Source organism: Rhamphochromis sp. 'chilingali' (assembly GCF_963969265.1).
Source record: "Rhamphochromis sp. 'chilingali' genome assembly, chromosome: 2".
Taxonomy (NCBI): Eukaryota; Metazoa; Chordata; class Actinopteri; order Cichliformes; family Cichlidae; genus Rhamphochromis; species Rhamphochromis sp. 'chilingali'.
The window spans coordinates 13,754,149-13,898,327 of record NC_137930.1 but is presented as its reverse complement, the minus strand read 5'-3'; the positions used below and the strand labels follow the sequence as shown (position 1 = coordinate 13,898,327).

The 144,179-nt window shown below is 42.5% G+C and overlaps 4 protein-coding genes and 1 long non-coding RNA gene across 6 annotated transcripts; 3 read left to right on the top strand and 2 right to left on the bottom strand.

Moving 5' to 3' along the window:
• Positions 1–23,460: 23,460 nt before the first annotated feature.
• LOC308391868 (proteinase-activated receptor 1-like) lies at positions 23,461–26,450 on the bottom strand. The gene is made up of 2 exons (XM_080874625.1): positions 26,241–26,450; positions 23,461–25,773 (listed from the first exon to the last, which is right to left on the bottom strand). Exons 1-2 carry the CDS (start codon positions 26,314–26,316, stop codon positions 24,560–24,562), a joined length of 1,290 nt encoding a protein of 429 aa, XP_080730751.1. The 5' UTR covers positions 26,317–26,450; the 3' UTR covers positions 23,461–24,559.
• A 9,055-nt stretch (positions 26,451–35,505) lies between these two features.
• LOC308392754 (proteinase-activated receptor 3-like) lies at positions 35,506–37,037 on the top strand (the record flags this gene model as incomplete). The annotated part of the gene is given in 3 exon segments (XM_080875956.1): positions 35,506–35,569; positions 35,966–36,445; positions 36,448–37,037. Coding segments are annotated over 3 exon segments (1,134 nt in total).
• An 8,775-nt stretch (positions 37,038–45,812) lies between these two features.
• Positions 45,813–48,538, top strand: LOC308391836 (proteinase-activated receptor 3-like). Its single transcript, XM_080874593.1, has 2 exons — positions 45,813–46,099; positions 46,595–48,538. Exons 1-2 carry the CDS (start codon positions 46,033–46,035, stop codon positions 47,659–47,661), a joined length of 1,134 nt encoding a protein of 377 aa, XP_080730719.1. The 5' UTR covers positions 45,813–46,032; the 3' UTR covers positions 47,662–48,538.
• Positions 48,539–48,951: 413 nt separating this feature from the next.
• On the bottom strand, positions 48,952–120,398 carry LOC308385302 (synaptic vesicle glycoprotein 2C-like). 2 transcript variants are annotated; one of them, XM_080864144.1, is made up of 13 exons: positions 120,100–120,398; positions 110,893–111,785; positions 86,486–86,666; positions 83,647–83,798; positions 65,027–65,160; positions 63,523–63,612; positions 63,327–63,437; positions 63,118–63,206; positions 61,719–61,883; positions 60,023–60,156; positions 55,833–56,036; positions 55,518–55,677; positions 48,952–54,250 (listed from the first exon to the last, which is right to left on the bottom strand). In XM_080864144.1, the coding sequence occupies exons 2-13, from the start codon at positions 111,497–111,499 to the stop codon at positions 54,067–54,069; spliced, it is 2,211 nt and encodes a 736-aa protein (XP_080720270.1). In that variant the 5' UTR covers positions 111,500–111,785; positions 120,100–120,398; the 3' UTR covers positions 48,952–54,066. The 2 variants fall into 2 exon arrangements, with proteins under 2 accessions (XP_080720270.1, XP_080720271.1); XM_080864145.1 differs by having other exon boundaries at positions 120,194–120,398.
• On the top strand, positions 65,992–67,134 carry LOC308385312. Its single transcript, XR_013969500.1, has 2 exons — positions 65,992–66,303; positions 66,886–67,134. It is a non-coding gene; the product is annotated as an uncharacterized lncRNA (long non-coding RNA).
• Positions 120,399–144,179: the final 23,781 nt, after the last annotated feature.

Below are 144,179 nucleotides of genomic sequence, written 5' to 3'. Positions count from 1 at the left end.
CTGGTGTGACCACCATTTGCCTCATGCAGTGCAACACATCGTCGCATGGAGTCTATCAGATTGTCAATTGTGGCCTGTGGAATGTTGGTCCACTCCACTTCAATGGCTGTGCGAGGTTGTTGGATATTCGTGGGAACTGGTACACGCTGTCGTATACGCCGGTCAAGCACATCCCGAACATGCTCAATGGGTGACATGTCCGGTGAGTATGCTGGCCATGCAAGAACTGGGACATTCTCAGCTGCCATCTGCCCTGAACAATGTGAACCATGATTCATTTGTGAAGCGCACACCTCTCCAACGTGCCAGACGCCATCAAATGTGAGCATTTGCCCACACAAGTCTGTTACGGCGACGAGCTGGAGTCAGGTCAAGACCCCGATGAGGACGACGGGCATGCAGTTGAGCGTCCCTGAGACGGTTTCTGACAGTTTGTGCAGAAATTGTTTGGTTGTGCAAGCCAATTGTTCCAGCAGCTGTCTGGGTGGCTGGTCTCAGACGATCTTGGAGGTGAACCTGCTGGATGTGGAGGTCCTGGGCTGGTGTGGTTACACGAGGTCTGCGGTTGTGAGGCCGGTTGGATGTGCTGCCATATTCTCTGAAACGCCTGTGGAGACGGCTTATGGTTGAGAAATGAACATTCAATGCACGGGCGACAGATCTGGTTGACATTCCTGCTGTCAGCATGCCAATTGCACGCTCCCTCATTGCTTGTGGCATCTGTGGCATTTTGCTGTGAGACAAAACTGCACATTCCAGGGTGGCCTTTTGTTGTGGGCAGTCTGAGGTACATCTGTGCACTACTCGTGATGTCAGATCAGCATCCTGATGTGGCACACCTGTGAGGTGGGATGGATTATCTCAATATAGCAGATGTGCCCACTACCACACATTTGGACTGATTTGTGACCACTGTTTGGGAGGGATGGTTATATTGTGTATCTGGAATGAATTTTAGGTCTCTACGTCCATCCCATGGGGAATGGGAGCAGTAACAAAGGTGTTGCGTTTATATTTTTGTTGAGTGTATATCTCACTTCCTCTTTCCCCTAAAGTAAAAGAGGTTAACTTTAAAATTATAAATGAGGTTTATCCAACCAATGAATTCTTAAGACGGAAATTTAACTTAGATGTGAACGCCTGCACATTTTGTGAAAATGATATTGAAAGTCTGGATCACTTGTTTTTCTACTGTGAATCAGTGCACTCCTTCTGGATTGACATGTGGAGCTGGCTACAGTCCAGGAGAATTCAGTTATTTGACGGTGACAGTAATACAATTTGGAATACTTGCTGAGAATGCAGATTTTGACTTGATGATTAGGACGGTTTTGTTACTGGGAAAAAAATTTATTCACAAATGCAGATACTTTAAAGCTAAACCATGTATAAACAGATGGCTGAATGACTTTAAACTCTGGGCTAAATCGCTGAAACTTGTGAATAACAAGAAAGCTCAGAAACTTGTTAAATTATTTAACAAGTTTGATCTATGTTAAAAAGAAACCTCCCTATTTAATGATCATGATTGCCCCTTTCTTTGTTCATATTCCTTTTTTTGCCTTTGGTTTCAAACCCTTCAATGACTGTTCTTTCTTTTTTTTTGTTGACTCTTTTTGGCTTTGTGTTTATTGTTTTGTTTTTGCATTTTTCTTTTCTCGTTGTAACGCTCAACCGAGGATATAACATATTCAGATTAATGATGGTGCCTTGTATGTTATACTGTTGTTTATAAATAAAATTCACAAAAAAAAGAAGAAGAAAAAAGAGAGAGCTGTCGCTACCCAATCCGTACCGGAAACGGTACTACAGGAAATGCATTTTATATACCAGTTTCAGTTACTTTTGTTAACATGTTAACAGACTAAGTTCAAATTGTATTAAAAATAATACCATCAATATGTTATGTTACTGGACTACACTTACTGGACTTATGGCAGTAATTTGAGAACCATAAGAGACTCTTACAAATGTTTGAAAGAAAAGATTTTGTAATATAGATGGAGACTCATGTAGAAATATGAAGCAATATGAGTTTATAAAATTTGATTTCTGTCATGGTGTGCTGTGATAGGCAGGTTGTAGGACCCAAACTCAGGACTCTTACGTAGAATGAAACTTAAATCGGCAGCTTTTATTGCTGGAAAAACATTTTCATTAGAGATAAACGTCACAAAAAACAAACCAAAAACTCAAAACTCATATAACTGGACTCAAGAAACTAAAAACTAAGAAAAAAGAACTAGGAAAACAAGTCAGGAACTATGAATAAGAATTAACTAAAGAACACGAAGGGAAAAACAAAACACCCAGCCCACTGAAAACTACTGAAACCCCCAAAACATGAACAACAATCATCAAGGAACACATTTACATATTTACAGTTACTGGAACACCAATACTAGATCGCAGACCCAGTACGGTGACAATTTCAGTTTCAGTGTCAGTCAGTGTCTTTTGGTCTGCAACAACAGCAGAACAGACTTTTAAGTCTTTTGAAGAAGCCCTTTTTCTTCTTCCTCTTATTGATCTGAAGGTCTTTGGACTTCATACTGGATTCAGGTTCAGGAAAGTTCCTCACAGGGAACATCAGGCTCTGGCACACTTTCTGAAAGAGGTCCTTCGATCTTAAGGTCTTGAGAACTCAGACTTGATGCCCTTTCAGCAAGAAGTTCCTTACAGAGAACGTCAGGCGCTGGAACACTTTCTGGAAAAGACCCTTCGGCTGGTGGAACATTTGCCATTGAAAGACAGTCAGAGGAGGGTTCTTCATTTGTGTTCTTCACAACAGGAAGAGTTGAAGGAGGCTCAAACATTTCAGATATCTGGATCATTGCTACATCAGCAATGGTCTTCAGCAACACTGGCGCAAAGTTTGCAATTGTGATAGACAGAATTTCTTGAGGAAATTTCTGTCTGATCTCCATCAGGATGCTGTCGACCATATTGTCTCGGATGGAGTGGGTGAAGATGACCTGTGTTTCCATCGCTGTGAGACACGATCCAAAGTGGCCTTGGTGACACTCGTGGAGAGGATGCTTAGATTCTGGGAGGCCATGTTTAGGAGTGGACAAGGAGGAAGCTCCCAGAAGCCATGGAGAACGCGGGGAACTTCCTCGATCACTACCTCCTGCGCAGTGAGCAGTTTGGTGTTATGCTGTTCCAGCTGCTTCTTTTTCAGTGTAGTCCTTCACCATGCTGAGGAGTTTAGTTGTTCTGTAGAAAAACATTATAAGAATTATCTTTTAAACATATTCAAAGCATCACTTAAATATTGAAACACTGTAGCTGGACTGTTAACCCTATAATGCCCTTTGTATCATACTTGATACATGAGTTTCTGAGACCTCTGTCTCATCAACATGATCAATACTTGCCATAATTTCAAAATGTTATGGACAAAACTCTTTTTTTTGTCTAAAGTTAACATTGTTGTTAACAAAAAGTTGCTAAAAACATCCGATGCATCAAATGCGATACAAAAAATATAATAAATACATAATAAAAGTATATCATACACAACATGACATAGCAAGAAACAAATTTGTGTATCTTGTTTAAAGGGTTAATAAACATCTCAGTTCCCCTCTCTGGAGGGGAGAGGGAGGGGAAACAGGAGGACAAAGGAGGGGGGGGACAAGCTGTAGTGTCATGGTCCCTGTGCCTCGCTGGCCGACCGTCTATTAGGCAATATGTTTGTGGTTTTTTCCTCTCTCGCTCTCTCTCTCTCGCCGCGGCGACGCTCATTGTGGGCTCCCGCTGCTGGCCCACGCACCTGCTCTCATCACCACACCGGCCGCTGATCCCAGCTGATTACTGCACTACTTAAGATGGCGAGTCTGCGCTAGTCTTCGGTGGATCGTTGAGCTATCAGCGTCAGTCAAACGTGTGTATCTGCCGACCTGAATCTTGAAAGCCCTTTGTTATTATCCTAACTAACCTGACCTTTTGTGTTTAGATCGTTTTTGGAACCGGATTCTGAGAGGAGTGACTGAGGAGGAGGAGGAGGAGCTTTTTGTACAGAAAGTGTGGAGCACCTTTTCCCCTAACCCTGTTTCCCACGGACCCTGGCGACCCGGACCCCTTTCCCCCCTGCACGTTGTATATAGCCACTTGGTGATTGTGTTCACCGTAAAGAAACGCACTGTTCTTCGCTGAAAGGAATACCCTGGCCTGCGCCTGAGTCTCTTTCGGAAACCTTATCATGTAGTGCCTTTTCACTGTGCAATACTTTTTGCTAATATTCAATGGTCTAATAGACTTCAATAATTGAAATGTGCAATTCCCTTGTATTCTTATTCCTATTTATTTTATTTATCCCTTTGGTATAATCTTTATTTATATATGTCTCTGTATTTATATATGTGTACATATAGTATTCTGCTCACATTCTGTAACTTCTGTCGGTGCTGTGCTATTTGGAAACCGAATTTCCCAGAGGAACCCACCCGAGGGATTAATAAAGTTTTATCTAATCTAATCGCAATCTAAAAATAAAAGGAGACATTTATTCACCACCACTCTTAGGTCCTCAGAAATTACCTGATATTTTCTGTCAGCTTTGGTTTGCATGAATCTGGGTCTTACCTGAGTCCTGTAGCCCAGAAGATGCCAGCAGATCTTTACAACTGTTTCATAAATCGAATCGGTGTGTTGAACAGCACCTGTCAAAGAAATAGCAATCTAGTCATTGTTACTTAAAATGATTTTTAAGTTTGTCAACTTTTAAAACTACATCAAATTCTTCAAATTATTGAAATGCAGTAAAAACAAAAACTGTTACATACCCTGATAGGTATGTAACAGGGTGGGCCATTTATATGGATACACCGTAAGGTTGGTGATATTAAAGTCCTGTTTGTGGCACATTATGGTAAATGGCCTGCATTTGTATAGCGCTTTTCTAGTCCCTAAGGACCCCAAAGCGCTTTACACTACATTCAGTCATTCACCCATTCACACACACATTCACACACTGGCGATGGCAAGCTACATTGTAGCCACAGCTGCCCTGGGGCGCACTGACAGAGGCGAGGCTGCCGGACACTGGCGCTACCGGGCCCTCTGACCACCACCAGTAGGCAAACACGGGGTTAGTATCTTGCCCAAGGATATTTGGCATGCAGCCAGGAGGCAGCCTGGGATCGAACCACCAACCTTCTGATTAGTGGCTGGCCTGCTCTGCCACCTGAGCTACAGTCAGTGCTCAGAGCTACATTAGTATATGTGAGGGGGCAAACTCCTCAATATGGGTGGTGACCATGGTGGCCATTTAGAAGTCGGCCATTTTGGATACAACTTTTTTTTTCTTCAATAGGAAGAGGGCCATGTGACACATCAAACTTATTGGTAATGTCACAAGAAAAACAATGGTGTGCTTGGTTTCAACGTAACTTTATTCTTTCATGACTTATTTACAAGTTTCTCTTTGTTCACAGCCATTGACATGTCGAAGAGGTTAACACGTGAGGAGCGGATCGAAATTGTGTTGATATCTTGGATCTCTCCAAGACTGTTGGAACAACAAAAGTGATGGTTTGGTGTGGTATATGGGATACAACGATAGTGGGTCCATTCTTCATATCTGAAATTGCTACATGATTATGTGTTTCCCTCTTTATGCACTGAAGCTGGCACGTTCCCTGAGTTTTTCCAGCAAGATGGTGCACCACCACATTATGGGTGCCAGGTCCGAGCATTCCTAGATGAACAGTTTCCTGGAAAGTGGATTGGTCATCGTGGGCCAGTTGAATGGCCCCCAAGGTCTCCCGATCTGACCCCCTTAGACTTTTATCTTTGGTGTCATCTGAAGGCAATTGTCTATGGTGTGAAGATACGAGATGTGCAGCACCTGAAACTACGGATACTGGATCCCTGTGCTGGCATTTCTCCTGTGGTGTTGCTTTCAGTATGTGAAGAGTGGGAGAAGAGGGTTGCATTGACAATCCAACACAATGGGCAGCATTGAACACATTTTATAAGTGGTCAGAAACTTGTAAATAACTCATGAAAGAATAAAGTTACGTTGAAACCAAGCACACCATTGTTTTTCTTGTGACATGATAATAATACAATAATACCCAAAATAATTAAGTCATTAATTACTAGGGTGCCTACTGACATGTTTTCTTAGTTAGTCATATTTAGAGAGGCCACATTCGTCATGCTTCACAGGAGTTCAGGATCAAAGTGATGCTACATTAGAGTCTGTCTCTGGACTGGTTGTTTGCTGCTCTACGAGTTCAGCAGGAGGAGGTGAACCCACAGCTGGGAGCGGTTCCCTAGTGGGCGGGAGGATCATACTTCAGGTTCAATATTATACTTATGTTCATCCTGGTCTAAACCTGGTCAGAAGAACTGACTTCACTTTTGAAAATTTAATACTAGTCTGATGTTATAAAAGGTAACCCCAAACTGTCTACAATGGTTGTTTTCTGTCCACCAAAGCAAATTTGATTGAAGAGGTCTGTGCAATATGTGAATAATAATAAATATTAATTCTCCTTCCTTTTCCATAAAAAGGGATGTCTCACATGCTCACTGCAGTTAAAGTAGTGTTACTAGAAATATTAAGACACAAATGGCAGTAATACTTTTTAAAAGGCCTAATGACTAAAATCAGGTAACTTAGGTACACCTGCTCAAATATCTAATCAGCCAGTCACATGACTGGAAATTGGTGCAGTAGTCATGCAGACCTAATCATGATGACCCTCTGAAGGTCAAACCTACTACCTTTAGGTGACTGAATGACATAAGACAGCAACGTTCTGGTATTTGTAATTTTTCTGTGACCTTTGTCTCTGTGTTTGATCATCAGTCTGCAAAGGCAATGTGTCTTTTGGTACTGTGAAAATTTTACACATGTACTCTGCATACTGCAACAGAGCACTGATCTTTCCTGCTATTTTACATTTATTGTTCTTAGAGTGCAATATAAGATTTCCCATTTATAATATTTTCCATACTTAACCTTTTTGGATACTTTTATGTTGTTTGGCAGGATAATGCCATCACATTGAATTGTAGGTTTTAAAAATACACAGTGACTGATTTTCATGTCAACAAATAAATAAATATTCTGATGAAGAGCCACTAAAGGAAGTTTTTGGAGTAACTCTCAGCAGTAATTTGCACATGAAATAATTGGTAGACATGTTATTAACCCTATGAGAAAAATCTTTAGTTCTATTCAGGTAGAACAGGCCACACTCTTAATGAACATGGGCTATTAAGAGTGTGGCCTGTGTGTATCTATGACAAACAGCCTGGAACTGCTCAATTTCAGTCCACCAATCAGAGAGGCTAGTTCTGTCTGTTCCTCAGGCTGTGCACTTTTTCCTGTCAATACAGCTGCACCCCTTGCACACACAGACACAGACAGAGGCTTTCTGCAATGTATTTCCGACATGGAGCGTTAACATAACGTCTTAACAAAAATATTGTGACTTAACAGAAACATAATAACTTGTCACAAATACTAAATTTGGTGAGGAAACAGGAAACACGTGGGGAACATGGCTGGGGCTAGCAACACAACTAGACAGAACATGCAAAACTGAACATAACACATCAAACAAGAAACCTTCAACCTCTGTTGGTGTAGCGTTCACGTAGCTGCTCTGCTCTGTGTTGGTACAGGGCATTGAAGATTATAACAATGGGTGGATTATATTCTTAAACTTATTTACAGCATTTTCAGAAAGACATCTACTGTGATTAAGTCTATAATCAATTGTTGTAAATTTTAATGTTATCAGGAAATGATCAGAGAAGAAAGGGTTTTCAGGAAAAACTGTTAAATGTTCAGTTTCTATGCCATATAGTGTGACTGAAGTGGTGGGTGGGTTCTTTCACATTTTGAGAGAAGACAATTGAGCCTAACAACAGATAAAATGCTTTGTTGAGGCTGTCATTTTTACTATCTACATGCATGTTAAAATCACCCACAATAATTATTTTATCTGAGCTGAGCACTAAATCAGATAAAAAGTCTGAGAAATTAGAAACTCTGCGAAAGGCCCAGTTGGACGATAGGTGATCACAAATAAGACTGTTTTTTAAGTTTTGCAGCTAGGATGGACAAGGCTAAGCATCAAGCTTTCAAATGAATGAAAAGTCTGTCTTGGTCTTTGGTTGATTAATATGCAGGTGTAGAAAATTGCTGCCACACTGCCGCCTCCACCTGTGCTTCGAGCAAGGGTGTAGATTTGACATGTCCCCACCAATATCCAGCGATTATTGAATTATCCCCACCAATAATTTGATCTGTTCGAGTAAAGAAAAACAAAACCGATAGGCAGAAAAAAACGTAGCGGTGCAGAAAGAGTTAAATTACGTTCTCTAGTGGAGTCCTACCTCATGTGACAAATATGGCCAATGTGATTGGCTGTGCCTTTCAGGGAGCTCTGTTTAATTTTAGCAGTGGCAAGCCTGCGCTACGAAGACCCGCAAGGAGGAGAGGAGGATGGCAGCAAAAAAGAACCTGGATATAAGCAGTGTTGGGTAAGTTACTTTAAATTAGTAACGTAGTTACATTACTAGTTACTTTGAAAGTAACGAGTTACTAGGGAAAGTAACTTTGGTTTTACTCAGAATTTTCTTGTTAATGTGTTGCTTCCATAACTTTGCCAGTCTTCTAGCTTGCTTACTTGCCACAAGTGCACTGTGCCACCTAACAATAGAAAGGAAAAGATAATGTGCATATTTCCACGAGAGAAATCCCACGCCTGGACCGTCATTGACCACCGCCATGATTCTAGCCTACGTCACAGTGTCATGTGCGCCTTTTACATCCAACACAAAAACCACAGTCATGGTGCTTTCGATTGTACTCAGAACTCTGAAATTCTGCCTTCTGAATAGGAAGATGTAGGCAACACCAGGCTGCAGATGAGCTGCATACAGGGCTGGACTGGGACAAAAAATTGGCCCGGGCATTTTGACTAGAGACTGGCCCGTCATTATAGGAAAAACCATAAAGCCTCCCAACAAACGCTGTTGTGACAGTGATGTTCACTGTTTTGATGGTATATATGTATCAATCTATCAATCGTTTGTTGTAAGATTCAGATAATTATTTTTTAAAAGCTAGACATTTTAAATGAGAATAAGAAAGAAAAGTATTTCTTTGTGCCCCCCTTTCCCTGTTAATGCCCTACCTGGCCCCCTGGCAACACTTTGCTAGACCCGCCCCTGCACAGTTACCAGCTGTCAGCTACCTAAAAAAGGATCCTGGTGTTATTTGTCTCTCAGAAACAGTTCATAACTTCCTTTCAACTAATTTATGTCACCTAAAAGGTAAACCTGTTTCTCCATCACCTGTTCAGCTCTGATGATCCAGTAAGGACATCTCCTGGTTTCATCTTCATGTTTCCCTCTCACCAGATAACCAAACGATATCATGACCAGCAGCTTTTTTGCAGCTGTGGCTCCAGCAAACATCAGCTGATAGTAGAAATTAATATTAAATACATTCTAACAACAGCTGATCAAGCTTAAACGTGCTGCTGTTGTTTAACGCGACATCAGCTGGTTTCCTCGTTCTGGCGCAAAGTGGGCGATAAACAAACAAGAGAGCCGATCAGCTGATCATTGATCAGTTTCAGGATTGAAGTAGAAACGGGAGAGGGAGAGGGGAGAATGAAAGAAGAAGAGGCAGCTGTGCAGCAAAGACACAGAATAGCTCCAGCTTTGTGCCTTTTTCATTGTAGCTGAATTACGGGACAAACTGTTCCTTTTCACCTTAATAAGAAACGCGTAATATTTTCTCTGAATACCAGACAGGACGGTTGGCAACTCTAATAACTTATGAACAAAATGTCATATGTCATATCATATACATCATTATATACCAGCTAGCCCAACTTCAGTAACCCAACAAACGTCACTGCTGTTTAGTTTCCTGTCTTCATTTATGCTGGAAGTGATAACAGAGCTGTACGTTTTAATTTGTTTCCAAAACCCCGCAGTCAGGACATGCTATATTGTATTTAGATAGAAGCTAGCGAGCTAACTTCCTGCTAACTTCTAACTCCCTTAAATGTCATAAATTCCATTTTTATGGATGCCTGGATGTTAAACTCAATTGTTACACCTGGTAGAGCAGAACGCTGATCATTTTATTAAAGATGAAAGACTTTAGACAGTTTTTCAACTCTCAGTAATGCCATAGTGATTGTTTGATATATGGGCCTGCTAGTGACGTCAGACTGAACAACCTGATAAGGCGTTAGTCCCAACACTGGATATAAGAAAGTAATTTTCAAAGAAACCTGTAAGTCACTTAAAGTCAAGTTCATTCATAAAATGTGTCCCTCATTATAATGTTACACGCTATGCTACACTACGCTATACATGCCAACCCTCCAAATTTTTTCCAGGAGAATCCCGAATTTCGGTGCCCCTCCCGATAATCTCCCAGAGCCACCATTCTCCCGAATTTCTTCCGTTTCTTCTGGACAACAAAATTGAAAAACCATGTCTCAGATTGGCTCAGCTAATTCCAGTTTCCAACAATTGCTAACACTACTGCAGCTCCTTAGTTTTAGTATTACTCTTATTACTCTTTCTGTGTCGCAAAATAAACATTTAACATATTTTCAGGCGAGAATGTAGCTGTGTAAACTTTAAATATCTGAGCCGGGGAGAACAGCAAGCTCCCGGCACATCGTTTTAGGCTTTGGCCCACATCAGTCTAAAATTGTATGTAACCATGAATAACGTGTTGCCATGTCCACCAGGAGAGGACAGTATAGATGTCAAAAAAATATGCCAGCAGTTTATCTCAGTTAACGAGAGGAGAAAGCATGTGTTTGGCTCCTTCACATAGTGGCCATTGGTTGTTGTGTCCATGACTGTTGCTGTAACAGTAGTTCATGTTTAGAATAAGAAAATACCAGCTCACTGATTTGATCGGGGCAATAGTGTGCCTAAAATGTTGCATAATTTTGCTGAGAGATCTTTTACTTTGTGGTAATCTTAGATGAGTAGTTTTATGGACAAAAATCACCAGGTCATTCAGTTTTCCCTTAGTGCTAATGTATAAGAGATGTTGGTGTACTATAACTGAAGTAATGTTGTTAAGTCCTTAAAGTCATATTCTTTTACTGTCATGACTGTATTTGAAGCTATTTTTATTTTTGTTTGATACCTGATTTATATGGAATATGGCTGAAGTAAACTAAAGTCTAAAATACTTAGTCATTTGTTTAGTAGTATTTAACATGATATAATTCACATATAAGACTATGAATTGTAATTTTAAATGGTTTAAAAGCATGTAGAATAGCATATGTAGGCAAGTATATTTCTCCTTTTTTTTTTATCAAGAAGCAAAGACAAAAAGGAAAAAAAAGAAACAGGGCAGGGTTTGGTGGTTGAATCATCCATCCTGATAGTTTGAATGACTCGGGGGAGTTGATTCATTTAAACTAACATAATCATCCTGCTGTAATCAGGTTTCTGTAAGGCAGAGTAAATTGATTTTTTGAGCAATTATTAAGTCATGGAGACCAAAACAGCCAATCAGATTTTTTTGCATCCAAGTCTGTGATTGGCTGGTTTTGTGGCACAACTATAACGGTGTATAGAAAGAGTTGAGCGGAATGTTGAATGTTGAGAGCGCAAGCAACACATTGCGAGCAAGCGCAAATGCAAACACTGAGCGACAGCGGCTGCTATTGTGTGTGTATGGATAATAGCAAACACTGAAATACAGTTTTTGCACGCAGCAAAAAGTTCACTCAAATTTAGCTTTTCTTCGCTCAAAATAAATTTCTCCTCAAAATGCAACACTTGCACCTGCAAATTTTTTTTACGTGCGCGCAAATTTATTTTACGTGCGCTCAGAACAGTGGCACAAAAATAACGCCATATAATTGGGCTTTCATCAGGTTAGCAAAGATGCACAGAAAAGAAGATCAGACACCAACTAGGAAGAATCAGAAATACAAACGCAACAATATAGTCATCCCCTGTGGGGCTGGATTATCAGAAAAAACCCAGGAGAGTCTCCAAGGACAACATGCCACTGTACTTCAGACCCAACCACACACTCAGACAAAAACTGTTTTATCCCAAAGACAAAACTCCTGAACACAAACTTAAGAACATATCCTGTATCCTGTTGCAAGGAATGCTCAGACATCTACATTCGAGAGACAAAACAGCCACTTGATAAATGCATGGTACAACGTGGAAGAGCCACCTCCACGGGACAAGACTCGACTGTCCATCTGCATCTAAAGGACAAAGGTCAATGTTCACATTTTGGACAGAGAAGACAGATGGTTTGAAAGCGGAGTGAAAGAAGCCATCTATGTTCACTGTGAACAACCGTCTTTGAACAGAGGTGGTGGCTTACGAGACCAACTGTCTGGCAAAAAATAATCCAGTTTTGAGATCCCTTCCCAGACATCCTGGCTCAACCTCAATAAATCACATGATATATTTGGGCAAGGTTTCACAATGGGTCCACCCAAAGCCTTGGCTGATTGTGACCCACACCCGTTTTCACACCTTGGCTCGTGCGGACACTCCCATAGGGCTTCAAATCTGGGACTCTCCACTGATTGCATTTAGAATTGAATAAGCTTCTCGGATGAGAGGTGAAACGTCTTCAAGAAAACTTAAAGAAGTCGAGATACTTTTCTTTCCAAGTGGTTTTGAATTCTTCCCTTGCAACAATATTTATAGTAATAATAATAAACACCTTTTATTAGTAACTTGATTTTGTGCTCACTTATGTTATCTTTTTTAATATTTACATTTATTTGATGATATGAAATATTTAAAAGTGATAAACATAGAAAAAAATAAACAAGAACAAGAAGGGGGCAAATACTTTTTCACACCATTGTATGTGACTCTTCCCTTACTGTTGTGTACTGTAACTTTTGAGCCTGGAAACCTTCCTCAATCCAATTCTTCTTCATCCTGATCCTGAGACAATCAAGCGAATTTATACGAGAGCAAAAGAAGAGACAGAAATGATTTCTTTCTGTTCAAATCTTAAACTTGCTCCCAAGCTATAGTAGAATGGCAAGCGTTATTTCAAAACACCTCTCTCTTCTCATTTCATGCCAATTTCATTTCCTGGTAAATGAAATTGTAGCCACTTTATTATTTTGGGTCCCACAGATCCCACTGCTGTGAAAACATGTAAAGATTATTAATCGTTTTGTATGCTTTGTGGACTGTGCGTGTACAATGCTTTCACTGACTTTCCACAAAATTAGTAAGTCATGTGCAAGTATATCATGGTGACAATACAAACTGGCATCTCTCTGTTTTCTTTTGTTTGTTTTTATAAGCAGTACTTCTAACTTGATTATTTTGATTCTCTTATTGCAAAAAGTGTTTTGTTGAAAATTTTAATTAGGTGCAGCCCAGCACAGAAGCATATACAAGCTCCTTAAAAGCAGCTTAAAAATAAAAGCATTTTGGGCCACATTCTCAGTTATTTTACAGTTTTGTAACACTACCTGCAAGAAACACAGAGGCAGGGATGCTGGTGCAAACTTAGCTTGAAAATATCACAAGGCTTCTCATGCATGTTAATATATTCCATAAATAAAACAAAAATTAGGTTTAAACAATGTATTATGAATGTTGTACATTCCATTTTTCTAACGAGAGTAAATACAACATTTAATTACTACATTTTGTAATACCGACATATCTTCTTTTTATATATGACACATTTAAATAAGCTTAAAATAAGCTCAATATGGCAAGAACATATTCAGGTTTTTCACATGGCATAATGTGCACAAGAGCTGTCCACCTAATTAGAAAGATACAACCACCAGTTGCTGGAAAAATGTGTATTCTCTACCACGGGTTGTGTCATGGTCCCTGTGATCAAGAGCTGATCCTGTATTAGGCAGCATGTGTTTTTGTTGTTTTGCTCTTTCTCTCTCTCCTGCTGGGGCAGTGCTCATTACGGGCTCCCACCCCTGGCCCATGCACCTGCCATCTCCACACCTGCCGCTCAGTAGTTTGAAAATCTGAATCTGAATCTGTGAGTTGCTTCCATCAGTTCGTCTCTAACTGAAGTTTTTGTGTGCAGATCTTTCCCGGACTTTTCCCTGCCTGCCTGTAATCCTGTGAACGAGTGTGTGGATGTGTGTGACCCAGTTACGGAGTGAGGAGAGTGATTTGGAGACCCTTTGGAGCGCGTTTGATCCCCTTCCTTTCCCTCACGGACCCTGGAGCCATGTACCCCACCCCCCCACCCCCCAGCATGTTGTATATATTATCACCTGGTGTTGTCTGTATAAATAAATTAACTGTCTTCTCTACAAGGATTCCTGATCTGCGCCTGAGTCCGTTAACAGGTTGACATTGAATACATAATGGGCTTGGATTTACAACATTATGAATGAAATGTGCTCTATTTGGAAGCAGCCACCCCCCTCCCCTTTCGACGGGTTGCGTGTGAAACTTTAAATCATCAAACTGTAAATTATAAATTTTAAATTGTTACTGATCCTTTTACCCCGAGTCCTAAAGTATATATTTATTTTCTTACTCTTCTTATATTTATTGTCTGTTTACTTGCACTGCTGTAACTGGAGCCACGTTGTCTCGTCTCTCTATATACTGTACTGTACTGTATGTAGCGGAGATGACAATAAAGTTTACTTTGACTTCAGCAGCGAGCAGGCGCACCGAGGGCTCTCGCGCTCACGTTTTGCATTTTTTTTTTGCATCCAAGAATTTCGAAAAAACATCAGTGCAAATTATAAGTCTGTATCATGATGTCTGGTCTTTTCGTGTTTGTTGGTTTGTTTTTTATTTTGTTTTATTTTGTGAGCTGGTAGATGCTGCTCCAGCCAGAGAATCCCCCGCAGTCCCGCCCTCTCCCAGCAAATGGGCGATAGAAAACCGATCGGTGCCTATGCCATTCCCACTATGCGCTGGCATGACGTCGGGGCAGCATGAGTATGAGCAATTTTTTTTTTTGGCCGATACCGTGATGCCGCCCCCCACCACTATGCCGCCCCGGGCAACCACCCGTGTCGCCCGTATCAAAAACTGCTACTGCCCGCCCAGGCAATGCAGTGATTAAGTTCGCAGATGGTGGGGCTCATCTCTGGTGGCGACGAGACAACATACTGAGCTGAGGTTCAGAGGCTGTCGGATTAGTGTGCAGACAACAACCTGGACCTCAATACAACCAAGACAAAAGAACTGGTAGTCGACTTCAGAAGGAGGAAATCTGAGGTGCAGCCTGTCAGGATCAATAGGGGAGAGTGTGGAAAGGGTGTCCAGTTTCAAGTTCCTGGGTGGGCACATAGACACACACCTCCAATGGAGCTCAAATACCTCAGCGGTTTTAAAGAAGGCCAACAGCTCCTCCACTTTCTGAGAATCCTCAGAAAAATGGAGCTGAAGAAGGAGCTGCTGATTGTCTTCTCCTCCATTGAAAGTGTGCTGACATACTGCATCTGTGTATGGTTCTCCAGCTGCACCATGGCACACAAAAAGGAACTTCAGTCATCAATATGGCCCAAAAAAATCATTGGACATCCTCTTCCCTCCCTGAAGGACCTGTACAGCACTCGCTGTCTCAAGAGGACACGCAGCATTCTACGGGACTGGACACACCTGGGACACCGGGGGTTTAAGCTGCTGATGTCTGGCAGGAGATTCAGCTACTGATGTTGGGGACAAACAGACTTAAGCACAGCTTTTACAACAGGGCAATAGCCATAATCAGTGCGAACAACCGAAGTAGTAGAGCAGGGGATCCAGGAGGCAGTTCAGACTTCCCAAACACAGAAACACCAGATAGAGTGCGTAAGAGCCATCAGGTGCCTCCTGGCTCTTCTTGGGTCCTTCATTTAATTGCAGGTAGTGTGCAAGCAGCAGACCGTTTGTAGGCATAAAGCACAGCAAAAATATCACCAGCACAGTGAAAGTCATTGTCACTGCTCTTCTTCTCCTATGTGATGTTTCTGGAACATCATGTTGGTCTCTGCTCAATCACCTGATTACTTTGGTGTAAGATACCACTGTGATGAGCAGAGGCAGGAAGAAGAGGAGGCAGCAGAGAGTGATGAAGTTGGTATTTTGTCAGATAATATTTTCTGTGGCGTGGACATCATGGCAGGTGGTGATGTTCAACTCACTAATGTTATAAGTCTGGACAGAGGTAACGAGAGGCAATGAACCAGTGAAAAATAACACCCACATGGTTATACAGGTTAGAACTGCAGTCCGTGAGTTCCTCCAAGCCATAGAGGAGAAAAAGAAAAATGGGGATTGTTTTGTTCCGAGAATTCAGGATAAAAACAGCAGCAGCTGACAATCACAGTGTATGACCTGAAATTTTTGTTCTACATCGCCACTGGTGAGGGAACCAGCCTGTCCTCAGCAATGGCAGGCCTGCTGCATCTCACAACTGCAGAACTGAGTACCCAGGGAATATTTCCAAATATTTCCAGATCATAGTTAGTTTAGGTGGCATTAAAAAAATACCTTTTTCAGTTGACTTTAATCCAAACATCAAACATTTTCTTTGGCTGATCATAGATAAATCAACAAATTGCCCATTTCATCACCAATGTACTCATCATCATTTTTTAACAGTGTAGTGGACAGTTTTCATATGATTGTTTGGCTTTTCTCTGTATCTATGAAGCGCCTTGAGGCGACTTTTGTTGTGATTTGGCGCTATATAAATAAAATTGAATTGAAAATTGAATTGAATTGAATTTTCTTACCGTTATTGCCTGTGTGGGAGACAGCACACGTACATAACAGAACCAATAAAAAAGTTGAAACTGAAAACTTTCTGCAGGTGAGAAAAAAAGTAGCTAAATTAAATAGCGGAACAAAGCCAACACTTTGCTGTTATTCTCTTCACGTTCCTTTATGTATATGATTCCATGCCTCTCCTGCTCCCATTCATCATCAAGAAATATATAAGTGGATATAAATATGTAATCTGTTTGAAACGCACCCCTCCACACCAATCAGAGTGGTTTGCACATAGAGATGTTACACTCTTTTCTCATTTCACAGTTGCACATCATTTCCTCTCCTCACGTTTTAGTTCCTCCCACCAGGGAGTAGCAGAGGCGCCAATAAACAGATAGATGAAAAACAAGTAGAGACAACAGCAATTTACTGAAGTGAATCCTTGGAGTCTTATTTTATAGAGATATCAATTAGATATGAAGAGCCCTAACCCAGTCCTTCAACTGCTTCTTTTTGTAGAGCTTTGACAGCATTTCAAGGGCAGTATAATGTGATATATGCCATGGTATGAAGAGTCTAGGATCACTAATTGCAGATTTTATTATTATCATGATTATTTATTTATTTATTTAAGAAGATGACAAACATGACATGTTACGGGTTTTCACTGTTTATAAATAAGTGCTTAAAACTTATTGGCAATAATGTATAAACAATAATATATATTAAATAGAAAATGGTTTCCTGCAATTAAGTGTAATGGCTATATAATTACATATAGCTGTGCATGTTCTAGATTACTATCTGTGAAAAATGTCTTTAAATTATTATTATTTTTTTATTCATTCACTCTAAAGACCTCTGCCATCACACATCTGTGGTATCTGCTGCTTTTGTTGGGCAGTATAAATAGCAATTCATCAAAACAGACATGAGTGAAATACAGCGAATAAAGCAAAAACAGTTTTTACAATTCTAACTAACTTGAAAGTCAATATTTGGTATGACCACTTTTATTCTTCACCATGACTTGAACTTGTGAAAGCTTTCATGTAATTTGTTTAACTAGTCTTCAGGAATAGTTCTCAAGGCTTCTTGAGGGGCATTCAAAGCTCTTCTTTGGATGTTGTTTCCCTTTGTTCCATTCTCTGACAAGATGATGTCACACTGCTTGAGTAATGGTAAACGGACTGGTTCTGATCTACGCAGGCACTCAAACCACCTGGTATTTCCATCCAAGTTCTAACCAGGCCCAAACAAGCTTAATGAGCCCCTGTAGTCCCTGAACTATTGTGATACCTTGGGTTTATATTGGCAGTCATGTTCATAATTTTTTGAAGTACAAACAGCTTGGAGTGTTTTTTCAGACAAGCTGTACTACACTACATGTTTTCCATTGGCCATGTAGCCACCGACAACAAAGATTTAGCTAACAGGCTAACATGACTGGGACTTCTGTATTCAATGATAACCAGAGATGGGTCGAGTATCCAAAAATTGTACTCAAATAAGAGTAAAAAAGTACTTGGTGAAAAGACTACTCAAGTAGTGAGTAACTGTTTGAAATGTCCGATTTATTTTTTAAATAAATGCTATCAGACAAACAAAAATAAATAAATATACAAATTGTAGTATTTTCCAACAGGAATATATGTAAAAAGATCAACAAAATAAGGCACAACAATTCTAATTTCCAGATTTCAGTTTTTCCACAACATAAAGCTTTTTTCACCAATACCTACAGTAAATAATATAAATATATAAACAGTGCAAACAATTTCTAGTGACAAGATATGCTGTAAACTTTATATTCATTTTGCTCCAAATGGCACAGCAGCCTCAGAGAAAACATTAGAACACGGCAACTTCAACATACAAGGCAGCTCAGTTTACCATAAGTTGTATGGGTGTGCATTTATTTCTGCATATTTAGCAAAAATGTGCCATTTCTTCACTCAGTGAAGTGATGGTTAAGCTTCAGCAGCAGTTTGCTCTCAAGGTTCTTTCTGTGAAGCTGTAACTGTTTAGCAGTGAACAGGAGTCCTGCCTGACTAAGAAGTCCTTCACAAGCTCCAGATGCATGAAGAGCTGTATTGATTTTGATCGACAGCTTCTTGATGTGAGGAACATCCCCCAAGAACCCGAAGAGGAGAGTCCTGGCCCCTAGCCCTGCCAGTGTAGCAGAAATGATGATGGATGATGACGGCAGCAGCAGCCGTTCTTCTCTGGGCGAGTAGCTTAATGTTGTTCGTGTGTAATTTACGTTGAGTAGGCTAACCACGTTATTACATTAATGCATGTAAGGTGAACTAGCAAACACCATCGTAATTACATGCGGCTGTCTTCTTGTTTGATGGCAGATGCTCCCTTCACCCTGGCCAAAAAGGCTAAAATGACCGAAGAAAAAGTGGAAAACAGCTAAACATGAGAGGTTTTTGGACAAAGTTTTTTTTTTCCCATTGATTAAGCACTACTTCCAGCCAAGAGTGATGTCATAAATCCCCTATAGCTGCAGAAAAGGCTAACATTGTTATCTTTTTACAAAAAAACAGCTGAACATGAGAGGTTTTTGGACCAATTTTGTGTTCTTCATTCTTTAAGCACCGGTTCGAGCACCGTTTAAGCACTGGCACCGTTTCAAAAGAACCGGTTTGGTACTGGTATCAGATAAAACCTAAACAATACCCATCCCTAGAAAACAGGCAACCCACCCGCAGTAGATGTGCTCGGTGTGAGGTCTCGTAGCAAGCTATCAAATACGGCGCATTTCTTGGCTTTTAACAAAACGCTATACGTCGCCAGGTGTTTCATCAGATTCGAGGAGTTACCTCCTTTGCACAGTATCACCTTAAAGCACTTGTTGCAGGCTGCTGAGTTTGCATCTTTTGCTGTTAAGTACAGCCAGAATTTGACCGCTTCGACTTGGGCATTTTTAATCTGTAGCTCTGCTCTAAAAGAACGTACGTACCTGGGCCCGCCTACTTACGCTCGCAAAGGTAAAATGATTGGCTAGAATCCAAAGTGCATGACATCTCAGGAAACAAAAACCGAAATAAAGCACCGAAATGTGCGCTGCTTTTCGGTCTGGTTACTACCGTTTATGCCACAATGGCACCGGATACCGGTACCCATCCCTACTCGTTACTACCCACCTCTGATGACAACATACTGTAGATTGTAATAAACTGCTCTGCCACCTAGCTGTAGCTCAGGTGGCAGAGCAGGTCAGCCACTAATCAGAAGGTCGGTGGTTCGATCCCAGGCTGCATCCTGGCTGCATGCCAAATATCCTTGGGCAAGATACTAACCCCATGTTTGCCTACTGGTGGTGGTCAGAGGGCCCGGTGGCGCCAGTGTCCGGCAGCCTCGCCTCTGTCAGTGCGCCCCAGGGCAGCTGTGGTTACAATGTAGCTTGCTATCGCCAGTGTGTGAATGTGTGTGTGAATGGGTGAATGACTGAATGTAGTGTAAAGCGCTTTGGGGTCCTTAGGGACTAGAAAAGCGCTATACAAATGCAGGCCATTTACCATGTACTCAAAATGTTGATATAAATGAGTGCTGCACAAATGGTTAGGCACTAATGGAATCTAGGAAATTTGTGTCTTGATGTGAAGTCTCCTGAGAATCTTATCCATTAGCTGGGAAATGTAGATCATCTGCTTAGAATCAATCAGAATCAGAATCAGAATACTTTATTGATCCCTGGGGGAAATTATTTTTTGTTACAGTGCTCCATTTTAAACCAACATTAAGACAAGACAGACAATACACTAACTAAGAATAGTACAATATATACATATATATACATACATACATACATAAGTCACTCATAAATAAATAGTTGGAAAAGAAACATGTGTAGTTGTAGCAGCAAACAGTGTGTTAAGTGGATGCGTTGTACAGGGAGATGGCCACAGGCAGGAATGATTTCCTGTGTCGTTCAGTGGTGCTTTTCGGTAATCTCAGTCTCTCACTGAACGTGCTCCTGTGACTGACCAGCATGTCATGGAGTGGGTGGGAGGTGTTATCCAACATTGTCTTTATCTTGGACAGCATCCGCCTCTCCGACACCACCTTGAGGGAGTCCAGCTCCATCCCCACAACATTGCTGGCCTTACGGATTAGTTTATTAAGTCTGTTGGCATCTGCGACCCTCAGCCTGCTCCCCCAGCATGCAACAGCATAGAGGATCGCACTGGCCACAACAGACTCATAGAAAATCCTCAGCATTTTCTGGCAGATGTTGAAGGACCTCAGTCGCCTCAAAAAATAGAGACGACTCTGGCCCTTCCTGTAAAGTGTTGTGGTGTTTTTAGCCCAGTCCAGTTTATTGTCAATGTGTACTCCAAGGTATTTATAGTCCTCCACAATGTCAACACTGACCCCCTGAATTGAAACAGGGGTCAAGTGTTTCCTGGTCTTCCTGAAGTCCACGATCAGTTCCTTGGTCTTTGCCACGTTGAGCTGCAGATGATTCTGCTCACACCACGTGACAAAGGAGTCGACCACAGCCCGGTACTCTGTCTCATCATCCCTGCTGATGCATCCAACCACCGCAGAGTCATCAGAAAACTTCTGAAGATGGCAGGTCTCTGTGCAGTGGCTGAAGTCTGTGGTGTAGAGGGTGAAGAGGAAGGGGGAGAGGACAGTCCCCTGTGGTGCCCCTGTGTTGCTGATCACCTTGTCAGACACACACTGTGGGAGACGTACATATTGTGGTCTTCCTGTCAGGTAATCAACAATCCAGGACACCAGAGAAGCATCCACCTGCATCGCTGCTAACTTATCACCCAGGAGGGTCGGCCTGATGGTGTTGAAAGCACTGGAAAAGTCAAAAAACATGACCCTCACAGTGCTCGCCGGCTGGTCCAGATGGGTGTAGACACGATTGAGCAGGTAGATGATGGCGTCCTCAGTTCCGAGACGAGGCTGATAAGCGAACTGAAGGGGATCCAGGTGTGGTCTTACTATGGGTCGCAGCTGGTCCAGGATGAGCCTTTCCAGGGTCTTCATGATGTGGGAGGTCAATGCCACGGGCCTGTAATCCTGGGGGCCACTGGGACGTGGCGTCTTTGGTACAGGGACGAGACATGATGTCTTCCACATCACCGGGACCCTCTGCAGACTCAGACTCAGCATAAACAGTTTATGAAAGACTCCACACAGCTGGGGGGCACAGGTCTTGAGGACAAGGGGACTCACTCCGTCTGGTCCAGCAGACTTGCCTGAGTGAAGTCTCCTCATTTGCATCTCAACCTGGTATTGAGTGAAGGTGATGGGTGGGGGAGGGGTGTCAGGAATCTCACAGGAGGCAACAGCGCCATGTGAAGAGAGAGGCTGGCACAGTGGTGTGGTTCTGGATTCCAGGCTGACTACAGGTGAGGTTGTGGGGGTAGGAGCAGACACTGTGGTGTCGAATCTATTGAAAAACAGATTCAACTCATTGGCTCTATTCTCACCTCCCTCAGTTCCCCTGCTGTTGGTTGGCCTGAATCCAGTGATGGTCTTCATGCCCCTCCACACCTCTCTCATGCTGTTCTGCTGGAGTTTCCACTCCAGCTTCCTCCTGTAATTGTCCTTAGCCTCTCTGATCTTGTCCTTTAGTAACAAGATCACTTTGGGCAAGTAAGCTGAGTGTTATATTACTGACCAAAGTTTCCTGAAGACTATACATTTACAAACATTTATCTCCTCGGGGGTAAATGACTGGCAACATGGCTTTAATAGTCACATTCAACAGCCAGCTTGGTAATAAACTTAAAATGTCTAATTTCTCTGCAAGTAAAAAATATCCATTAAAATGTTTTATCTTTATTATTTGTGTTTTGTAATGCAAAAGAATACATTATCACCACAATGTGATCTGGTATCTTGTGATTTTGTGTTTATTATCATAAACTGTGCTCCTTGTACCTTCAACTGTAGCAGGCCTGGAGTACTTGGTATAGGTTTAATGCTGTGCAAACTGCAAAATACAAGATACAAAATGCATATAAAGGTGGTTAACATGAAAATAAAAGACAGAATTTCAAGCTAAGCGTGTCCAGAGGTCCGCTGGATCTCACTGTAAATGCTCTATTGTTTCAGCTTAATTTGTTAATGTCAGTGTTTAAATATACCTTTTTGCCACAGTGCTTTTCAAGGATAAATTACCTTTTTAGATTTTGTGGCTGAAACAGGCTGTACTAACATCTGTAATGACAACCTGATGACCGATTTTCACCTACAGCCAATTTAGAGTAACCAATCAAGTTATCTTACAAGTCTTCTTCTTCTCATAGATCTGATTGTTGTGAAATTACAGTACTTTTCAAAAGGTCCTAAGTAAGCCCTCATTTCTATAAATTTTGGTTTCAAGGAGCCCGATTTTTTTAGTCATTGTATAGGCCTTGTACAGAACTATGGACATTGGCTGCTTCTTTTTTTTCTTTCCATTTTCAGTGCAGCCATTGCACCTGTTTCCCTGAAACTACTCAGGGTGGCTGTCAAGAAGCCATTCTTAAGAAAGGGAAACAGGGAGAAAAGGTTGAGGTATGCCAGATTACACACAAACTAAACTAAAAGTCAGAAGGTTTTGTCAATACAGTTTGTGGCTGCATTTTAGCCAGTCGTATTGGGCAGCACGGTGGGATGCACAGCAAGAAAGTCCTGAGTTCAATTCCACCATAAGGCGGGGGGTCTTTCTGTGTGTAGTTTGCATGTGTTGGAGATCTTGTCAAACATTGATTGAATTATGAATGCAGTCCCATTCATACAAGACCATCTGGGAAGTGTCTGATTGGCAATTGATTTATTTTTCAGCATGGTAATTACCCAAATATATTGCCAATACATTTAAAGCATACCCAGATAGAAAAAAAAAACACAAAATAGACACTCACTTATGGGCCTCCCTGGAGCCCACACCTCAACATTATGGAAGCATCTTGACAGAGAAAAAAAACAAACAAAAGGCAGCTAAAGAAGAGCTGTGGACTGTCCTTCAAATCTGTTTTGCCTTATGTAATATATTTTCATGCTCCTTTACACATATTTCCAATTTTACTAGGAAAATATAAAGAATATAAAGGGGTTACTCAAAACTGTATTTTATAGGAACAGTAGGTGAGTTATAGTTCCTGTGGGTTGTGTATAATTGTGCTCATCACTTCAAAGTTACACATGTCATGCTGATAATGGAAACTGGCATCTCTGTTTAAATGTCCACTTTGACCAGTAAATCTATCAGCAGTAACAGCTATTTCTTGTTTTGTTTTAAATATTTGGCTACATCCACCCACACCTCTGAATGAAAGATGAGGCAAAAGGAATATACAACTGCCTACTGGAGAGAAAAGGATATTGGTGCAGTAGGATGAACTGACACTCATCAATGCACACTCTCACCAACAGAGGGAGGCATGAAACAAACTATGAAGGGCTTTAAAATTATAGATGGCATTGAGACATGCTTGTAGTGTGAGTCAAAAATATTTATTCAGTGAAAAAATGCTGCAAAAAAATAAATAAAACTGGTATATGTAATAAAAACAAAAAGTCATAAGTAACTGCTTTTCACTGGTTATATATAAACACTTTAAAACAAGCAAACAGTTAAAAAAATGGATTGAATAATACTTACAGAACAGTGAGCCTTTATATATATAGGGTGCATAAAAATAATAGTATTTCATTTCAGTGTTGCTCTAAAAAGCAGTCTTATCTGAACTCCCTTCATCGTTTAAAAGGCATAATTAGGAATCCAAACAAAGCTAAACCCTATATATAGGCTTTAATTGTTGTTGTTGTTGTTTCATAACTAAAAAAAAAAATCACATTTAAGGATTCAATTAAAATGTCAGCTCAGTGAGAGTTAGAGGAGTAGTTTCTTATATTGGCTGTCGGTGTTTTCTTGGAAAGAATCCACTTTAATTGAAGAGTTTATTTTTGAACTTTCTGTACAGCTGGATTTCAGCATTGGTCTGGTGCTGGATCTGCATGAAGCAGGTAATGAATTACTAATATCATTTCTCTTTGTAACCTTATGACACTTGAGCACGTTGGAGAGTTGTCTCTGGCATTGGGAGGATCCAAAGTAGTAGAGTAGGGGATCTAGGAGGCAGTTCAGACTTCCCAAACACAGAAACACCAGATAGAGTGCGTAAGAGCCATCAGGTGCCTCCTGGCTCTTCTCGGTGTTAAACTGCAGGTAGTGTGCAAGCAGCAGACAGTTTGTAGGCATGAAACACAGGACAAATATCAACAGAACTGTCAAAACCATCACTATTGCTCTTTTCCTTTTGTGTGAGCTTCCAGGGAGCCTTTTTTGGAGTTTGCTCAGCGACCAGATGACTCGAGTGTAGGACACCACTGTGATGAGCAGAGGCAGGAAGAAGAGGAGGCAGCAGAGAGTGACGAAGTATGTCTTTAACCAGACGATCTTATCTGTGGAGTGGACATCATGGCAGGTGGTGATATTCAACTCACTGATGTGAAAAGTCTGGTCCGATGTAACAAGAGGCACAGAGCCAGTCAAGGATAACACCCACATGGTTATGCAGGCTATGACTGTGTTCCTTGGCCTCCTCCAAGCCAGAGAGTCAATGGGATAAACAACAGCAAGCAGACGGTCCACACTGATGCAAGCTATGAGAAGAACAGAACAATACATGTTCCAGTAAAAGGCAGCAGTGACTACACGGCACATGGACGGGCCAAATTTCCAGTTGTTGCCTTCAAAGTGGTAGGAGATCTTGAAGGGGAGCATCAGTGCAAAGAGCAGATCAGCTAAGGCCAGGTTCAGCATATAGATTGCAGCTGGCTTCTTAGGACGGATCCCCCGAGCAAAGGCCAGCAGAGCACAGATGTTAATTGGCACACTGATGGAGCAGACCAGCGTGTAGAAGGAAGGTAAAAGGATGGTGGAAACAGGGCCAGTTAGAAACATCAGGGCCTGTTCCGAAAAAACTTTTCTGTCCTTGGGACCATTTGAAGAACGATTTAATGTTCCGTTATCATCATAATCTATTGGTTCATCCGTCACTGACTGGCGTAAGCCATACAAAAAGCCCCTTCCGTGTGGAGCAGCTGGAGAAAGAGAGAGGGGGGGGGACAGTCTGATCAAAGGTAAAGGAAATGGAAAAGTTTTGGCTAATCCAACAGGAAGACAATCTTCATTTGGTATCAAACTGTTTAACAAACATATACCACATTTTACTAGGTCCATATTATGCATTTCTAATTTATCTAATTACCTTAATACCAGTTTTGTCCATTAAAGAAAAATCAATTTCAATTTTAACAATACTTACCAAATTTAAAATCGCTAATTAAATCATTTCTTAAAAACTTAAAAAGTGCTCTTAATTGCTACTGTTTTATTACTTCAGCTTGGAAGGGAAAACACTTCTTCAATGACTTTAAAATAAAAAAAAAGAAAACCATCAATTTTATGCCGACTAAATGTAGCTAAATCAACACATTTCCAGTGAAAGTTTTTTTAAACAGTGTGCAGGGAATGCCAGAGTTTTAAACACAGTAGAAACTTTTCTTACTTGCGTTTTCTCTTGCGTAGGCAGCACCGAAACACGACACAAGGCACAGAGAAACTAACAGAGACATCGGAAGCATTCTGCTCACCGGTGAAAAATAAAACCACTAAACGAGAATAAATTGATTAAATGCGCGACGTTAATACTCTCCGTTCCCAGTCGACCCAGAGTTCTTCTGCTGCCGCTCTTCTACAGAAGCACGTCAAATGTGGCTTGTTTACGCCCAAATTTCGGCTGGTCAGATCCTATCGCGCCCCTCCACCAATCAGAGAGGTCTGTTCCCAGACACATTCCTGTGGTGTGATGTCACCTTTCCAGTCACACAGCAAGGTCAACATCTAACCAAAGACATGCGAGCAGCATCGACCCCCCCTGCCTCCCCCCGCACACCCAAACCTCGTCAACAAATTAGGACCGTTTTAATTAATGATGTAAACGGTTAGAAGACAGTTCATAGATTTTTGTCTATTTTAAATTAGAAAAAACAAACAAACTATTTTTTAAAGTTCTCTAATGAAACCTTTTACCTGTCGTTTTAACACACGATGAAAAACAAAATTAGAGTGAGACGGGGCTTATAACGTAGCATATTTCAAAGAAAAAGGCACAATGTGTTTCAAATGGCACATTTAAAACAGTGTGGGTTTTTTTGTTTGTTTGTTTTCTTTAGACAGTGAAGTTAGATGAGCCTCATGCTTTTTTTTTCTTCTTTTTTTAAAAGCAAAAACTCTCCTCTCAACCCAGGAAGCGTGACTAACACTGCAGAAAGTTGTGTCCTTTTTCCGGACAGCACATTGAACTCTGCCTAAGAGCTGCATTCTATTTGATGAGTGATAAGAAACAATGATAATGAACCACACTAACCTAGTAGTGAAGGGACAACAACAGCAATTTATTTATCACCACTTTAAATTGATCTTTCGTTCAGCTAAATATGAAACAGATTTTCTGTTCTTGGGATGTAAACATCCAGCAACACATTTCAAAGTATTAACTTCTGGGAAAATGCCTTGGAATAAACAATTTTGTTTGAAGTGATTTAACTTATCCCTGCAGACTCTTAACTGCTTCCTTTGTTTGTGACAGAGGGCAAATGGAAAGCTCTATAGGGTCATTAATTTTGGAACAAATATATTTTCAGACAACAAAAGCCAAACTTTTTTCCCTTTTCTTCTTTTTATTTTTTTTAACCCTTTGTGATGAGATAAGATGTTGCCATTACTTATTTTAGACATATTCAAAAGGTGGCTGGTAAAATGATAAATGTGCCTTTACATCCTCCGTTCCTGGTAGCAAATTGCTCTCCAGATTTTTTCCCTTTTTTGTCTATGTGTCCTTACATTTTTGTTTACTTACTTATGTAAACTGTTTATCCAGATTGCAATTGCTTGTCTTTCCAGGAAGTTACATGACCATGGTACTTCCCACTGGTGAAAATAACCAAGAGACAACCAACACAATAACCAATCATACAAGTTAAAGTAAAGGGAGTTTTTATATTCATGTATCTGCTTTATAAAAGTCTATATTTATAAAGTGCTGGGATGAGAACAGAGGACAGTAAAACCACCAAAATGAAAGGCACCTTTGCCTTGAAATGTGCTGATTACATTTTCTCTGTGTAAGATGAAAAGAGACTTCCTGAGGGAGGGATGGGAGTAGGGATTGTCAGCAGCTGGACTTTTTCGCCTTGCTTTTTGCTTTCATGCTTTTATATTCACTCAAACTCAGAGAGGCAGACTAAACCCATTTCCTCCCAAAAATATTGGTCACAGTGAATTGTTTCTTATTTAAACATTCTTACATATTTAAACATAAAAAAAAATCATAACACAAATATAAAATCATATTTAAACATAAAATCTCTTTCTGCATTGGTGTTACTTAAAGCAATAGTTTAACATTTTGGGATAAATAAATTTGCTTTCTTGCTGAAGGTGCATATCTTGCACAACTATAAAGACCCAACCAGCATACTTGAGCATAAAGACTGGAAAGCAGGAAGTATATCTATTTATTTATTTTTATTTTTGGGGGGCCTTATTATGGTTTTATTTTTGATAGGGACAGCAAAGACTGACAGGAAAGTGGAGGAAAGAGAGAGGGGAAGACATGCAGCAAATAGCCGTGGGTCGGACTTGAACCCAGGCCGCCTGGCCGCTTTCATAAAGTCCACATATATCGCCTATCTATACAGAAAACTTCATTAATTATAGCCTACATTATTTTCTTCATTAGGACTTGAGTTTTAAATAAAATTGCTGACAATAGGGAGATTACATGGAAAGAAGTGGGTCTGCATATAGATAGTTAAAGCTTTTTTATGTTTATTGTGTTCCTCTTGTATGCCTTAGTGCATGACGATTAATCGATGCAAAACCTAAGGTATTTCAGTCATGATTGACAAGGTGTTGATCTTGTTACAGTTTTCATAGTCAAGCCTTCAGTTCTTGGGGTGGGGCAAAAAACCTGAGCAGTACTGGCAGCAAGTGTGTATTCTGGTGAATTCCGCATGTTGTAATCATAATGCTGTAAACTGAACTTTCTCATGACTTCCTCAGAATGACTGGTGACTTGGCCATTCTTTAACATATATAAATAACAAATAATAACTCGTAACAGAAAATTGGTTGGCTAAATGAAAGTCACAGTATTTACACAAATGTATTGAAGACATATAACATTTGATTTTCACCAAGAAGAAGCAGAATTTGAAGTTGATTATTTTGTTGATGTTATCTAGAAACTTCTACATACACGATACCACAAAACCACTTAACTCAGGGTCCATAATGAAACATGATGAAGTCCCAAGCAAGCTATGTTAGTTAGCCCCTGTTATGACACTTGAAATTCAACACCGCATTGCAGAATATGATTATATCCCCTGAAGGATGATCAATATACTTTAGGTAGCGCATTAGTGTTACTGCATTAGTATAGTGTTTTTGTACGAGGGTATCGTCTGAAATGAATTTCTACTTTGCTCTCTAGATACTCCCCAAGTTAGCTGCTGCTCTAGTGTTGGGCAGGAAGGAAGCATTATGCTTTCAAATACTTTTTTATTTCTTGAAACAATGAGTGCTGTGACAGTGTGGGAGAACAATAAAAATGATACTATAAGGCTCTGGGACTGGCAGTATAATTCTCTGGGTTAATGGCTGCCAGAAACTGTTTTCCTGAACATTTTTGTTGAGAGAAAAAATACAGTTTGGTATGCACAGTAGAGGACATGTTGTTCCTGCAGCCTGCAAGGCTTGGGGAGTTTCTAAACTAACAAAAGTTCATTCGTGCAAATAGGAGGAGGAAGGATACAGACTGTGGGAGATTAGATCCAGAGCAATGTCACTGCCACGCTTCCTGCTTTCTGTTTTTTTAGCGCCTGTAACAGCTGAAACAAATGTCTTAATGTTGAAGACTTGAGCATGTTTTTCTTTCTGTTGGCAAGTGAATAGTGTATTACTGTTTTTTTTTTAAATTAATACAGCCATAACAATTTTATGTGCAAATACTCAGATATCTACTTTAGTCTAGTTCCAAGAAATACAGACCATATAAATATATATATGTATATTTGAAGAAATGTAACTGTTGGTGCTTACTTCTTTGAACTGAATTAGAGCAAATTCATGTAAGTCATTACATCAGCGCCTTTGAACAAATAGCATGTTCATGCCAGCCTATGCAACGCATGAGGGTTCTTGCACTTGATGCGTTTAAAGTGTATGTGTAAAGGAGTCATAGCACTTCATTTGTTCCAGATTTTGTCATGTTACAGCCTTATTCCAAAATGCATTAAAAAAATTTTCAACTTAAATTCTATGCACAGTACCCAATAATGAATAATGAATGGTGCAAATGAACATGAACATGAACAACAAAATGTGTAAAACTCAGATAATCAAATAAGATTCAACAGCATGTGATTCAGCATATTTGAAGGACTTGAACTTCTCTAAATTCATGTTTTCTCCAAACAAATCAACAGCAAACAGTGCAAATTTCTGAGCTCATAAATCCACCATCTTTTTATAATGTTCATGAGTTGCACAGTTTCTGTCAGTGAGAAGATTGGCATTGCATAGATTCAACCAGAGAGCTTTATGTAAGAGTGTATCCATGTAAGATTTTTATAGTTGTCTGGCTCCACCAAACTCCAGAAATGCTGAGAATGCTGCTGAAGTTTAAGGTGGACATCATTTTGGAGATTTATGATGTCCATCTCCAAAGGACCAACACTGAAAAGCTCAGTCATCTGCCCTGACAACTCACTAGTGTCAACATCTAGGAAGAGGTTAGCAATAAAAGTCTCAGCAGGCTCCAGTTTCTCAAAGCCATAGAATCTGTCTGAAAACTCCTGTCCCAGTTTGGACACCAGATCACAGAATCTGTGTCCATTAAATACCTTTTCTGCTCCTAAATGGGACTCCAGTATCTTTGCAACTGAGATGAAGTGCTTAAGTCTTTTATTTAGTATCTGCTGGATATAAAATGAGAATTTAGCTGTGAACACCTTCACAGCACTGATCATTTCACACACTGTTTACTCTCTGCCATGCAACTGCTAGATCAGCTGGTTAATTCTTTCAGTCACGTCCACTAGGAAAGCCAGATCTAACAGCCACTCAATATTTCTTTGTAATGTGGTATCCTGTCCTCTTACTCACATAGACATTCACTGTGTATGCTATTGCTTCCTTGCAAGTAAATAAACGCGTTGGGACACACTACTGTGTGTCTCACTTCATAAGATAATTTTTCTAACAGGTTTTCTGTTTTCTTTGTATTATTGTAGGGTCTTTACCTTACAATATAAAGCAGGTTGAGGCAACTGTTGTTGTGATTTGGTGCTATATAAATAAAATTCAACTGAATTGAATTGAAGTGAAAAATGTCCATCCATATTCAATTTCCAAGGCAGGCTTACTTGTTTGATAGGATTTAAGGGTTTCTTTTATTCCTCTCCGTGAGAGCAAGTGGCTACATGGGTAAGTAGTTCACATATCTAAACAAATTATCTCTGGTTTGAGTGTGAGAGGAGCCATTAATGCATTGACAGCTGTGTCAGGAAGACTATCTGTTGCAATACTCTGTCAAATCAACTATATGGTGACCCCTTGTAAATAAGGGAGTTGTAGCTAAAAGATGCTAAAGATCTTTAGGGGGTATTATATGAGAACTCATCTGTGTCTGAGCTGGTTCACAGGGATCCACACACTTTCTGCTGAACACAATCTGACTACTCATCCACTCTCCTTATTTTTATAAGGAGAATGTGTGTCTGAAAACTTATGTCAACTGCAGAGAGAGACACATATATCAGATTTTAGCATCTGTTGATCTACAGCTGTGAAATCCAAAAACAGTATAGATATAGATATAGAATATTCCAGCTTGAAAAGATTACAGAATGAGGAACTTATTTTTTTTAGACTTGCAGTCTGCTAAACTAAACTACACTACTAAATAAAATACAACATCTGCGACCAGAAAACAGGAAGATACACACAGCAAACATAAGAAAAGAGCTGAAAACCATGCAGACATTTATATTATTTGACAGTACAGTTTTGGCACATGACTGTGAACAGCACATTTTCCCTCACCTTGCCCTCTAGTGACAGTACACAGAATTCCATGGCAGCGGAGTATTGGGCTTACAAGATTTAAATGACACCTGCTGTATGATAGTGTAGTAGTTTGCACCTTTTTAACATCTGGTGTAAAAATTTGATAAATAAAATATGCAAAACTACCCACTGTGGTAACCCCTTGTAAACAAGGGATACTACTACTAGTACTAGTAGTAGCTTCTCTTCTACTGTTATGTAGAAGAGTGCAGATAGACTTTTATATATTCTGTATTACTGGAAATTTTAACCTTTGCAGAAATAGGTGAAAGGTGTTATATTGCTAAAAATCCCTGGACGTCAGAGCCATGGGAAGGTACTTGAAGTTGAGGGTGCTGAAGTAAGAGCGTGCATGTGTTGGGTTGGGGGTACTAATTTCTGAGGTATAAAATATATATAATATATTCCATCTGACCCCACTGGACACAGCAGACAAGGTATTTTATGATACAGCAGCGCAGACACAGAATAATTTTGTTTGCGTACAGCTGACTAGAACCCATCTAAATATGGATATTATTTTAGCCAGCCCAAAAACCAGATTTAGACAGCATACAACATACCCAAGAACTCTTTTGCACTACAGATAGGAATGTGAAATTACAGCTTAATGATGTAGGTGGGTGGTTAAAACACAAACTTAATTTAATAATGGAGTTTGACTAAAGTTTTCTCTTGGGATGTTAGGGTGCCATTAAACATGTTCTTCGTTACTGTCTTTTGAATGTTCTTAATTTATGGTTGTAAGGTACATTTACCTAACGTTTCAAACATCCACCACAGGATGGCAACATCGGGAAGAACAATAGTTACTTCTTCCAGATGTTGCCAAGTGCATCTCTGTCTGTTTTTTTTTTTTTCTTTGTGCTGTTTGTTTTATTACACCAGACACAGAGTCTGCAGTCCATTCTCTAGAAAATCTTTAAAAACTAATACACCTACTGGTAGAAAAAAATAATGAAAGGTCACTGATGAGGGCAGACGGAGCAAGAGACTGAGAGATGGATTGGGGGCATGGCTGCACTGATGCAGATGCAGTGATGCAGATGCTGTGCTGGTCCACCGTGGTGAAGAGAGAGCCAAGTATAAAAGATAAGCTCTCAATTTAGCAAGCTGGCTTGATTGCCGCTAATTCTACGATTAATTAACTTTCAGCGTCCATAGGGTCAGAGTTGAGAAGTAATAATGTACAAATGTGTTATACTTAGAATTTGGGGGTATCTGTACTTTACTTGAGTACTTCTTTTTCTCAAATTTTTTTTATGTTTACCCCCTACATGTTAACACAAATATCTGTACTTTCTACTCCTTACATTTTAAAAATGGGCTTGGTACTTCAGCTTCAACCCTTAAAGGGATGTAAGCCATCCTCATACAAGAATGCTACAGTACACAATGTGAAAACATTCCTACATGGATTACAGTCAGTTACTGCCTTTTCCCATTCTGACAACTCTGTCTGCCAAATATACAGCATAGCCCTACATATAACATACACATGTATGTTTATACTTAATTAACCAGCATCACTACATCCTTAAAAAATGCAAGGTTTTCTTATAACACTAGTTAAAGAAAACTAAATAAATTACAGTACGACCATTCTGGGAGTTTCAACATCCTGGCCATTCATCCATCCATTTTCTTCTTCTTATCCATGGGCCAAATTGTGGGAAGAGCAGCCTAAGCTTAACAGCCCAGACTTCCATCTCCTTCACTCCTTTCCCCTTCTTTACCTCATATGCGGGAACACTAACACGTTCCCAGCATGATGTAAGCTTATAACCAGCTGTTATTGTTATAGCTGTCAGCTGTGTAGAGGATGAGATAATCCATTATATAAAATTTCAAGCACCTAAGCAATATTCTGTCCCTAGTGTCAAGTACAGAGGACTCCATTTCCTTTTATAAGTTGGAATGAGTGAAGAAGCAGCCAGCGCCCAAAGAAACTCTGGAGAACTATCAATTAAGATAATTTTAAAATATTTACAAGGTAGTCTGGCTATTGGAAGAAATATGTTAAGAAAGAGCTTGAATCCTCTACACAGCACTGTAATATGTGTTTATTGTAACGTTATGTGGTTTGATTCACTGCAATGGCCAATTTGTAAAAAGTACTTTTCATGAAAATCGTTGAAGGTAAATTAAGAATAAGACCATGAACAACTGGTAACACCAGGTCATGTATAGATAAACTTTATCATGAAATTCCTTTGCATAAATATAATATGTCATGATTATTAGTTTGCTGTAAATAAATCTTTTGTCCTTTTTTGTTTTGTCATATCAGATAAATGTGTCATATCTGACATATTATGGGCTCCAGCCCCCTGTAGCTCAAATTCTAATTCAAATTCAAATTCAAATTTTATTTGTCACGTACACAGTCATACACAGTACGATATGTAGTGAAATGCTTGGACAACTGCTCGTGACCTAAAGAGAACAAAAAAGGAAAAGGCTATGAATAAGATAGGAAATAAATATGAAAAATTAAAAAGGGTAAATTTAACTAGGAAGGAATAAAATATAAATTAAGGTTAAAAATGAAATAACTGTACAACACAAATTAGAATGAAGGGTAAATTTAACTGGGAAGAATAAGATAAAGATAAATATATAAATTAAAGTTGAAAATAAAATAACTGTACAACAAAATACACAATACACAATATAGAACTATATAAGAATGTATGAAGAAATCTAAATATAAATAAATATATACACAATAACAGCAGCTGTACAAGTATTAACCGGAAATGAAGAATATAGTGACCAGTGTTGTGCAAAACCAAAGTCCAGAAAGTCCAGTGTGTGTGTAAGAACCATATGTGTGGGTCAGTACTGTGTGGTGGTGTGATTGAGAGACCGTATCGCCTACGGGAAGAAGCTCCTCCTCAGTCTCTCTGTGTTGGTCTTCAGGGAGCGGAATCGCTTTCCTGACCTCAGCAGAGAGAACAGTCTGTTGTTGGGATGGCTGAGGTCCTTCACGATCTTCCTGGCCTTGGTCCAGCACCGCCTGCTGTAGATTGAGTGCAGGTCAGGGAGCTCGGAGCGGATGGTGCGCTCAGCTGACCGCACAACCCTCTGTAGAGCTCGTCTGTCCTGCATGGTGCTGTTCCCGAACCAGGTTAAGATGTTTCCCGCCAGGATGCTCTCTATGGTGCACGAGTAAAAGTTCCTGAGCACCTTGGAGGGCAGTTGGAAGTCTCTCAAGCGTCTGAGGTGGTAGAGACGCTGTCGGGCCTTTTTCACCACGGTGTTGATGTGACAGGACCATGACAGCTCTGACAAGGATGAGCGAAAGAGGATGGATGGATACTTTCAAGTCACACATTTCTTTCAGATATCTCTGACTGTTACTGAAACGTATGTTAAGCACAGCTCTTATCATATGGAAGGAACAAGTTAATGTTTTGGCTTCCTGATATTGGTCTCAGTTTGAGATATTTTGAGTAAAAGGATGTTGATATCATCTCTGCAGTTTGAGATATTTTGAGTAAAAGGATGTTGATATCACCTCTGCATGTTGTGAGTCTGAAGACTGGCATTGCATTGCTGAAACAATTGCACGACTGGAAGGAATGTGTAGAAATGTAGATTTGTACATTTCTATTTGAGGGAGAGAGGAACAAAATATGGGGAAGATACTTGTTTTACTTGTTTTTGCTCTCTGCATAAGCGGTACACAGCTGAAAAAAGGTAAGAGAATTTTATAAAAATTTAAGAGCAGATTTAAGTGTTTTTTCATGGAAATTGACAGTTAATCTGATAATTAAACTGCCACAGTTTCATTATTCAGATAAAAACACATGATTTTGCCATTGAATGGTTTATTATAGAATGGTTTTGAATAGTTAGCCAAACATTGCCTTGTGCAGCTCCGTCAGTTTGAAAACTTCCCGTATTTTCTGTCATGCATATTCATCTTTGATTTTTCAAGCGCAGAAAAAACAAGCGTGGCACTGAAAACGGTTTTCTATTAACAAAATATATCAGTACATATGTTGGTACAAATATATTTGAAAATCATTTATATTTTGAATGTAACTTTCATTTTTGTATTGTTTTTTTGGTTTTTGTTTTTGTTTTTTGCAGGACAAAAGACACGGAGGGAGCAGAAAAACAGCTCTGAGGTTGTTTTTCCCATGCCCAGAACATTTAAAGGGGCCCCAGTCATTAACATCCAGCCCTTCGTAAATGGGACTCAGGCTTCCTTTCTAACTTATTCCCCTCCAGCTCTGAACTTGCTCAACAATAGCACAGTGCGGTACCTCGGTGGTTCTCTGAGCACCCGAGTCATTCCCATTATTTACACGTTGGTGGTTACAGTTGGGATTCCAGCCAACGTCAGTATCTTGTGTTTGCTAGTGACTAAAATCCGAAAGGTGTCTTCTGCCATCCTCTACTGCAGCCTGGCTGTCTCCGACCTCTTCCTCCTCCTCTCCCTCTTCTTTAAGGCTCACTACCATTTCCATGGAAACCACTGGGTTCTCGGAGAGACTGCTTGTCGAGTTGTTACGGCATGTTTCTACGGCAATCTCTACTGCTCGGCTACGGCGCTGGCTTGCATCAGCATCGAACTGTGGTGTACCCGTTCCTGTACAAAAGTATGCCCAAGAGAATGTGCGCTGCCTGGGTGAGCCTGGCTCTGTGGGGGGTGTTTGGTGTCGCCATCATCCCAGAGCTCATCATCCAGCAGAGCTACTGGCTCCCTCAGCTCAACCGCACAACCTGCCATGATGTGTTGCCCCTGGATCACAGCTCTCACATGTTTCTGCTCTACTATCACCTGATTCTTATTGTCTTTTTTCTTGTGGTGCCTCTGGTTGTTATAGCTGTGTGTTTTGCCCGAATCATCAACAAGCTCACAAGGTCACATTTTGACTGGGTGACGTACATCAAAGCAAGCACACTGGTGTTTAGTATCTTCCTGGTGTGCTTTGTCCCCCCTGGAGTCCTACACTTTGTCCATTATGTCCAACTGTTTGTGGATGGAACAGAAACTTTGTATGTGTACTTTAATGTGGCAGTGTGTTTGTGCTATGTCCATACCTGTCTGGATCCCTTCCTTTTCCTTTTCATGTCCAAGGCTGCACAGTCTAGGTTTCATTTTAAAACTTTCAAGAGAAAGACACTGAGCAGTGTCTTGTTAACACGTAACACGTAGACTAAGGGTTAGCAATAAGTAATTATGACTTTTTATTTTTGTAGCCAATCATGAGGAAAATGATTCTCCTTGGTTGCTATCCAAAGAGAAATCAAAAATACCTATTCTATTCATTTAAAACTTGCAATTTACCTGAACCTGATTTTATCTTTGTTTAGTTTATGTGTGTGAGACACATATACAATTGGATATTAAAAAAGAAAGCACTAACAGGCCAATTTATTAAGAACAGCTTACTAGTACTGAAATTGACACCATTTTGCCTCCAGAACGCCTTTAATTCTTCATGTAATATGTTCTGCAAGGTGCTGAAAACATTCCTCAACAATTTTGCCTATATTGACATGAAAGCATTATGCCGTTGCTACAGATTTCTCAGCAGCACATCCATGATGCATGATGTGATTAGCCAAGAAGTTATCTATTGCTATTAAAAACTATCACAAATCAATCAACATGAGTGACCTAAATCTTGCTAAGAGTAAACCTAACTTGATAATATACTTGTTTTGTTGCATAAATAATAAAGAAAATATCTGAAACGTTTATTCCAGAAAAGAGTTTTTGTGGCATTTTCTTCTTTTCCCTCCACATTCTAAAGCTATGAAATCACAATGACATGAAGGGTTAGCTACAATGTTGATCCTGGATGAACATTATTAGGATGGAATGCCACCGTGTGAAAACATGTGAACTGTAGTCTCAGTTGTACACACAATAAACACTGCTGTGTGATTAGATGTTAAGATAACACACTTATTTTGCAGGCAAAAATCAGCACACTTAAATTTCCTCTTGCTTACTTTGGCTCTATAACTAGCACATGATGTTTATTTTCTGAGTCTATAATACTAAAGGCCTTCCTGATGAACACTTCTGATGTCGCATTGAGGCTCATAGTTTAAAATTTGTACATTAAATTATGTGAAAAAGCATAATCTTTCTACATGTTGGTCTATAAATTGTGTTTAGGAGAAAAGGTTGTGGGAGTCACAAAAGCTGTTTGGGGGAACAAAAGTATAACAGCTGAAAAGGAGCAGCTCTACACCTTTAAACTAAACCTGGAGAGGAAAAGATTAAATGATGACCAAGGATTACTGAAGCAGGTCAGTAATCCTGACTGTGGTGTACCTGGGTCGTAGTACAGAAATCCTATTCCCAGCTCTTAGTATGCTGACGATACAAATAAATTGTTGTTTAACCTACAGTATTATATTCTAGAAATCACACCTTTGTTGTGGGTGTCCTGTGAGGACAATGTACATATAAAAAAAAATCAGAAAAACAGGTCTACATCTTGAATTTTCAAAAAGTGTATTACAATACTAATAGAAAAATCCGATGAATTAAAAGGCTGGGTATTACATGCTGTCAACATGCATGGGGGCAATAAATATATGAATGAAAAATGAAAATGAAAGCTGCAAAACAGCTCAGGCAAGCTTATTATTATTAGGTAATATTATATTATTAATAATGAAATCGTAATATTATATTATATTATATAAAATTACTTATATTATTAAGTAATTTCCATATTTGTTAATCTGAAAGTGCTGTGAGCGTGCACCTGATCAACATGCCTGTTTTATTAGACTAGACATGATCATATTATTATTATTATTATTATTATTATTATTATTAACTTTTTTTTTTTCAAACTCCATCTTCACTGCATCACAAATGTCGACCGAGGTGGTTAGCAAGACGAAATTGTCATGATGCTAAATCACTAAAGCTCATTTAATTAATTGCTAACAACTGATGCCATAACTGTGAAAGCTGAGCTGGGGCCCGTTCTTCGTACCTCGCTAAGTAGGTTAGCCGGATTAGATTGTTGACGATTTCGCGTGATCCTGGATCAGTCGGTTCCCCGAAGCTCATCCGGGACTTGCTGTCATAGCAACAGAGCCGTAAGCGTAAAGCGTAAACCTACTTTATGTAAACAGGATTAGATCGCGGCCACGCAGGTATGTCCGCTTCATTTATACGAAAGCAACAGCGATAAATAAATAACATCAATGTAACTGAAGATAATGCAGCACTTGATCCTTTTATTGATGTCACACAGATACATACAGGTCATTTCCTAAAAAAGGGAAATGTACTATTAACATTCTATTACATGTATGTGATTATTACAGATGTAATTCATATTTCAGAGTAGTAATTGTAAATTACTTCGTGTAATCAAGATGAGAGACCACGGCTATAAAAGCCAAGGTGGATTTGGGAAGCCTGTCGCAGCCATGTCCTGTCCGTTTACGCGAGCAACCCATTGCGGAAGGTGCAAGATTGATAAGGAGAGTCCTCAGAATTCAGCGTATATTGCGGGATAGACAGGATCCTTTAGCTCAGCGCGACAGTGTGCTCATTGAGAGATATCGATTTTCCCGTGAGGATATTATTTACTTAACCAACTTGTTGACGAGGGGGTGCAGGACCACCACCTGTCTTTTTTTGCTCTGCCCTTTTCTTGGTTGCTGTTATAAACAAACAAACAGATTATTTCAGGCTCTCTTTCCAAGAGACGAAAAGCAATATAAGTGATAAATATTACCATTCTGTAGAATATTCTTATATTTCACTTTTACTTGTTCCCATGTTCTAGTGGGTCCTGTTGTGGCTCTAATGTGAAAGAGGATATAATATAACAATATAATATAATGTAATATAATATTGGATAATATAGTGTAATATAATAAATCTACCCTACCGCCTACTGGTGTTGGCCAGAGGGGCCGATGGCGCGATATGGCAGCCTCGCTTCTGTCAGTCTGCCCCAGGGCAGCTGTGGCTACAACCGTAGCTGCCTCCACCAGTGTGTGAATGTGAGAGTGAATGAATAGTGGCATTGTAAAGCGCTTTGGGTGCCTTGAAAAGCGCTATATAAATCCAATATATTATTATTATTATTATTATTAAATTACTTACGAGTTTGATTTGTCAGCAACTTTCTGCCAGCCCTCTCTCCTTGCTTTTGCAGCCTTTGCAGTGTTCCCTTGCGTTCTGATTAAACTCTGAAACTCCTGAAATCCCTCACTCAAGAGTTCTTGCTCTGCTGCCGAAAAATACCGAGCCGAGCGCGCTCCTTCGACATTTTCGCCGACCAATCAGAGGGTTGCCGATCAATGTTTCTACTATCGATGCGTAGCCCCTTTTATGACACCCAGTGATGTCACATTACTGCGTCCAGCTGTACTAATCGTCAACAGCAGGTGTGTTCGGGGAACCGGATTAGCGAGCTCACGGTTAGCGCGATGATTTGATCTTGGATGTGTCATTTGATCTTGGATGTAGTAAGCGACGTACGAAGAATGGGCCCCTGGCCTCTCAGCTAGCCCAGCTTTGTTAACAGGACACGGACACGCCCTCAGAGAAAGAGAAGACTGCACTTTATTATGAGATGAAATAAGCGCAGCTTTCAACAGCAATAATCAATTGTGGCCACAAGTCAGCAATAATGTAAAAGATGACGACAGCGGGGTCTGAGATTAAAGGAGAGAGAGATCCCTTCATGTGAAGAAGGATAGCCTCCTGTGACAGACTGAATGTACTATCAAGCGAAAGCCAATCAGAGTGCTCCCTGCTGGCACGAGGAGACTACTAGTGGAAAGGGATCATGGTGGAAAGACTGTAGAGCAGGGATAGGCAACTCCAGGCCTCAAGTGCCGGTGTCCTCCAGGTTTTAGATCGCACCCTGGGTTAACACACCTGAATCAAATGATTAGTTCATTACCAGGCCTCTGGAGAACTTCAAGAAATGCTGAGGAGTCATTTAGCCCTTTAAATCAGCTGTGATGGATCATGGACACATCTAAAACCTCCAGGACACCGGCACTCGAGGCCCTACCCCTACTGTAGAGCTGAAGTGTTAGTTGGGGGGGGGCATAAATTTTGTCCAGAATGTGTGCGTGCAGACAATCAGTAAATAAATTCATACTGTTTTTGTGATAGCATAGTTTGGTGCAACTTTCCACGTGGTCACTGTTGTTTATATTTGCGTCATCGGACAGTTTACTACTTTGTGTGCTGAGGTTTGAACAACCTCATATGAGTTGCACCGTTTGGTGAATACTTTGTGACTTTATTGTTGGTTCACTGTGTAGACATATAGAACTTTCTATATGTTAGTACATATAAATAGTATGTTTATTTTAAGTATTAATTTCTGGCGTTATGTTTGAGAAATAAGCAGTCAGAAAAATAAAATCATGTCCAAATAGACGTTACATTGCAGGTTTATACAGAAAATATTTATCTGTTTATTATTAGGTCATTTATTCCTTGTTACAGAACCACGCCCCTCTACATAGAAACAACAGCACAAGTAATTTATTTTTTATACTTAATTTCAGTAAGCTGCATTGTAACCAATGCCCCCTGGTGGCTACATTTTTTTATTTATCATTCACCAAATATATTCTTTAAATCTACTGCGGTACTTTAGTACGTCTAAAATTTAAGTTTATTTATAATGGCATTTTATAGATATTACCATGATTTTTTTGGCCACAAACTAGAGATGGACCGATCCGATATTACGTATCGGTATCGGTCCGATACTGACCTAAATTACTGGATCGGATATCGGAGAAAAATAAAAAATGTAATCCGATCCATTAAATATCACGAAAGCACCTCACAAAACTTGCAACACGCCGTAACTCACCTCAGAACGTTAGCACGTCGGAGCAGTAGGCATCACGTGATAGAGCGGCTGTGGCATGCGGGACCTGTCCGTGGTCTGGATAGCATGTGGAGCTTCGCTAGCAACCCGGCATTTCATCTCCGACAAAGTTATCCCGAGAGAAGTAAAGCAAGTGTGTAAGTCCATCTCTGAATGTTTGTAAAGCATTCCTGCGTTAAGCTTAACAACTGATATATGGAGCAACTGCCTCTTCTGGCTGCTGCTTCAATCATGAAACTGCTTAATGATCAGCTGATCGGCTTTTCTGTCGCGAGTCCGTGTCTCTGGTTTGTTTTTGGCCCACTTTGCACCAGAAAGAGGAAACCAGCGGCTGAACAACAGCAGCACGTTTAACCTTGATCAGCTGTTGTTAGAATGTATTTAATATTACTTTCTACACCAGGATCTTTTTCTACGTAGCTGACGCTGGTAACTGAGCAGGGGCGGATCTAGCAAAGTTTAGCCAGGGGGGCCGATAGGGCATTAATGAATGAATAATGAATGAATGAATGAATATTCTTTATTGTCATTGTCACAAGTACAATGAAATTGAAAGATGTCTCCGGTCAGTGCAACATCACGAAAGATAAATACTTAAAAACTATAATAGATATGATATAAAAGATAGAAATACATATAAAATACAGTATTCTCATACAGTAAATACACCCAAGCAATCCAGGCCTAAGGCCCCATACAGACACTCAACATACGACCTAGTTGATATATTACTCAAACAATCAATCACTCAGTCAATTTGTTAGCGCATCCAACAAAACATGTCTGAAAGCATTCCAACATCAAGGGCACAAATGACAACAGGGGCAATGAAAGTCATCTACTTTTAGTAGCATTGAGACATGATATTGCAATTGGGTAGAAACTGTGTTTGAGTCTGTTAGTCCTTGTGTATGTTGTTCTATACCGTTTACCTGAAGGCAGCAGTTCGAACATGGAGTGTCCAGGGTGTGAGGTGTCCTTTATGATGTTATGGGCTCTTTTGAGGCAGCGGGAACTGTGTAGGTCTTTCAGTTTGAGGAGAGGGCAGCCGATTGTCCTTTGGGCAGCGTTGATTACTCCCTGGAGTGCTTTCCTCTGAGCCACTGTGCAGCTAGCGTACCATATGCCTATGCAGTACGTTAGTATGCTTTCGATGGACATACTTTTCTTTCTTATTCTCATTTAAAATGTCGAGCTTTTAATAAATAATTATCCGAATCTTACACCCAAAGTTTTAATTTGATGTAAAATGAATAGAAGTCAATTACTGTATATAGTAACTATTAAGTCTAATATATATACCCTAGTAAGCTATAGTACTTTTTCCTTTGGGAAGGTACCATCTGTGCAGTCTGCAATTTTGTTGAAGAAAGATGTTGAATCTATTTAATATTTCTTGAAAAATAATTGATTTCTGTGCATTTTTTTTCACACTGCATCAAATTAAGGTTGATTACGTCGATTAAGCATCATGAGGTGGAGCGTGAGGGGTGGTTCCCTATTTTTTATTTATTTATTTTTGTTGTTGCTGGGAGTTGGAACCCTATTAGTTAGGTTGCTTAATATTTACGCTAAGTACTCTTTAAAATACCAGAATAGGGAGGATGGTGTAGGTTTAAGTTTATTAGATTGATCAGTATTGCTGAACTATGAAATATTTTTTTTTGCATATAGGTATAACAGAATAGCTTTAGTGTAGTTGTTGTTTTAAACTTGAGTATGAACTTATACAAAATGCAGCAAGATATTTAAAAAAACAGTTTTGTTGATTAAAAAACACTATATCGGATTCATATCGGTATCGGCAGATATCCAAATTTATGATATCGGTATCGGTATCGGACATAAAAAAGTGGTATCGTGCCATCTCTACCACAAACAAATTTCTGATGTTGTCATATCCGTCTTACTTAAAAAATGAGTAGTCTGAGGGTTTGTGTGAACAAAGTGACTTAAAATCAAGTCATACTAATACACAACTATATTTTTATAACAAATCTAAAGGACTTTAAATAATTGGCTAATCAAATTATTAGTCTTTGAAATTATTCCTTTTAACAGCCCAATACGAGTAGGTGGGCATGTATTGTGTAGCTTCATGTTTACCATTCTCTTCATTATTTGAGCCTTCAAGGGTGCTGTTATGATTTGGCGCAAATACATGAAGGTTATAAATTCTTTGTTAGTTCTTTTCTGGAAGTTTTAAAGTTAAACTTTTTGTCATTAGAAAATAGAAACAGAAAGTAACACAATGCGACGACACAGGAAAGATGCAGTTATTTTAGGCATACCACTTGCACCACTTTTAAGAAAAGAAGGCGGGGGATCATGCTTAGTATGACTATGAAAAAAGCGATTTCTGCCTACGTCACCACTGTTCGTGGTAGACAAAATGGGTGATATTTAACTGGTCGCAAATGACTTGTAATGACTTGAGGAAGTATTCCTCTTCTGTCCCCTCACGGCCACTTGTGCCTCATGACACTCATGACACATGCATTTAGGTCCTTGGGGGTGGGCATGGTGTCCAGAGGGGGGGGTCTGTTCATTCAGCATCACCACTGGTGCTGGTGCCCACTTCTCAATTTTAAAACAGCCTGTAGACATCGAGGGTCACAGACACACACTATGTTGGTCGGCTGCTGCTTCTAAAAATATCTTGTGTTATTAGTACTGTGTGCTTTTCAGTAACAGTTATTATTTATTCTTTACTATTATTTATGCATATGTCGGTTGTCTCCCTTTCTGTCTCTATCCCTCTTCTTCTCCTCTATTTTTCTCTCCCTCTCCTTCTGTTAAATTCCTTCCCAACTTCTCTTTCTTCTTTTTTCCCATCCCCTAGTGTTGTCTGTTGTAACTATAATAATTCAAAATAAAAAATCCTAATAAAATTCTAATAAACTATGACTATCAAGTGGAACATTATGCAAAATATCATAATGATCCACTTGGGAAAGTAAATCTGTTGGGCCTTTTTTGGCCTTCAGATAACAATTCTGACTGACACACTGCCGGACAGGAGAAGAGGAAAAAAATGTAAAGAAATGTCTGTGAAGGTTCTCAGTCATCCAGGTCATCGTAGTCAAAGGAGCTTGCAAAGAAAAGCGTTTGGACTTCTTTAAGTTACTTGAAGACGTTTCACCTCTCATCCGAGAAGCTTCTTCAGTTCTAATGTAAAGAAATGTAATTAGTGGAGGATGGTCTCCGACTTTCACTGAAACATAGATTAAACATAACCTGTTAGTCCTCCTCAAGGTTGAAAAGAACATTCTAAAGTTTCCATTAAGTTGACTACAGTGGAGAACATTTGGTTGTCTCAGTTTGAGTCATCTGTGACATTTGGAGTTTGACGTCACAACAGGAAGTTGAGGTCACTGCTGGGGCACAACAGACCCTGATACTGATGTTACTTCTTCCCTCTGATAAAAATATACGCCGAAAACAAGGCCCGGGTCACATCTGTGATCAGCTGGATGTCTACAATAATAAATTATTCTTTGATAAAAGCAGAGAAAATACTCCAACAATCCTTCCACCAGCATGTGTCCTGATCTGTCTTACCCTGATCACTTTCAAGCATATTAAGTTTCCTGTAAATGTAAAAGTGAAATGTAAATAACATGTCAAAAACACAGAACTTAAACTGCAGTAACAGAAACCTTCTTAAAGGTTTCTGAACCAAAATGAGTAATGTTTTTAGTAAGCGTACCTGTACACAAATAGCTGCAGAAAAGGAAGGGAAGACAAAGCTGCTCGTGTTGAGGCAGGCTTATCATCTTCACACAGGCATTTCCTTGACTCACCAGTTTTTCCTTTTTCTGTGTGTTACCTCTCTTCATAGCTCCAAACTTAGGCATCATATAACTTGCAGCACTAGGAGAACTGTGTGAAAATGTATATCTGAACATTTCTATTTAAGACAGTGAAAATGATACACAATACACACGGGAAAAACTGCGCAGAAAGTTCTGAGTAAAGTACTGAGATATCAGGTAAAAAGTGGGTCAGTATTTGTTTTGGCAAAGATACAGCAACAATAAAATAGTTTTCAGACAAGACAGAGTAGGGAAGTGAAAACCATTGTCCTTCATATTCAAAACGAAAGCAAAGATATTTTGTTTTGATACTGTGTTGGGTGAACGTGTGATTTTTTTTTTTTTTCTTACAAGGGTCGGCTTTCAAGTTCCTCCCACAGAGCTAACTGAGCGAAGCAGACTGGGGTGACAGGGAAAAGCAGTGATAACAAACAAAGAAGAGGCTTGCTAGTGACTCTTAAGCTGGGAGCCGATCAACAAGAAGAAAAATATGGGGAAACTACTCCTGGTTTTCTTCGTTTTTGTCCTCTGTATAAGCAGTACACAGCAGAAAAAAGGTAGGAGAAGCTTGTCAAAATTCAACAACAGCTTTAAGTAACAGTTTCATGGACTTGAGAGATAATCTAAAACATCTGGCGGTGTTGCTGAGGGTTGAATGACTGTTTGGTAAAAACTGGCTGAAACAGGATTTGAAGCAGATTCATGACCCTGAATTATTTATTATACATATATATACTTTGAATAGTTAATATTTCAATATCTTGACATCATATTCTCCAGCTATTTCAGTGAGAGGATTTTTTTTGTGTTTTCTGAGTTTCCTAATCATTATTTGTTCGTGGAATTTAAGTTAGATGAAAGTGTTTTGAGAGCATTTGGCTACAGATGAAACTAAATATCTAAATACCTAGCACATTGTATAGATACTTTGAACCAGTATATTTGAAATCTATGTTGGTACAAATATATTTGAAATTCATTTACATTTTGAATGACCTGCAGTAACTTTCATTTTTGTATTGTTTTTTGGTTTTGTTTTTTGTTTTTTGCAGGACAAAAGACATGGAGGGAGCAGAAAAACAGCTCTGAGGTTGTTTTTCCCATGCCCAGAACATTTAAAGGGGCCCCAGTCATTAACAATCAGCCCTGTGTAAATGGGACTCAGGCTTCCTTTCTAAATTATTCCCCTCCAGCTCTGAACTTGCTCAACAACAGCACAGTGCGGTACCTCGGTGGTTCTCTGAGCACCCGAGTCATTCCCATTATTTACATGTTGGTGGTTACAGTTGGGATTCCAGCCAACGTCAGTATCTTGTGTTTGCTAGTGACTAAAATCCGAAAGGTGTCTTCTGCCATCCTCTACTGCAGCCTGGCTGTCTCCGACCTCTTCCTCCTCCTCTCCCTCTTCTTTAAGGCTCACTACCATTTCCATGGAAACCACTGGGTTCTCGGAGAGACTGCTTGTCGAGTTGTTACGGCATGTTTCTACGGCAATCTCTACTGCTCGGCCATGACGCTGGCTTGCATCAGCATCAAGCGCTACCTTGCTGTGGTGTACCCATTCCTGTACAAAAGTATGCCCAAGAGAATGTGCGCTGCCTGGGTGAGCCTGGCTCTGTGGGGGGTGTTTGGTGTTGCCATCATCCCAGAGCTCATCGTCCAGCAGAGCTACTGGCTCCCTCAGCTCAACCGCACAACCTGCCATGATGTGTTGCCCCTGGATCACAGCTCTCACATGTTTCTACTCTACTATCACCTGATTCTTATCATCTTATTTCTTATGGTTCCACTTGTGGTTACAATTGTGTGTTTTGCCCGAATCATCAACGAGTTAACAAGATCACACTTTGACTGGAGAATGTACATCAAGGCCAGCTCACTGGTGTTTAGTATCTTTCTGGTGTGCTTTGTACCCTCTGGAGTCCTACACTTTGTCCATTATGTCCAACTGTTTGTGAATGGAACGGAAACCCTGTATATGTACTTTAATGTGGCAGTGTGTTTGTGCTGTGTCCATGCCTGTCTGGATCCTTTCCTTTTTCTTCTCATGTCCAAATCTGCAAGCTCCAGGCTTTACTTCATGTCTTTCAAAGGCAAGACGCTGAGCATATCTTTCTAATAGAAACCTGTTTAACAGTGTTAAAAAGTAAGTGATCATATTTCTTATTTTTGTGGATGATAATGAGAGAAATGTTCTCCTTGGCAGGAATCCAAAGAGAGATCAAAAGCACATGATTTTTCATTTAAAACTATAAATGGATTTCATCATTGTTGTATTAACCTTATTCTATGAGTCATAATTGTTGTTTTATTATAAAAGTTCTGTTTTTGTGACACCCACACACAAAACGTAACTCCTATATTTAAAAACTAGAAAACAATAAGAAACTTGAAAGTGTAAAAGAAAAAAGAAAAGAAATGTATACGTACATAATACATTTTCCTGTTTAATGACAGTAGTGGCAGCAAGATTTACAGCATGTAGGGTCATTTTATGCTTACTGTAATTCACAAGTTATTTGAAAAGATGCAGTGCAATGATACATAAAATATGAGTTTTAGTGTCTGCCATTTGGTTGCTATTATAATAGTATTTTAGTAAAGCTACTGTAATCGGCATAAACAATTCATTAGAGTAAAATGCATCTACATATGTTCATGTTCCCTGAATTTCATTTTTCTCTCTACAGTGTTTACAGTAATTTCCCTACTATCCTCTGTTGTGTAACTACCCTGAAGATTTGAACTGGAAGTTAATGTCATGATGGGCTTTAGCTAAAACATAGCTGTGTGTTTTTATGTCAATTTGTATATGTATATAGTATATGGATGTACATAGAAGATGAAAGGATGTATATTATTTTTTAAATTAAATAATAAATATAATTAATAAATGTGTCAAGTAAGAATACTATACATCTATACTTAAAAAAAAGATTTCATAACCTTTTTGAACTTTTACAGTAGTATATAACTATATTCTATACATTTCTGTATCTCCGGCTTTCCTGTGAACTTTTCAAAGATATCATCAGTTATTAAACTACTCTACTTCTCTCTGCTCTCTACCACTGACTTGGTATTTCCTAACCAGCCTTTGACAGGATGTAGAGTAAAGTGACACTGAGGAGTGGAAAAGTCTACTGTCCGTCCGTCACGTCACACTGGGGTAGTAAAAAAAGAAAGCACTATGTTAAAATTTTGTCTATGACTCACTTCTGGCTGTAATTGACATTAATGATAAGACAGTTTACTGAGATTAATCTTTATTCTTTATTAAAGATTCTTTGACTGTGTATTTGAATAAGGGCAGGCAGAAAGAGTTGCATGTTTTGGTAAATTTAGTATGAATGGCACCATCTGCTGGTAAAAATGAAAGTTCAACAGCTGCTCAAATGAAACTCTTTATTCAATATGTAGATACCAGAGGAATCCACCTTTACACTGTATTCACTAGAGCTTTTTATCAGCCTTATCAAAATAAATCATGTCAAGGTCAGATTTTTATCTTTACACACACACCTGCACATGTAGTTTGACAGCAGAGCTTTTCAAATCTGAAAGTCTCAATGGTGGCACTTTAATTCCTGCTCCAGTGACAATAATGACTAATCTAACTCGAAATCACCCGAAAAACAGATCTGACAACCCCTGCTGGAGGTCAGTTTGTAGTAAATACAATCATCTCATCACTAGCATGCCCCTTCACAATGACGCAGAAGAACAATTCAGTTTAAGGAACACCTGTCCACAACAAACCTGACAACACACGAGAATGATACATTCACCTTTAACCCGGGAATCACATCTGTTAACCTCCACAGAGGAACAGCAAAGACACCAAAATGGCATATAGCACACAAAACAGAGGGACTTAACAAACATGCAGGGTTTCAGTCTGGAAACTGTGATGTACAGTATAACAAGTTGGTTCAGCACAAGTGGAAGAGCGAAGGAGAAGCCACAAGGCAAGGCCGAGGACAGACAGAGATAAAGCATCAAACACAGGAAAGCAGATTCATATCTTGAAACAGCTGCAGTCCATTTATATTGGTAGAAAAAGGAAATAATTGGTCAATAATAGGTCCTTTACTACCAAAACTAAGATATATGTGAGAAACATAATATAACATTCAATAACAGTATCACCAAAGCTGACAAAAATTATGAAATTCCAATGATTTTTTGTATGATGGAACTAATGCAGAACAAACTACAAGTTTATGTTTTACAAATGACCTAATGTGTGTTAACATCAACTCATTAGCACTAAAGCAGGAGGTTGTTCAAGCATATAAGTCACAAAAAATAATGTTCTACAAATAACTTTTTTATTTATTTTATTAGATATCCCTCTCTGAGGTCACTGTAGTTTTGTTTGTGGTGCTCACAGTGCTGAAAAGTGTGATTTGTAAATATTTCCAAATATATAACATGTGTTTCCTTTGCAAATTAGGAAAGAAATACTGTTGAATCCGACTTCCATGGATTATTCAAAAATAACTAGCATTTCAGGATAAACTTTACTGTTGACTCCCCCCAGTGCATGATTTTGGGATGACCAAAGGTGAACCAAAGTTAGGCCCAAAGTTGGTCCACTTTGGATCAAAGTGACTTCTTTGGTCCAGACTGAAATATCTCATTGTTCATGTTCCCCAGAGGATATATCCTACTTAATAAAGCAGTTCATTAATTTTTCTCCATATCTTTAATTAGCTAGATGGTTATTTTTGTCTTTTATAACATTCACCTCCAAAAGACACCATCCTTGTCTGCACTGCACTACAAAATATTTATGCTAGCACAGGAAACGCACATGCTAGCTTAGCCAGCATGATAGTGCAAGGCTGCAAAGGCTAAAGAGCCTTTAAAATCTTAAATAAGTGAGCATCACAAACAAATTGAATTTGCAATCTTACCATGTTTTTGTTTTTTTGTTTTGTTTTCTTGTTTTTTTAGAATTTGAGTGACTTGGCCTTTTACACATTCATGATATAAATCAAAATGTAAAAACCTCAGTTCCTTGGTTTAAGAAAAAAATTAGAAAAAAATATCTGTCCACATAGTGTTAGTCTAGATATACATGCAATAAACTTACAGTCGTAGTCAAAAAGTTCTATATAGTCATCACAGGCATCAGTGTCATCTTGTGGGCTTTTAATGAGTTCTCTGAACTGTCCTTTTTTTTCCAGGATGTAATAATTGTGCAGCATACAATTCTTTAGTCCTTTAAAACACAAAGATTGGGCGCACAAGTTTGAATTTGTTTTGGATATTTGGTCAAATGTTTTTTAGCAAGTTATACCTCGACTAGAGGCCTTTGTTAGCCATGAACAAGCTTCTGTGGTTAAGAAATAAGTTAGAATGTTCAGGAAGTCTGAAATCAAAACTGCTGGAACACTAGCATCACTGTCCACATTGAAGCCAGTTTTATATCACCATGGCCTGAGAGGTTGTGGACTAAGAAAGAAAACCCGTGAACCAAAACTGACACCTTCAAGCTTGAAAGTTTTATGGTCAGATGAGACAAAGACTGAGCTGTTTTGCCACAATGACAAGAGGTATGTTTGGAGCAGTAAACATGAGGCTTTCAAACCTAAGAACACTGTACCAAATGGCAAGCATGGTGGTGGCATCATAATCCTCAGGGGTGGTTTTACTGCCAGTGTACTGATAGAGTGTGCGGTGGATGAAATAATAAAAAAGAGAGATTACCTCAAAATTCTTCAACTACAGCTGAGATCAATAGCTAGGTGGTTAAAACTGGGGGACAACTAGGTGTTCCAACAACATAATGACCCCAAACACACATCAGAGCTGGTTTTGGAACAGTTTAAGCTTGCTAACATTATTCTTCTGAAATGGCCTTCCCAACTAACCAATTTAGATGAACCCTGACACTTCTGCTAAGAACAGTGGTCAAATGTCCAACTAGAATTATGCCAGAAGCTTGTTGATGGTTACTAAAGTGGTTGATTGAGTTACAAATTGTTAACAGTCATTTAACCAATTTCAGGGGTGTATATAAATCTGTGTGGATTTGACAATAAAATAAATTCACCTCGTGTAGCCAATTCTTATTTTTAAAGTAAATAAAGATGTGTGCGGTACAATCATTCCAACCTGAAAAAAGAACCATTCAAAGAAATCATTAAAAGCCCAAATTCACCATGATATTCGTGGCCATGACGAGTGTATGCAACCTTCTGATCACAGCTGTACATACAGAGAGAGAGAGAGAGAGAAATACACACACACAGGTGTGCTCACTGCAGTATCAAGAGATAGGAATGAAAAAAGCAAGATAGAGCAGCAAAGATTCCAGCAAGGTTTGGAAGGAGAGGTGGGCTTGACGGTAAGAGAGGCACAACATCTGAGAAAGGCCTTTGAGTTTCAGGCGGAGCAGCAGCAAGGCAGGAACAGAGTGAAAAGACAGACAAAGTGACACTATGAAGAAACCAGGACAATGAGACAGATAGAGAGGGGGAAAAGACTCTAAACATAATTTGATACCAACAGAAGTTTCCTACAGTATAAATTCTTTTTGGCAGATGAAATTAAAAGAAAGAGCAAAGCCCTTCATGGTGAACTAAACAATACCAACATGAGAGATGCAGAGAGGAAGCATTCAGACAAAAGGATTCCAGGCCCAAAAAAGTCTCTTACTGTAAAAAGCAGAAAATGTAAACTTCTTTTCACTTTAGAAATGTAGCTGCTGAAGTTGCCAGTTTGGACTAAACTACTATGTATATCATTATTGATTTTTATGGCCTTGTCATTTTTGCAAATTGCAGCAAAAGGTTTAAGTATCATCAACCTATTTTATCAATGGAGTGAAAATTGTAGGAGCAAAGTTCAAACACAGTAAATCGCCACCCAAAAAACAGAAAAGCACATTGGTAAAGCAATGAATGAGACATAAATTAATAAATAAATAATAAAACAGCCTGTCTAATTATAAACACTTAATAAATAATTTTTAAGCAAGCCAACATTGCCAACTTTCAAGTTTTGACTCAAAACAATACCTCTTTCCCCATCCTGGTGCTATATGTTGATCACAAATTTGCTTTAGGTTTATTTATGAAATTTAATGATTTTATAATGAACACTGAAGATCCTAACCATGTCCAATGATAACTGTACCTTATACCATTAAAAGTGTTTTCATTGTTACTGGTCATAGTTACTGTAATGACTATAGCATGAGATATGAGCAAATAATATCCCAAGGGGCCAATAAATAAATGGGGACTATTTTGGAGGCTTACATAAATAAGCTGAACTCAGTTATGCTCACAATTTAATTTTATATCTTTATAAACTCAACCCTTTACAAGAGGGTAACAGCTCCTATATGTAGTTAAGTCACGCATTGATACATGAAAAAGATTACTGCTACAGAAAGCAACTGTGGACAATATCTACAATAAATAAACAAATAAAAATAAAAACTTTAGAAAACAGATGAGACTTGTACACACAGTAAATTAAAAATGTCCTAATGGCTATAATAGAGAAGGCTAAACAAGTAATTAAACTGCAGCATGAAAACTGTGACTGTGTGTGACATTACCTGTCTGGAAAAAAGTAGAGGATAATATGCTGACAGATCTTTATCACTTGTGTGTCATGTTCATGAATGTTCATGCTCATATGGATCCTTCGGTTATATAACATTTACAAATTTAAGCAAAAAGTCAGTGGGAAGACTCCTATAAACAGCTGAAAGCAATAAACTGAACTCAATAAACTGAACTCCTGTGCTCAGCATTTTGTGCAGTCATTGTGCATGAAAGGTCTTCAGTTATTTTGGACTGTGTGTCCTTTTGCTGACTAAGGGCAAGCAAATTATTGACCAGCATGAGCCACACAAGGTAGAGCCTCAAAGCAAGTGTCTCATGCCAAAACCTTGACAGTTGGCAAACCTGAGCTGCTGCTGGTGGCTTCAAATGCACATGTAAACAAAAACGTCACACATTTCCTTTAATCAGCATACAACTGATTGGAACTCGGAAGGGGAAGGTTGCTAGAAACCCAAGCCTTTTGCAGCTTTGGCACATGCATTTGTGGGCTGCATGTGTGAAACCGCCCACTGTAGTGCTGAGCTGCAATGAGCTGCTGTTATAAAGACTTTAATCACCGCTGATAAATTTAGCTTGCTTCTGAAAAGCTTTTTTTTCCTCCAAATTCCTGCAAGAATGCCAATAGCTCTGGTAAAAAGCCACTGGCATAACATTTGATATTCTAAATGAAGCTCCTCTGTACACCTACTGCTCTGCAAAACTGCATTTCATTATCCTAATTTACCAGGTATTTCTCTCAGAAATAACAGAATAATAAAACTCATCATGAATCTGAGTTTGTGAACATATTCCGCATATCTTATGGAAAAAAAGTAAATAAAAAACAAACTGCAAAGCGCATTTCAAAAATATTTTAACAAATCACTTTCTGTAAATATGTTGCTATTCAGTAAACTGAGAAAATACCTGGTAAACAACATACTGTTCTGTGGTGAGGTTTACATGAGGACATTGGCACGTGTGTCTGGCAGTCGGAGCCCCACTAGCCCGCCGCCAACCAACACGGATGATGCCAGCAGAATGGGAATGGCCTTGGTGATGCCAACCAGAGAGCCAAAGATCAGGTTGCCCAGCACCGCTGCCAGCTTACACATAGCATTACAGAAGCCAAATCCTGTGCCCCTACAGACAAAGAGGAGAAGAGGGTTACAAATGTACAGTAAGTATGTCTCATTTGTTTCTTAACAACGTGAAACACCATGTTTTCTTAAAAATGCTGCTGCAAATATCCCAAATGTGCAGAAATTTAATTTCTATTCAGTTCTTGCTGTAGTCAAGGGCACCAGAAGAACTTTTGATTACTAATACAAAATCAAATCTCCTGATTGCCACCAGTTTAGAGAGCCAGAAAAAGCTGTAGATAATACAGAAGCCTTGGCATGTTTTTTACTATAGTTCATAATAAAAACTGACATGAGCCCTGAAACACAGTTTCTGATGCAATTTCTGCACCGGGTGTTTTATATGCCTTTGCTGTGTCTAACGTCTTGACCTCCAAATATGGTCTATGCAGCTTGATGTGGCTTCTATGAAAAGCATGGCTATTTCAAGGGATGGAAAGTTGAGAGACACTTCTGACACACATCATGGTGCATCTCATAGATTTGCAAGTTTCGTCTTGAGTATGGGCTCTCCATTTAGGCTCACATTAGTTGGTTTTTGCAGTGACGGGAAATAATAACTCCCTTCTGATATCTTCAACCTAAAGTAATGAACCTGTTTTGAAAATTTAAGTAGTAAAAAGTAGAGGTATTTACTGTATGTTAAACTGTAGGGAGTACAAATGACAAGTTGTCAGAAAAATAAATGCTCAAATAAGGGTGCCTGAAAATTCAACTTAGTACAAATTACAAAGTATTTGTACTTCTTTATGTCCAACCTGTGTCTAGAATTAAACAGTCGACTGTCGTGACAAAAAAAAAAAAAACTTCCAGTACTGTGAAGTGACATTACAGTCTGTGAATGGGTCAGACTTTGGCTGTGAATGTCCTCAGTGTTTCACTAATAAAAGGTTTGAGGTTGCTACTTATCAAAGTAAATTTGAAATTATTTAACACTCCCAAAACTTCCCAACTTTGAAGCAGTGCTATAGCACAGCACTGCTTAGTTTTATTCAAAGATCAAAGCAAAACTTCCAAGCATGAGGAAAAACTCGATTTTTTGTTTTGTTGTTGTAATGTTTCTTGGCCTTAGGCCTCTGCAAGACTAGTTCTTGAAAAGTCTTGAAAAACAAGAAATAATAAAGACGTGTTCTTCTTTATCTTTCTTTCATATGGGGGAACTGACAAGACAAAATTTTGCACAAATATTGGTTTGCTCAGTGATAAAGCACAGAGCCACACTATTTCCTGTATTCTAAGTTAGTATATGCAGTAAGTGCACCACTCACCTCCTGTCTGTTGGGTATAGTTCAGTGGTGACCACATCCAGGGAGTTCCAGGCGGAGATACTGAGGCCGTTGTAGAGACAGAGCATGAAGATCATCATTGACTCGCTGGTGCCAAACCAAAGGAAGAAGCAGCTGATGCCTGATAGCACCATGGAACCTCCTGCAGAGCACAGCATGAGCTTTACATCTTAAACTTGAAATAACTTCATTCACGTCACTAGAGGTCACTGCAGGCACAAAAGCCAACTGCACATGACACTAGAACAACAAGGGGGAAAATTGCTATTCATATCCCACATCGAAAGGAAATCCTACCTAACATGCTTAGGCGTCCTATTTTGTCCATGAGGAGAGCAGAGACAATGTTTCCAGGAAGCACAGCCAACGTTCCCAGGAAGTTGACAAAATAGACCCAGTAGGCACTGTAATCGTCATCAAATGTCATCTGACAGCCTGTCTTGTTGTGGTGAAAAGAGCTGTTGATCACCCTTGAATTTGTCAACTTGGTGTCATCAATATCTGTAAATGTAGAAGATAAAAAGAAAGGTTTTACATGTTGACCCGGGATTAAAAGTTTGTATCTGACTGTCACCTTCTACTACCACTTGCTATTAACTCGAACAGTGGCAGACAAGACATTATGCATTGTAACATGGAAACCAACACCTAAGAGTATGTTCAAAAGCACAAAAGCACAAAAAAACACAAAGTGTTTTCTTTGTTATATCGAGACAAGAATGAGCTTTAATCTCAAATCTGATCATGACTCTTGGGCTCAAAACTACATAAAATACAACTAATTGAAAAAAGTGAACAATGTATATCCTAAGACCAGATGCAAGACGTGAAGAAGCAGACAGATAAATGTTAACATGGAGCTGACAAAAAGGGTAAACATAAAAATGACCCAAGAACACAAGAAAGTTAAAAAAAGAAGAAGATTATGAGTGTAACAAACAAGACATGATTCATTAATATGTTAGCTATTTGTTAGATTCAGATGTATTGATAGGCACATTTGATCAAAGCCATTCTTACTCCAGTCATGCCAGTTTAAACTAACTAGCAGAGGTGTGGACTCGAGTCACATGACTTGGACTCGAGTCAGACTCGAGTCATCAATTTTATGACTTTAGACTTGACTTGAAAAAATGTTCTAAGACTTGTGACTTGACTTGGACTTTTACACCAATGACTTGGGACTTGAATTGGACTTGAACCGGTTTACTTGAAAAGACTTGATATTTTACCCAAAATATAAAATTTAACATGCATATTATATAGAGATTGAAAATGTGACGTCATTCACGGGTAGAACCGCAAAGGATTCTGGGAACTCGTGGCAAGCGGTAGTAGCGCACGCAGGCTTTCAATTGAAATCAGTCACACAGCGATAAAAAGAAACACAAAAATGTCAAGAAGCCGTTGTATTATTAACTGCAATAGCCGGTCGCATAACAGCCACGGGAAGCCGACGGGTAAAGAGATCGGTTGTTATCGGATTACGTCGTTGAAGAGAAATTGTTCAAGCCATGTTTCCGAAGTAAGAAAGACGCGACGGATGGCCTGGATTGCAGCCATTCAAAGATCAAATATAACGTCCCAGAACCCTCCAGCTCACAGGTTAGTCTGCTCCAAGCATTTACACGAAGGTCAGTATTTTTTAGTAGTTAATACGTCATTTTCATAACATAATTAGTGATATAGGTTACAAGCAAGTCTGGCGCTGAACAGAAATTGTCGCGCTATGCTCCTTTATTTATTGTGCATAAATAGTGAATTGTCCTGACACAATATTGCGTTTCGCTTCTGTTATTATGGTACATTAACAAAAACATATACTTTTATTCACAGGATAAAACAGGTTTTTTGTATCACTAATTGCCCAGTACGATTACAGCATACAATATTATTGTCACTGCTACATTTCTGTGATGGGTACCAGAAATTATTTCCACTACTAATTAATTACCGTTGAGCTCAAAGGTCCTATTAATAAACGGTTAACGAATATGTATTTATGACGACAATTTGTGAGACTGGTAAACTTATGATACGTACGATGGTCTTTCGTTCTACACGGTGCATTTCAAGGTCCTGCACCCATCTGTCGGTAAACTGTACCTGGGCTTGTTGCAGTGACCTGAAGTTACTAAACTTCATGAGTGTGTGCACTCAATCCAAGAACCGTATGATTATAAATATGCATATAAATATGCTACGATGAGATAGCTGACTTCATCTAACTAGCAAATGTTGTCCAGGCTACGTTGGTGATGCAGTTTTTTTTAATGTGTATGATATTTTTGTCATGCGATTTTAAAGCCGGTCCTACAACCGCATCCAAGAATAACATGCGGCTTATCTCAGAACTGTCGATGAAAATTATTCTTGGAGCTAGGTTTAATTGAGCTGCATTTTAAAGAGGTGCAATTTCACAATTTGTGTATATTTTCTAAGTTCACTATTTTGTCATGTGTTGAGAAAAACACAGATTTTAAAATTACATGGTCTAATATTTACATTTAGCATAACTGCAACATTATTTTTTCGTTTTTTTTTTTAAAGACTCGAAAGGACTTGAAATTCAAAGTTTCAGACTTGTGACTTGACTCGGACTTTTACACCAGTGACTTGAGACTCGACTCTGACTTGCCTGACATTACTTGAGACTTGACTTGAGACTTGAGGATAAAGACTTGAGACTTACTTGAGACTTGCAAAACAATGACTTGGTCCCACCTCTGCTAACTAGCTCCTTACTGTAGCATGTTTTGCCTGCTAGCTGAGAAAACTATAATTTGGGATTTGCCTGGTTTATGTGGCTAACAGTTAATTTGCCTGTCATTGCTAATGTAATTTGCTAATTGCAAATTTTTGAATTTCATTGACATTCCATGATGTGTTTATAAGTTGCTAAATAACTGCTAGCTTCTTCCTGTCTGAACAACCCTTTACATACAGTCCTCTAAAAAGCTAACAGCACTTAGCTTGATGGCTATGATGCTATGCATCATTAGAATACTGACTGCCTAAAAAGTTTGCTTGGACAGGATAGGAAATGACACCACAGTCCATTTAACATTACTACAGAGAGCCAAAGTACTGCAGTACTACCAGAGTTAATGATAATAATAATAATGGATTGGGCTTTTCTAGGCACCCAAAGCGCTTTACAATACCACTATTCATTCACTCTCACATTCATACACTGATGGAGGCAAGCTACAGTTGCAGCCACAGCTGCCCTGGGGCAGACTGACAGAAGCGAGGCTGCCATATCGCGCCATCGGCCCCTCTGGCCAACACCAGTAGGCAAGTAGGGTAAAGTGTCTTGCCCAAGGACACAACGACCAGGACAGAGAGCCCGGGGATCGAACCGGCGACCTTCCGGTTACAGATGCGATTCCCAACCCCCTGAGCCACGGTCAGGGGTTTGTCTTCTCTGCAGGATAAAGGACTAAAGACTAAAAGACAGACAACAGCACAAATATAAACAACTACGATGCTGGTTCATGCTGTTTGAGTAAAATATCCATTGTGTGGCAGTTCTCTGGACAGAAACGCTTTGTTGATGCCAGAGGAGAGTGGCTAGACGATCTCAAGGTGACAGGAAGGGGGGAGTAACTCAAATAATCACTCGTTAAATCCAAGGTATGCAGAAGAGCATCTCTCAAACACACAATACGTGAAATTCTGCTCTCTAGAGACACATTTCCAATTGCAAAAAGATTTCACATCTCATGGAGCATTACTGGCAAACCCGACATGCCCATGCTGTTACTATATTCAGCGCTTTCCTGAGTGCTGAAGGGGACTGATTTTCTACCATGTGCTCCCTCAAGGTCTGATTCAGCTCCAATTCTCTCAGACCATTTAAAACACCTCTCCTGCCTTTGCCTTTTGGTTCAACTTGTTTCTTTGTCGGCCTTAAAATAACTGGATTACACTTTCATAACTTAGATTTATTAACAGTACAGTTTGACACTTTTGGTGCTGCTGCAATTTTAAATTTGTTCCTGAAAAAGAAAACAGTAATCAGCAAGACCGCCTTAGTAAAGAAAAATCCACATGCACAGAGAAATATTTCTAAATAACTGTCTGACTGAACAATCACATAAGAAAATGTATCTCTGCAGGAGTCATCATGTGGTTACAAACTGCCATTTTCAGTCCTCCCAAGCACAGCTTGGCCCACTTTTTTGTTGTTAAATAAAGTCACAGTTAGTTCAGAGAGGCAATCTGTGCAGGGGGCACAGAGGTTAAGCAGTAATTTAGAGGCATAAAGCAGAGGTATAAAATGCTCAAAACCATTCTTTCTTCTCTGAGCAAGAAGTTTGGATCCATAATGAACTGCCAGACAGAGGCGGGGAGCCTGAGTGAGACTTATGTATAAGGCAACAAGAGCCTAATAGGATTTTCTGGGTTGGAGAGAAGTGCCTTTGTTCTGGAAAGGCAGAAGAGAAGTGCCCTGAATAAGTGTGCATTTTACAGATGTGGTTTACCTGTGTTGTAAAAGAAGGAGTCTACAAAGGTACAGTTCCTGAAAAGGGATCCTACTGAGGAGACATCTTCAAAGTAGCAGTTGAGAAAAGATGAGTCGATGAACGTGACTGCCTTAAATCTCATACTGATGAACCTAAAAAATAAAAATAAAAATAGGAAGTGGACAAGGATGGAGTTATTGCAAGAAAGAAGCACCTACTGACAGCAATATGCAACACATATTATTGACAATTAGGGTGATGGCAGATAATTTTCCTTCAAACCAGGGAAATGCAGAGTCACTATTTCAGTGTCTGCACAGACAACAAAGGCAGGGATGAATTGCTGAATGCAAACCAAACGGTCCAATTTCAAACTTCTTAAGATGGAATATTAGAAATTAGATGTAACAAAGGCTGCTAGATGGAAGTGAATAGCTGCATTTAACCTGATATAAAACCTCAGCAGAAATTTGAAATATTTCAACTAACATTTTTTTATTTTTGGAGATACAAGGCCTTTTACTTTTTACTGAATTAATTAGGCATTGAGGACATCTGTAACTGAACAGATAAAGCACTTAAAACCAGAATGTATGATATTCTTTATAATACTAATACTAATATAATAATAATACTGTCCACTTCCATTTGAGTGTCTCAAACTGGGGAACTATGGATACAAATAGCTGTAATTCTACAACAATTCAACAGTTAATGCAATACTTTTGTTGAGCCCCTCAAATTAAAGTTGAAAGCCAGCACTTTAATCACATGATGTATTGGTTTGATTTAAGATTCACTGTGGTGCTAAAAGAGGCAAAATTACAAAAACAAAAAAGGTCACTGTCCTCCAGCAGAACCAGGAATTTCCCACTTCAGTTCACCCTCCATTCTCCACATTTTTTTTTATCATTCAGGAACAGCAAAAATAATAATAATAAATAAAAAAAATAATCCAAGTTGAATTTTATCGAAGTACTGGTCAGCATGACAGCATCAGGAAACTGTTTTTTTGTTGTTGTTTATTTTATCTTCAAAAAACATATTTATTCTGTTCAGTTCCACTCCATATTTTTCCATGGTCAGCTGCACCCCATCTACAGTGGATCTGTTCCCCACCAATGGTATATGTCCCACAGTTTGAAAACCACCAGCATCTCCTCCCTTCAGGATGTCTGGCCTTAGCAGTCAGTTATCTATGTGTGCTATTTCACACCACGATACACAGTACATGGTACTGTTTTTGATTTAATCTCTTATAATAAATGCATTCTGGTCTCCAGTGAGAAGGCAAAAAGAACAAAAACAGCATATCAATGTGTCTTCGCTCGGCTCTGTTTGTGAGAATTGTAACCAGGAGGAGGAGGAGGACCAGATGTGTGTATATGGGTGAGAGAGAGACCGTAAGAAAGAATAAGGAAGAGAGATAAGCTTTTTAATTTCCTGGTGGCAGACGAGAAAGAGGAAAGATTTATATTACCTGCAGTGGTGTGTTGTTTGTGGGAATGACAAATAGTACTGCTATCCCACAACAGGACAAGCAGCTTTAAACTCAACATTGTGCTAAAAGAGGCTTACAGGTTTAGATCACAATGTGTTACCCTGTAGCTAGTTTTAATAATTTCTCCCACTCTTGATATCGGTGTCTGAGAAAGCTGAAGATCACTGGAAAGTATTCAAATAGAAGTCAGTTTGTGCACCAAGCCTGGCGTACCTGTCATTTACAAAGACCCCATTTCTGTGGATCTGGTTCTCCAGGGTGAAGTTGAAAGTGAAGTCTTCAATGCGTTCATTGTTATGAATCTTCACTCTGGAGGCGTACTCGTCAGCTTGAAGGTGCTTGATGACATCTGGGAACCACACAGACAGCCCGTAGTACCTGAACACAGCAAAAGATTCTGTATTAAATTGCGTTACATATGGTCATTTTTAATAACCTCTAGTAATAGTCACTTTCTCTATTCTCCATCATCTTATTCTGCAGAATTGCGTTAAACAAACTGGTTAAAAGATCCACTGCTCTCTCTCATCTCCATACCTTCTCAGGTATCCCGTCTGGACCAACAGCTTTTCCATTCCGCATCCTTGTCATAGCTGACCACACTTTCTTTTTATTAATCCTCCACACTTGCTGATTCACCATCTTTGCTCCATCTCCACTTGTCTCTCTCTCTCATTTTCTTCAGTCATAAGCTCTTCGTAGTACTTCTGCCATCTTCTTAACACACTTTTTATACTTGCTAGCGCATTTCGATCTCAATCTTTAATCACCCTGACCTGCTGCACATCCTTTCTGGCTCTATCTCGCTGTCTAGCCAATCGATACGCGTTAGTTTCTCCTTCCTTAGTGCCCAGACTCACCTACAACTCAATATATGCTTTTTTTCATTTGCTTCTGTCTTTACCGTACAGCCAGGTTCCCAGTGCTCCTGTCTTTTTCTTTATTTTCTTTGCTAACATCTTTCTTTGAGTTGCTTTAGTCTTTCCATAAGGATCTATATTAAAAGAACATGAGTCAGATGCAACACTACTGCACAACATCTGCTGAGAAATATTTATCTGGGTGTACATATATGCAGATGGTTAGGTGGAAGGTAAAAGACATGAAACTGTCTTTGTTTAAATGATACTGCTTTGTCTAAATTGCCACAAAGTCATTAGGACAGTGCAGCGTTAACTGACCACAAGTTCAAAGCCATTGCCCTGATGTTGATGTTTTCTTGCAGAGGTAGAGTATGAGGTGTAATTGAATACCAGTTTTTTTAAACAAACAAACAAACAAACAAAAAAAACATTGTATTTGACTTGGGGTTTCAAATGGAAAAAATCCAGTCAATCATAGAAAGCTTGCAACAGAAAAACTGTCATAAATATGATGTAAAATAAAAGCAATAAAAGACACAAATTAAATGTAATCTAACTGACCACGGCTCATCAGGCAGATATAAGTGAGAGAACATCTACTTTGGTGCCAAGGGCATAACAGAAATCTATATTAGCTATGCATCATCCAGAGCAAAAAACAGCATATCTGAACATGATCAAAGCCAACAGTAACAACACATTCAAAGTGCAGAAGTAGAACTATATGGGATGTGTAATAACTGTCTTACCCAAAGGACAAAGTAAACCAGACTGCAGCCAGCTTCATAGTGTTTTCTTTCACTGGGTGGTTGAAACATTTCATGAATGTCAACCAGATCTGATATAAAAGAAAAAGGTTTTGGTGAATTTTATTCATAGCAACCATAAATATTGACTATAAAAGAAAATGCAGCAACAAAAGTGAAGGTTAACAAACAGGACATAAAGAGTCTCCTACTCCTCTGAGTTCAGCCCTGATCTTGAAGAGGACCTTGAGTACAGGGTTGGCTGACTCATTCTGCATCTCTACCAGCTCATCCAGCTGTTTGGGGATTTTTATCCTGTTCACCTGCAGGGGGAGACACTGATCAGTCATCTGCCAATGGCTTTGCAGCAGCAGGAATGATGAAGAGCAAAGCCCGGGGTGTACTCACAGTGAAGACTCTCTCTGGCTCTCCGCGGGCACGCATGTTCGTGTCATGGATGTGTTTGAGCACCATCCAGGCCTCGTCATGTTTACCCATCTGGGGAATAGTTATCATAATTTGGATATATATGCTGGATTTCAATATTAACACTCCACATACACAGTGAATAGCACATGTATGCAATTTATATATCTGTGTGTAAAGTCTATTTCATGTGTTGCACAGTGACCTTCACCTCTATGCCCCAACCCCAGCATCAGAATCTCCACACTGCTGTCCTAATAAGTAAGCTTATTAAGAAGAGCAGGCTGAAAATAAGCTTTTTGCTGTTCTCCTAGGAGAATGATTTTGTTTCATTTAATTTGTTCTTTTTGATAAAAGGATAATATAAAGCAATTATTGTACATAAACTTCAGTTTCATGCAAGGGCATCTAACAGATGGTATCCACTTTGTGAGAAAAAAAAAAGCTTCATTGTGTGCCAGTGATTTATTTTTTCTTTGCAGCTTTTTGTTAGGGAGGCAGCATCAGAGAGAGTGACTCTAAGAAACTGAAAAAACTGATAAAGGCTGGCTGAGCTCCATGGGGAATACTCTGAGGTCCATACATGTGTTGTGTAGAGAGGGAAGCACCACAAAGTGGTCAATGTAATGAAGAACACTGCACACTCTTGCTACACATCATACTAGTTGGACAACAGGCTCTGTCAGAGGCTCCTTTAGACTTTTAGTCCTCCAAGGTGGTATAAAAGTCTAAAAGTGGGAAGCATTTAATGCTCACTGCAATAGCCATCTGGAGTTTAGGATTCCACTGTGTGTAGGGAGACTAGACTTCTCCATTGGTAACACATAAAAATGCATACTCTTTGTAACATCTGCTTTTAAGTTTAAAATTATAATTCTTTTTCTTTATTACACCCCAGTGGAAGTCTTAGTAGTACACTTTGCATCTCCCTCTATGAATATTTTATGTGTAATAATAAATAATGATCAGAAATAATAGAGGATAAATACATCTTCATAAAGTTTCAAATTCACCTGTTACAGTTTTACTTTCCATTTTCATGTTCTTTATATACACTGCTACAGTAGTGAGTGTTTAAGTTTCAAATAATGAGGTCAGCATATGTACAAGTAATTACTGTGATTTTGAGTTTTAACTAAATTCATCGCTTGCCTAATAGGGCGCTAAAGCTCACCTACCTGTAGTTTAATATGTATCTTAGTGGGCAGCCAATCAGAAAAAAGTTGACTTAAAAAGTGACATCAAGATTGTTTTTCACTACGGTCTGATTTTGTCTGATATCTACAAGAATCATAATTATTCGTTTCTTTAAATAATAAGGCTAATGGTTCTCTGTAAGAGTGTCTTTTCTTTATAATGAGGAAGACATGTTACCCAGTCCATCAGTGTGGCTCACTAATGTGATTTTAATTGAGCTTTATGGCAAAGAAGAATGAACAAGTTGCAAGCAAGCGGGAACAGTTCATATACTAAACATCTCCTTTACCTCCAGGTAGAAACGGGGGCTTTCAGGCATAAAAGTGAGAGCTACCACAGCAGAGACACAGGGCAGCGCACACACCACCACAAACACTCGCCAGCTGTGGAACTGGTAGGCTGATCCCATGCTGAAACTCCAGCCTGCACAGAGAACCATGCACACACAAGGACAGTTAGAAATAATGTGGCATAGCATCACGTTGTGAGCTCAGTCCCCGTTGCACAAGAAGACATAAAACTTAAATTCAAGCACACATGTATACTTGCTGTAGCTTTTTTTTTCTGTCCCTCAAGGTTGGACAGAAATGCAGTTAGTGGAATTATGTTAACTGCTAAATTCCCCATAGGTGTGAATGTGAGCGTGAATGGTTGTCTGTCTCTCTGTGTTAGCCCTGCATCAGCTTGGCAACCTGTCCAGGGTGTACCCTGGTTCCCACCCTATTGTAGCTGTGATAGGCTCCAAAACTGAGCATTGCATTAGTTCAGGTGGGCCATAAAGTCAAGTCTCTCAGCATTCCTGTCAGATCAGCTGATCTCACTGGCAGGCCACATGACTCTTTTCGACATCCAACTGGAAAATTTCTTAGGTGTGGTTATTTAAGCTGATTTAGCTGCTTTTACAAAACTGTGCCTGAAAAAAACAGTTTGTGGTGTCTAATGCACTGTATTCACAATTAAGAAAGATTTAATCCTCTACAAAATGTTATAATAATATTCTAGTAGAGATTCAACGAGTCCCCTTAGGATTTGGTCCCATAATAGAAAAAACAAAAGAGACAAAACATGATGTCTTTAAAATGATCTAATGAAAAAACAAAAATACTTTAATTATCACTTTCTAACGATATGTTGGTCACTATGTGTTCTGAAAAAGAACAGAGATCTTTTGACACTGGCTCCATTCCAGTACTAAAATCTGAAAAACATCAAATACAAAAGTACACAGCAAATTCAAAAGTGTTAAATGTTTTGGTGTTAATAGTCTTCTTGCAAAAGTAGAGTTAATTTTACTCTAAGCAGAGTCACATTCTTTTAATGTAACTCTGAGGTGTAAAATGATAGTAGTTAAAATCGAGTGTTAAAAATGAGTGTTTCTCTGTCAAATCTGGAGGTGTTACAATGGAAACATTAACTCTTGACCTCTTAACTCTGAACTCCTAGAGGGGCTATGACACCAACAGAGTAAATTCACAGACTCCGCCCCCAGCACGGCTCCAATCGAAGCTGAAGTGAAGCCGTTTCAGAACATTTTGCTCTACATATTTGAGTTGTTTGCCATGCTTGGTAAGTCATTTTTTCAAAGATTGTTTCAATTATTTCTATTAGCTTTTACTTCTGTGGCTCTTTGGAGTTGAGACAAAGCTGTGTGAAAGGCATTAGCCATGTTGCTCGGTGATAGCATAATATTCTGTTTTAGCTAGCTGAAAGGTATTGTTTGCAGGCAAATACCACAGCCTTGAAAAAAAGCTTGCATGTGAATTTTCAGTCAAACTTTTGGTCAAATACACCTAAAACAATGTCTAGAATGTGAAACGTTGGTATAATGGTGCTACTTGAAGCCTGAAAACGATCGCCCATTAAAAAAAACGAGCAAACAGCAGTAGCAGACGTCCTGACTGGATTCTACGTTAGCATAGATCCCTCCAGAGTTTTGTGCACACGGTTTAGGTAAAAATGAAAAAGGTTGAGGTTTTACATTTAGTTCAGTATTACCTGTTGCCTGTGTCCTTGTCTTTTGGGAAAATACTTTACACAAGTAATGGCTCAAAGAAGATTCCTTTTTTTTTTTTACTGTGCTGCAATTGTTTACTGGATTATTTGTGCCATTAATTAGTATCAACTAATTTTTATTCGATCTCCGCACAGGATATGCTTGTGAAGATGGAATATGGGGGAGAGCAGAAGTGCGCTGAAGTTCCACAAAGGGATGAATGAAGGACATGCATATTGTATTGAAGAAATAAGTGATGAGAATGCTGTTATTTGCATTTACCATGTCAGACCTTTTGATAAACAAAATTCTAATGAAAGTGAGAACATGTATACTGTTACATCTTTCAGAAAATGTTTTGAAATTGTGGTGCACAGTTCAGAATAAATGTTTTTCAAAAACCATTGCGTCTTTTTAGTAAATGTTTATTTCCAAAAGAAATTTCTAGAAGTTCAGAACAGTAAAATTCCTGCTTTTTAGAATGAATTAGAAGATAACTCTTACGTAGTTAAACTAAAATACTCTTTGAGAGTTAATATATAAACTCTTAACACCAAGTGTTAAATTATCAACTCCAGACAGATTTGGTGTTTAACACTAAATCAGAGTTAACGTACCAACTCTCCAAAAAGAGTTAAATTAACACTCTCTGGTGTGGACCCATATAGACACTTTAATAGTGTTGAAATCAAATCCGACAGTGTTAATTTGGACATGCTGGATTTGCTGTGTACTCTGTGATTTCTCTAAAAGTTTCAAAAGCTCCAAAGGACATTCTGCAAAGACCATCAACAAGTTGTAGCAATATATGATGGAGTACCTATATGTTTGGAAGCCATCCTGTCTACTCACACAGCAAAGTCTGTATGCAAAAATTAACAATAGAAAAGTGTATTAGCATGGACATACAAGTGTGTGTGCGCGTGTGCGTGGCCTGTGGCGCTGCTCTAGCCTGTACCAGTACAAACCTCATTAGGGGGATTATGGCTATAATGGACTAGAGGAGATGGCTGACTGATTCAGACACTCAGCAAGATTTATGTCCCTCCTCTACAGTAAGTGAACACTGCTGAAATACACATACAGTACACCGACACACACGCGCGCACACACACACACTGTCCTTGGCCATTGCTTAGTGGTATCACACAAGTTTTAAAGCATGTACATAGGGTACGTGCATAAACACAGACACACTTGCACACACACAAGCATGCACAAAGACTCACAGACAGAAAAGTCTTAAAGAGACACATGTTGCACTGTGACACACATCACACTTGAACTGGCCATTTTTTATTGTGATTTATGTGCTTCTTTACTTTAACCCATTTTTAGCACCTTAAAAAGCTAAAATCACACTCTCTCTCACACACACACACACACACACACACACACACACACACACACAGTTATCTACAAGTCAATGGAAGCACTGCGGCAGAACTTATTACCCACACATTGCTGCATCTTGTAGAAAAAATGTGTTACAACACTGGCGTCTAATCAATTGACCTCAATTATAAGCCCTCTCACACTCAGTCGCTCCTGCACTCTGACGGCCACTGGAGAGCTTTAGAATGTAAGCTTCTATCTTTAGATTCTTAGGAGCCATTTATGACCTATAAGACAGAAATATCTTTCTGTGTATGCTTGTGAGCTTCACCGCACACTAATTTTTCTTCTTTTTTTCTCATTAAACAGTTACTTCTAATTTTTGGTACTTATACATAAGTAGTAGTACTTGCAGGGACAGAACACAATGCAACTATTTTTACCCGCTGACTCAGAGACATACTGAGTTTAGCTCTGTTTTACAATAACAGTATTCTACTGGCAAAATCGTTGTAAAGCATTTATGAGAAATCCCATGTATTTGTCACGGAGATGTCCATTTATTGCTCTATCACTTTAAAAATGTGTCGCAGAGGGTTCTGCGGCACCCACTGCTGGATAGTATATGGCCTGCGTGTCTATACAAATTCTTTAAGTTAAAAGTAAATAAATGAATACATACATTAAAGAAAATACATTTATGTTATGAATTTATTTGCAGATTATTTTTCACATTCTACTGATATTTTGATATCACTAAGAGTTTAATAGGAAAGCTAAGGTGCTTACTTGCCATGTGTAGTCAGTACTGTCATGGTCTTTAATTTTCTATTTGTATTTGCTGAGTCCTGGTCCCTGTTTTGATATTGTGTTGTCCAGTGTTTCTTTATAGTTACTTCCATCTGTCTTTTCTGTATTTTTGTTACCACTTCTTTCCTCCTTATTGCCATTTCCTGTTGTTTAGGTGCCTTTTCTCTAGTTTCACAGTAGTAGTTCCTAAAGGTAGATACTGTTACTTTACTTTACTGCATGGGTGCTGGGAATGGGGGAAAAAGCTCAATGTGAACTATTTTCAAAAGTGTGAGCCCAAAATTCAAAATTTCTCCAAGTTCATTCAGTGTGAAATGAAATCAGAGGTAGTGTTTATGAAATGTGAAGCTGCACAGACTGAAGAAGTTTGCACTTCCTCAACATGTTTTCTTTACCTGCTTAAAAAGTTGGTGTTGTAGCTTCATTCTAAATAAAGAACACCACTTGGTGTAGGAACTTAATCAACCCTGTGCCCCCACACTATAGTGTCACACAGTCACAGAATAGTCTCCAGCAGAGACAACATCCTGATGGCCAGTGTCCAAGAGCAAACTCCATTATATCTGATCACCAGGACCATGGCAAACAAGAAGCTTTCCTCCTCCTCCTCCTCTCCTCCTCTGCTCCTCTGTTGTGTAACAGTCTCACTCTCTCACTCTGTCTTTGTTTTGCCTCCCTTTAGCCCTCTCCTGTATCCCTTCACCTTTTGATTATCCCCGATGCAGGCCTCATAAATCAGAGCCCTCTTCGCTTCTCTTTTGCCATGTCTTCCTAATCTATTTCTCTGCTCCTCTTTCTTTATCTGCAGCCCCCCATTCCTGATTGATTTCAGTTAGCTCATTTTTTGTTCATATGCTCTGACACACCTCCTCTCCTTCACTATATGAGATTAACTATATGAGTCAACTTTTTGCATTTTTTTCACAACCTCAAACAGTTTGTCATAAAATTCCAATAAATGAGCAAAACCATTGGTTTTCAATTATAGTCTCCTAAAAGGATTTGATTAAAAAGAATGCTCTTTTAAAATAAAAATGCTGTATGTCCAGATGAACCTTGCTTGCCTAACACAACTCTGTACATTTTAGTGCCCTTCATGTATATATTTATTGTGCAGACTGACAGACACTTTGTTGCTTTTTTGTGCTGCTGTTATTGCTGTGGTTTCCACCTACATCGCCACCTGCTATGTGTTTGTGTGCCCCCCTGATGGGTCTTGATTTCTAAATTAAGCCCCACGATGGGGGAATTATTTGCGAGGCTCACTGGCTGTTATGTATCGTGTTGTGATGTGCATGCCTTACTACTGCAGGGGGTATCATCAAGAGTGGAGCAGTACCGCCAAGTCCGACGTTAATGCCTTTTCTTTTTGCAGTAATGTTCAAACTGGTGATGTGAGTCTCTCCTAACAGTGGGAAACCTCTCCACTTTGGAACCTGGGCCAGTAAAGTTGCGAGCACATTGCATCACTTTGCCCTTACTTTAAACGTAGCAATGTCAGCTTTTGCTTACACTTTGTGTTTCTTTCTCTGTGTGTGTGTGTGTGTGTGTGGGTGTGTGTGCATGTGTGTGTTCCTCATGTAAAAAGCAAAAAATAACATATATGATATAGATTGTTTTTTAGGTATGTAGCACTTTTTTACTCTGAGTACTTAAAGTCTCATTCTCCCAATCACACACACATTCACACAAACACCATATCTACAACTCACACACATACTCACACTCCAGTGGATGCATCAGGGGGAACTTGGAGTTGATCTAGCATACTTCGACACGCAATCCATCAACTCTTTTTTTTTTTTTTTTGGTATTTAAAACTTTATATTCAGTCATGTATTTTTTTTTTTTTTTTTGCATGTCCCATTTGGCTCTTTTGCCATCAGAATTATTGTCTAAAGGCGAAGAAAGATGCCCAACGGATTTACTTTACCAAATAGACCATCCCAGCCTTGCCGTAATGGTCTATTTGATTAACCTTTTATTGTTTATTTTATTTTATTTTATTTTCACTTGCTAAATACGGGACAGATTTGACTGGGGAAAAGAAAGGGGAAAAAGAAAGAAGGAAAGAAAAACAGCGGGGAAGAGGGACGGGGATAAAGGGCAAAAAACAAAAACCAACAAAATAAGCAGACAAAAAATACATATATCAATCACCTGGATCACCTGTTGAGAAAGAAAAAAGAGAAAACAAGCAGAAGAAAAGAAAGAGCAACATAATAAACAACATCACGATGATATATGGGAATATAACAGTAAATACTAAATATTAAACATTATTGTGCAGCACGTAAGATCGACAGCGCACAGTGTGCTTTGAGGTAGGAGCCAAAAAAGGGTGTAGTTTGTGTGTGTGAGCACCCGTGTGTACACCTGTGAGCATGAACATGCTTGTTTTTAAAAGGTTCCTTCATGTAATGATCTGCTAGAGGGTGTGGAGAGCCATAGCCCCGTCCTCCAGGGCATGAAGCAGGTATGGAGGAGATCAAAACTCCAGACATCCAGAGGCCCTCAGAACACAAGAGACCAAGGAAGACCAACAGAGGGGCAGCCGCACCACTATCCCAGAAAGAGCTGAGGAGAGCCCCAGATGAGGGGTCACTCATCTGGGGCCCGTGAGCTCCGCCGGCAGCCAGCTGTGCCTATATGTATGTGTTATGAGAGTGTGAGTAATGTGAATGTCTAAGTTGTGGGATAAAATTTAGGCACAGGCAGCCAGAAGGGGACAGAGGGGGGGAAGCCTCCCCTGCACCCTGGTGACACACCTTTACCCCAAGGCCCTGCATGTGTGGGTGATTCATAGGTGATTCGCCCTACCTCTTGAGCCACAGCCGCCTCGTTATGCAAGGTGGAATTTAAAAGATGGATATGCCCACTACAACGTCTCACGCTGGTTAGTGAAAACCTTGAACTAGGTATTTTGTCATCACCATTTTGTGATAAGCAAGGGATGACACTCACTGTTAAGTTGAGAAATACTACGTAGCCATTGGTTAGAAAGTTGAAACTGACAAATTTTGAGGAACCTGTGTATCTTTATTTTATCCTGCTCTCTGACTCTAATAATTAATACTTATAATAGAGAGAACAAGATGGCGCCGAGTATGGCAGCCTTGTCGCGAGCTCCCCCAAGCAACAGCTTTTTTCTGTGTTTAATTTTACTTTTCCTTCATTTTTTCACGAGTAGCACATGTCTCCTTGTGTACGACCGACAAACCTTACTGGACATAAAAGACGGTCTTTCTTATAACTTTCCGGAGTTCAAGTTTTGCAACACGGACGCTCCGTTTGCAGACCCCCCATTCATCTCACCTGAGACGCCTTTGTTCTCTGGCCCTGGAGGCCGCAAACGCCGACGCAGAGGGAGAAGATCTGGCGTTCTGGTTCGACTGAGACGGCGCACTAACAGACCACCATTACCCAGTTTATTACTGGCTAATGTGCAGTCTCTGGAGAACAAGCTGTGCGAGCTTCGGGCACGGATCTCATTCCAGCGAGAGATGCGGGACTGCTGCGTGATCTGCCTCACAGAAACCTGGCTATCGGACAAGCAATACAACTACCGGGGTTCTCCGTGCATCGCGCGAACAGGTCACAGGATCTTACTGGGAAAAGCAGAGGCGGTGGTGTGTGTTTCATGATCAACAACAGCTGGTGTGATTATGCGAACGTGCACCCGGTCAAATCCTTCTGCTCACCGGACCTGGAGTACCTGATGATTAAGTGCCGGCCATTCTGGCTACCGAGGGAATTTACAGCAGTGATTATTACGGCTGTTTACATTCCCCCACAAGCCGACACTGACCGAGCACTCAGGGAACTGTACAGCGCGATCAGCAGCGAGGAAACCGCACACCCAGAGGCGGCGTTTATCACAGCCGGAGACTTTAATAAGGGAAACCTGAAGAAAGTCTCACCCAAACTCCACCAACACATCCACTTTAACACTCGTGGAGATCGGCTACTCGACCACTGCTACACCTCTTTCCGGGATGCGTACAAAGCCCTCCCCCGCGCCCCATTCGGCCAATCAGATCACCGCTCCATCCTGCTCCTGCCCGCCTACAGGCAGAAGCTGAAACAGGAAGCTCCAACCCGGAGGGCGGTGCACTGTTGGACGGACCAATCGGAGTCTGCGCTGCGGGACTGTTTTGATCACGCGGACTGGGAAATGTTTCACGTGGCTGCTAGGGACATTGATGAATACACAGACTCAGTCTGCGGCTTTATCAGGAAATGCGTGGAAGATGTCGTCCCATCCAGAACAGTTAAATCCTTCCCAAATCAAAAACCCTGGATTAACGGAGATGTTCGCGCGGCACTGGCGGCACGGAGCACCGCCTTTGCCTCCGCGAACACATCGGACTACAAACACGCACATTACCAACTCCGGAAGACGATCAAAGCAGCCAAACGTGAGTACAGGGACAGGGTGGAGCAACAGTTTGACAACCCTCGGAGTATGTGGCAGGGACTAAACACGATCACAGACTTTAGAGGGAAAACCAGCACACCGCAGACCACGGCCTCTCTGTGTGAGGATCTAAACGTATTCTACGCTAGATTCGACACAGCGAACACCATGAGACCGGACAGTGTGCGCACCGCGGATGACGTCAGTGCGCACACTGTGTCTGAGGAGGATGTGCGGAGGTGCTTCAGGAAGGTGAACGCACGCAAAGCTACTGGTCCGGACGGGATTCCCGGCCGCGTCCTCAAGTCATGCGCAGCTCAGCTGGCTGGAGTGTTCACGCACATCTTCAACCTTTCCCTCTCTCTGTCTGTAGTCCCAGCCTGCTTCAAAATGGCCACCATCGTCCCTGTACCCAAATCCTCCACCATCTCCTCATTGAACGACTGGCGACCTGTAGCCCTGACCCCCATCGTAAGCAAATGCTTCGAGAAGCTGGTCAGGGACTTCATCTGCTCTGCACTACCCGACTCACTGGACCCTCTACAGTTCGCATACCGCCACAACAGGTCCACTGATGATGCCATAGCCTACACACTACACACTGCCCTGTCACACCTGGAGAAGAGAGACACGTATGTGAGAATGCTGTTTGTAGATTACAGCTCAGCATTCAATACCATCGTTCCCTCGAAGCTGGACAGGAAACTGCAGGATCTAGGACTGAGCAGCTCCCTCTGCAGCTGGATCCTTAGCTTCCTGTCTGACAGACGCCAAGTGGTCAGACTGGGCAGCATCACCTCATCCCCCATCACACTGAACACTGGTGCTCCACAGGGGTGTGTACTGAGCCCTCTCCTGTACTCACTCTACACCTACGACTGCACAGCCACTAACAACTCCAACATCATTGTGAAGTTTGCGGACGACACTACAGTGGTGGGTCTTATCACCAATGGTGATGAGACGGCTTACAGGGAGGAGGTCAGCGCCCTGACCCACTGGTGTCAAGACAACCATCTCACCCTCAACGTCGCAAAGACAAAGGAGTTGATAGTGGACTTCCGGAGGTGCAGAGAAGTACACACCCCCATCACCATCAACGGCGCTGCTGTGGAGAGAGTGAGCAGCTTCCGGTTCCTTGGTGTACATCTGGCTGAGGAGCTTACGTGGTCAGTACACACAAACAAAATAGTGAAGAAGGCGCAGCAGCGCCTCTTCTTTCTCAGGAGACTGAAAAGATTCGGCATGAGCCCCCGCATCCTCAGGACCTTCTATCACTGTGCTATTGAGAGCATCCTCACTGGATGCATCACCACCTGGTATGGCAACAGCACCGCCTACAACTGCAAAGCTCTCCAGCGAGTAGTGCGGTGCTCTGAACGGATAATTGGAGGTGAGCTTCCCTCCCTCCAAGACATCTACAGGAAGCGGTGCCTGAGGAAAGCGGGGAGGATCATCAAGGACTCCAGTCACCCCAGCCATAAACTGTTCAGACTACTTCCCTCAGGAAGGAGGTTCTGCAGCATCCGGTCCCGTACCAGCAGACTGAGAGACAGCTTTTTCCATCAGGCCATCAGACTGCTGAACACGTCAAAGACACCTCACCTTCACTACTGGAACTTTAACATTATGCACTCCATACTGTACAGTAATGCCACTGTTTTGCACAATATATAATATACTATTATATATTGTACATATATTTATTAGTTTCAGATGTAGCCATTCTTGTATTTTGCTTGTTTACATTATTGTATTTTGCACAACTCTGTTGCTTGTGAAGCTCGCACACAAGAATTTCACTCACATGTGCTGTACCAATGTACCTGCACATGTGATGTGACAATAAAAGTGATTTGATTTGATTTGATAATAATTTCTAAAAGAATGTAATCAATATTAATTTAATTTAGCAATTGATACATAAACTTGTATACAACCTGCAATTTAAAAAAAAAAAATTAGCAATCAAATTAAAACGGAGGGTAGGCAGAGGAAGTGGTGGTGGGATATACTGAATTAAATGTGATGTCAGCACGTTACATTCTAGCACATAAAATGTGTTATCCACATCGAAACTATTCTTTCACTTGAAAGAGTAGTTGATCTGAACTAACTAACAGATCATCTGCAAAAGAATGGCTTATTTGAAGAGTTTCAGTCAGATTTCAGAGCTCATCACAGTACAGAAACATGTTTAATGAAGGTTACAAATGACCTTCTTATTCCCTCTCACAGTGGACTCATCTCTGTGCTTGTCCTGCTAGAATTCAGTACAGCGTTCGATACTGTTGACCATAATATCCTATTAGCGCGATTAGAGCATGCTGTAGGTATTACAGGTACTGTGCTGCAGTGGTTTGTATCATATCTATCTAATAGACTCCATTTTGTTCATGTAAATGGAGAGTCCTCTTCACACACTAAGGTTAATTATGGAGTTCCACAGGGTTCAGTGCTAGGACCAATTCTGTTTACATTATACATGCTTCCCTGAATAATCAGTCCCCATCTTATCTTAATGACCTTATAGTACTATATCACCCATTAGAGCACTTTGCTCTCGCACTGCAGACTTACTTGTTGTTCATAGAGTATTTAAAAGTAGAATGGGAGGCAGAACCTTCAGTTTTCAGGCTCCACTTCTATGGATCCAGCTTCCAGTTTGGATTCAGGAGAAGACACTATCTCTATTTTAAGATTAGGCTTAAAACTTTCCTTTTTGCTAAAGCATATAGTTTTGGCTGGATCAGGTGACCCTGAATCCTCCCTTAGTTATGCTTTTATGCTTTAATCCCATGATGCACTGAGTATTTCTTCTTCAGTCACCTTTCTCACTCGCTATGTGTTAATAGACCTCTCTCCACTGAATCATACTTGTTATTAATGTCTGGCTCTCTTCCACAGCATGTCTTTTATCCTGTCTTCCTTCTCTCTCCCCAGCCAGTTGCAGAAGATGGCCGCCCCTCCCTGAGCCTGGTTCTGCCGGAGGTTTCTTCCTGTTAAAGTTTTTCCTTCCCGCTGTTACCAAAGTGCTTGCTCATAGGGTGTCATATGATTGTTGGGTTTTTTTTTCTTTATGTATTATTGTTTGGTCTAGGTTGCAATATAAAGTGCTTTGAGACGATGCTGTTGTGATTTGCCATGGTATAAATAAAATTGAATTGAACTGAATTGTTAAAACAGAACTGAACAGAAATGAAGTTGATGACGAATACCTGGACAATAACATCGTAGTTACTGGCAGGTTTTAGGTATGTTAACAGATGGTTTCATTTAACCACCTGCAAAATATGTGTTTTAAGTAATTGCCTGCTGGTGAAAAATATGAAATATTATGCAAAATATTACAAAGCATCTACATAGTTAACCTTACTGGCTATTTTCCAGTCTCAAGGCCCGTTAGAGGGTAGCTTATCTTTTGTTTGTCTGTGAAGGTTCTCAGTCATCCAGGTCATCGTAGTCTAAGGAGCTTGGAAAGAAAAGCGTCTGGACTTCTTTAAGTTGCTTGAAGACGTTTCACCTCTCATCCGAGAAGCTTCTTCAGTTCTAAAGGTCAAATGGTGGAAAGACCCAGATTTAAACCCAGTGGGAGTGACCCCCCACAGAAGGACAAAGGACCCCCTGATGATCCTCTACCGGACTTTGGTAAGTTCACCAGTGAAGACACAAAGGATAACTGTTTGCCTTTCCTGGACTATGCTGTGCACATAGAAGAGAATGGCAACCTCAACATTGAAGTTTACCGGAAGCCCACACACACGGACCAGTAACTCCTCTTTGACTCCCATCACCCTCTGGAACACAAACTTGGAGTAATTAGGACCCTACACCACCGGGCAGAAAAATGTTCCCTTTAAGCCTGAAGGGAAAAAGAAGGAACACACACATGTAAAGGAAGCACTCAAAACATGCGGTTATCCTAATTGGGCGTTTATAAAGTTAGCAAAGAGGCACAGAAAAGAAGATCAGACACCAGCTAGGGAGGATAAGAAAGACAGACTCAATAACATTGTCATCCCCTATGCTGCCAGTGTATCAGAAAAACTGAGGAGAGTTTTCTCCAAGCACGACATCCCAGTGTATTTCAGACCCAGCAACACACTCAGACAGAAACTTATTCACCCGAAAGGCAAAACTCCAAAACACAAACTTAACAATGTGGTGTATGCTGTACAGTGTAACGAGGAATGCCCAGACCTCTACATTGGAGAGACCAAACAGCCACTTCACAAACGCATGGCACAACACAGAAGAGCCACCTCCACAGGACAAGACTCAGCAGTCCACCTGCATCTTAAGGATAAAGGACACTCTTTCGAGGATGCAAATGTTCACATTTTGGACAGAGAGGACAGTGGTTTGAAAGAGGAGTGAAAGAAGCCATCTATGTCCACTGTGAGCAACCATCTTTGAACAGAGGCGGGGGTTTACGACACCGACTGTCTGCCATCTATAATCCAGTTTTGAGATCCCTTCCCAGATGCCTTAATGCCCACTCACACCCTGGGCCATCTGACCTCAGGAAATCAGATGATAGGGCTTTGGAGTTGACGTCACGCTGCAATGTATTGTGGGAGCGCGGTGCCATTTTCCAGGTCCACAAATCAAAACAAACACACAGTGTTGGAACGACGACAAGAAATATGCGTAAAAGCAGCTCAAAAGAAAACGGACGGTATAGAGACCGATTGCGTCCAGAGGCGAAGCAGCGGTACTTGAAAAAAAAAAATAGAGTGCATCGCAAATGTGGACCCATATGAAATACGGCAGTGGAGTAAAGACCCAGACGACTTACTGCCACTGTCCTACCCCAATATCTTCACGTATCTTGTTAACCTTAACCATCACGTTCGCATTTCTGAGTGCCCCATGTGTAACGTTGGTACCCAGTCTGGATTTGTTTGATCCATTTCATAGGCAGGCTTCCCTACAGTTGTGCGAAAGAATTAGCAAATCGTTACGTAGCACTGGGGCCCGGCCGGGCACAGCCCGAAGAGGAGACATGGGCCCATCCTCCCGCAGGCCCACCACCCGCAGGAGGCGCCATAGGGGTCGGGTGCATTGTGTGCCGGGTGGCGGCCAGGAGCGGAGGCCCTGGCGGACTGACCCCCGGCTGCCAAGACTGGCAATAGGGACATGGAATGTCACCTCACTGGTGGGGAAGGAGCCTGAGTTAGTGCGTGAGGTTGAGAGGTACCGGCTAGATATAGTCGGGCTCACCTCTACACATGGCTTGGGCTCTGGAACCAGTCTCCTGGAGAGGGGCTGGACTCTGTCTCAGTCTGGAGTTGCCCCTGGTGAGAGGCGGCGGGCTGGGGTGGGTATCCTAATATCCCCTCGGCTTGCTGCCGGTACGTTGGGGTTTTTCCCGGTGGACGAGAGGGTTTTTTCCCTGCGCCTTAGGGTCGGGGAACGGGTCCTGACTGTCATCTGCGCTTATGCGCCGAGTGGCAGTTCAGAGTACCCAGCCTTCTTAGAGTCCCTGGGGGGGGGTGCTGGAGGGTGCTCCACCTGGAGACTCTGTTGTCCTGCTGGGAGACTTCAATGCTCACGTGGGTAACGACAGCGAGACCTGGAGGGGCGTGATTGGGAGGAACGGCCTCCCTGATCTGAACCCGAGCGGTGCTCTGTTATTGGACTTCTGTGCTAATCACAGTTTGGCCATAACGAACACCCTGTTCGAACATAAGAGTGTCCATAAGTGCACGTGGCACCAGGATGCTCTAGGCCGTAGGTCGATGATCGATTTTGTAATCGTATCAGCAGACCTGCGACCATATGTTCTGGACACTCGGGTAAAGAGAGGGGCTGAGCTGTCAACTGATCACCACCTGGTGGTGAGTTGGATCAGGTGGCGGGGGAAGACGCTGGACAGACCTGGTGCACCTAAACGCGTAGTGAGGGTGTGCTGGGAACGTCTAGCAGAGGCCCCAGTCCGCGAGATCTTCAACGCACACCTCCGGCAGAGCTTCAACAGCATTCCGAGGGAGACTGGGGACATTGAGTCCGAATGGACCATGTTCAGCGTCTCCATTGCCGAAGCTGCTGCATTGAGCTGCGGTCGCAAGGTGGTTGGTGCCTGCCGTGGTGGTAATCCCCGAACCAAATGGTGGACACCAGAGGTGAAGGGAGCCACCAGGCTGAAGAAGGAGTCCTATCGGGCTTGGTTAGCCTGTGGGACTCCGGAGGCAGCCGACAGGTATCGACAGGCCAAGCGGAATGCGGCTCGGGCAGTGGCTGAAGCAAAAACTCGGGTGTGGGAGGAGTTCGGAGAGGCCATGGAAAAAGACTTTCGGGCTGCCTCGAAGAGATTCTGGCAAACCGTCAGACGTCTCAGGAGGGGAAAGCGGTGCTCTACCTGCACTGTGTATAGTGCTGGCGGAGCGCTGCTGACGTCGACTGAGAAAATTGTCGGGTGGTGGAAGGAATACTTCGAGGACCTCCTTAATCCCACTGACACGTCTTCCGAGGAGGAAGCAGAGTCTGGGGATGAGGGGAATGACCCGCCAATTTCCGGGGGCGAGGTCACTGAGGCAGTTAAACAACTCCTTGGTGGCAGAGCCCCTGGTGTTGATGAGGTCCGCCCCGAATTCCTGAAGGCTCTGGACGTTGTAGGGCTTTCTTGGTTGACACGCCTCTGCGATGTTGCGTGGAGATCAGGGGCAGTACCTGTGGACTGGCAGACCGGGGTGGTGGTCCCCATCTTCAAGAAAGGGGACCGGAGGGTGTGTTCCAACTACAGGGGGATCACACTCCTCAGCCTCCCTGGGAAAGTCTATGCCAGGGTGCTGGAAAGGAGAGTTCGTCCGTTAGTCGAACCTCGGATACAGGAGGAACAATGCGGTTTTCGTCCTGGTCGCGGAACACTGGACCAGCTCTTTATCCTCTCCAGGATACTTGAGGGTGCATGGGAGTTTGCCCAACCAGTCTACATGTGTTTTGTGGACTTGGAGAAGGCATTCGACCGTGTCCCTCGGGGTGTCCTGTGGGAGGTGTTGCGGGAATATGGGGTGTCTGGCCCATTGCTACGGGCCATTCGATCCCTACACAACCGTTGCAAGAGCTTGGTTCGCATTGCCGGCAATAAGTCGGACTCGTTCCTGGTGGGTGATGTGCTCCGCCAGGGCTGCCCTTTGTCTCCGGTTCTGTTCATAATTTTTATGGACAGGATTTCTAGGCGCAGCCAAGTGGCGGAGGGCTTTCGCTTTGGTGGCCTCAGAATCTCATCTCTGATTTTTGCAGATGATGTGGTTCTGTTGGCTTCATCGGGTGAGGGCCTCCAGCTCGCACTGGAGCGGTTCGCAGCCGAGTGTGAAGCAGCGGGAATGAGGATCAGCACCTCCAAATCTGAGGCCATGGTTCTCAGCCGGAAAAGGGTGGAGTGCCCACTCCAGGTCGGGGATGAGTTCCTGCCCCAAGTGGAGGAGTTCAAGTATCTCGGGGTCTTGTTCGCGAGTGATGGGAGAAGGGAGCCGGAGATCGACAGACGGATTGGGGCTGCAGCTGCAGTAATGCGGACGCTGCACCGGTCCGTCGTGGTGAAGAGGGAGCTGAGTGTAAAAGCGAAGCTCTCAATTTACCGGTCGATCTACGTCCCTACCCTCACCTATGGCCACAAGCTGTGGGTAGTGACCGAAAGAACGAGATCGCGGATACAAGCGGCAGAAATGAGCTTCCTCCGAAGGGTGGCTGGCCTCTCCCTTAGAGATAGGGTGAGAAGTTCGGCCATCCGGGAGGGGCTCAGAGTAGAGCAGCTGCTGCTCCACATCGAAAGGAGCCAGCTGAGGTGGTTCGGGCATCTGACAAGGATGCCCCCTGGGCGCCTCCTGGGTGAGGTGTTCCAGGCATGTCCCACCGGGAGGAGGCCCCGGGGCAGACCCAGGACACGCTGGAGAGATTATATCTCTCGGCTGGCCTGGGAACACCTTGGTATTCCCCCGGATAAGCTGGAGGAGGTGGCTGGGGAGAGGGAGGTCTGGGCCTCTTTGCTTAGGCTGCTGCCCCCGCGACCCGGCCCCGGACAAAGCGGATGAAAATGGATGGATGGATGGATGGGTTACGTAGCACGTATGTCTGCACAGTCACTCAATTCTATGTTTGTTCGCAATTTCTAAAACCTCGAGAGCCCCAACAATAATATTATTAAGCTATAAAGAGTGATATGAACATATATAGAACCGGAGTGAAAATGTCTGGAGAACACCAACAGATATCTGGAGATGGAAGCGAACTGGATATCAGCTCATCTCACGGCTGCTATCCAGGCTAGACGCCTTCATTTTTTAAGGTCCGCCATATAAGCTCCCTCATGTTGCTTTCAGTTTGGGAAAGAATAAAAAGACAAACCCTTTTTAAGCTCATTCCCGTGCCGGTCATGCGATCGAACATTGCAGCCGACCACACAGCAAGGACGAACCTGTTGTGTGTGCCTTCGCTCCTTTTTCGCTTGCGCTTTGTTTGGACCCGGAAAATGGTGCATCAGGCCAAAATCCTTTCCACGCCCACCCCTGTGACATCACACTCCAAAGCCCTATAGGGTGGGTCCAGGTTTCACAATGAGCTCACCCGAAACCCTGGCTGATTGTGACCCACACCCATTTTCAAACCTTGGCTCATGTGATTTGGTAGAGGATCATCAGGGGGTCCTTTGTCCCTCTTTGGGGGGAAACTCCCACTGGGTTTAAATCTGGGTCTCTCCACCATTTGACTTTTAGAACTGAAGAAGCTTCTCAGATGAGAGGTGAAACATCTTCAAGCAACTTAAAGAAGTCCAGACGCTTTTCTTTCCAAGCTCCTTAGACCTTATCTTTTGTTTGCTGTAATCTCTACATCTGATTGGCTAAAGTTAGCCCGTAGTGGGCTACAAGGATGACTTCAAAGGATGTCCTATATAACAAGAAATCTGCCATGTCAAGATGCAAATGTCTATAATTACCTCACATGTCTGTTCCAGTTCCAGTGCAGCCTTGTTTCATTCAACAGAGGCACAATCAATTGGTGTTCTCAATCCAAGATCGTCGACACCCTTATCTCCTCCTCATATGATGAGCATTAGACACTTTATTCTGTTCTTAGCAGTGGAACAAAACATCCACAGACTATAGCTTGCATAGAAAACGTTACTGCCAGGCACAGGCTTTCACTGATGTACTCCAGTGATTTAGCATTACATGCTTGTGTTACAGGGTAGCAGAGTAGTTTCGTCCCTAGCATGAGTCTCCATTAAACTTCAGTGCATAGTTTTTTGAGTATTTCTCATAACACACCTTGGCAGCATTATTTCAATATATATTCTGTCCATGATGAACACCCACATAGGTTATACCACTTGTCCCTGATTTTTAATAACATTTTTATTATACATTTGGTGACACAGTACTTTTAACATTATTGGTCCTTTTTCTACCATCAGGATTATTTTTCACAGGCTCAGGAAACAGCAGTCACAATCAGCCAGGAGTGAGGGGAAGATAGATGTGAAAGGTAGATGATAAATAGAAGCACTTTTACATCATCCCCTGGTTTTTGAAGTCTCATGTTAAGGCCTTGAACACCTTATTGGTGTTTTGAAAATAGATGTGATAAGAGAATAGTGAATCATAAAGCACTGCGTGCTCATACATTACTGGCTTCTCATTCACAGAGTAGGTTTAGGTAATAACGTCATGTTGTATTCAGTAACAGTGTAAACTAGCAATTGAGACCATAAACTCATTATGAAAGTGTTCATTTAAGGTAGATTAAGGAAGACAAGGGCTGTTTTCTTTCTACGTCTGTACAATCGTTTCATTTTGGCAACCAGAGCATTCGCCCTCTGCTGGCCATTGAAACAAATCCCAGTTCAGGGTATTTCCACATTGGACTCAATGTTAAAACATCTGGCCTTTCTTCACTGCGATCATCTCACCTAACTTCTGTCCTGTCTCCTTCCCTCTTCCCAGAACCAGTCACATGATGACTGCCTCCTGTTAAAAGGGAGTTTTTCCATCCAACCTTCGTTAAGTGGTCAGAGGGTCGTCTAATTGTTGGGATTTTCTCTGTACTATTGACACAGTCTCTACCTTACAATATAAAAGACCTTGAGATAACTGAATTGAATTGCATTGAATTGGAATGACTTCCTAAATCTGGTTGGGTTATCTGTTCATTGTAAACTCTACTAACTTGATAATATAAAAAAAAAGCAAAAATATAAAATAAAGGAGCAATATTATGAGGTGGGAAAATGTAATAATACACTTTAACATTTTTATGACAAATTTCTTCGATCATTTTAATGATTTCCCTTTAGTGCTGCTTTGCTGTCATGTTAATGTAACCTTTTTTAGAAGTGGTACATCATGTCACTCACCATAGTGTGGGATGATAGCCCAGGCCATGGCTGAGGCATAAATTCCTCCAATCATCCAGAACATGCACAGCCAGCTCAGATGCTCTCCTCTCTTCTCGCGAGCCAACACCTCCGCAAAGTATGAGAATACTATCGGTACTGCTCCACCGATCCTGTAAATACAGCTTGTTGTAATTAGCTATGCATGCTCAAAAAGGCAATCCTCATTTGCCTCATCAGCGCTTGCAACAATGAACATTTATCACAATATGAAACTGATTTATTGTTACAGAAAACATTTCTTCATTTGTCACTGTGAATTGTACAAACGTCTGAAACTTTTTTTTAGAACATGTCTTCGCACATTTTTTGTTCATTCATGTCACAAAGCAGATTCTACACTATTCTGGCTTATTTTCTGAGTCTTACCAGATCATCAGGAGGCAACGGCACTATCCACTGCAGCTTAGTATTTATTTGCACAAACTATACTGTCATCTTCTTGACCAAAGAAAATGAAAAATCACCACACTGTAGCACACAGGATATTACAGTCTTTGAGCCATCTTTGCTGCTTTCTATCAAACTTGCTTATTATATCATTTTCCAGAATCACAGGTTGTGTGGCCTTTAAATTTAACATAGTGAACATGTCTCAAATTGCATTGTTCCATATTAGTACGTTGTTGTATCTTGTGTTGATGTGAGGGATAGGTGCACTGAACTGAACCCTTTCAGTGAGGTGTCAGTAGAGTCAGAAGGAGCCCATCTGTGACTGCAGTGACAGTGCCCATTTTTTTCATAGCCTCAGAGTGTCGTACATATTTGAAGAGGAAAAAAACCAAATGGCAAATCTTACTAGTGTATCTCTTAAAATTAGAATATCATCAAAAAGTTTTTTTTTTTCATAATTTATTTCAGAAAGTTACATTTTCATGTAATCATTCAACACGAAGCCTTTTTGTTTTAATTTTGATGATAATGGCTCATAGTTCATGAAAATACAGTATCTGATAATGTATTAGTTATTTCTACAGATCAATAAAAAAAGCTTTAACAATACAAAAACTTCTGAAAGGTATGTTCATCTATGCACAACTTTTTGAGATGCACTGGTTTTACTGTCAGTTTTATGGTTGACTACAGTGTTGCAAATGAGAGGCAGATAAAGAGCAATCAGCATTTCTTTTATTATTATACATTTGTTTCTGATTCATTTCAACATTAATTAGCTGAATTTAATATGGATAGATGGCTTTGGAGAAAAACAAAGATAGCATGTATTGAAAATGTTGAACTTCTCCTTTAAAGTCTGATCTGAGCTGTAGCTGTTATATCCCAAATTTCTCACTTGAGCAGCCATCTGTGACATTTTAATTTCTCACTACATGTAGAAACTAAGCGCTAACTCATGAGGAACAAGTAAAGAATCTGCATTGCCATATGCTTTGTATTACCTGAAAGATGCCAATATTAGATAATCCATCCATTTATTCATAAATTTTTCAAAGTGCTTATATGTCTAAGATGAGGTGATAGAGCCTGTCCTAACACTTAATTAGAGGTGGGGTACACCCCTTTCCATTTAAGATAAAGTAAATAAAACAAAATCAAAACCTTTTCAGATCATCAACATTACATATTCATAGAAACTGCGTAACTGCAAAAAGGCTTAAAGCAAATGAAAATGTATATGGCTTGTTTTCAATTCTCAAAAACAAAAAAACCAACCATGTATAAAGTATCCAGTAAATATTCAAGATTGTGGTGACACCCGAGAATCTGATGAGATTGGGTTGTGCCTTTTGTCCTGCTTCCTTCATGTCTGCGTGGGAGAAACTTACAGTAAGAGGTTATATATGTATGAAAATAATTGTCTATGATATTCATTCTAAAAATGTCAAAACCTGTTTAAGGTTTTGCCAGAGGAGTGACTGATATGACAAACTGGTTTAGAACATTAAGTAAGATTGCACTAAAACTTAATCTGTGTGAATTCTTATATTTTTTTTTATTATGGCACTGTGCTGTGAATGTCTTTTCCTATTTGCTGAGACAGCTTCTGATAGCAATGCTAATAAGGTAGGAAAAACTCAATGAAAGGAACAGTGAAACACACAGCACTGGATGCCAGATCGTATTTCTGCCAGAATGAGGATGGAAAACAAAACAGAAGATCTCAGTGACCCCTTACAAAGCAATGCCTCTTTGCTGTTATTCCCAAAGGTATATGTACAATCATAGATACCATCCCACACCATAGACTACTTTCTGCATACAGATTGACAACTAGTGGTGACATAAAAGCTAAAGCTGCTAATGAAATTTTAAAGCCATTAAGGCAGAAGCTGTTTTTCAGATGATGTGAGGTTTACTGGTTGCTTACAGAACTGTAATTAAATGCACAAGAGCTGAGTGCAGCTCAGGTAAACCAATCATGAATGCCCTCAGGCACTGTGGCCCATTCTGATTTGAATATCCATTTTGGTCTAGTCATGAAGCAGCACCAGCTTAAGCCATCACAACTTGATCTAAATGTTCATACACTATACAATCTAAAAAAGGATATCATGTCACTGAGATGGGAGGGCTGTCAAGGATCTGTGCAGCCAAGCAGACCATGCTAGCATTAAAACACCCAGATGTTCATTTACACTACTAGCTGATTTCTGCAGACCTTTCTCTTTTGCTTTATTTCTTCTATACCCCTGGGTATGAGGAAGAGCGGATGCCTGGCAGTTAGTATAACCTCTTGTCATGTGTTTTGAATTTGGAGGAGGAGAGACAGCAGAGGAAGTGGTGGGAAGATAGATCAGAGGGTCTGCAGGAGCGTGAGAAGAGGAAAGTTAAACAAACTTACCCGAAGCCAGACACCATGCGGCAGAAGAGGAACATACTGTAGCCCTGGACAAAGGAGGAAAGGAAGGCAAAGAAGCCGTTGACTGACATGGATATAAGCAGGCACTGTCTGCGGCCCACTTTGTCTGAGAGGCCACCCCAGAAAAAGGCTCCAAACATCATCCCCAGATACACAATGCTGCCTGGAGGAGGGGAGACAGGGGGAAAGACAGTGGTAGATAGAGAGAGAGAAAGAGGGAGAGCTATAAATGATCACAACCATCTGGAGTCAAGTGTTTGTTACTGAAACCGCTGAGTAAACAAAATCCATTTTACATTTTGGAATATAAGAAGACAGTTTCAGCAATTTATTCATGCATCCTCACAACACACACAGCTTTTAAGCTAGAGTTCATAGATAACAAAAACTCCATCACTAAAACTGACTTAACTTACAGTCAGTACTTAAACTACAGACTTTAAATAATCCCATAATCTAACATCCAATTATTGCTTTACTTTTTTTTCTATAACACATGGAAGAAAATGAGAAAAAATTGAATACAAAATAGATTTTGTTTTTGTTTAGACACAAAAAACAAAAACAGATTTCTTTGATATTTCTTATGTCTAGTTATTTGTTTTTACTCACTTACGCTCTGCTCAGCTAGATGGGCATATGTTAGGTACTTCTAGTCTTAAATGCATTAAATTACAAGAGCTGCTCAGTGTCCTAACAACATGTTAGACTGTTCAGCGCTCACACACAATAATGTCGTTCAAAAACTTCGGCTTAGAATATTTATCTATTCAATGGGATCTCATGATGTGGTAACTCAAGATTTTTTTTTCTTCTTTTTTTGCTGAAAGCCTAATATTGTACATTTTGCGGTGTAATGAAGATTTGACCATATATTAAATTTCTCCAAATCAAATCACTGTCTGACAACTGATATTTCTTAAAGTGTCTCTAGGAAAAATAGAGCAGCAGTTGACTTTGTGGCTCTGTTTCTTTGTACTGCTGCTTACCTGTGCAAGGTTGGGGTCATTTCTCTTCCCATGCAGTAAAGACATTGGGTGGCAGTGGTGGAGAGGGGTTAGGGTTGTCCTGTAAACAACCCACTTTTCTCCCTATGTTCTAATAAAAATGATAATTTGCGGAGGAAGGCGTTTGACATGGCAGCACCTGAAATAATCCTGGCAGATGATAGGAAGCAGCACCCCCCACCTCCCCCCATGTTTGCGGTGATGGGACAGATACGCTGAAAGTGGAGGGCCTTATCAAGCTGGGCAGACATGATGGTGAGAGGTAGTGATTCATTACAGGTGACAGCCCCTAGATCTATGCACTTCAGCTGCAGAGAAGGCTCTCCTATAGGTAGTAGGATATAAAGGTGAAGCTTCACTCGAGCTGGCTTACAAATATCAAACTGAATATCAAAAGTGCTGCATTCTGCACAAACTGTTGACACTTTTTGATTTGTGTAGCTACATCTGAACGTGTGTACTGAAGAAGATGCTATCTGGGAGCACTAGCTCATTTGTTTTATGGCTTCACTCACGCTGAGTTTGTATCTGTAATAAAGGGGGAGGGTGATGGGGCATCTGAGAGGCATTCTGAGATTGGATTTGTGATTTCCTGCTGGGTTCAAACTCAGGTCAGACCTTAAGGGCCTTTATGCAAATTAGCAAGGGTCAGTTAGAGGCACTGAAGCACATGGGGGAAAAGGTTTTAAGTGCTTTTCTCAAGCAGGAAACCATACATACAAATGCATTTTAAAATCCCAGTGGTATAAATACTCCCACATAAAAGAAATTAGTAAGTGAGACTGCTTAACAACAGCATGACCAAGGATATTGAAAACAGTGCATCCATCCAGTAGTGCTTGCAGTAGAGCCCCATGAATCTTCATGTAGATACTGACGTTGTAACTGAAGGCCACTAATTGCTAGTTTCACCGTACTATGAATAGTGACATTAAATATAATTTATTCTGTCATGGTCCTGGGTCGGTGACCCAGCGCTTTTAGTTATCATTTTCTAGTTTATGATGATGATGATTATTATTGTTTGAGTTCTGTGTGTTATATTTGGTCTGCCTTTGAGTCTGTGTCTCTGTCTATGGTGTCACCCCATCTGTTTGTGAATCTGTCTGTTTAGTTCAATGTCTTGTCTGGTTCCATGTGTCTGAGTTTCCTGTTTTATTGTGAAGGTCTGTGTCATATGTGAGTGTGCTCAGTTTACGTTTCCCCTGTCTCGTCAGCTGTGATTTCTCCCAGGTGTGTTCCCCTCCTGTCTCTCATCCCTTGATTACTGCCATCTGTGTATTTAAGCCCTGTGTTTCTCTGTGTCAGTGTCGCGTCGTACCCTCATCTAGCTGTGTGTTCTGCTTCTATGTTCCTAGTGTTTGGTCTCCTGCTCCAGTTTAGTGTTTCTTTCCAGTGTTTCAGTCCTTGGTTCCTCTGTTCTGACTTTTGGTTTTCTTTTGGTGAGTTTAGTTTGTACGAGGTTTTTCCCAGCAATAAAGCTGCGCCTTAAGTTTCACTTCCGTGTCTGAGTTCTGCATTTTGGGTCCACCACTCCTGCTTGCCTGCCACACAGCGGTTCATGACATATTCATTCTAAGAAAACAGCAAAACATGTAATAGATACGCCATTTGATTATGTCTATTTCACGCTTTGCCTATCCAAAGTGTGAAAAGGACACACTTGCAGTAAGTTGCAGTAAACTGCAGTAACAGCAGAGTGAGATATTTTATTTCAAGCCAACATGAAAATAATGGGGGGGGGGGGGGTTTAAATAGACATTATTAACACATTTGCATGTACATACAAATCAGCCGCCTAGCTTAATCGTTTCTGACAATTACGGATCCTGGAATGCACTTCATACGTTTTTTGCTCACTACCGACTTCGTGGTTATATTATTTCCCCTTGCTGGTAATGCTATTTCTGCATGCGTGCCCATTTCACGTTTTGGATAGGCAAAGCGGGAAATGGACACGGTGGATCAGCATATACATACTTGCTTTGCCGTGATACTGGGTTGGACACTGGATAGACACAACTATCCACTACTGTCACGGTCGCAGTGGCAGACCGTGTGGAGAGTGTGTTGAGGACCCAGGTGCGAACACAAGTGAGGATACGGGAGTGCACTTAAACAAAAGCGAGCCTTTTATTGTGACTGATGATCACGAAAGAAACAAGAATGAGGGCAGCACAAGAGCAGTAACTAAACAAACCTAAACTGGGAACAATCTATGCTATGGCTGGGGATACAAAAGACTGGGCATGGAAACACGGAGGGTGGGAACACAGACGACGCGACTCAGACTACATGAAACACAGAGACTAAATACACAAGAGGGATGATCAGGGGAAGTGGCCACACATGGGAGCACAGCTGACACAGATAAACATAACAAGACATGGCAGGAGTAAACAACACTGAAGGGAGACTGTCAAAGTAAAACAGGAAGTACACAGAGGTGCAGACAGGAGGAGAGAGAGAGCACGGGCATAGTGGGCTGGGGAAACATGGAATGAAACACAAGGAGGGGAGACGAGGGCTCACAGATACATAGAGGGGCACACAGGGGATAAAAGTCACAAGGGGAAATCAAATAAGGAACAATACACGAAAAGACATGAATACTAAGACTGCTGGGCCAACATGGCCCAGGATCATGACATCACCCCCCCCCCCCAAGGGCTGGCTCCCGACAGCCCAAACCCGAGAACCAAAACACAAGACAAACAGAGAACAACCCACCCAGGGCGGGAGGCGGGGGACCCGGACAGAGGGAACGAAACCAAACAAAAGATGAGGAGCATGAACCAAAACTGAGTCCAAAGACACAAAAACAGTTCAAAACAGGGAGGCAAATGTCCAAAGAGGTCAGAAGGTCAACCCGGGGGGCGACAGCACAAAAGTTCACAATTCAGCTGTTCCGGGGCCGGCCACGTGAAAAAGTGGCAGTGGCGGCAGAACAGATCCGGAGGCCGGCCGCGTGGAAGACGGCGGCGGCTACAGAGCGGGTCCGGAGGCCGGCCGCGTGGAAGATGGCGGCGGCTACAGAGCGGGTCCGGAGGCCGGCCGCGTGGAAGATGGCGGCGGCTACAGAGCGGGTCCGGAGGCCGGCCGCGTGGAAGACGGCGGCGGCGGCGATGACGTAGAGACAGGTCAGGGGGCCGACCGTGTGGAAGGCAACGGCGGCGACTCAGGCGAAGGCGGTCTGGGGGCCGACCACGACGGCGATGACGTCCGGCTAGAGGCCCAGAAACTGGCCGACGATGCCGAGGTGCTGGATGTACTTTGGACGGGGGTGTAACAATCGCTGGACCAGGCGTGGAGGACAAAGGCTCGGAGGCCGGACCAGGCGTGGCAGAAGCAGAGGCCGCGGCTGGACCAGACGACGCAGAAGTAGATGGTGGCTGGACGGGCTCCCCGGGCCCTCCAGCTGACGTGGCTTGAGGCTGAACGGGCCCCTCGGACCCTCCAGCGGAGACGGGAGGCTGAACGGGCCCCTTGGACCCTCCAGCGGAGACAGGAGGCTGAACGGGCCCCTCGGACCCTCCAGCTGACGCGGAGAGAGGCTGAACGGGCCCCTCGGACCCTCCAGCGGAGACAGGAGGCTGGACGGGCCCATCGGACCCTCCAGCTGACGGGGAAGGTTGCCAGACGGGCTCCTCGGGCCCTCCAGCTGACGAGGCATGAGGCTGGTGCGGTTCTCCTGAACCCCCAGCTGACGTGGCATGAGGCTGGATGGGCTCCTCGGGCCCTCCAGCTGATGTGGCATGAGGCTGGTGCGGTTCTCCTGAACCCCCAGCTGACGTGGCATGAGGAGGGGATCCTCGGGCCCTCCAGCTGACGCAGTGGCAGGACCAGTAGGTGCAGAGACTACTGGCTGAACAGAAGGCTGAGCAGGTGATGGAACAAATGACTGAGCTAAACACTGGGGAGCTGGCTGAGCTGCACAGTGGGCTAAGGGCTGAGCTAACGGAAACACAGGAAAATGAACTATGGACTGGGCTGCTAACAGAGCTAATGACTGAGCTATAGACTGAAAAGCATGCAGTAGTGATGGTGGTGATGGTTGTGGACTGAACTCTCCTGAGCCTCTGGAACACAGGGAGGACTGCTGGGCGGGGTTGCCTGAGCCTTCAGCAGAAACAAGAATGGGTGCAGGCACCTGCCGGACACTAGCCGCTCCCACCCGAGGAGTAGGTACAGGTGCAGAGACGGGCTGTATCCTGGCTGACCTCACCCTGGGGACCGGCATGGGTGCAGGGGTGGACTGGTTCACAGCCCCCCTCACCCTGGAAGCCGGGACAGGCACCGGCAACGGCTGGGCAATTGCCCTTCTCACCCGAGGAGCTGGTACGGGTGCAGAAACTGACAGAGCCTCAGCCGGCCTGGAAACCAGAGCAGGGACCAACTGGACCTCAGCCTCCCTCACCCGAGGAACTGGTACGGGTGCAGGGGTACGCTGGGCCCGAGCTACCTCGGGAGCAGGAACACAAGCAGGCAAAGGAGCGGGCTCAGAAAAAACAGTCTTAGAATTGGCAGGCTTAGGGTTAATATGTACTGGGTCGACAAAAACAGACCTAGCCAAAATGAATTTAGCATTTTTCCCACCCTGTTTTACAGTCTTTGTTTTAGCAGGTTTTGACGTCCTCGGGTTAATAGTCTTAGAGTGAGCTGACTTAGGGATGACTGAGCCAGACTTGACAAAACCTGAACTGACAGACCCTGAACTGAGTGTTTTAGACCTGGTGACATTGCTCACAGTTTTTCCTTTAAAAGCATTTGCAGCCTTTGGCGAGTGCTTATTGTCTTTGATTTCTCCCTGTTCAAAGGGAGCAAAATGAAAAAACTTTTCCCAGTCTATGTCATCATCCAAAAGGGAGACTCCAACAGTGTCTGGGGTGAGTTTATTGTCCTTTTCAGTTATGGCTTCAGGTGGGATGTGTGAAAGGCAGTCATTATAACTCACCCCCGGGAGTGACGAGACAAGGGAAGCAAAACTAGAAACACTCACATGAGACATGGACCTTCAAAGTAAAACAGGAAACACTGACTGAATTCTAAACATGCAAACTTAACAGCAACTGGGGAGACAGAACATAGGAACCTGAAACATGGTACAAAAACGTCACAGTGGACATAACATGGAACACAGGGAAGCCATATGACAAAGCCAAAGAACTAAACCTATGATAACCATAACAGACCTAGGGAAACAAGAAACAGTACAACAAAGGACTCAAAACATAAACCATAATATAAAAACACAAGATCTCTTCAAAATAAAATAGGAAACATAATGAGACGCAGACATGACAACCAGAACTTGACAACGTAAGACACAGACATGAAACACATGAAGAGCAGGGGAGACTTAACATGGGTTGGAAACACAAGGGGGAACTAATAAGCAAATGAACCTAGGAGACCTAATGAGCTTAAACATACTATAAACATCAAAATGAACTAAAACTCAAAACACTGGGTCATAAGACCCAGGATCGTGACAACTACTGCTAAGCCACAGTACCTGCAATGGCAGCATGGCAATACAAAGTTGACTCCATGCTGACCCCAGTTAAGCAGCCAGAGCCTGACCTTTACGGTTAAGAAAAGCAGAGATAGCAGTCTAAATTGTCTTTTTCAACTTCTATCCATACCCGTTTCTACAGAATCTCTTTGGCAATCACTGTAAAGTTCTCTTTGAGATGGTTTTAAGCTTTCTTTCAGTTTTATGTTCACACTTGTGCTTATTAGAATAAGGATTTAGATTTGGATGGATTTAAATGATAAATGTGTGGCAGCGCATCTGGGCACATGTTATTGAGTAATACAGAAGTAACAAGTAATCTAATATTTCTCCAGGAATGTAATGTCCATCCATCCATCCATCTTCATCCGCTTTATCCGAGGCCGGGTCGCGGGGGCAGCAGCCTAAGCAAAGAGGCCCAGACCTCTCTCTCCCCAGCCACCTCCTCCAGCTTATCCGGGGGAATACCAAGGCGTTCCCAGGCCAGCCGAGAGATATAATCTCTCCAGCGTGTCCTGGGTCTGCCCCGGGGCCTCCTCCCGGTGGGGCATGCCTGGAACACCTCACCCAGGAGGCGCCCAGGGGGCATTCTTGTCAGATGCCCGAACCACCTCAGCTGGCTCCTTTCGATGTGGAGCAGCAGCTGCTCTACTCTGAGCCCCTCCCGGATGGCCGAACTTCTCACCCTATCACTAAGGGAGAGGCCAGCCACCCTTCGGAGGAAGCTCATTTCTGCCGCTTGTATCCGCGATCTTGTTCTTTCGGTCACTACCCACAGCTCGTGGCCATAGGTGAGGGTAGGGACGTAGATCGACCGGTAAATTGAGAGCTTCGCTTTTACACTCAGCTCCCTCTTCACCACGATGGACCAGTGCAGCGTCTGCATTACTGCAGCTGCAGCCCCAATCCGTCTGTCGATCTCCGGCTCCCTTCTCCCATCACTCGCGAACAAGACCCCGAGATACTTGAACTCCTCCACTTGGGGCAGGAACTCATCCCCGACCCGGAGTGGGCACTCCACCCTTTTCCAGCTGAGAACCATGGCCTCAGATTTGGAGGTGCTGATCCTCATTCCCGCTGCTTCACACTCGGCTGCGAACTGTTCCAGTGCGAGCTGGAGGCCCTCACCCGATGAAGCCAACAGAACCACATCATCTGCAAAAAGCAGAGATGAGATTCTGAGGCCACCAAAGCGAAAGCCCTCCGCCACTTGGCTGCGCCTAGAAATCCTGTCCATAAAAATTATGAACAGAACCGGAGACAAAGGGCAGCCCTGGCGGAGCACATCACCCACCGGGAACGAGTCCGACTTATTGCCGGCAATGCGAACCAAGCTCTTGCAACGGTCGTATAGGGATCGAATGGCCCGTAGCAATGGGCCAGACACCCCATACTCCCGCAACACCTCCCACAGGACACCCCGAGGGACACGGTCGAATGCCTTCTCCAAGTCCACAAAACACATGTAGACTGGTTGGGCAAACTCCCATGCACCCTCAAGTATCCTCGAGAGGATAAAGAGCTGGTCCAGTGTTCCACAACCAGGACGAAAACCGCATTGTTCCTCCTGTATCCGAGGTTCGACTAGCGGACGAACTCTCCTTTCCAGCACCCTGGCATAGACTTTCCCAGGGAGGCTGAGGAGTGTGATCCCCCTGTAGTTGGAACACACCCTCCGGTCCCCCTTCTTAAAGATGGGGACCACCACCCCGGTCTGCCAGTCCATAGGTACTGCCCCTGATCTCCACGCAACATTGCAGAGGCGTGTCAACCAAGAAAGCCCTACAACGTCCAGAGCCTTCAGGAACTCGGGGCGGACCTCATCAACACCAGGGGCTCTGCCACCAAGGAGTTGTTTAACTGCCTCAGTGACCTCGCCCCCGGAAATTGGCGGGTCATTCCCCTCATCCCTAGACTCTGCTTCCTCCTCGGAAGACGTGTCAGTGGGATTAAGGAGGTCCTCAAAGTATTCCTTCCACCGCCTGACAATTTTCTCAGTCGACGTCAGCAGCGCTCCGCCAGCACTATACACAGTGCAGGTAGAGCACCGCTTTCCCCTCCTGAGACGCCTGACGGTTTGCCAGAATCTCTTCGAGGCAGTCCGAAAGTCTTTTTCCATGGCCTCTCCGAACTCCTCCCACACCCGAGTTTTTGCTTCAGCCACTGCCCGAGCCGCATTCCGCTTGGCCTGTTGATACCTGTCGGCTGCCTCCGGAGTCCCACAGGCTAACCAAGCCCGATAGGACTCCTTCTTCAGCCTGGTGGCTCCCTTCACCTCTGGTGTCCACCATTTGGTTCGGGGATTACCACCACGGCAGGCACCAACCACCTTGCGACCGCAGCTCAATGCAGCAGCTTCGGCAATGGAGACGCTGAACATGGTCCATTCGGACTCAATGTCCCCAGTCTCCCTCGGAATGCTGTTGAAGCTCTGCCGGAGGTGTGCGTTGAAGATCTCGCGGACCGGGGCCTCTGCTAGACGTTCCCAGCACACCCTCACTACGCGTTTAGGTGCACCAGGTCTGTCCAGCATCCTCCCCCGCCACCTGATCCAACTCACCACCAGGTGGTGATCAGTTGACAGCTCAGCCCCTCTCTTTACCCGAGTGTCCAGAACATATGGTCGCAGGTCTAGTGATACGATTACAAAATCGATCATCGACCTACGGCCTAGAGCGTCCTGGTGCCACGTGCACTTATGGACACTCTTATGTTCGAACAGGGTGTTCGTTATGGCCAAACTGTGACTAGCACAGAAGTCCAATAACAAAACACCGCTCGGGTTCAGATCAGGGAGGCCGTTCCTCCCAATCACGCCCCTCCAGGTCTCGCTGTCGTTACCCACGTGAGCATTGAAGTCTCCCAGCAGGACAACAGAGTCTCCAGGTGGAGCACCTTCCAGCACCCCCCCCCCCCCCCCCCCAGGGACTCTAAGAAGGCTGGGTACTCTGAACTGCCACTCTGCGCATAAGCGCAGATGACAGTCAGGACCCGTTCCCCGACCCTAAGGCGCAGGGAACAAACCCTCTTGTCCACCGGGAAAAACCCCAACGAAACGGCAGCAAGCCGAGGGGATATTAGAATACCCACCCCAGCCCGCCGCCTCTCACCAGGGGCAACTCCAGACTGAGACAGAGTCCAGCCCCTCTCCAGGAGACTGGTTCCAGAGCCCAAGCCATGCGTAGAGGTGAGCCCGACTATATCTAGCCGGTACCTCTCAACCTCACGCACTAACTCAGGCTCCTTCCCCACCAGAGAGGTGACATTCCATGTCCCTATTGCCAGTCTTGGCAGCCGGGGGTCAGCCCGCCAGGGCCTCCGCTCCTGGCCGCCACCCGACACACAATGCACCCAACCCCTATGGCGCCTCCTGCGGGTGGTGGGCCTGCGGGAGGATGGGCCCATGTCTCCTCTTCGGGCTGTGCCCGGCCGGGCCCCATGGACTAAGGCCCGGCCACCAGACGCTCGCCCTCGGGCACCCTCCCCGGGCCTGGCTCCAGGGCGGGGCCCCGGTAACCCTATCCCGGGCACGGTAAACTGTTCCCTCGATATCCTTTTCATAAGGGTCTTCTGAATCGCTCTTTGTCTGGTCCCTCACCCAGGACCAATTTGCCATGGGAGACCCTACCAGGGGGCAAAAGCCCCCAGACAACATAGCCCCTGGGATCCCTGGGACACACAAACCCCTCCACCACGATAAGGTAGCGATTCAAGGAGGAGTGTAATGTAAAATGAATAAATACATAAATAAAACAGCCTTAGATTACTTGTTACTTTTACAAATGTAAAGATAAAGGACTGCTTTTTTGACCAGATCCCTCTTGTAAAACAGCCTGTGTTCTCAATAAGTCTAACACATGACTTTTTTGTGAGTTACAATTCCAACCCTGATTACCAACTACCGAAGAAACCAACAAAGTTTCCATTTCATCAGTGTTACTTGACTGTGCACATTGTCAGCATGACAAACTGATCAGTTATTAGATCATTAATATGAAAATAAAATGACATGATTGTGATAGTTCACTTGATGGATGTTATTTGAGATAGTTTACAAGATTAGAAACCTATTGGTATTGCAGTAAAATCAAATACTGTATCATAAATAAGTGATTTATGCATGAATCATACTCAATGGTTAAAACAAATAGATATTTAAGCCCCCAAAACATGCAATGGTCAATCAGCCCTGGCACCAGAGTGATTTTTTTTGTCAGATATTGCAATTCAACAGTGTATTCAAATTTTATAGTTCCATATTTACACTGATAAGGCATAATAGCAAATAACACTGACTATCTCTTCATCACGGCCACTGTTAGTGGGTGGGATATATTAGGGAATAAGTGAACATTTTCTCCTCAAAGACCTTAAAGTCCTGGACAAGATACTGAACCCCAAGTTGCTCTCTGGTGTGTTCATCAGTATGTGAATATTAAAATATTCACATTAAAATTAAGAAATTTGGATGTAGACTGGATTAGCTTGGATGAATATTGGTGAATGTGGAATTTCATAAATAAAAAAAATAAAAAAATAAAAAAAGCTTGAGTAGAAAAGTACACCATACCACTGCATTTTTAGCCACCTAGATGGATTTGGAAGTTTATTCAGTGTGTGTTTAGATAAAAACATCTAAATGACAAAATTATATATTGTCCGTAAAAAGTTCTAAAAGGATGACATTGTACAGCAACGTCTTTCACAGAGTATCACAGCCATGGTCAACCACCCTAAACACATATAAGGGTTATGACTTGCCTCCATTTCTCAAACACTTGTAGTCACAGGACCTCAGAAGTGCAAAGTAAACCTTACTAAAGTTGTTCTGAAAACACCTGAACTGTTAAGTATGAAGTGTTAATCTTCTTCTTAAGTAAGACCAGACAGTGTCTGCTTCTAATGTTACACTGTGTAGCTTTTGTTGCATCCAGTGGGATTATTTCAGCAGTGGAGTCTCAGCAGTCTGCATGCATGCCACTTACTTTTCCACAGTAATTAGCTCTTATGTGCAAGTGTAATTCTCTCTTGACACATTTCTGCTCTGTTTTCTCATCCTGTCACCATGCAATGTCCTGGCATGGATGAGAGGAGAGCTTCAGGATTTCAACAGATGAGGGGATTCCCTGAAGACCACCTGTGATTGACAGGTGGTTGCTGCAGGGAATCATACAAACAGTTTGTTTCAGGGAGGGAGGAGGAGAAGACCCCTGGGAGCAACACACATTCTGGCATTAATTAGTGGTTCCCAAACATTTTTTGGTAGGCCCCCCTTTGTTTTACAAGAAAAATGTTTGCGCACACGCACGCACACATCCTCCAACCACATACACCCATATTTTGCTCCATTGCGGTTTATTTCAGACCTCAAACATTTAGCAAGCAATTATGCAAATACAAGTAATCTGCAATAAATTACAGGTAGTAAGGAAATAAACTACTAACTCTTTTACACTAAGTCCACACCTACACGGGTATTTTTGAAAACGCAGCTGTTTCGTCCACACGTAAACGCCGTTTTGAATCACCGAAAACGGAGATTTTTTTTAAAACTCCTTTTTTGCGTTTACCTGTGGACGAGGAATACAGAGTTCATCACGCAACGTCAAAGGTATGTGCCAAGGTATAAAGTAACACTTTATGTACACTCTGGGTTTTAATAGGATATGACGTCTTTCAACAACCACAGCTATCGTTCATTGGTGGCCTTTAAAAAGATTCCAGATTTAAGACACTTCCAGGTTGGCTTCAATTATCAGATCAGGAAGCTAAATTCATCTTTTATGCTGTCTGAGTGTTTCCTCTCTTCGCTTCATGTAGTGATGATGAACTCTGAAGGCAAGAAGTATACATCATTCCACACTGAGACTTTGGGCCATTATGAATACACCATGTGGGTACCTGTGGAGCATTTCATGTAGCTGTATGTACTCAGAATAATAAGTGTAAGTGTGGAAATATGCAATTTGATTATTGATCCTGCTTTGACCAACAATTTTAGCCTTGCTAGCTTTAACAGGTTGTGGTTCGCACTGCATAAGTTTTCAAATTGCTTGTGTGAAATTATTTACCCAGTCAGCTGATTATAATTCCAGTCAAAACAACGATTTCACTCAGATCCTTATTTTCTCACACATAGCAGTGCAAGTGCTAAGTGTACAAGCTGGAACAATTCACATGTGACACATGGACTTTTTTCCACTTCAGATATTCTCAATAATAAAGTATGCTAAGCTCTTAGTCTCTCGTGTATTTAAGTAATATCTCCTAGGATGCATAATCGGTGATGTTTCCTGGGTTCATCAGATGTTTTGGGTATCTCAACAGCAAACATCCTCACCCAGGTGACCCTCTGTATCTTTGCTCACAGATTGAATGGGCATCCTCTAAGCCATTCCTGTAATGTCCAACCATTTAAGAACTTTGCAGAATGAGCCCTTTTGGGGCTGTTTTTCTGCCAAGGGGACAGGACGACTGATCCGTGTTAAGGACAGAATGAATGGGGCCATGTATCGTGAGATTTTGAGCCAAAACCTCCTTCCATCAGTGAGAACTTTGAAGATGAAACGAGGCTGGGTCTTCCAACATGACAATAATCCAAAACACACCGCCCGGGCAACAAAGGAGTGGCTCCGTAAGAAGCATTTGAAAGTCCTGGAGTGGCCTAGCCAGTCTCCAGACCTCAACCCCATAGAAAATCTGTGGCGGGAGTTGAAAGTCCATGTTGCTCGGCAACAGCCCCAAAACATCACTGCTCTCGAGAAGATCTGCATGGAGGAATGGGCCAAAATACCAGCTACTGTGTGTGCAAACCTGGTAAAGACCTATAGTAAACGTTTGACCTCTGTTATTGCCAACAAAGGTTATGTTACAAAGTATTGAGTTGTATTTTTGTTATTGACCAAATACTTATTTTCCACCCTGATTTACGAATAAATTCTTTACAAATCCTACCATGTGAATTCATGGATTTTTTTTTTTTCACATTCTGTCTCTCACAGTTGAAGTGTACCTCTGGTGCAAATTACTGACCTCTGTCATCATTTTAGGTGGGGGAACTTGCACAATCGGTGGCTGACTAAATACTTTTTTGCCCCACTGTACGTCTATTGCACCATAACTAAGGGAGGATTCAGGGTCACCTGGTCCAGCCCTAACTATATGCTTTAGCAAAAAAGGAAAGTTTTAAGCCTAATCTTGAAAGTAGAGATAGTGTCTGTCTCCCGAATCCAAACTGGAAGCTGGTTCCACAGAAGAGGAGCCTGAAAACTGAAGGCTCTCCCTCCCATTCTACTTTTAAATACTCTAGAAACAACAGGTAGGCCTGCAGTGCGAGAGCGAAGTGCTCTAATAGGGTGATATGGTACTACAAGGTCATTAAGATAAGATGGAGCCTGATTATTTAAGACCTTGTGTGTGAGGAGCAGGATTTTGAATTCAATTCTGGATTTAACAGGAAGCCAATGAAGGGAAGCCAATACAGGAGAAATCTGCTTTCTCTTTCTAGTCCCTGTCAGGACTCTTGCTGCAGCGTTTTGGATTAGCTGAAGGCTTTTCAGCGAGTTTTTTGGACATCCTGATAATAATGAATTACAGTAGTCCAGCCTGGAAGTAATAAATGCATGAACTAGTTTTTCAGCGTCACTCTGGGACAGGATATTTCTAACGTTAGAGATGTTGCGCAAATGGAAGAAAGCAGTCTGACTCCAAGGTTCCTCACAGCGTTACTGGAAGCCAAGGTAATGCCATCCAGAGTAAGAATCCGGTTAGATACCATATTTCTAAGATTTTCAGGGCCGAGTACAATAACCTCAGTTTTATCTGAATTAAGAAGCAGAAAGTTAGCAGCCATCCAGGTCTTTATGTCTTTAAGACATTCCTGCAGTTTAACTAATTGGTGTGTATTATCTGGCTTCATGGACAGATAGAGCTGTGTGTCATCTAAATTTGTGACACACCATTTCTTCTCCAGCTTACGAGTCATCTGCTTTAGGCTACGTGTTTGAGAATTATACCACAGAGTCAGGTACTTCTGATTTGAGGCCTTAGTTTTCACTGGAGCTACAGTATCCAGAGTAGTACGTAGTGAGGAGGTAAAATTATTAACAAGATAATCGACCTCTGTTGGAGTAGCGTTCAGGTAGCTGCTCTGCTCTATGTTGGTACAGGGCATTGAAGATGATAACCGTGGGTGGATTATATTCTTAAACTTAGTTACAGCGCTTTCAGAAAGACATTGACTGTGATAAAGTTTACTCTCCACCGCTGTGTAATAGATTATTGTAAATGTAAATGTTATCAGGAAATGATCAGACAGGAGAGGGTTTTCAGGAAACACTGTTAAATGTTCAGTTTCTATGCCATATGTTAACACAAGATCGAGAGTGTGAATAAAGTGGTGGGTGGGTTCTTTTACATTTTGAGAGAAACCAATTGAGTCTAATAACAGATTAAATGCCATGTTGAGGCTGTCATTTTTAGCATCTACATGGATGTTAAAATCACCCATAATAATTATTTTATCTGAGCTCAGAACTAAATCAGATAAAATGTCTGAGAAATCAGACAGAAACTCTGTGTAAGGCCCAGGTGGACGATAGATGATAACAAGCAAGACTGGTTTCTGAGTTTCACAGCTGGGGTGGAGACAAGGTTAAGCATCAGGCTTTCAAATGAATTAAAAGTGTCACGGCGGGGTGCGCCGATGTGAGTGAAAACAGGACCCAAAAGCAGATGATGACGAGTAGTGTAAGTTTAAACAGAAAGTGATCCTTTATTAGATGACGGCAGGAGTAAACCAGGAAACCAAAATAAACTGACAAGACACTAAGAAACAAAATACTAAACGGTACTGAGATTGGAGACCACAGACTGGGACACATTGAAGGCTGCTTCTAACAGCTTGGACGAGTTTACGGACACTGTCACCTCCTATATCCACTTCTGTGAGGACAGCATTGTGCCATCACGCACCAGGGTGAGTTATAACAATGACAAACCCTGGTTTACTCCTAAACTCAAAAAGCTGTGGCTGGAAAAGAGAAAGGCGTTCAGAAACGGAGACAGGGACTGCTACAGAGAGGCCAAGTACAGGTTCACTAAAGAAGTGGACATTGCTAAACATCAGCACTCTGAGAAGATGCAGCAGCAGATCTCAGAGAATGACTCGGCCTCTGTGTGGAAAGGTTTGAGGAATATTACAAACTACAAGCCTAAAACCCCCCACTCCACTGATGACTTGCTCTTAGCCAACACCCTTAACGACTTCTACTGCCGTTTTGACGAGCCATCAGGCAGCCTTCACACCTCCAACGGCCCCAACAATAGAGGCACTTTGGACACTAATTCCCCCACCTCTCCCCCCTCCATAGAGCCATCACCACCTTCAAACTGTTCACCTACAACACCCCCCTCCTCACCCCACACAAAAGAGGATTTCACACCACCTCCTCCCACCACAACTCTTCATATTCATGAAGCAGATGTGAGGAAGCAGTTTAAGAACCTGAATGCTCGGAAAGCTCCCGGCCCAGACGGCGTGTCTCCTGCCACCCTCAGACACTGTGCAAACGAGCTGGCCCCAGTGTTTTCTGGCATTTTCAACTCCTCACTGCAGGCATGCCATGTGCCTGCCTGCTTCAAGTCCTCCACCATAATCCCTGTCCCCAAGAAACCTAGGATCATTGGACTAAATGACTACAGACCCGTGGCTCTGACATCTGTGGTCATGAAGTCTTTTGAGCGCCTAGTTCTCTCCCATCTCAGGACCCTCACGGCCCCCCTCCTGGACCCCCTGCAGTTTGCATATAGAGCCAACAGGTCTGTAGACGACCCCACCAACATGGCCCTACACTTCATCCTGCAGCATCTGGACTCCCCAGGAACCTACGCCAGGATCCTGTTTGTGGACTTCAGCTCTGCCTTCAACACCATCCTTCCAGACCATCTCCGAGACAAGCTCTCCCAGATGAATGTGCCTGATCCCATCTGCCGGTGGATCACTGACTTCCTGACGGACAGAAAGCAGCATGTGAGGCTGGGAAAGAATGTCTCGGACTCCCGGACCATCAGCACCGGCTCCCCTCAGGGCTGTGTTCTTTCTCCTCTGCTCTTCTCCCTGTACACCAACTGCTGCACCTCCACCCACCAGTCTGTCAAGCTAATCAAGTTTGCAGATGACACCACCGTTATTGGGCTCATCTCTGACGGGGATGAGTCTGCCTACAGGAGGGAGGTTGAACGTCTGGTGTCCTGGTGCAGCCACAACAACCTGGTGCTGAATGCCCAGAAGACAGTGGAGATTATTGTGGACTTCAGGAAGCACACAGCCCCACTCCCCCCCATCATCCTGACTGACACCCCCATCACCTCTGTGGACTCATTCCGCTTCCTGGGTACCACCATCACCCAGGACCTGAAGTGGGAGCCCACCATCACCTCCGTCATCAAGAAAGCCCAGCAGAGGATGTACTTCCTGAGGCAGCTGAAGAAATTCAACCTGCCAACACGGACGATGATGCAGTTCTACACTGCAATCATCGAGTCCATCCTCACCTCCTCCATCACCGTGTGGTACGCTGGAGCCACTATCAGGGACAAACAGAGACTGCAGCGTGTTGTGCGCTCTGCTGAGAAGGTGACTGGCTGCAGACTCCCATCTTTGCAGGACCTGTACACCTCCAGGACATTGCGGCGTGCAGCTCGGATCTCAGCTGACCCTTCTCACCCTGGACACAGTCTGTTTGACCTGCTCCCCTCAGGCAGGAGGCTCCGGTCCATTCGCACCAGAACCTCTCGCCATAAGAACAGTTTCTTCCCCTCTGCTGTTGGACACATGAACAATAACCATATGACTGTTCCCGCCACTAACACATGACCCTACGCTGTGTTCACTGCATCATTCCATGTTTGGCACTGATCACCACCTGCACTCATGTATATATCTTTCAACGTAGCACTCTTAATTCTTATTCTCATGTATATATCCCATGTATATCTCATGCACATATCTTTCTACGTAGCACTTTTAATTCTTATCCCTACTTTTATTTTTTTTTTCATGTCTATTTAAGTGCTATTTATGACACTATGTTTGCACTGAAGCACCGCAGCAATTTCCTAATGTTGTAAACCTGCTCAACATTTGGCAATAAACCCCTTTCTGATTCTGATTCTGATTCTGATTCTGAGACCAAAACCTAAACTATGACTGTGGTGGAAAATAACAAGCAAAGACCATGACTAAGACTAATAATACATAACAGACGAAAACCGTAACTAAGACTGAGGTCAAATAAACAGACGAACCGATCAAGGCAAGCAGAAAACAAAAGGCTTAAATACACACATGAGGTGATCCAGGGAAGTGGAGACACATGAGGAAACAGCTGACTGACATGAATCTAATGACAGGACCAGGAGGAGTGAAACTAAATACAATGACCAAAGAACACATGACACTGTCAGAATAAAACAGGAAACACTAAAAACTAAACATGACAACACAATAAGACAGACCTAATACGTGATGAATGAATACAAAACCCCAAACATAAAAAAACCCAGGAACAATCATCAATAACTGCCCAAACTAAAGGCAAAATAGGAAATAACACAAAAACTAATAACATATCAAAAAATGAGAAAAATACAAAGAGAACTCAGAGTGCTGGGTCGGAGACCCAGCCTGTGACAAAAAGTCTGTCTTGGTCTTTGGTTGATTAATAGGCTGGTGTGAAAAATTGCTGCCACACCGCCCCCTCGGCCTGTGCTTCGAGATTTCTGGTAGTTAGAATGACTTGGGGGTGTTGATTCATTTAAACTAGCATAATCCTCCTGCTGCAACCAGGTTTCTGTAAGGCAGAGTAAATCGATTTGTTGATCAATTATTAAGTCATGTACTAACAGAGACTCGGAGGAGAGAGACCTAATATTTAATAATCCACATTTCACTGTTTTACTCTTTGGTTCAGATGTGGATACTGTATTGTTCTTTCTTTGTAATTTTTTTTAATGTTTAAGTTGTCTATTGCTGGTTTTTAGTTTGTTTTTTGTCTGTTTGGCAGCTGACACAGTCTCAGTGGAAATGGGTTTTTTTTTGGGGGGGGGGGGGGGGTAGCAGGAGGACAGAGGACAGAGAGGCGTGTTAGACTGCAACTCTGCTTCCTGGTCCCAACTCTGGATAGTCATATTTTGGGGGGTTTAATAAATTTGTCCATATTTCTAGAAATGAGAGCTGCTCCATACAAAGTGGGATGGATGGCGTCTCTCCTAACAAGACCAGGTTTCCTCCAGAAAGTTTGCCAATTATCTATGAAGCCCACATCGTTTAAGTGGGTGATTAGCTAACAATGCTGTCCTTGGTTGTGAAGAGGACATGTTTAGCCTAGGTTTTTAATTTGCTAACCTCAAGCTGCACAGAGCCTATTTATCACTCTGCTGTGCTGATAAACTTCAGGTGTCTGTGGTGATTGTGACTCTATAAGTACGTAACCACAGCATGCAAAGGTGATAGACTTAACAAATATCAGCTGGCCAAAATCCCCTTTAAAGTCTTCTTACTACACTACACCTGCAGCATGGTTTCATCTGAGCAAGCACACATTTGAACTAAAACAGTCAAAAAGGGTGATTGTGATGCAGGAAAACACCGGCAGACAAATTAAAGCCATATGTGGTGGAGGAGAAAAGGAGAAGAGGACATTTAGAGGAAGTGTGTAAAATCTCAGCCTCTCTCCTTTTCTCCCGGGAGGTACGTGAGCCAGTCTACCATAGCTAAACTGCGGTGAAGCACAATGCTGCAGAGATTAACTCTGGCCCATATCTTCAGATCGCCAGTGAGGCTATGAAACACAAAGAGGTTGTGTTAGAGCGTAAGAGCAGGATTACAGCAGGGTAACAGAAAAGACAGGGAGTTAAAAAAAAAGTGGACCATCCCACATCAAGATAGCATTTCACCTTTTACGTTATATTAAAGGGAAAGAAAGTATTTGGAGTAGATCAGGGACAGAAATATAAAAATGAGATAATTCCTTTATATAAATAATAAATATATTCATGTTAGTAAGGCTTTGATCTGGGACTACCCAGACTTTTCATAGGTGTGCATTGAATAGCAGCAAGTAATCAATGATAATATATGTGCTGCTTATTTAGTCATAAGCATTGAGTATTTCTTCTTCAGTCACCTTTCTCACTCACTATGTGTTAATAGACCTCTCTGCATTTAATCATACCTGTTATTAATCTCTGGCTCTCTTCTACAGCATGTGTTTTATCCTGTCTTCTTTCTCTCTCCCCAACCAGTCGTGGCAGAAGGCTGCCCCTCCCTTAGTCAGGTTTCTTCCTGTTGAAAGGGAGTTTTTCCTTCCGACAGCAGTGTCCTGGCAGTGATTATATATGTATTTATTATTGGTGTTATTTAGTTTGTATTAAGCTATTCTATCTAAAATACTGTGATAAAATTAAATATATCATAATTATGCATGATAAACTTCATTTCCTGAGTTATGGCCAAAAACAAGTTCAGTGAGGTCACCTTCCCCTTTGGACTTTTATCCACTCAATTTTAATCTGTTTGTCTCTTGACTAAATTTACTGAAACATGTTCTCAAAGATGTGAACCTAAAACTAAATGTGTCCAGGAAGTTGCCAATATTATAAGGCTGTGAGATATCTTTAATCTGAAGCTGGTGAGGGGAGAGGCAAAGATTTTTTAAGTCATATCACATATAGATATGTATTCACTCAGTCAGACCTCACAAACACTAATGTACGAGCTGGGATTAGTGTTTTAATCAAATATAAGCAGATGTCTCTATCATTTTAACATTGTTTTTCCTTTTAACAAGATGTCCACTGAAACTTATCTTACTGACCACTTCAAGAGTCACTGACCTTCACAGAGAATCTGTGATAAAAATAACTAATGAGTGCTACTGTGCTACTGTTCTTTTAAGCATATCTGCAAGTGAGCACATATATGCATCGTCTATTTATGCAGCGTGTGACAAGTTGGTGAAATGACTCATTCTTTCTATTCTTTCCCTCCTGTCTCCCACTGAGGGATGAGTCAGAATACAGGAGGAATCTGGGTGAATAATAAACCATCTTGCTCCCCCAAACATGAAATAAGATTAGTACTCTCTTCTACATGTACTTCTGGTAATAAAGCCACACTAAGATAATGTAATAAGAGACAAGGATGACTTTTTGTCTCAGAATCTTATTAAGTGACAAAAACTTTCATTTAGCACAAACACACTGAGAAAAATATCAGTGCCAAGCTAGTATTTTTATAGTTGTGTTAGAAATGATAAAGCCAAATCACACACCATCCACATTTAAACATAATACATATTGGCACACAAACAGACAACTTTTCCCTAGAGTGGGAGAGATCCATCTAGCTTAACACACCTCCTACTCATCTATCCAAATACCTGGTGCCATGACAACCCACTGGCAATTCCTAAAGCAATGAGATTATGGCTAAAAGTGTCACACACCACTTAGTTTCTCTGCATATCAAATGTCATTAAAAGCACAAATCTTGTGAAAGTTAGGATCATGAGATTAATTCTGTCAACACTCTAATACTTCTACCAGTCTATAAGTGTCATATAAATCTTAACTTAATTTATGAGCATCAATAAGATTATGCTCCATGTCTACAAAGCTGACTTTACAGAAGCATTAATGTCTCCTGATAGCAATGTTAGATGACTTTTAGATGGTTCATTAGAGCGCTTCAAAATAGGAGTCTACTTGTAACTTGTTGTAACAAATTGCCTTACACAAAAAGTAAGGCAATTTGTTTTTGGTCATTTATTTCTTTTGTTTATTTTTTGCCAATATGAATTGTTACAACAAAGTAATAATTATCCAAACACCGATTTCAATATTGCTCAGATGCTGACTCAGCTATATGAGGTATGGGTGACAATGAATTAATCTACATGGCAAATCTAGTCAATGTAATTCCATTTAGGCTACGTCCACACCTACATGGGTATTTTTGAAAACTGAGATTTTCCGTTTTTGTTATTTTTTTTAAATTCCGTTCACATGTAAACCCAAAAACGAAGGAAAACGTTGCTAGGAACATGCCAAAGCAACAGGTGGCGATATATTCCTAACCGTGTAGAAATGTTGGCCAATCAGAACTCTAAAAGACTGGGTGGGAAAGAGTAAACAAAGATGGTGCATATACGCAGAACTGAGTCCTATGTATGGAGGGACAGAAACTGTGTTGTATATGGAGAGCATGAATGGCATGGGAGGAGCTGAAGAATGTCACATTAGCTATGTCCTTTATACTCTCTATGTCAATGACTCTCACACTGAGCTGAAATGAAACAAGTCACACACAAAAATTGGTGAATTAAACAAATCGCAAAGAATTGCTTAACTTTATAAAAAAAATCATATGTTTTATCTAAAAAAAAGTTAAGAAAGTAATGTTTGTCTATTGTTGTCTTAAAGATGAAGACATTTTATTATTTTATGTGTATAAATTATTGCCATGCTAACATTGCCATTAGCTCAAAGTACTAAAGTAAAGCAACTCAATCCCGTTGCTTAACTAAAGTGCAATAAAAATCACTTTTTAAAAAAATCTGAATCTTACTTCAAAATAATGAGTAAAACAAGATTAAAAACACACCTGTTAAGTTGAATAATGAAAACTGGACCCTGGTCACTTAATTGAACAATCTGACTAAAAAATGGCTATAAAAAGTTCTTCTGGAATAGCAAACTGATATTTAACAGCTGTCTCTAATTGGCTCGGAATGGCCCAGTCAGTTTTCATACCCAACAGTGAAAAGTATATTGTATGCAGTAAAATTAATAGCCAGAGAACTAGACATACACTAAACACATTTTCTTTGCTAGGAGGACTTCGATAGAGTTCCTCATTTGTCTTTTTTCTTTTTGTTTCAATTCATTTATTTATAGTATTATTCACATTAGTATATTCGCAGCCAGAGCTGACAGGTGTGGAGGGGTAGGAGAAAAGTGAGAGAGAATGAGTTGTAATTCTGTGCAAATTTGGATTTGGTTCTTCCTTCATAGACTGGAACAAAACACTACAAAGCTCTCCAAATGCATGTGTTAAGACAAAAGCTTCAGTCTGCACAAGGGCACCAAGCTCGGTGGCCTACTCTCCCCTTCACTTCTTGTTGTCTTCACTGAGCCAGTAGCAGTAGCAATCCAAAAAAATAAAGATATTAAAAAGATATTAATAAAGTGGAACCCCGACTTACGAATACCCCATTTAACGAAAAATTCAAGTTACGAAGGCACTTAACGGCAAAATGCCCGAGTAACGAAATCCGTTGGCTCTGATTGGCTGAGCCCAGAATGCCTACAATGCCTACAATGCCTTCCGAATCATGTGACAACCCCCTTGGCTTTCGTACTTGCGCTTCGCTGTTCCACTTGAACGATGTATTGTTGTTGCAGTTAGCAATTAGCCTATAGCCTATCGTTCACTCAAAAGGCGCAATGGGTGCTTCGACTTACAAAAATTTTCGACTTACGAAAGACCCTCGGGAACGAATTAATTTCTTAAGTTGGGGTTCCACTGTACTTTAGGATAAGCCTTTTACTGATGATGTATTACTTTTCCTTGGCAATTCACAAACCTCTTTTCTGAAGACTGTCACATTAACAGATGAATCGTCAGATCTATGTAGTAACTAATGCCATAACGCAAATGTCGAACCCTATTTTAACCCTATGCTGCAACCTTCTTTTTTTTTAAAAATATTTGACTGACATTTGCCCTATATTGAATAGAGACAATAGAGATGGACAAGAAAGCAGGACTCAAACCCCTGCTGCTTTCTGGTGGCCATGTCATCGCCTGCTCACACGCTGAGCTAAGCTGAAACACAAACTTGACTACATGTCAGGTCAACACATACCACAACAACTTGAGTGACGGGAAGATGTAGGGATAAAAGGAGTTTCTGGTTATGTCAATTAGACATAGATTTCCCGCAAAAGTCTATGTCAAGTTTTATAGATAAGGTCACATCTATATCAGACTACTCCATGGAATGGTGTTTGGCTCTTAATTGTTATTTTCAAAATACCTCCAGCAGGCCACAGTCAGGTAACATTAGATATTTAGGTATAAATCTCTGATTTCAGGTATTTCAGGTAGTCCCACTTCCATAGGTGTATAAAATCCAGTTCCTAGCCATGCAGTTTACTTTTACAAACATTTGTGAAAGAATTGATGGTTCTAAAGAGCTCATTAAAATTGAGTGTGGTACTCTAATAAGATGACACTATTGCAACAAGTTATCTCGTGATATTTCTTCCCTATTAGCTATTCTACAATCAACTGTAAGGAGAAGCACCTACAGCAACTCAGCCATGAAGTGGCAGACTACATAAACAGAGCTCCTGTAAACCCGACTGTTCAAAACACTGCTGACTCAATAACGGCATGGGCCCAAACCTCCTCTGGCATTAGCATGAGCACAAACACTGCATGACTGGAGCTTCATGGCATGGGTTTCCATGGCTGAGCAGCTCTTGTAGTTGTCATTTTGTAGTTGTCCATTACCTTTGTCCATATTGTGTAGCTATATTTAAGCTCAGTCTTGATGTTTACATGTATTTTATTTGAGTATCTCCATTTTGTGGTAACTCTTTTTCATGTTCCTCATTGATGGTAGGGTGATATCAGTGGTGAAACAGTAATATTCTTACTCTGCAAGGTAATTTTTGTAAAAAATGCAGACTTCTTTGAAGACCGAGGAAAACTCTTTGGACGTCAAAACCATTCAGTGAATAATATCAAAAATGTAATATTTTTCTTAATATAACATCTTTTTCAAAGAAAAAAACCTTACCAAGCCATCCAGCACCAGAGTTGGGAACACACATGTCTGTCTCAGCGCTGGGCAGGACAAAGCCCACTACAAACACCTCCACTCCATCGGACATAAGTGCCAGACCTAGAACAAAGAACAGCTGCCACTGGAATCTCCCATGGCCACACTCCTGCATGATCAACTCGTACTGCTGGGCCAGCTCTTCCTCATCTGCTTGTCTCTCATTTTCTAGTTCCTTGCGGCTCTTTAGGCTGTCAGACACTGGCTGGCCCAGAGCAACCTGACCATCCCGTGGCTTCCCATCATTGTATCCAGGCACTCCTTGGTACTCCCCCTCATAGATCTCATCTTCATCATCGTGACCCTCCGTGGCATCACTAGAGGCCCCGTCCTCTTCATTGGTTGCATTGTCGGCATAAAGACCATCTTGTTGAGTATAACTGTTGTAGTTGTTCTCTTCTTCATCCTCATTTTGGAAACGATTGTAGCTGCGCTGGGATGAGTATTCATCAGAGGCTCGATCAACAGCTTTGCTGAAATTTTTGGCAGCTTGCCTTTTGGCTTCCTTAGCGATGTCCTTGGCACCTCTGACCAAGGAAGTCCTGTTGTTATGCGTTTCCTCCATCTTGGCACGAGGGTAACAAGCACTAAATTCAGCTTTAGTCCACTTTTATTCCACCAGCTGCAATAAATATAAGTTACTTAGTTGTTTTTCTATCTTCTATTCCCAGACAGAGCAAGATTTATGCTAATTTATTACCCCTGAAATACCACCCAACTGCCAGAAGACTAGCAATTAAGTAATGGTGTCTAATTCCATTGGATTGCAGTAACTAGACAGTGCTGAAGAGAAGACAGTTGATCTCAGACTGGCAAGATTCAAAGTCCAGTGACCACTCAGGAGAGGAAACCTGCAGGGACAGACAGAAAAAAGCAAGTTTAGCTTGATTAAAGACTGCCAGTCACAAATACCTGCCTGCAGTATTTCTTGGCACACTCCAAAAGAAAATTTTTACACAGAGACAGCCACACTCCCCACTGATGTTGACAGAAAGCGCAGTCTACTAATGAGATGAAAATGATGTACTAGGAAGTAAAAGTCACAGAGGCCAAATTTTGCAGGTTTGAAGTTGTTAGCTGAAAGTAGCATTGATGATTTAAAGAAACTCTACATACCGGGACTTAGACATGTTCTGTTATGCTCATAAACATAGCTGTAATATAAATCTACTGGCATAAAATAAATATTAGTCAGTAGACTAGCTATGGATAAAATATAAAGTAAAAGTGTTACTGGCCAAATTTTCTGATATTCCTGAATACAAAATATCCCAAACCTACACTACTGTTGTACTCTCAGTCTGGCTGAAATATGCTCCTATTTATGGTTTGAACTACATAGCAAAAAAAAAAAAAAGCTATTTGTATGAGCCCATCAAGAAACCAATGTCCAAGCAAGTGCACAAATAAGCAATACAGTAAGTATAGTGGTATGCTTGCTGTCAGAGTTTCATTTAATTACAACTCAGGTCCTTGAAGTATTTCTAGAGTATATTGTATAGTGCTTTGTACTCAGTTCTCGGACATGATCTGTTCACACATTATTAGTTTGTTGATGGCATGACAGCAGTAGTCTAAACATAATTAATGACCAACCCATGAAGTATGATGTGTTGACATCAGTGGCTAGAAAACTGTAACTAGGTGTTTGTGGTCCCTGCACTTACACTAAATGACAAAGTACAGGGCCACATACACATTACACCTGTAGGATTTGCTTGGCCATAGAAAGTATGTTGAAGTTTCCAGCTGTTGTGCTGACGTTAATGCCAGAGGAATTTTTGGAGTGAATCAGCTGTGTTGGTGAATTTATGCATGTCTCTGTGCTTGGTGACTTTACATGACCTGCTACTTCATGCCCATGTTGATGTAATTCCTAAATATTTCCAAGACATGTCACAAACTAACTTGTTGGAGTGGCAGCATCCCACAATCAAATTCGGTGAGCTTTTTGAAACCAAAGCCATGCAGTCTGCCTGTCCATAGGTGCTTAATTTTATACATCTGAACTCAAAGCTTAAGAAATGTGGCTCAATATTTTTGCCCATATTGCGTATTTCAGAAAATGTGAAACAATTTATTAAATTTATATGCAGCATTGCTCGGACATCTCCAATTTGCATAAAAATGTTATGGCCCAAAGTTTGACTATATAAAATGACTGATGTGAAGTTTTATTTTCATATATTAAATAGTTTTTAAGATTTTTTTTCTTTTTTGAAAAATGGCCAGAGGACAGATTGAATGTGAATGAATATCTAAAAAACTATTAAAGATAAAAGCCCAATTTTCACTGGTCACTCTTACCGTCAAAATAAATCAGGGTTTGTAACTTGGGACAGATATATAAAAAATATCTGATAATTGGCTTGTTAAAATATGAAAAAAAATGATTTGAGATGGAATGACTCCCTTGTGTGTCAGAATCTTGGCTACTAGCAGCAGACCTTTTCCATCATGGATGTCATGGGTGGACTGAAATCTGGGGGAATTTGAACACCAGGTTATTGCCTTGGGCTCTTTGTGATGTTCCTCGAGCCATTTATGAGCAGATTTCGCAGTTTGCTGGTATGCACTACCCTCCTTACAGAGGCCACTGTCATTAAAGAGTCTCACTGCCGTATGGGTGTGGGCTTGATTTGCGACAATATTTCAGTGGGTGTGGATATGACAAAGTGGAATTTGGCACATCTACATGCGTCCAGGAGCTCAAGGTTTCCACTGCAGAACACTGCACTGAAATGAGACTGTCAATTTCATTCACTGCACCTGTCAGTGGCTTTAATGCGGTGGCTGATTAATGTATATCTTGAGCATTATTGATACTTTCTTTGCATGGCGCTGTAAATGGTAAATGGCCTGCATTTGTATAGCGCTTTTTCTAGTCCCTAAGGACCCCAAAGCGCTTCACACTACATTCAGTCATTCACACACTGGCGATGGCAAGCTACATTGTAGCCACAGCTGCCCTGGGGCGCACTGACAGAGGCTGTGATTTGATTGATCAAAAATTTATTTTTAAGCCTGTTTTGTTTTGTTGGCATTAACATGTTAGAATTATAATTTCACAATGCTGAGTGCATATTGCATTTCAGCACCACGTCTGTTGCATTGTTTTCTGTTCTGTATGTCAGGTTTGCTTTGTATTTAGTATATGTTTTTATACATGCGGTTTACATTTTTGTTAAGTCAGAATAAACTTTATTGTTCTGAAAAGATATCCATAACTATATGTATTTCTGTTATGCATTCAAAAATAATACATCCTTGAAAATGTGGCTTTTGCTGCTCTGTTTTATGTCAAATGTGATTTGTTTCTGGCTCATGTTTCTAGGCTGGAATTACATGTCAGCTAGTATGACTGACTCTCCTTAGGGGACTCTGTACTATGACACTGGTGGGGCATTTCAGAAGACCTGTCAACCCACAAGGCCAAGCCATATGAGCACCCAGCAGTCACTGTACCCAAACACTGCTGCAAGAGAAACACGAGAAAGCCTCTGGGCCATCACTTTCCATTCCAAAGCCACTTTAGCATCACTATATGCTGTAGAGTGCACACTGAACAAATGGTCAAGTGGTGTTTGACAAGCCAGGTATGTGAGAAAGAAGGCTCGTCGACTGAGTTTGTTTAATGGTAAATAAATCCTCGATTAATCAAATACTGCTTTATTTTTCTTAACTTCAATGCTGGCCTCGAGAAAAAGAGCAGTCACTGGCATCTCCTTAACAAAAATACTAGTAATCGCAAACAACCTGAAAGAGTAATTTATCTGGCTACACTCTTTTTATTTTAATTAGAAGCATTAGAAGCAAATTGTAAGTACTTCCTTGTAGATTCTAGTACGCATATCAGTAAGACAATACATTGCAGTCACACAGTAATGTGAAATGATTTTGTCTAAGAGCAGATGAAAACCTTAACACACTTCTGCATTTCTGTGTGAAATCTCTTGGGTGGAAAGCATACAGTGATGTGTTAAGACTGGGTGAAGTACCCTATTGACCATGGCAGGTTGATGTATTGTGCTTCTACCACCTTTGCTCTGCAGCATTAGATAAAGCATCAGTCGGACTCTGTCATTTGAACACAAGCGCCGGAGCTCCACAACGACGTGAAGCAGATTTTGGTGCAATGCAGCAGTCAAATGATGTGGCGAAAGTGCCCTAACTAACTTTGTGCACAGGCAGGTGATTACCCCCCCCCCCCCCCCCCCCCCCCAACAATTCCCAAAGATACAGCACTAATTCTGTGGCTACAGGACAACTACATAATTTACACTGCTTCCATGTGTCCTACAGTAAAAAACAAACAGATGGATTACAACCTGAAGTGGGAAGTGAAAAATTCTACAAGGTTAGATGTTGGAATATCTAATCTATCTGATGAATCGGTCCTCACAGTTTCAGGCTCAGGTATGTTACTGTTTTGTGTAGACATGTGTTATGGCAAATATTACGTAGACCAGATGTAGACTCAATGTCCCAACATACCTATCACCCAGACTTAGCCTGAGTCAACATAGTCATTCAAACCTATAGATCGATAGTCGATTTGGTTTGGGCCAAACATCCATTACTCGCTGGATCAGCAATGTATTTTTAGTCTTTGGAGAGAACTTTTGTAAATGTAATTTGTCCCATTTGAGGTGGGAAGCAGGAAATTCCAAATTCACAGTCAGAATTTTCAGCTAGAAGCCCCCATTAAGTTGGTCTTACCACCAAAACACTGTACTACCACTGCTGTGTATTAGTAACTTGTTTAACACACCACATACAGAGCACTGGACAGGTTCTATCTATAAACTTGCTGAAGCATTCTTTTTGAGCCCAAAAAACAAATACTGCATTGTACTCTTGATAATGCAAGCAAAACATTGGCTTTTTTTCTTACTATTATTATTGGAACACTGCAAACTCGGGCTTGACGTTGTTCTCAGTTCCAACATTTGACTTCTGAGGTAAAAGATGGTGGCAAGCTAAACTAATGTACCTAGCTACTGAAGTAGTAGATGCAGGGTGCATTTCAAAATAACAAAACTAGTTTAGCCATAACTAGAAATATCTAGGGGCAGATCACAATGTGGTTTGAAACAGATTACGTAGATTATCTTGTCAGACCTTAGCATCCTGTTTAATAACTAAATAACTACATATTTAGTTATTTATATAAGATCCCTATATAAATCAAACAAGATACTATATAGTGAAGGACTTCATAGTAACACTCGGATTTACAGTATACATCAAACATTATTGGTCAAATATGACATTCTGTGCTTTTATAATGCACAAAAGAGCTTCCATTGAGCATACCGCTGTGAGTACAGAAGCACATTCCTCCTTCCAAACTTCCCCTCATTTTTAACCACACTGCTCCTCCAAACTGAGAACTTGATGCCTCTGACTAAAGGTCTAAATGTGTGATAAACCTCATGATATGCTCTGAGAGTTTCCACACCCAATGGTCAAGAAGAAAATAACCAATCAACTAACTGTCCAGCAATGCTCAGAGAACTTTTTATAAAAGAGGGAAATGGATAATTTTGTATAACAGACACCTGGGTCTGCGTGTACTCCCTGGTCTCCATGCTAATCTCTACTTTCCTTTCGCTCTGGCTCTCAATCTCTCTTCACCTCCTCCTTTTTTCTCCCTCTCTTTCCCTCTTCCATCTCTCATCTCGCTTATCCAAGTGCGCCAAGAATTTCAAAGTCATCATCTTGATGGTAATGCAGAATATGAAACGTATGCCTCTTCTGTTGACATTTCATTATTCATGATAGGCTAACCGTTCTCCTCCTTATGCAAATGGCCATTAATGCTGACATTTAGAAGTCTTTCAATATAGTTTGGGCTACAGAGATAATTCTTAAAAGTCCGGTCCAAATGTCCAGTCTCTTTTTGAAGCAATCTTTAATCCATTTCCTCACATACACATATTGCTGATGTCAGAAATTACCCATGGTTATACAATAAGTCACCACACTTCAACCAACAACCTTGGCATTTCCTCCAATAAACAGCTAATATCGCTTATGGTCACTTCTATTTTCTTTCTGATGGCGACTCATGCCTTCTGCTGTGACGCAGTTATTGGGGTTATTATTACAACAACTCTCATGTTGTGATTTTAGCAATCAGCAAAATTCCTGCAAGTTCTGAATCAGCAGTCCACGGAGGGTGAAGAAATGATTTCCTTGCAGTCGAGCTGTCATGGCCTGCTGACGCCATCCAGCAACATTCATTAATCACTGGCAAACACGCACGAAAACACAAGATGCCTGCAAGCACACACAGGTCCACTTTGGAGGTGCTTGCTATGAGACTCAGTAAGGCATATTCTTATGACACAAGGTAAAAGGAAGAAGCTATTTTCAGCAGTATATTATTCAATTTGAAACTATAATTCATTGTTGATAATATCAAAATCAGCAACATTTTGTTGAGCATAAGATCCAGTGAGTGCATGCGACATGCTGGCTGACAATATGTGAGTGTAAGCGGTATGTGCAAAGCCCTACAGGCTCTCTACGGTGCCCACAGATGGCTGCAGTGAACATTTGTTCATGCACATCATGTGAATAAAATAACATGCCAAGCTCTGCAGATGCTTCACAAGAGAAGTTTAAATTTTGACAGAAATACTTCAGAACCTCCCATGTGGTTCCACATGTAGACATGCAATATGAGTACTTTTATAGTGGTACGATGGGTAGGTAAAGTAAGCCTTGAATTTGGATTTGCTGCCTGTAGGAGACAGAGATTAAAAACTGTAACTGTATTGCATGAAAGGTGTATGAAGCTTAGCAAAGCCTGAAGGAAACCTCACAACTGTCGCCAAAGCATAAAAAGAAGAAGGTATAAAACGTTTCGATCCCTATTGATCTCAGAAAATTATGAAACATTATGCCATGTTCTAGCACACCTCTTATCTATGTGTACATTTAACACCTGGTTGTTTTCTAATAGAACGTTAGAGGGATATCTTTCCGTTGTAGTTTTCCCTAAAATTGACACAAAAGATGTAGTGTGATCAAACCACTACATAGCAAATTTTAGAGGCCACAAGTGAGTATTTGCCACAGAACACAGAGGGAGTGGAAATAACTAAAAACTTACAAGCAAACCCCACTTGACTGCTTTGATCAGAATCCCAATAGGCCAGTTGACAGTTGTGAAGGTTTACTGACTGCTTGGCCAGCTGCTGTAGAGGTCCCTCTGTAGAAGTTTGAATCGTGTGTGTCTGTTGTCATGATCAGTGCAATGCTCAGTTGAACTTTCTGTATTTTTAGGCTTTGTCAACATGTCAGAATCCACCACTTTATATTTGTTTGTCTCTCTCCTTATGCTGCTCAAAAAGGGGACACTGGAACACCCTTTAACTTTTTAGTGGGATTTTTTAATCCAGCCCTCAGTGGATGGATGATGACTGCTGTTGCATCATTTTGTTCTCAGCAAATTGCACAGTGCCTCTCAGAAAAAAATTTCCAACTTAAATATTCACTTTCAACAAGCCAGTGAAGTTCAAAGCAACAGACCGGGTGTGAGTGTGTTTGTTCAGCTCAGCTTCTGAATAAAGTCAGATCTCTATAGTCACTCCAGTTCTTCCTGGTATCTTGCTGTTGTACCTTCTTGTGCTATATGAAACAAATTCATTGTCCTATACGTGACACATTAATTAGGCCAGGGATACTAGAAAACATTTGGTCAGGTGGAAACATTTTAACTCATTATGATTTCAATTAACCTCCACACAGTAAAACGATGAGCTGCTGAAGCATAAGACATGAAGGTGGCTTCACATCACTGATCTCAGCAAATGAAGCGAATTTTACAAAGGACTCTCCCACCTTTGTTGGCATACTGAACACTGAATCCAGTTAAAAGAAGACATAGTCATGAAGCGCTACTAAATAATTGAGGGAGACATTCTTCACTTATGTCCACATATGAATCGCTTGATGTTACCTGCCCTGCTCTCTACAGGCTGGTGACCGCCTGACAGATTGTATCCTGACTTTCTGCCCCCACCATCTGTGAGACGTGTGCCGCAGACATGCAAGCCAAACCCTCCTTTGTGCGTACTGTCCTCAAACAGAGATGAAAATTGAGATTAACAAAGAAGTGAAAACGACTAATGTGAATAGATGAATGGATGTTTTCATTGCCATCTCGCGTGCTAAACCAAACACGGAGGCACACGGGCCTAAGGCAAACATCAATTTACTGACTTGGGTGTTTGACAAATATCTATTCAAATGGAACATTTATCCGGTCAAGAGAACTGCCTCGAAGCGAACACCTGGTCACAATTTCCAGAAGGATGAATGGGGAAGTTTGGGAAAGCTTTATGCAAAACTCATCTGTCACTTTCCTCTTTGTTCCACTTGCAGCGTTTTTACTACTGCGGCTTCTACGCGGCGGCGCCACCGGGTGAGTATAGCGCAGAGCACGAGCGGGAAGGAACATCAATCACCGCGCGGCCCTCTGACGCAACTGGCGTCCCATAATTAGATTTCGGGCAGTCCTTTCAATGTTCCCTTGCGAGACGACGTCGCACTACGCTGTACAGTTAGATTGCTCTCCTCACACCGCATCGAGCACTGACTCCTGATTAATGGATGAACCTATCTCCCCCCCTCCCCTCGTCGTCTCTCTCTCTGTGCGCATCTTACTGCAGATTTCACTCCGGCTGCTCGTGCGCGCTAAGCGGAGGGGGAAGCTCGGGGTTGCCTCGCCGTGCGTGCACCGACTCGCTTTTTCTATGACCAATGATCGCGTCAGGATGGTAGCACCCCCTACCCCATCACCCTTTCCATGGACACACACACGCATAGCAAAAAGTCGCAGCATTGCTCCACGATGAAAAAAGACTAGACACAAAAATATATTTAAAAATAATAATAATAATCAATAAAACTTTGGCAGCAGGCAAAAGCTGACACACGCCTCAGAATCTGCTCTGATCATCAAGAAAATGAGGAGCTACTCTGATCAAACACAGTTCTGTGGTGTGGATTTCTAATTCTAAGCACAGCTTAAGATGCTCGCGCTGGACGACTTCGAAAGTTGCCCAACTTTCCCGTCAATCATGAGCGCGGAGCATTTTATTTTTTCTACTGCAATTTTTTTAAGCAGCAGGTGAATACGAAATTTCCTCTTACCGTTAATGACAGTTATCCAGACTAAAGCGTGGGTGATGGAGGAGATGAACTTATAGTTGCTGATATTCAGTGAGACAAATGAATAAATGCTTACAATTTCTAGTGCATCGAAACGAACTCGAAGACTCTGAAGTGTCCGTTCCTTGATTTGCGTCTCTACACGGCCACGGAGGTAGTGAGCAACGAATTAATTCTTTCTTTCTTTTTTCTTTTTTCTATTTTTTTTCTCCTCTTGTCTTCTTCGATGCAGCGGTTTCTCTGCTGCAGTCCAAGAAAGCCCAGGGATGCTGATGGGAGGTAGGAAGCGTGAGTGAGTGTGTGAGTGTATGTGTGTGTCTGTGATGGGGAGCGAGGGGGAGAGGGAGGGTGCATGAGCAATAGGCAGACTGAGATCAATAGTGGCTTTGCATCCTACGGACAATAGTGAGCATTTCCGTATAATAGTCCACGGTACGTATCCGGCGAAGGTTCCGTGACGTGCTACAATCACAAGCTGCTGGGTTTAGAGGTAAGATGAGAGTAAGGGAGGGCTGAAATTTGGCTCCCGGGGAGAAGTTTGAAAAGAAGCTGCTGGTTAAAGCTGCAACTTCACTAAAAAACAGTTGTGCCGTGCCTAAATCCTCTGAAGTGCTAATGTACAAAAGCAGCTTCTGTTAAGACTGCAAAATACACCCCAGGTTTATTTTTTTCATGACTTGACCTGTAAAATGTGAGAAAATTATGAGTATACTCTCACCAGCCAATTCATTAGTCATACCTTGATAGTTACTATTGGTTTTGGCTACATAACTGCCTTAATTCCTGATAGTTTTTGGTCCTTTCTGACATGACTTTGTGAAGCCTCCAGGTCTCATCTCCCTCCACCGATTTTCATTTATTTATTTATTTATTTATTTATTGGACTGATGTCTGGAGACAGCACCAAAGAATAATATTTCTACCTCCGTGCTTAACCATGGGGATGGTATTTTTTAGCTCATACTCACCATTTCTCTTTCTCCAAAAGGGTGGCTTAAATTGATGCCAAAAAGCTTGATTTCGGTTTCATCTGACCAAAATAACTTCGCTAAATAATTTAGAAGTTCACTGACAAACAGGTGCTTCAGTCCATCACAGCGTTGTTTTACAGAAGGTGTTCTTAGTGTTTGTGGTCCCAGCTGCCTTAAGATCATTACCAAGCTCATCTTGTGTCCTTTTAGTCTGATCGACCACCTTTCTCATGATCATCCTCACCCCAAACATGAGCTAAACATGAGCTAAACATGAGAGGTTTTATGACAAAGTTTGTGTTTTGCATTGTTTAAGCACCGGTTCCAACCAAAGGAGGTATGTTGTATCAACAAAAAAGGTTAACTTGGTTATCATTTTGCAGAAAAAAAGAGACTGCTCCAAATAAAAACATAAGAGGTTTGTGGACAAAGTTTGTGTTCTCCATTCTTTATTAAGCACCGGTTCAAGCACCGTTTAAGCACCGGCACCGTTTCAAAAGTTCTGGTTTGGCACCGGTATCGGATGAAACCTAAACAATACCCATCCCTACACAAGACCATCTTTTTGATCTTGCCATGGTGATGGAGGCTTGATTGTGAAAATAACTTCATCCACAACACAAGGTTAGTGTTTAATATGTTGCTGCATGGCTTTAATTACTTGTCTTAGGTCCATACTGAAATTTTACTTAGCCATGGAGGCATTCCTTTTTGAGGTGCCTCTGAAAGCACCTTCACCAGCACTTGACCTGAGGCTAGTTTTTCCTGTACTAGATCAGTTATTATGTTAACAGAGATAGCCTAAGGTGAACAAATGAAACTACTTTCTACCATGGGTGTCTGACATTGCACTGGAGCCATCAATCCCACAAACTTAACAGTATTTTGTTTCTTATTAAGAGCATTACAGTCAGCTATGAAATCACCTGGCTTTTTATCATAAAAACAGATCATTCAGAGTTCCCACTGCTAGCATTCAGAGCTTTTATAATTGACCTTGAAGAAACAGAACCTTTCTGGCTAATTTTAGAATACAGTACGAGAGAAAACATAGCTTTTAGTTTCATGTTTGTCACTGAGAGCTACTTTATCAACCGCCACAGGAACATAATTTCTAAATTCCTCAGTAAAAATTCAAATGGCTGTTTTAACAACCTTGTTGGGGGGTTCTTTTCCTGGACACATAGCAACAATGATGTTCAAGCATATTTAGGCCATTCTAAAGGTTTTGATACACACTCAAAATGGGAAAGTATCTTTCCACATCCTTTTCAAAAAAAATCTTGTGAACACATGGACAGATCTTCTGGTGCCTGAACCTTTGTTTGTTCCATCTTGCTATTAAATCACATAAAAGACCTCAATTTCACCTTCTCAACAGACTGACTATTTATATTCATATCTCATTTTTCCTATGAGAACTAGACCAGTTTCAGTGTGGCGTTGCTCTGCAAAGCCACAAGCTGTACTTTGGTTCAGCAAAAAAAAAAATTCTGTTGTTAAAGTTTCATAGAACTTCTCAATTTTTGCCAATATAAAACAGGTGACTACAACAAAACTTACAACTTCCTGTTGAGGCAACACAAACCACCTCTCCTTTGATAAGCTTTTAACACATCCACAGAGACACCAAAGCACACAAACACAGAACTGGTTTTATGTTACCAACATTTACCTGCACAAAGCCAAGAGTAAGCAACCGAAGATAGTTAGCACCCGTAGCAGTTACTCAAGACTGTTTTATACCACAGAGTTTATATATGATTAGGACCATTGCTACCTTGACACTAGCAAATAAAATTCAAAGACTAAACACTAATTATCTTACAACACTAAAGTACACTACACTACACTTATATTGATGAACATTAAGCTTCTCCTGCAAACAGAATGTGTTAGGCTAATCATGTTAGAATACCTCGTCGTTGACCCAGAGTTTTGAAGTTTTGCATGATTATTTAACTTTGATTTTGTCATTATTTATCATTTCTAGTCTTTTGGGTTCAATGTTAGAGTTTTTAGTCTTCTGGTTTCTGTCTTTGTTCCATAGTTGCTCCGTCTGCCCCTGTCTGCTCGTCAAATCCGTGTCTCTGTGTTATGTTTCCTGTTTTACTTTGAAAGTCTGTGTCTCACGTCAGTGTTTTTAGATTGCTTCCCTTGTCTTGTTAGGCATGATTTGTCCCAGCTGTGTTTCCCTCCTGTCCCCCATTCCCTGTTTGCTCCCTCTGTGTATTTAAACCCTGTGTTTTTCTTGGTCTATGTTGTGATTTGCATCATACCTCACTGTGTGTTCCATCTGTCTGCCTTAGTTTATTTGTATTCTTCAGTTTAGTTAGTTTTCCTTGTGTCCAGTATTAAAACTGTATTTTGAGTTCACCTTTTTTGCCTCCGTTAGTCTGCACTTTTGGGTTCAGCATTCCTACCTGCACAGAGTACATGACAAATCAAGTCTCATAGTGTGGTATTTTTTATATCACAGGTTCATGTATAGAGTTTTCTCATCAGAGTAACTCAATAAGCAAATGCATTTGACAACACGGTAAAGATGTTGGTGGTTTCCTGTCTTATCTTAGATGTAATAGAAGAATATTGGATTTCAGCATAACATCTATTCATTCAGCAAAAGTTGTTTTGTCTCTTCCTTTTTTGCTTCTATATTTCACAGCTGACTGCACTTTTTGATTACTATGTTTTTTCTTTCAAATCATTAAAGACGTTACTTTTAAATGATTTATCATATAAGTTCTTTATGTTTTAAAATGTGTATTTAAATAAATGTTGGTGTTTCTTGGGTGAATAATTTAGAGTAATCAATAACTTTTGCAGTTCAAATGGTTAATGAAGAATATGTGTTTATGGCTGCAAGGATTTGTTTGTTTGTTTGTTTGTTTGTTTGTTTGTTTGTTTGTTTGTTTGTTTGTTTGTTTGTTTTAGGGAGCTGGCTCTTGGCTACATTAGCCCCAGCATAAAGCAGAAGAGCCATTTTGAAGTAATAAAAATCCAAGTCACAGATTTAAGGCAATCAATAACTTCTTATATTTTTAGTTTATTCATTTTTTTGTATTACAGAGACAGTAACAAAGGCATATGTGTAAGGGAATAGGAAAAGGGAAATAAATAATTAATATGAGCTAAAATAAGATAATTGTCTGCTTGACTTTCCATTACTTTACATTTTAATCACACTGTGTGCTTGTCTATATGTGCTTGCACAGCTTTTTTGCATGTCTACACTCAGTATTATATGACATACATATCCAGGAATTACATATATCTTTCTTCCATCTGATGCACATGAAGAACCCAACGCCTCTGAGTGGCTTGTTGGTTGGATTTAGCCATAAGGACTAGTGACTGGACCAGTGTATGACTATCAGGATAAACCAAGCAGAAGAGACGGTGGGTCACAACTTGGCAATGCAATGAAAAAGAAATATTCTCTGCTGCCTACCCATACTTTACATTTACTTTAAATAACAGCATGAATGTATGCATTTTTATTTGATTATCAGTGTGAACGTTGACAAACAATCTAGGTAAATCTGTTAGGCACCCAGTTGTCCTCCTTAACTAAAACTTCAAAATATATTGAAAGCGCTTTTTAAGGGCTGGACTTCATAAATTATAAAATTATAAATTACCAACATATGCCAGGTGTTGACATTATAGGACTAATACAATTTCCTAATGTTTTTAATCTTATAATTGTGACATATTCATGGTTATACTGTGATTTTCAAATCAGGTCTACAAAGAGAAAGCTTATAAAAGAAAAAAAAAAGGTCCACAGACTTGCATGGTGAGAGAATGGTCCAATTTTCATATACTGAGAGCAAAATATGCAACAAATGTCCTCACTGGAGGAACTTGATTGAACTTAATGGAAGAGCAGTCTTATGTGTCACTGTTTATAACACTGGACACTTATTGTCACGGACCCGGTTCCGGGGACTCGGGGTTCGTGAACAGTGTGGACCTTTATTGTTATTAGTGTATTGGATGTATGTTTGCTGCACTGTGTTCTTGTGTTCAATGCTGGTGTGTGTATGTGTGTGAGGCTGGAGGATGAAGGACAGCCACCTGCAGGCCTGATGGTGTTACGGCCGAGAGGGCCCGGCTGTGGGTGTGGACTCAAATGCAGACACAGAGGGAGGCAAACGGGCGTGAACACAGTGCTTTATTTACAAGTGTCTAGTGAAATTACACAACAGGAGACTATGAATGCTATGAATTATGAAATGCTATGAACTGTGAACTGTGAGGCCAAACTGTGAACATGAAACTGAGTGCTATGGCTAGGTGCTGGATTTCACGGATGGAAAAAAGGGGCAGCGGCTTGGATGGAGGTACGCAGTCACTATAATGAGAAGAGACAAGTAGTCAGTGGCAGTCCAGTGAATCACAGCTGCAGGATTAGGCTATGGAGGTTAGAGCTTACGCGTTGCAGGTTTAAAGTGTCATGCGAGGAAGGGGTGTCCAGGGGGTTCCGGGTGAGGAGTGTCCAGAGAGGATCCAGAATATGCGTGGAGTGAGGGACTTGGCAGGGAGGCAGGCAGGTGTAGTCCGATGGTGGAGAGGAAGAAACCAGATGACAGAACCAGCGTCCAGGCGGAGATGAGAGTAGTTCGGGAAACGTGACTGCCAGGTGGGTCCTATGACAAAGAAAAACACGGTGAAGGAAAAGCAGTAGTTGAGGGTTCTCACAAGGGGTTCGCAGCCTAGCACTGACATGGGTTAGCAGAAGATCTGGCAGAGGTCTGTTGTGAATGCTGGTCTTATATGCAGGTGACTTGATTGGAACCAGGTGTGGAAGCTGATTGGAGTCTCTGCCTGAAGGTAGAACCCAGCGGAGTGGAAAAACCCCGTGCTCACCCGGACCATGACAGTACCCCCTCCTCAACGATCGCCCCCCGGCGACCGAGCAGACCCGGACACGCGACGAGACCTGAAAAAATCAGAAACAAGCGCCGGGTCCAAGATCAGAGACCGAGACACCCACGAACGCTCCTCAGGCCCGTACCCCACCCAGTCCACCAGAAACTGCCGGCCCCTGCCCCACCGACGCACGTCCAGGATACGCCGCACCGAGAAGGCAGGATGACCATCGACGAGCCGGGCGGGAGGAGGGGGGTCGGAAGGAGGGCACAGAGGACTAGACAACACTGGCTTGACCTGCGAAACATGGAACACCGGATGGATCCGCAACGATGCAGGCAATGTGAGCCGGACTGCCGCAGGGCCAATCAGCCTGTCAATCACGAAAGGCCCAATATAGCGCGGAGACAGCTTGCGGGAGGTTCCCTGGAGCGGGATATCCTTAGCCGCCAGCCACACTTTTTGCCCCGGAGAGTAAGTAGGAGCCGCCGTGCGCCGCTGGTTGGCGTAGTGGCATTGGCGAGACACAGCGCGCAACAGCGCCTCACGAGTCCGCGTCCAGGCCCGGCGGCAACGCCGCAGATGATGCTGGACAGAAGGCACCGCAAGCTCAGCTTCTTGCTCGGGGAACAGAGGTGGCTGGTAACCTAAGGACGCCTCAAAAGGTGAAAGACCTGTGGCCGAGGCGGTGAGTGTGTTATGCGCATATTCAACCCACGGCAAGAATGTGGACCAAGAGGCTGGATTATGGGCAGTGACGCAGCGAAGAGTGGTCTCGAGTTCTTGGTTCAGGCGCTCAGTTTGGCCATTGGTCTGTAGATGGTAGCCTGAGCTCAAACAGGGCTTGGCCCCCAGGGCCGTACAAAAGGCTCCCCAGGCCTGAGAAGCAAACTGGGGACCCCTGTCAGACACTATTTCCATAGGGATCCCATGGAGTCTGAAAACATGTTCAACCAACAGTTTAGCTGTTTCTGAAGCAGTGGGCAGTTTATCTAGAGCTATGAAATGTGCTGCCTTGGAAAATCTGTCAACTATGGTAAGTATGGTAGTCTTTCCTGCAGAGTTTGGAAGCCCTGTTACAAAATCCAACGCAATATGTGACCATGGCCGGTGTGGGGTGGTTAGTGGGTGAAGCAGTCCGTAAGGACGGTGATTCCTGGACTTATTACGAGCACAAACCGTGCAAGCAGCTACGTATTCACGTACATCCCTATCCAACGTCTCCCACCAAAAGTGTCTCTTCAGTAGCATAGCTGTCCTACCTCGGCCCGGGTGACCTGTGAACTTGGCCGTGTGAACCCATTCCAAAACCTTGGTGCGGGCTGCTGTGGGTACATAGCGCTTGTTAGCTGGACCGGTGCCCGGATCAGGTTCTGCTTGCAGAGCCCGCTGAATGACGGAGTCTACTTCCCATGTGACAGCCCCTACACGACAGCTGGCAGGGAGTATGGAGGGCACCCCTGACTGCTCTGAGGCAGCTTCGAACTGGCGGGAGAGAGCATCTGGCTTAACATTCCGGGTACCTGGGCGATATGAGATAGAAAAGTTGAAACGGGCAAAAAACAGTGACCAACGGGCTTGGCGTGTATTTAGTCTCTTTGCATTCCGTAGGTATGTTAAATTTTTATGGTCTGTCCAGACTATGAATGGGTGCTCAGCCCCCTCCAGCAGGTGCCGCCACTCCTCCAATGCTAGTTTCACAGCAAGCAGCTCACGGTCCCCAATATCGTAGTTTCTCTCTGCCGGAGACAAGCGACGCGAGAAGAAAGCGCAGGGTTGTAACTTTGCTGATGGACCAGTATGTTGAGACAACACTGCCCCCACTCCAACATCTGATGCGTCCACCTCAACGATGAAGGGCTTGCTGGTGTCGGGCTGAATTAGCACGGGAGCTGTTGTAAACAGTTGTTTCAGCTTGTTGAAAGCTCCGTCGGCTTCGGTAGGCCACGTGAATGGGTGCTTTGTAGACGTGAGGCGTGTTAGAGGTGCAACTACCTGACTGTAGTTCCTGACGAATCGCCTGTAGAAGTTGGCAAAGCCCAGGAATCTCTGGAGAAGCTTACGGGATGTGGGCACCGGCCACTCTGTGACTGCCTTGACCTTTGCTGGATCAGTCTTCAGTTGCCCCCCTGCCAGGATATAACCAAGAAAAGAGACTGACGATGCATGAAACTCACACTTTTCTGCCTTTATGTACAGTTTGTTCTCCAATAAGCGCTGGATGACAGCACGGACATGAGCGTGATGTTCCTGGAGCGATCTGGAAAATACGAGTATGTCATCCAGATATACGAACACAAATCTGTTCAGAAAGTCCCTGAGAACATCATTCACCAAAGCTTGAAATACGGCTGGGGCGTTCGTTAGTCCAAAGGGCATGACCAGGTACTCGAAGTGGCCCAGTGGCGTGTTAAAGGCCGTCTTCCACTCATCTCCCTGCCTAATGCGAACCAAATGATAAGCATTACGAAGATCCAGCTTAGTGAAGATAGTGGCACCTTGCAGGGACTCTGACACAGAACTGATGAGTGGCAATGGGTATTTATTCTTTATAGTTATGTCGTTGAGACCACGGAAATCAATACATGGTCGTAGCGACCCGTCCTTCTTACCCACAAAGAAGAATCCGGCAGCAACAGGTGAAGACAACGGTCGAATTATTCCAGCAGCAAGTGACTCTCTGATGTACTTCTCCATAGCAACACGTTCTGGTTTAGATATGTTGTATAATCGACTGGAGGGCAAAGGAGCACCGGGGAGAAGGTCTATGGCACAGTCATATTGTCTGTGAGGCGGCAAAGCTTGCGCCTTACTCTTACTAAAAATCTCTTTGAAATCGTGATATTCCATGGGCACACCAGTGAGATCGGGGGTTGTTTCTTCCAACGCATAGGGCTCCTCGGGGCCCGGGGGACACGCCGACCTCAAACAATTAGCATGGCAGAATACACTCCAGCTTATTATCTTCCGTCCAGACCAATCCAAGTGTGGATTGTGTAGCTTTAACCAAGGGTAGCCGAATGTGAGGGGAGTGTCAGGCGATGAGAGGGCGAAGAAAGTGAGCTCCTCCCTATGATTTCCTGAAGTGATTACAGTCACTGGCTCAGTGTGGTGAGTTATTTGTGCAAAGACCTGGTTATTAAGTGCTTTCGCAGAAATGGGCGGATCTAAAGGCACAAGGTGCAATCCTAACCGTGTGGCGTGGTCAAAACTGATTAGGTTTTGCTCTGAACCGGAGTCGACCAGGGCCTGAAAGGTGTGCGTGGCACGGTTGATAACTAAACTGACTGTGAGAAGCAAACGGGGTTTATCATCACTATGAGAACCGCCCACCCGTATCCCCGAATCTACTGGCGGGCTGGCCCTTTTCCCCTCTTGGGACATGCTGCGATTAAATGTTCCGTCGACCCGCAATAAAAACACGCGCGTGCACGAAAGCGACGCTCTCTCTCCTCTGGCGGCAGCTGAGCGCGGCCGATCTGCATCGGTTCCGGCGCCGCGTCCACGACGGAGGGAGAGGTGGCCGACACAGGCGACTGCATTATGGGTGGGGCTGGTGTAAACGAACACGGAAGTGGGCGGAGGAGGGGACGTTGGGGTTTGTAGTTCCTTTCATTCTCCCTCTCTCTCAGCCTGATGTCAATACGGAGAGAAAGGGAGACTAACTCCTCGAACGTAGCGGGCTCATCCCGTGAAGCAAGCTGATCTTTCATGTTATCATTCAGGGACTGTAGAAAGATTCCCTGCAACGCGTGATCTGGCCACCCCGTCTCCGCGGCGGCCGTTCGAAAATCTATGAGGTAATCAGCAACACTACGGCGACCCTGGCGCAGCTTTAACAACTTACGGGCCGAACTGCCCTCAGAGACAGGATGAGTGAATGTCTTTTTAAACTCACCCAGGAAGTCATCATAAGAGCAAGTTCGCAGGGGATGGCTTGACAGGTATGCTTCTGCCCATTTTAGAGCACGGTCCCGTAATTTCCCTATGAAATAGGAAATCCGAGCGGCGTTGTCAATGAAGGTGCGCGGTGAGCGGCCAAATACCAGATCGCACTGAAGTAGGAACCCCGTGCAGCTCCCCGGATCCCCAGAAAAAGGTTCGGGCTCCGGGGATGATGCGTCGCGAAAAATCGGCCCACTTTGGAGCGCGTAAGCCGAGGCAGGGGACGAAGTGGATGGCTGTGTGTCTTGTGCGGGGGGCGCGGGTTCGGGGGCAGGACGCGGCACGGAAGCGAGGTTAGCTTGTAGAGTCTCTAGGGCAGCAAAGATCTTAGCCTGTCCCTCACCAAGGTCTTTCTGTGAAGCCAGGAGATATTGAATGGATTGCTCGTGGTGACCTAGGATTGCACCTTGTTTCTGAATGGCTGTCCGCTCTGCGTCTGCTGAGTCCATATTGTGGCCAGATCTTACTGTTACGGCCGAGAGGGCCCAGCTGTGGGTGTGGACTCAAATGCAGACACAGAGGGAGGCAAACGGGCGTGAACACAGTGCTTTATTTACAAGTGTCTAGTGAAATTACACAACAGGAGACTATGAATGCTATGAATTATGAAATGCTATGAACTGTGAACTGTGAGGCCAAACTGTGAACATGAAACTGAGTGCTATGGCTAGGTGCTGGATTTCACGGATGGAAAAAAGGGGCAGCGGCTTGGATGGAGGTACGCAGTCACTATAATGAGAAGAGACAAGTAGTCAGTGGCAGTCCAGTGAATCACAGCTGCAGGATTAGGCTATGGAGGTTAGAGCTTACGCGTTGCAGGTTTAAAGTGTCATGCGAGGAAGGGGTGTCCAGGGGGTTCCGGGTGAGGAGTGTCCAGAGAGGATCCAGAATATGCGTGGAGTGAGGGACTTGGCAGGGAGGCAGGCAGGTGTAGTCCAATGGTGGAGAGGAAGAAACCAGATGACAGAACCAGCGTCCAGGCGGAGATGAGAGTAGTTCGGGAAACGTGACTGCCAGGTGGGTCCTATGACAAAGAAAAACACGGTGAAGGAAAAGCAGTAGTTGAGGGTTCTCACAAGGGGTTCGCAGCCTAGCACTGACATGGGTTAGCAGAAGATCTGGCAGAGGTCTGTTGTGAATGCTGGTCTTATATGCAGGTGACTTGATTGGAACCAGGTGTGGAAGCTGATTGGAGTCTCTGCCTGAAGGTAGAACCCAGCGGAGTGGAAAAACCCCGTGCTCACCCGGACCATGACAGATGGGTGTGGCCCTGTCAGCTGCTGGTCACGCCTAGCTTACCACACACCTGCTTCTGATCAGGATCGTCGGGGGAGCTACTTAACAGAGCGATGGAGCTTCCTCCGGCGCAGGATCGTTGAGTTAGACTCCATGTCAGTGTTTCTAGTGTTGTTAAAGTGTATGCCTGCCGGAGTTGGTGCCATAACGGCTGTGTCTGTGTTTTTCCCCAGGAGGACAGTGGAACACAGGACTGCAAGACACACGGGGTGTGTGAAGGCACAGGGGCAGAGAGCACGGGATACCAGCACTTGGGAGAAGACACGTCACGGGAGTCGAGGGAGCACTTTTGGAGATTTAATGTGTGGTGTACATTTACCTCACTGTAAATAAACCCACTGTTCATTCCATCAAGTCTGCATTTTGGGTCCTTTCTCCTACATCCCCCACGGTCTGCCCTCCAGACCGTGACAGAACGATCCTGCCACTATGGACCCAGCGGACTCACCGCGGAAGCGCAGCTCCCGTTTTGACGGGACCCGACTAGTGCTTGGAGGGCCTCCGTGCTGCCGGTCCTCGCTGGCAGCCTACCCGTCGGCCCACTCGTCTGTTTCCTCCCCGCGGACGCCTCGGTCTCGCAGAAAACGCTCCAGCTGGTCCCGGGAGGATTACTACGAGCCTGCCAGCAATCTGCTTACACCTGCACAAGCTTTTTACAAAATGTTAGGAATTATCATCGTGCCACCTGACTCACCCAGCATTTCCACATCACAGCAGGAGCAGCCACTTCAGAATCCGCCCTCATCACATTCCGCCAGCGACGCTCCCTCTTCAACAGGGAGGCAGCGAACACGCAGCCAGCACTCACAGCTCCAGCAGGAGCCAGGGATTCGGCTCAAACAACCGCCTAGGGTGAGTGACAGAGTCTCCCTTCATTCACCTTTCGTGCCTAGGGATAAACAGACTGTTTCCCCCAAGGCTGTGAATGCCAGCTCCGTGAACCCTAGAGCTCGTGTTTCTCCTGTTTGGGAGGATGACAATGTTAGTTTTGAGAACGAGTTTTTTCCTCCTGGTTCAAGAGACTGTGCTCCTGATGTTCCTTCGGACCCAGGAGTTAGGACCGTTTCGTCTAGAACTGTTTATTCTGGGGCTATGTTTATACAGCCAGCTGCCCAGCCTGTAGCCGTAGCACAGCCAGCTGCCCAGCCTGTAGCCATAGCACAGCCAGCTGCCCAGCCTGTAGCCGTAGCACAGCCAGCTGCCCAGCCTGTAGCCGTAGCACAGCCAGCTGCCCAGCCTGTAGCCGTAGCACAGCCAGTCCAGTCAGCCTCTCGTCTTCATCCTCAGTTGGAGGCTGATATGCCTGCTGGAACTACCCTGCCATTATGTCACCCGCCTGTTGTTTCTACATCGCTGTCCAGTCTACCACGAGTAGCTGCCGCACCATTATCACCTCCGCCCTTTGCAGCTACTTCTCCACCAGCGTCCCATCAGACTGCAGCGACCGCAGAACTCTCGACTTCACCATCCACATCACCCGCTCGACCGTCATCTTCGCCACCTGCAGCTTCCGCATCGCCATCTTCACCTCCGGATCACCGACCATCTATACCCGCGTCGCAGCCGGAGGAGCGGCTCAGCGAGCCGGAGGAGCTCAGCGAGCCGGAGGAGCTCAGCATGCCCGAGCAGGAGCAGCTCAGCGAGCCGGAGCAGCTCGGCGAGCCGGAGCAGCTCAGCGAGCCGGAGCAGCTCAGCGAGCCGGAGGAGCTCAGCATGCCCGAGCAGGAGCAGCTCAGCGAGCCGGAGCAGCTCAGCGAGCCGGCGGAGCTCAGCGAGCCGGAGGAGCTCAGCGAGCCGGAGGAGCTCAGCGAGCGGGAGGAGCCCGCGTCGCCAGCTGTGGAGCTCAGCGAGCAGGAGCAGCTCAGCGAGCCGGAGGAGCACTGTGAGCCGGAGGAGCTCAGCGGGCTACTGCTGGAGGAGCTCAGCGAGCTATTGCCGGAGGAGCTCGGCGAGCCGGAGGAGCACTGTGAGCCGGAGCAGCCCAGCGAGCTAATGCCGGAGGAGCTCGGCGAGCCGGAGGAGCACTGTGAGCCGGAGGAGCTCAGCGGGCTAATGCTGGAGGAGCTCAGCGAGCTATTGCCGGAGGAGCTCGGCGAGCCGGAGGAGCACTGTGAGCCGGAGCAGCCCAGCGAGCTAATGCCGGAGGAGCTCGGCGAGTCGGAGGAGCACTGTGAGCCGGAGCAGCCCAGCGAGCCACCCACTGAGAAGCCCGCACCGCTGCTGGCGGACCTCAACGAGCCGGAGGGACCGGCGTTGCCAGCAGAGGAGCTCAGCGAGCTTGGTGAGCCCGCACTGCCACCGGAGGAGCTCGGAGGTCCGGAGGGATCCGCTGAGCCAGAGCTGGAGGTCTGCGTGCCGGAGGGGCCGCCACGTCCTGCAGCCCGGCCGCCACGTCCTGCAGCCCGGCTGCCACGTCCTGCAGCCCGGCCGCCACGTCGGGAATCGTGGGTGGTGCTGAGGCGGAAGCAGCAACGCCGCCGCCACCGGACCCGTGGCCGCCCGCCGGAGCAGCAACGCCGCCGCCACCGGACCCGTGGCCGCCCGCCGGAGCAGTCACACTGTCGCCACCGGACCCGTGGCCGCCCGCCGGAGCTGCAACGCCGTTGCCACCGGATCCGTGGCAGGCCGCCTGAAGCGTTCTGCTTCCATCACGGGGTTAGAGGTAGGCCACCTGAACTTTTTTTTTGCCGCCACTGCCTAACCCGCAGCGGGTCCCGCTTGTTTTGCCGTCCTGCAGATCGGCCGCCAGAACTGTTTGCTGCCACTGGACCGGGGGATTGGACTGTTGACCTGTGTTTTTCTTTTGTTGCTTTGTGGTGGCTGTTTAGCGGAGTGGTTTTGGGGCCCTCCGTCCTGGACCCCCCGCCACCCGCCCTGGGTTGGTTGTTCTGTGGTTTTGTTTTGGGGTCGTCGGGAGTCGACCCTTAGAGGGGGGGTACTGTCACGGACCCGGTTCCGGGGACTCGGGGTTCGTGAACAGTGTGGACCTTTATTGTTATTAGTGTATTGGATGTATGTTTGCTGCACTGTGTTCTTGTGTTCAATGCTGGTGTGTGTATGTGTGTGAGGCTGGAGGATGAAGGACAGCCACCTGCAGGCCTGATGGGTGTGGCCCTGCCAGCTGCTGGTCACGCCTAGCTTACCACACACCTGCTTCTGATCAGGATCGTCGGGGGAGCTACTTAACAGAGCGATGGAGCTTCCTCCGGCGCAGGATCGTTGAGTTAGACTCCATGTCAGTGTTTCTAGTGTTGTTAAAGTGTATGCCTGCCGGAGTTGGTGCCATAACGGCTGTGTCTGTGTTTTTCCCCAGGAGGACAGTGGAACACAGGACTGCAAGACACACGGGGTGTGTGAAGGCACAGGGGCAGAGAGCACAGGATACCAGCACTTGGGAGAAGACACGTCACGGGAGTCGAGGGAGCACTTTTGGAGATTTAATGTGTGGTGTACATTTACCTCACTGTAAATAAACCCACTGTTCATTCCATCAAGTCTGCGTTTTGGGTCCTTTCTCCTACATCCCCCACGGTCTGCCCTCCAGACCGTGACACTTATCCTTTCCTGGATGGTCTGCCTAAAACAAAAATATTCATGGTTTGAGTTCAGAGCATACCCACTTCTTCAGAAAGTGCCACTCCTCCTCCTCTGTCCGCACTCAGCGTCTTTATATCTGTTCCTTTTAAAAGGTGTCAGTGACTCATGATTCTCCAAAAAACGTTGGAGGGTAAAAGAGTTCAATGCAAAAGTCTGGGCAGAGAGAATAAGCAATCCCCAAAAACTCATCCTATTCTGCACGGCTAGAGAAGGGCCATTATGAACTTCAGTGAATGAGCACTCCTCTCCTCAGCTTTTAGAAATAACCATTATGGTAGAAATCTCATTGAGCAAGGAAGAAGCTTGGAAGGACATCCCTCTTAGTCAAATAAAAATGCAGATGCATTTGCATTTCTATCCAGCAGCTGTTGTTTAATGTAAGGGTTGAAGTGAATAAAAATAAAAAAATCTAATATCAAGACACACACACACATGTACACACAACACCTGTCACCTGTAGTAACATCATGAGCTGTGTTCAGAAATCATCATGTAGGTATATAAAGTCATACATTTTACCATGATTATCATCTCACCTTTTCTCTTATGTTCCCTTTTTCTTTTCATGAGCGTCACCAAGTCATTGATCAATCAAAAACAATGCTAATATGCAGGGTGAGAGGTGAGTGGGTGGAAACAGTGAATGGAGAAATAGTAAGAGGACAGATGAAGAGATTTCTGTCCTGTGTGCCACTGCGTGAATAATACTATGGCTTTACCATCAAGGATTTAACTTTCTGACTGAGGCCTGTAGAGGCTGAAATGTAGCTGTTAGCCTTTTAGCAGTTTCCTTGAGCATTGCACAGTCGTGCACTGCATGTTCTCTCCAGCAAATTGCCAAAATGTCTGCCTTTATAAAGGCTTCTTTATTCACTTGCTCATAATCAGTTAGTCAAGTGCATTTGCTTAGCTCTGAACTTCTTTTTCGTTTTTCACAGGACTGCATAAAATCCCCATAAAGCTTCTTTTTTGACATGATTGTATTTCTTTTTTAGATCTAGAGATGGTAAATGGTAAATGGCCTGTATTTGTATAGCACTTTACTTAGTCCCTAAGGACCCCAAAGCGCTTGACACTACAGAGAGGATATAAAGGTGTCTGAAGTCTAAGAACATAGCTTCACTAAGCTAGTATTAGTTCTAGGATTCCAGAGAGGCATTATGAGCCAGCGAATGGGCAGATCTCAATGCCCAAGTCAACAATTTCCTTGTATGACCAAGCACACAACAGCTGGATGGTCACAGAACAGTCCTATGCCACCAAATATAAAGTACTGGTAGAATAACAAGATTGCAGATGTGGACAGCAAGTCTGTGTAAAACTACATTCTCCTACAAGAAAATCAGATTAACCACCTCCAGTTCACAAATAAATGTAGCTTAGTTAATATATGTACGAATTCAAAAGTCTTACAGGGCTCTCACAGATTCATATGACATGAGTTATTTGTAAAACTTGACAAAATTCTAAGTCAGAGCTTCTATATAGCAAATTTGGTGAAAGATGCCAAGAATCATCCAATTTGGGTATTATTTGGGTGCCCAGAAAGAAATCTATGAAGCTGCATTATTAAAATTAAAATCGGGTGTCCTTGGTCTTTTTGGATCATACACCACATTGCAGACTCATTTTTCATCATATCAATTTCAACTCATACTTATGACCTCACTCTGTCAGCCCAAGATTCTGTGCAATGTAATCTTGTAATTAGCTGCTTCAGCGTTAAAAGAAATGAATCCAGAGACAATTTCGAGAGGATCAAACAAGCAGCATCACCATGTCAACATGCTGTGTCACTTGAGTACTCAGTGCTAATGGCTCAAACCAAACTGGTCTTGAAACTCTGAATTCCACACACCTTAGTGTATCTTTCATCTTGGCAATATTTTCTTGATAAAACAAGCATCCATGTACCAGCCAAAGTACAGTACACAAACCACCACGTTGGTGTTGGTCACATATGATGGCAGATAGACAGACGCATAATATGACAACTATACTAGCTGCACTGTAAGCATGCATTAAAAAGTGTGTTTGTGTGCGTTCAAATGCATCTGTATGGCAGCACAACCACAATGGTTTAGTGAAATACTGTAAACTCTCATTTATATAGGGCTTAAAATGTGCAAATAAGTGTTCTCAAAGGCTCTTCTAAATGTACTTCACTTTTTTGCAATCTTCTCCAAAACTGTCAATATTACACCCTTGGGCTGTACACTTCGATAATACACTGCAAAATTGTTCTGAGTAATTTAGTTGGATGTGTGATATGGAGTTTAATTGATTTCTAATTATACGCCCTGGTGGGTGCATAATTTTATAGGTAAAAAAAACAAAGCAGGTTGTTAGCAAGGTCTACTTTAGAATGCATCAGGATGCACTGCTTTGTATTCCGTGTAATTACACACTCCACTCAAAATCCTGCTCTTACTTAACACATACACACCTCTGAAAAATGTATTTTGAGAGGTAGATAATTGCTTGGTTTTGCTTTAACTTCCAAACTACTGAATAAGTACTTCGAAACAAGACCAATTGATTCATGAAAACTAATAATTGTGTGGCAGTTTGGAATTAACATGACTAAAATTTGTTGAAAATTATAAATTTTACTAGTTTTGATTATGATTTTTAGATTAGAATTAAAACATTAATTTTAACAGAACTTATTACTGATTTCAAACCTGCTAAAAAAGCAGTGTCAGATCATTCCTAGCACCCAATGAGAGTGAATGGAGAATTCCCTTCCGATAAAAATTCCAAGAATTTGGCCACCATCTAAAAACTTGGTTTAATTTTGGAATTTTCAACACACAGCTTTTTTTTGTTTGAGTTATTTCTGACTCCCCCCCCCCCCCCCCCCCCCCCCCCCCCCCCCCATCTTCTCATCAAGCAGCATCAAAAGCTCAAGGTATTGCTGAGGGATATTAAGGAACAGGAGGAAGGGCCTGTGGAATAATAGGTTAAAACAAGGTTAATTACATTTCTTACCACACAGGGGTAAAGTGCTGGAGACAAGGAGGTGACTGAAAGACTGTGAGATGAAGGGAATAAGCTCAAAGTGGTAGAAAGGAGGGGTTAAGAGGCATTTTTAATGTTGTGAATCCCACCAGGATTTACTCTATGTCTGAAAAAAAATGGCCTCTTCCTAATAAATTACTGGAATATATGCATTTCTTGATGTTCCCTGCAACAGCAGTGTGAGATGTCTTTTGTCAGTTGTTAAACAGATAATCATATAAATGCAGTCAGTGAGGCAGATAAAATGCTATTTTTGATACCTATTCATTTTGCCTAACCTGCAAAGTTCCATGACAACAGCCTGATTTACCTTGGCCCTGTGATCTTTTGTGCGTCACATGGTCAAGCCCCAAGGAGAGCAGATACTTTTGTCTACAAACCTTCTGCAAATGCCAAAGTGTCAAGTCACTTTGCCCCTTGGAGGAAAAAAAATGACGCACGCATTCATATTGAGGCAGGAGAGTTTGATATTTTATTTATTTATGTTAGCTTCATAGATGATCTGATTTGAACAAATTCACATTATGTTTTGTTTCATGTGCGTATTACCTGGTCCTTTAATGCAGAGTTTACAAGCAAACTTCACAGCAGTATTTATCCATTATGACACTTGGCTGTTTAAGTGTTGTTATGTTGGAGATTGATTGCATAGAGGAACTGAAAACTTAGAAGCAGAAAGCAACATGAATCTGATGATGATGATGATGCTGAAAAATCCTTTGGGGCTCCACCTTCATCTATTCTTTCATGTCTTCCCATCACAGGAATAAATGGAAGACCAGTGATTATCAAAGAGGAAAATAACGTCTTTGAAGCTCTCTACTCTCCACAAACCTGCCTGTGTACTAATTATAAGCACTGCTAATGACATGTGCGCATGTGTAGGTGTAAAGATGCTGTCGAGTGGATGTGTGAGTAAGTGTCATTTGAAACTTAATGCACTGAGACAAGTGTGGGCGAAAGTATAGGAAGGGCACATCAGTCAAAGCAACATGTAATCACGTTTACATTACATTAATTACATTAAGTTAACCTAAGGACAAGGACACCTGGACCAACAAATAGAAAAACACATGCTTGTTTATAAAACTACAAACAAAAAAAGCATCTTCTGTTCTCGCCAAAGACATGGGAGAAAAAAGACTTCAGACTCCAAGAACAGCTGGAAATGAAGACGGGGGTGGCAGCCTCAAGGTTCACGATCCATAAGATGAAGAGCACTGTTCACAAAAATTTGCTGAAGGTACAATAGAGGTAGAATTTTCGATAAAGATAGAAATGAACACTGACTCAGTTTATCCTTCTGGTGCTGAACAGTCTAGTTGTAAGATATCAGGATGTGGAAATAAATAACTCACCAGTGGTCACAGATAAAAAAAAAAAAACAAGAACTGCTAATCAAGGAGAGATTCAATGAAACTGCATGTGGTGGTGTGGTAGAGTAATAATATGCAATATGTATAGTTAATAATTTGTTTGCTAAAGTCTATTTTAAAAATGCACTTGTTCAGGTGTTCATCACAGAAAAAACTTTGTTTGCTAGTTGTGGTCAGAAGTTTCCATATACTTTTAATTAGAATGAATGTCATAGTAATTTGGGGCGTTAAATGATTTCTAGGGTGGAACGATTGTACATTAATTATTTTAAAAACAAAAAAACAAGAATTGGTTTGGATTTATTTTGGAGTTTCTCTCATCCACAAAGCATAAAAAACAAATATATACCCTCACTAATATTTGATTAAAATTACTTAGCCCAACCTGATCTTTGATAGATATCACCAAGGTTGTGGCATAACTCTGGCTAGATATTAGACCAGCTCTTCTTGGCATAATTTGTAAAGTTTATTTAAACTGGCTGGCTTTCTGGCACAGACCCAGCTTTAAAGAGTAGTCCTAGGGTCGAGGCTTTGGGAAGGTCATTCTAGAACTTTAATATCAGCCTTTTTTTAATGTGTTTGGGATCATTGTTCTGTTTGAACACCCAAGTGTCCAAGTTTCAAACCTCTAGTTGTTGATTTGAAGTGAAGCTTGGAGGTAATCCTCCTTCTTCATTATTCAATCGACTTGTACTTGCAATGTACAAGAAGCACTGAAAGCAAAACAACCCCAGAGCGTGATGATGCCTCTACCATGTTTAACAGTTGGTCAGTGTTCATAGGTTTGGAAACTTAATATTTACTCCTCTAGGCTACCTTATAATTTTGGCTAATATCTAAATCTTTGTCTAGTACTTTTCTCCAGAAACCATATGGTGCAAATTTCAGTCAAACTTGAAGATGTCAATTTTGGAGTGAGGGTCTGTTTTCTTTAAGGGTGACATTGGTGTTCTAGCAGTTTCCACTTCATAACAGGGTCTCATTTGAGGGTGAGAATCTGGGTCCTCTTCCAGATCTTGGCAAAATGATAAATACCAAATACTTTGTATTTAGATACAGTTTTTTGAAGTGATGAAATTTCTGTCACGATCGGGCGAATTACACACAGTAATTCGGCGTGCCCGCGTGGCGTGCTGGCTAGACCCAAACGCGGTGAAGGCTAGCGATGGGTTGGAACAGGCACGCAATTATTCTAGTAACGATCAGTGCACGAAGCGTGGCTTCGGAACTGGCGTTACAGACGGAGAGCGAGCGGAGCAGGGATGAGAAAAGGAATCAAGAGGGAAAACACTCACAGTTGCTGAGGCAGGCGGAGACTGACGTCGGCAAGGTTTCGGAGCTCCTGACATGAAGAGAACGACGACGAACAGGTAAGTGGTGACTCTCTTTTAAACCCGGCCCCGTGATCAGCTGATCACTACCTGACAGATCACCACCCCCCCCCCCCGACGACCGGCAACCGACGGTCCAGGACGGCAGAAATCCGAGATAAGGGAGGGATCCAAGATGGTAAATGGTAAATGGCCTGTATTTATATAGCGCTTTACTAGTCCCTAAGGACCCCAAAGCGCTTTACACATCCAGTCATCCATCCACCCATTCACGCACACATTCACACACAAGATGAAGCGGGACGGCACCTAGGAGCGCTCCTCAGGACCGTAGCCAGCCCAGTCCACAAGATACTGGACCCCTCGACCCCGGGGACGGGAGTCCAAGATCTGCCGGACAGTGTAGACAGGATCCCCATTGACAAACCTGGGCGGGGGGAGGGAGGCGCCAGCAAGGAAGTAACGTGCCGTTTAAGCTGCGAGACGTGGACAACCGGATGGACCTTCATGGCGGATGGAAGCCTGAGACGATAAGTCACGGGGTTGAGCTGGGCAGTGATCTCGTACGGGCCACCGAACCTGGGAGCGAGCTTCTTGGACTCGGTGCGGAGCCTCAGGTGCCTTGTGGAGAGCCAGACACGATCCCCCGGCTGAAAAGGATGACCCGGGCGGTGGTGGCGATGATGCTGCTTGGTGTACAGAGCGTTGGCTCGGGAAATGGCAGCCCGTGCCTTGATCCAGGCCTGACGACAGCGGCGGACCATCCGTTCAGCAGCAGGCACGTCAACCTCCACCTCCTGATGGCTGAAGATAAGAGGATGGAAACCATGACAGATTTCAAAGGGCGAGAGACCGGTGGCAGAAGAGATGTGAAGGTTATGAGACAGCTCAGCCCACAGCAGGTAACGAGGCCAAAAAGCGCCCCAGCTGTTGATTGATGCGTTCAACCTGCCCATTGGTCTGAGGGTGATAGTCGGACGAGAGGCTGGGAGAGGGATGGTACATAGAGCCTCCCAGCAGGGGTGTCAGGCAGAGGTGGTTCGGCGGTCAGGGCATCCCGGATAGAGTCCTCCAGGGGCCACTGTGAGGAGAAAATTATTAGGAGGCAAAGAAACACAGACTCAAAGATTTTACATGTTTTGTTTTGGGGTTTTTTAGGAAAAAAAGAAAAAAAAAAGATTTTATATGTACATGGGCGATGCCCCGACACTGCACCAACGTGTGCACTGTGTGTGTCACAGAGGAATTGCGCCGGGGCTCCCAGTACGTTCTTTATTTATACTCAAACAAGCTTTCACAGAAATAGGTGTGGCATGTGTAGAACTCAAATAACATCTCCTTAAAAGGAGAGACCGTTAGCTTATCTGTTGAAACAGGTGGTAGCTTTTTGGCTGTCACAGCACATTTTTTCAACACACAGTGTCTCACTCCCTTCCTTCAATTGTCCAACTCACAAGCTCTTCTTCCTTTAAATGAAGCTACAAATAAACATAACACAAAACTCAAAATCTTTCAACAGCCACCGAAGGGGGGCAGCAAAGTGATGAGAAAGTAGGATAGGTCCGGGGTCTGACGTGAGGCCGTCCTGGGCAAACTGTCTGGAGAGAGCATCTGCCTTAGCGTTCTTGGTAGGCGAGGTGGAAATTGTAAGGCTCAAAGGCTTAGGTTGAGCTGCTTGGCAGTCCTAATATGGATCAGGTTCTGATGATCAGTTCAGATCAGAAAAGGGTCTTTCGCTCCCAGGAGCCAAAGCCGCCACTCTTCTAAGGCCCACTTGATGGCCAGGAGTTCTCGGTCTCCGACACCGTACTGTTGTTGCGTGGGAGAAAACTTCCTTGAGAAATAGCAGCATGGGGTGACGTTTTCCATCCAGGCCATGTTGAGAAAGGACGGCGCCGGCGCCAACATCGGAGGCATCCACCTCCACCACAAAATCTCTGGCAGGATCAGGGTGGAGCAGGACGGGGGCCGTAGTGAACCGGTGGATAAGGTCTCGGAATGCCTGTTTTGCGCCTTGGGAGAGGCAGAAGGGTTTAGGCAGGTTAGCTGGTTTGGTGAGGGATGTCAGCAGGGCGACAATGGTGCTGAAATTACGAATAAAGCACCGATAGAAATTGGAAAAGCCCAGGAAGCTCTGTAGCTGCTTAAGGCTGGAGGGCTGAGGCCACTGGGTCACGGCTTGGACCTTTTGCGGGTCCATGGTCAGGCCATCGGAGGAGATGGTGAAGCCTAGGAAGGTGGTGGACCGCTGATGGAAAGCACACTTCTCCAGTTTGCAGAACAGCTGGTACTCGAGCAGCCTGTTCAGCACGGCCCTCACATGGCGAATATGGTCCACTTCGGTGCGGGAGTAGATCAAGATGTCGTCTAGATAAGCAAACACCCACCGGCCTAGCATATCCCGCAAGACATCGTTGATCAGATGTTGGAAGACAGCAGGGCTGGTGCAGAGGCCGAAGGGCATCACCAGGTATTCCCAGTGCCCGTTAGGGGGGATGAAGGCCGTCTTCCATTCGTCCCCTTCCCTAATGTGCACCAAATTGTAGGCGCTGCGTATGTCCAGTTTGGTGAAGATGCAGGCTTGGGAGAGGGAATTGAGTGTGGTGGATAGCAGAGGAAGAGGATGGCGGTTCTTGATAGTGACTTTATTCAGGCCCCGATAATCTATACAGGGGCGGAGCCCGCCATCTTTCTTCTTGACAAAGAAGAATCCAGCAGCAGCAGGAGAGGTAGAAGGGCGAATAAAGCCCTGTTGGAGAGCCTCAGCAATGTACTCCTCCATGGCCTTATTCTCTGCAGGAGACAGAGAGAACAGGCGACCCTTGGGGGGGACAGCTCCGGGGAGGAGCTCAATGGCCATGTCGTAGGAGCGATGAGGAGGTAGAGTTGAGGCTCGCCTCTTACTGAAGACCTCAGATAGGTCGTGGTAAGCCGGAGAGATCTTATCCAGATCAATGGGCTCCGGGGGAAAGGCCTCTTCTGACTTTGAGTTCTTTTTGGTCCGAGAGAGAAGGCAGCGGCGTGGACACTCGGGACTCCAATCCAGGATCTGGCAGGAAGACCAGGAAATGTGGGGGTCATGTTGACGGAACCAGGGGTATCCAAGGATGAGAGGAGAGGAAGTGGCCAAGACTACTAGAAACCGGATCTCCTCCTGATGATCCCCAATAGACATGCGAACCGGCTGGGTCTGGAACTGGATCGGGTAGGGTTGGAGGGGTCGCCCATCTACTGAGGTCACCGGGAGAAATCGATCAACAGGAGCTAATGGAATGCGAAGTCGAGAGGCTAGTTTTTGGTCGATGAAGTTCTCAGCGGCTCCGGTGTCCAGGAGGGCTTCAGATGAGAACTGTTGGTGTTTCAGGTGAAATATTACTGGTAACAAAAAACGAGAGGGGTCAGAGGAGTGTGAAGGGCCAGGTGGGACTCCCCCGCAGTCTACCTGGCGTCGTCGTTTCCCGGACGTAGCGGGCACTGGGGACGACGGTGTCGAGCTGATCCACAGTAGGCACAGAGACCCTCACGCCAGCATCTCTCTCTCTCCTCTTTAGATAGTCTACCCAGCTGCATGGGCTCCTCGCTGGTTATACTGCTTGGGCTAGCAGCTGCTCCTTCAGAGGGGGCAGGAGGCTGCGAAGACGTGGCCC

Excerpts from the sequence above, each read along its gene's own strand:
- LOC308391868 (XM_080874625.1), bottom strand. The coding sequence starts at position 26,316 with ATGCTTCCGATGTCTCTGTTAGTTTCTCTGTGCCTTGTGTCGTGTTTC. Across the intron at positions 25,774-26,240 it reads CTACGCAAGAGAAAACGCAA|CTGCTCCACACGGAAGGGGC; the intron begins GTAAGAAAAGTT and ends CTCTTTCTCCAG.
- LOC308391836 (XM_080874593.1), top strand. The coding sequence starts at position 46,033 with ATGGGGAAACTACTCCTGGTTTTCTTCGTTTTTGTCCTCTGTATAAGC. Across the intron at positions 46,100-46,594 it reads CAGTACACAGCAGAAAAAAG|GACAAAAGACATGGAGGGAG; the intron begins GTAGGAGAAGCT and ends TGTTTTTTGCAG.
- LOC308385302 (XM_080864144.1), bottom strand. The coding sequence starts at position 111,499 with ATGGAGGAAACGCATAACAACAGGACTTCCTTGGTCAGAGGTGCCAAG. Across the intron at positions 63,207-63,326 it reads TCAGGGCTGAACTCAGAGGA|ATCTGGTTGACATTCATGAA; the intron begins GTAGGAGACTCT and ends CTTTTATATCAG. Across the intron at positions 61,884-63,117 it reads TGGTTTACTTTGTCCTTTGG|GTACTACGGGCTGTCTGTGT; the intron begins GTAAGACAGTTA and ends TGCTGTGTTCAG.